The sequence below is a fragment of the Miniopterus natalensis genome, chromosome 12 (genome assembly GCF_054644295.1).
Source record: "Miniopterus natalensis isolate mMinNat1 chromosome 12, mMinNat1.hap1, whole genome shotgun sequence".
In the NCBI taxonomy this organism is placed as follows: domain Eukaryota; kingdom Metazoa; phylum Chordata; class Mammalia; order Chiroptera; family Miniopteridae; genus Miniopterus; species Miniopterus natalensis.
Window position 1 is genome coordinate 69397447 of NC_142092.1, and position 136121 is coordinate 69533567.

Here is a 136121-nt window from a genome sequence, read left to right on the forward strand (position 1 = left end):
CGTCTGTTCCCTGAGCTCCTGGCGCCACCTGCTGGGCCCAGTGGACCCACCGGCTTAACCACTGACACCTACATGGGGACCCAGATGGGTAGGGGCTCAGATAAGAAGGGGCTCAGGAGGGGAGGGGAGAGGAAGGGCTTGGATGGGGAGAGTATGAGGACTCCTGTGAGACCGTGAGTGGCTTCAAGAGGGTTGGTGGACCTCGTGGGGCTCGCTCCCCCCCCACCCCCGTCGTTCCTGGGGCCGCACTGCCCCCTAATGGCCGCAGGTGGCTCCACATGGAGCCGGTCACGCTGCCCTGTCCCAACGGTCCTCCTGGGGATGCGGAGAGCAAGGCAGGGGGCTCAGCAATGCAGGGTGCGGGGACACCGAGGCCCCGGTGAGGGCAGAGCCTGGCAAGCCACTGCCCCCTAAATCCCCAAGGACAGTCTGGGGCTGGGCCTGGGAGCCCTGGGTTCCAGACCTGGCCGTGCTGCCACCCCTTCCCCAGCGCAGGAGGCAGGGGGTCCCCCACGCCCTCTGCAGAGAGCCTGGTGGGGCGCAGACAGACCCGCCCCTCCTGGGGCCCCGGCCGCCGGGCAGCAGGGCAGAGCTGCCAGCACCTGCGGGACCTGCCAAGGACGGCGGGAGAGGAAATGAACCCTACAGAAGTAAGCTAATAAAGGGTAGAGACAGGAGAAATAGAAAATGGACAGAGAATTGAGAAAACCAGGGAAACCAAGCGCTGGTTATTGGAAAAGATCAATAAAACGGATACATTTGCATTTGGACTGATCAAGAAAAATAAAAGGAAATGACCAATATTAGGAATGGAAGAGGAGACCTCACTTCATAGTCTACAGACACTAGGAGAATAATATTCCACATTATTAATAGCTCGATGACCAAAAATTTGAAAATTTCGATAGAATGGAAAAATTCCTTGAAAGACACAAATGATCCAAACACGAGAGAGATGCTGTGTTTGTAGATTCGAAAACTCAACATTTCTAAGATAATCATTCCCTCCAAAGTAATGCATAGATTCATTGCAAGTTCTATGAAAATTCCATCAGGCTTTTAACAAGTTTTTGACAAGGTGATTCTAATTTGAATGGAATTGTAAAGGATCTGGAATAGTCAACAGAATTTTGAAAAGTTGAAGGCCTACACTTTAAAGACTCACTTTGAAGCTCTAGTAATTAAGACAGCGTGGTACTGGCAGATGGTTAGACAAATGGGTTAATGGAAAACAGAACAGGGAGTCTAGGAATAGACTCCCAAACATATGGTCGATTGGTTTTCAATTAAGATGCGAAGTCAACTCAATTGGCAAAGAAAATCTTTTTAACAAATAGTGCTGGAACAACTGGATATCCATATAGAAAAAGCTCAAATTTTATTTCACTCTTTGCACATAAATGGAATCACGATGGATCATAGGCCTAAACATAAAACCCAGAACCTTCTGGAAGAAAACATAAGAGAAAAATTTTCATGACCTTGGGGTAGGCAAAGATTTATTTCAGGTCACAAAAACACCAGCTATATAAGAAAAGAAATTGATACGTTAGTTTTCATCAAAATCAAAATTGTCTACTCATCAAAAGACACCATTAAGAAAATAGACAATCCAGAGATGGGGGGGGGAGCTCTCGGTATGATCGCTGACAAAGGATTTGTGTTGGGAATATGTAAAGAGCACCGGCAAACAAACAATAAAAATACAGACAACTGAATATTTTTATATAGGCAAAGTATTTGGATGGACATTTCACAAAAAGAGATGTACAGATGACCAATAACACATGGAAAGGTGCCAAACATTTGTAGATGTCAGGAAAATGTAAATTAAAGCCACAGTGAGATACCAGTACACACCCATTAACTGATGACAGCTAAAATCCAAAGACTGACAATGACTGTTGGTAAAGACGTTTATTCCTGGCTGATGTGGCTCAACTGGTGTCCCATGCACTGAAAGGGAGCCCGTTCAATTCCCAGTCAGGGCACATGCCCAGGCTTCGGGTTGGATCCCTGGTTGGGGTGTGTGAGGAAGGCAACCAATCAATGTTTCTCTTCTCTCTCTCTCTCCCTCCCTCTTCCTTCCTCACTCTAAAATCAATAAAAGCATATATATTTTTAAAAAGAACTTTAGCAACTGAAACTCTCCCATTTTGCCAGTGGGAGAGTAAAATGACATAACAATTTAGAGAACTCTCTGAGTGTTTCTTATTAAGTTAAATACGCATCTCCCCTTAATGCCACAGTTTGTCTCTCAGGCATTCACCTGAGAGAATTGAAAACACGTTGCTATGTCTGTTATCTGTTGCTGTGTAACAAATTGCCACAAGCTTGGCAGCTTGAAACAGCACCCACTGGTCGGCTCACGGTCTGCAGGTCAGAAGTCCCGTGCGGCCCAGGTCTCTCAGGCTTAACTGAAGGTTAGTCGGGCTGGGCTTGTCTAGAGGCTCAGGGAAGAATCGGCTTCCACGCTCCCTGAGGCTGTTGGCCAAGACCAGTTCTCCGTGTTGTAGAAGCCAGGTCCCCATTTCCTTGCTGGTGTCTCTGTGCTCTGGGAGGCCACCCTCTTTCTGTGCACATGCCCCCTCCATTTTTAAAACCAGCAACAGCAGAGTTTCTTTCTGACTTCTTTCTCTACCACCCCTGGAAAAAACCCTCCCCTTTTAAAGGGATTTGGTGATTCACTCACTCTTACCCGATGACCTGCTTTTGCCATATAATGTAACTTTATCACAGGCATAATGTGTGCACAGGTCCCACCACGCTCAGGATGGAGGGGTGTACAAGGGTGAGGTCATTAGCTGCCAGTCTTATCTGCCTACCCCAGTCACCACAAACATGTACAAGAATGTCCCAGGAAGCTTCATGCATATGATGCAACACACAGACACCAATCAAGTGTTCCTAGGGCAGTGAACAGCACCCTGTGCTGTGACCACACCTTGGACATCCTCAGGATTATTGCCCACCGGGCTACAGGGGAGCAATGAGCCCACCGTGCATGCAGATGGCAACAGGACAGAGAAGTAAATGGTGGGAGCCTGGCTTCTCATTGTCGGGGTGGAGTGACAGGTAAGCAGGGGAGGTGCTAGAATGATCCAGGTGGGGATGGATTAGAGCTGGAGACATGAAGCTAAGCCCGTGTTTAGCTTCCCATAGATACAGATGGTTACATATAGAAACATTTACAGGTACGTGTCCATACACAGGCTCCTACAGGCACAAATATCTCATATATCTTGTTCTGTCAGCTGAGAGGCTCTGGAAGCTCCAACACCCCAATTGCAATGAGCACACCCAGGACCCAGACCTTGGTCTCTAACACCACCTCCAGTGAAAGGAACCAGACTCCTTGGAGAAATGGCTGGTTCTGGGCTGGGACAGAAAATACTCACGATGAGCCTGGAGCTTCTTGTGGTGCCAGAAAGCAAGCAAGTGCTCACCCCTCCCCAAAACCCCACAATGATGGGGAGGATTGGCAAAAGGACACAGCCGCCAACCTGAAAGTGCCCGCAGTGGGCAGAGCTAGAACAAGCTGAGCAACAAAATAATTCCGTATTGAATTCTAACCCGAAGTGAGGAGTACCCACGAGTCCATACTGATTTGCATGGTGATCGAATGAGTAACAGGAAATATGGGACAAACCTCTCATGCAGAAGAATTTCGAATACTTTCTGTAGATGTCCCCCAGGAGGCGCTGCGTAACCCCCCTCCTTAGGCGTGGCTGTGCATGGTGACATCCCTTCAGAGGACAGTGTGGAAGGCGGACGAGTGGCTTTACAGCTGGTCACCTGGAAGCACACCTCAGCCAGGTGACCAAGGTCAGCAGCATCAGTAATGAGTCACGTGGACAGCAAACACCTCCCGTGGGATGTGATGAGAAGGGCACCTCACTTCTGTGGTCTTCTCCCAAAACCTGTCACCTCAGTCAGAAATATATCAGAACAGATCCCAATAGAGGGACATTCTACAAAACACCCAACCAGTTCTCAAAACCGTCAAGGTCATCAAAACAAGGAGAGTCTGAGAAACTGTCCCAACCTGAAGGAGCCCAAGGAGATATGGAGACTAAGTGCCATGTGAGTCCTGGATGGGGTCCTGAGTCAGGAAAGGGACTTGGGTAAAAACTAAGGAAATCGGAATAAAGTCTGGACTTTAGTTCATGATAATGTATCAATATTGGGTCATTAATTGTGACTAACGTAAGGCGTGGATAACAGGGGACACTGGGTGTATCGGAACTCTGCACTAAATCTATTCCGAAATAAAAAGTTCATTTAACAACCCTTAGAACTAAGCTACAGGCACATGGCGGGGCGGACAGAGAAGGCGGCAGATTAGTAAAATCCAAACGCCATTCCTGGTCATTCAAAACATATGCTTAGGGGTGGCAGACACCAAAGTGAAAACATGCGTGGAGGCCAGGGCTTAGTCTGGGTTTCTAAATGCCCAGGACAGGAATGGGACCTGTTCTGACGCTGTCTCCTGGGGCTCACTGAAAGTGTCCCTGTCCATTTGCTCTCTGCTAGAGCCCGGAGGAGCTGCCGGGCCCGCTCGGCCCCCTCCCCGCAGGAGGCCCAGCTGCCTGCGCCCCGTCGCCCGTCCTTCGCTCTGTGAACGCACTGAAATGTAGCAGCTTGTCCTACACCAGTGTAACCGCCGTGTGTCTGTACAAAACCCCTTCTTCAAAGTTCGGACTTGAATGCCTGGCTTCCATGTGCTCCAGACAAGCCGTGATCGTAAAATTCAGCGCGTGAGTTACAATTCAAATGGGATCGTGCTGAGCAAAAGACGCCAGACACAGACACGCCTGATCACACGGACGCGAAGGCCTGACACAGGCAGGGCTCGCTGGCAACAGGCCAGACAATGGTTGTGGGTGGCGGGGAGCGGGGCCGGGGTGCTGCAGGAATTTGCTAGGTTAATTCCTTCTATGTCTCTACTAGCTTTTTAAAAAATTATCTTTTTAAATTGTTCTAAAATACACAACATGACATTGACCGTCTCCACCACGTCTACGTGCGCAGCTCAGTGGCATTAGGTACATTCACACTGCTGTGCAGCGGCCACCACCATCCTCTCCAGAACTTTCCATCTTCCCAAACTGGCACTCTGTCCCCATTAGACACCCACTCCCTGTCCTTCCCAAGCCACCCTTCTCTTTTTGCCCCTATGACCTCTCTCTGTTTCTCACTGTGCTAAAAAACACATAACATCAGATTTACTATGTTAACCATCTTGAAGTGCAGTCCACGGAGTTAAGTAATTCACACGTGCAGCCACTTCCACCATCCCTCTGGCAAATCGGAAACTCTGCACCCATCAAGCCCCTTTCTGCCAGACTCCTCTAGATCCCTCACGTCATGGGATCCTACAGGGCTGACCCTTTTGTGACTGGCTTCTTTCACTTGACACAATGTCCTTCAGGTTCATCCGTGTTGTAGCAGGAGTCAAGATGTCCTTCCTTTTCAAGGCTGAATAATATTCCGCTGTGTGGCTGGACCACATTTGGCTTCTCCATCCATCCGTGATGGGCACCTGGGTTGCTTACTTGTTTATGGTGCCTAACGCTGCAGGGAGCACGGGGGTGCAAGGACCTCTTGTGTTCCTACTTTCGGGGCTGAAACCCCTGCCCCCGTGACCCCCCCAGCATAGAGGTGGGAGCCAAGCACCTTTGGAGAATGCCAATGAACACAGTGCAGGCCCTACTAGTCAGATCCATGGAGTCACAAACCAGAACAGTGGGTGCCGGGGCTGGGGGAGGGGTGGGAGCGAGTGCTCAATGGGGCAGAGGGTCAGTTTGGGAAGATGGAAAGTTCAGGAGACGGTGGAGGCGGCTGCACAGCAGTGTGAATGCACCGAATGCCACTGAGCTGGGCACTTAGACATGGTGGTGACGGTCAATGTCATGTCACGTATTTTACAACAAACTGAACGGAACGCCTCAGCAGTGTGGGGAGAGATCCCACCATGCCAGGGCCACTATCCTGGGACCAGAAGTCACTGCCACTGCAGCCACACCTGCCTGCTGACATGTCTGAAGCCAGCTCCTGGCTGTGGAGCACTGTGGAGACACCGAGGAGGGCCTCTGTGACCTTGCCGGCCAGCAGCCACAGCCCCCAGACACCCAGCGTGGCTCTGTCGCAGATCTACTGGAGGCACTGAGACTGCTTTCCATTCAGCCATAAACGTCGGGTCACTGACCAATTCCATCGGCTCTCAGAGGCCTGCCTCCTGGAGCCCTTTTCCTCCACCTCCTCTCCTCTTTTTCTGTCACGGAAAAGCCCTGCGGGTTTTCCACCCTCGAGCCGAGGTTCAGGAGCCCGTCCCCCAGAAGGGTGTGGGCATCTGCTGCCCTTTGGAGTGTCCTCTCCAGCGGCAAAGCCAGGGAGCTGGGAAGCTGAGTGCACCGCCCAATGCAATCCCTGTGCCCAGCACCGAAGGGCCGGTGTCCAAGTCCACGGCCCCAGCAACCCTGGGGCTCCCTGAGGCCACTGCCAACGTGCTCCCCAAACGCCTTCGAGATTCAGCACAGCAGCTGGCAGGCCAGGTCTGGCACGGGCTCGGGGGCGAAGCTCCGGGCGAGCTCCTGGCCCCTTGACAAGGAGGGCCTGTGACGCACAGGCTCCCAAGGCCAGGAGGAGCCGCTTCCTCGCAGAGCTCGCTCTCCTGGGTTCTGAGAGTGAATGCACCTTTGGGAAGAAACCATATGCAGGGCCGCCCTGGACAGTCTCACAGGTTGTCAGGGGAGTGTGCTGAGTCACAGGTGTCCCACACTCAGGGGCCCCAGGCCCGCCCAAAGCCCCGCCCAGGATTGAGGTGGAGCTGGCTGCCCCACCAGCCCTTGGCCATTTCCCACGTGGCCACTGCTGGTGGTGGGCAGAGGGTGAGCAGCTTTGGGTCCGTCCCATCTGCTCATCTCTCAGCCCAAGTACTATGAGGAGAGGTCCCAGGGCTGGTGGGGGCTCCCAGGGAGAGGACCCTCAACCTGGGTATCCAGGTCAGGAGTCCTCACACCCCCAGCCAGGAGATCCTAAGAGACTCTTTCCAGGGCCCTCCCTGCCTCACCCCTTCCTCTGAGCCTGGAGGGGACAGGCATGGGTAAGCCAAGTGCAGACCTCTCAGGTAGGTGGTATCGGGGACGTGAGGCACAGAGGTGACTGCTGACCCCCCCGCCCCCAGTGTGCCCCCAGCGGGAGTGAGTGTCATGGAACCCCTTAACCTTCCTCCAGGGGTCTGGGCAGGTCCCAGAGAGCGATGCATTGGGGCCAGGCCACAGAAGCCTCAGACACCCCGGGTGCTCCTGCAGAACCCAGATGGGTGGGGTCAGCAAGGAAGCGGGAGGCCGCCAGGGCCTTCCTCCGTCCTTTCTGGCCAGCAGCAGGGCCTCGGGCCAGGCCAGGCCAGGCCAGGGCTGAGTGTGGACGTGCTCTGGACACAAACACTGGTCCCTCTGTGGCTCCCGAGCACGTCTCACCCTCCAGCTCTCCAGGGCTGCCCACAGGGCAGGGGCTAGCACCACACAAGCTACAAGCCTGGCCCCTGATACTGAGGCACAGACAGGTCAGGTGGTGGGAACCGGAACCTGGCCAGAGCCTTGTCCTCTCTGGGCTGTGCGTGACAGACCCCAGCTGGGACCAACAGGAAGCACTTTCACTGCACTGCCCACAGAGGGGGCACGGTTGTTACCTGATCCCAGGCAAGGACACAGAGGTCATGTCCCACAGCAGAGCCAAGGCCTGAGCCCCCAAACTGGGCTCCCCACGTTTCCCTGTGATTCGAATGGGAATGTTTGGCCCCTCCCCACCCACCAACCCCAAACACCCAGAAGGAGCAAGCCTCTGGGCCTCTTTCTGCAGAAATGGGGGCCCTGCAGAGGGTTCTGGCGCCTTCCTGTCTTTGGGACAGCCTGCATGACCACAGAAGCCTGGGGTGGCCTCTAGGACCCTGCTGCCATAGATCTGTCCTATAGTTTGTTGAGGTCCCTCCACCCCAGTCCCATTGTCCCGTTCCTACTGAGACAGGGACCCTCTACCCTGACCTCACACTGGCACCTCAAGGAGCTTTCAAAGTCATCATTTCTTGGCCACTGACCCACGAAGGAGATTTGTAAGGGTTCCCCAGATACCATGACTGAGAACCGGTCCCTTTTCCTACCCTCCTTCAGGAAATGGGGTAATCAGGCCAACAGAGGGTTTACAGAGGGAGAGGCCGCGAGCGCCTGAGGGCCCGTTCAGGCCAGGACTCAGCAGGCAGCTGGGGTGCCCAGGAGAGACCCCGGGGGCCTGTGCTACAGAGCGGAAGCCTGTGGCTCCACGGAGACTTATCTAAGGCCTGTGGCTGGTGGGAAGGGTCCACAGGATGAGGTTCCCCGTCCCCCCATCCCCACAACCGACCATGGTCCGTGTAGGAAAACTCCCCTGGGCCCTCCAGGCCCACTACCTGCGGCCACATCCTCATGTTTGTTAATCGAGGCACAATTTCCACAAATAACATAAAATGTGCAGCTCCTAAGTGTATAGTGTGGTGGGTTGTAACTGGTGTGTTCCTCGGGTCACACCCCTGCCTGTGTCCTTTCCGACCCCCTCCTGTGCATTCCCGTGGGGCCCTGAGGGCCAGGACCTCGTCAGCCACCATCACAGGACAGCTGATCTTTCCTCGGGCTGCAGAGCTCTGGGTGTCTGCCCGGCCTGGTCACTGTGCTCTGGCCTCAGTTTCCTCAGTGATAGGACAGGAGATGGTCAGTGCTGACTTCCCAGCAGCACAGCAGGCATTGTGACAATGCCACCAGCCCACCTGGATTACAGTGCTGACCCGAGAGGCCAGGTGGCCCTCGCCCTGCAGCCTCCACCGTGTCCCTGGAGGAGCAGGTGTCACCCCACCAGCTCCCCTTGCCCCTGCACAGGCACAGCCTAGTGGTCGGTGGTCGAGTGGCTGGGAGGCAGGAAGGCGGGCAGAGAAGAGCGTTTCCGCCGAGGCCCCGAGCCTGGCGAGTGCAGGCCCTGATAAGGGCGCACATGGCCAGCTGCACGTCCGCCTTTTGTCCCGGCTCCGGTCAGCCTTTCCTGCCAGGGCGGGAGGCCTGGGGAGGTGGCTGCCTTCCTCCCCTCCCCCTCCTCTGGGCTCCAAGGTCCAGGGGCCTGGAGGAATTTGGGACCCCGGGTGGCAAGGGCTTCAGGTCTAGCCCTGGAATCTGGACAGAGGTGGCCAGGCAGAGAAGCAGCTTCAGGCTTCCTTCCTGCGTGGCCCCGGCCGGTGCCGGCGCCCCCTGCCCCAGCACTCAGGGATGGGGCGGCTGATCCCGCCCCCCAGCGCCCTCCCGGCAACACCAGCTCTGGCGGGTTAGGCCGGCTCAAGGGCAGACTCTGCCCGTTTCCCCGCTTAATGTCTGGGGCTCAGCCTGAGTGCTGTCCCCCCAGGACCCGCCCCCTGTTGCTCCACCTGCTCTCTGTCCCAAAATGAGCTGGTCTGAGCGAGCCAGACACCCGACGGAGAGGGCCCTCTGCCCCACCCCCGCTGCTCACGGTGACTGCAGTGCCCACGCTGCCCACGACTCTCGGCCGCACAGCAGGTCTGCTGAATTGGGCTGAGGGGGTTCCGCTGGCCCCAGACGGGACCCCTCCCACCCCCTAAATTCCAGGAGTGACCCTTGGCTGGGGGAAGGGGGCCAGGTCCGAGGCTGGGCCAAAGGCTTCAAAAGGAGCCTAGGAGGGCTGGCTCCATCCTGCCCACAGGTCTGTTTCCGGAGCCCCCTAGAGTGTGGGAAAACGGACACAGCCCTGAAAACTCACCCTCCCGGGCTGGGACCCTCGGTGCTGACCCCCACTGGCTCCAGGGTCCCCCTAAGACATGCCACCACATCTGTGGGGTTGGTAAGATGCCCCCTCTGTCCGTCGGCAGGGCGTGGTGGGCAGACGCTCGGGCTGGATGCTTGGGCAGCTCCAGAATCTCAGCCTTTCTTCATGGCAGCCCCACTGAAACGGCACAGAATTCACCCCTTTAAAGCCCAGAATTCTGGGAGTTTGGGTGTATTACATGGTTAATTCTTTTAAATTGTGTTAAAATATATATATATACACACACACATATATATGACATAAAATTGGCCATTTTTACTGCTTGTGAGTGTACAATTCAGTGGAATGAATTACATTCACATTTTCGAACAACCTCTAGCTCTGTTTTCAAAACTGTCTCATCACAGAACCGAAAGCTCGCACCCATTAAGAACCAGCCCCGCCCCGCTCCTGGCCCCACGGATCCATTTCTGTCTGGATCTGCCCGTCTACACATGTCACATAAACGGAACCATACGACGTCCATCCTTTGGTGTCTGGCTTCCTTCACTTAGCATCATGCCTCAGGGCTCATCTGTGTTGTAACGAGTGTCAGGACTTCATTCCCTTGGTGGCTGAGTGACGTTGCGTCGTAGGAATGAGCCGCATGTTGTCTGTCCACTTGTGAGCTGAAGGGCACCTGGGTGTCGCACCTCTTGGTTATTGTGAACAGTGGGCCGAGGGTGTCCCGTACATTTCTTGGAGTTCCTGAGTCATCCCTTCCGTGTGTACACTGGGCGGTGGCATGGCAGGGCCGTGTGGTAATTCTCTGTTGCGTTTTGAGAAACTGTGGCTCACCCACACCATGGAACCCCACTCAGCACTGGGCAAGAATGGGTGACGGACTCACACACAGAGGGGACCCTCTCAAAGGCACTGAGCTGAGCACAGGCACTGCTGTGTGGTTCCAGGAAGGGACCCTGAAGAACGGCACAGTTTGGGGTGGGGCGGGTGACTGCCAGCGGGTGTTGGGGGCATTGGAGTGGGATGGAGATTTCCTATCAGTCGCTTGTGGTGGGGACAACACAGGGAAACATCAAAATCATGAAACTGTCCACTTGTACTGTGTGCATGTCAGAGAGCGTGTGGGCAGAGACACTACTCTGACTGGTACCAAACCCACGAGTGCACAGCACCAAGAAGACTCTGGGAGACCACGAGTGTCAGCGCAGATTCCTGGGCCGTGACAGGTGTATCGCTCTGGCCTGGCGCTTTGGAGCGGGAGGCTGCACATGTGGGGCCGGGCTCTGTGGGCGTCCCTGTACCTTCCTCTCAATGTTGCTGTGAACCTAAAACTGACCTAAAAAAGTAAAGTCCGCCCTAGTCGGTTTTGCTCAGTGGTTAGAGGGTCGACCCGCAGACTGAAGGGTCCTGGGTTCGAGTCCAGCCAAGGGCATGTACCTCGGTTGCAGGCTCGAATCCCAGCCCTCGGCAGAGCATGAGTGGGAGGCACTCAATCGGTATGTCTCCATCATATCTATGTTTTCCTCCCCCCCCCATTCCACTCTCTCTGAAAAGCAATAGAAAAAATCTCCTCAGGTGAGGATTTAAAAAAAAGTAAAGTCCATGAAAAATGTGCATGTCTTATTGTACACACTGAATGTAACTGAGACCTCAGCAAAGGTAGTCTCAAGGGTGTGCCTGCCCCCTGCCCCAGGAGTGCTCTGCACCGCCCCCCCCCTCCGGGTACCCCCTGCCTGGGACACAGGACGGTGCTGGAGGCACACAGCAGCCCGCATAGATGCCAGGCACCTCACACGCAGCGTGGTGGTTCCTTTTAATGCCTCAAACCCACTTGGCTCTTTTAAAATGGTCACATACTACGTCATAGCCCAGACAACACACAAAAATATTGATTTGCATTTTGGGATTGTAAAATACAATATGAATTAGTAATGCTGGGCCCAGAGGGACCTTCCTGTCCTGCCCAGTCATGGGCTGCTGGCTTCTTTGCCCCAGAAGACTCGCCTCACTGCAGCGGCACAGTCTGAGCTGGGGCTCAGCTGCCCCTTATCTCCAGGGAGTTGCCCCAGGAGGCAGTGGCTTTCTTCCTTCTGGATGCTGTTCCTGTAAAATGGGGAACAGAGTGGGGCGAGGGTTGGGGCACCCCTGCACCTCTTGAGTCAGACTCAGTAAAACATCAGGATCATAAGCACAGGTTACAATCCTGAGCCCTCAGTGCTCTGCCATTAACCCAGCACAGCCTCCTGGCTGGAAGCATAGAGGCTGCCTCCTTCCTGGACCTCCCACCAGCCCAGGCCTCCATGGGGAGGTGTCCATGGAATGCCCAGAAACAACAGGCAGGCAGGCTCGCGGGGCCTCCTGGGGAGGGCCTGTGCTCATGCAGGGCAGCCTTCCCACCTCTCCCAGGGTCACACGTGGCCTGCCGGGGCCGCAGCCTGAGCAAGGCGTTTCCGGCCATTGTCCAGAGGGCTGGCTCAGGAAGCTACGATCCCCAGAAGGGGACTGCCGGAGCTGGAGTGGGCTTGGGGACATCCTGGCTGAGAGTCCAGCTGGCGTCATGTGGACTGAGATGGTGGCTTGTGGAAGCAGCACAGACACCCCAGACTTGGGGTGATCCCCACGTCTGTGTGACAGCCTGGACGGAGCTGCTGCTGGGCCTGGAGAGTTGCTGCCGGGCCTGGGGAGGGCCACCTTCACTCGGTCACAATTGGACACATGTGGGGCATACAGAGCAGACCTCCAGAGCAGTGATGGGGTGGTATTGGTGGAGAATGAACAGAGTCAGGGAGACCGAGGACCCTGTCCCAAAGCACCAGCTCACCTGGGGCTACTTAAATCCTAGAATGGAGGTGGGGAAAGGGCAGTGAGCAAGTATTGGCCGCATGGCCTAGAGGGGCATGTGGCCTGTCTGAGCCTCAGTTCCCCCAGTGCACTGAATGTCAAAGTAGAACCCTAAGATTTAGGCCTGGCGATGGGGGCCTGGCCACTAACATTATGGACGGAGGACACTAGGGTCCTGGGAGAATGGCCCTGGACCCTAAAGACCCTGAACATACACAGCCAGACTCAACTGCCGCTCTCCCTAAGCTAGTGGGGGGCTGTCTTCCTGGTTCTGGTCCCACCACCCCCAGATTGGGGGCCAGAGCAGGAAACTGGGCTGTGGACGATTTCCAGGCACTGGGGAGGGACAGCAAGTCGTTCCAAAGGGCAGTCCTGAGAACATTCTGAGTGTTGTTTCAGGGAACCCCTGCACCTCCTGGGGGCTTGGGGGGCCAAGTCCAGGACATTCAGGGAGAGACAGGCTCCTGTGGGCTCTGGATGTGGCCCCTGCCTCCGAGTCTGTAGAGAGGGGACTGTCCACAGGCTGCATGACATCCATCCCATGAGAGCCCACAGGGCCTTGGTTCAGTTCTGAGCCTGGCCTAGAGGAACCACAAATGCAGCTTCCATGTGTGTTTTCTAGTCTGTCCTGGGTCCTGACAGTGGCCCCTCCAGCTGTCCTGGGGTTGGCAGGGGAGCGAGGTCAGGCAGCTCCGCAGATGATTAGCACAGAGTTAGCCCGCTCCCGGGAGTGGACCTGAGAGAAGGGAACATGCATGTGCACACACAAACTGTACATGCATGTTCACAGCAGCATGGCTCACAGCAGTCAAAGGAATGAACAAACAAGATGTGGGCCACCCACACAGCGGAGCGAGGCTCAGCCAGAGGGGGAATGAGGCCCCGACGCGCCGCTACACCAGCTCCGACATAGTGCTCGGTGGAAGGAGCCAGGCGCGGTGGGAGCCCAGGGCATCAACAGCGACAGAAAGGCCGTGGCTGCCTGGGGCTGGGCACGTGAGGCTCATGGGGATGACCACTGAGGGCGCGGGTTTCTTCTCAGGTGATGAAGATGTTCTAGAACTGACTGATGACGGCTACTGAGCCTGTGACTTAGGCTCAAATCCATTGAACCGTATGCTTGAACTGGGTGGATTGCGTGATGTGTGGTAGATACATCTCGATGAAGCTGCTATTAGAAAAAAGAAAGAACGCCCTGACTGAGACCTGGTTCCCCCTGAGCCAGGGCCCCTCCTGCAGCCCTGCCTAAGGTCACACAGCTCCAGGTGACAAAGCCGGGCTTGTGGCAGAGCGCCTGCTTCTCCTGCCTCCGTGAGACCCGCTGTAGCCTTCTCAGGGAGGCGCGGGGGGAGCAGAGAGGCCTGGCCCAGCCTGAGTGCTGCAGGCGAGGGCCCAGGGGGCCGGGCAGGCAGGAGATCCCTGGGGGGCCTCTCCTGGGCCTCTCCAGAGAGGACCCGCAGCCGTAACTGGCCATGGGTGCTCCTTCCCCCCCTCCCTGTGACCTCCAGGCAAGGCTCTTCCTCTCTTGGGGCCTCAGTTTACCCACAGCGAGATGGTCCCTAAGACCCCAGGAGCCCTGACTCCCAGGGGCAGAGGTGGGCCTTGCAGCTCCTCCCCCAACAATGAGACATGGAGCTTTGGGTCCGGAAAGAGTGACTAAATTTACGCCTGGGCCAGAGCCTGGCGGGAGAGGGGAGGTCAGGCCCTGACGCAGTTCCCCTTCCCCTCGGGAGGGCTTCCTATTGTTCTGGCCGCCTGGCTCCCAATCTCCCCGCACACTCGCTTCCCGTTTCCTGCCTGAGAGGAAACAGAGATTTCTGGCGGGGCAGCAAATGCTGGCCTTTTTTTTTTTCTTTTTTTTTTTCTATCTCTCTTTACATTTTTAAGGATATTAAAAAATAATGATAATAGTAGGCAACTTTGGAGCTGAGGATCATGGACCAGGAGGGCTGGAGGGACTTCAGGTCCAACCACCAAGGCTCAGGGCTCTGAATTTGAGGGATCACAGGCCCCTTTGAGAATCTGGTGGTAGCTGCAGACCCCTCCTCTTCTTCTTCCTCCCCCTGCTTCCCCCACTGAAGGCTCAGGCACAAACTGTCCACCATGACAGAGTTTAGGGACCCCCTGATCTTCCCCAGGGCTCCCCCAACCCGCCACTCCCTGATCTGACATATTGGGAAACTGAGGCATCTAATATCCATGACCTCACTGGAGCCCAGGACGGGGACTCCCACCTCCCAGCAGTCCTCCACTGACCGCTGACTACAGGGATGTTGGGGACAGGGGTCTGCCTCGCCGTGGGGCCCCTCACCCTCCACCAGACGGCCACAGTGCCCCTGCCCTCCCCTCCGGCTGGGCGCACTGCTGCTCTGGGCTGGAGGTCATACTCTGCCGCGACAGCCTTCATGACCCTGAGAAATCGTTCCTCCTCCATGAACAGGGTCAGACTGTGGTGTCACCCTCACAGGGAGGTGACGGCCCCCAGGAGCCGCCAGCATGCAAAGCAGTGCCTGCAGACCTTAGCTGTCTCTCTTGTTGTTATCGCCCCTCTCCCTTAGTGGGCAGGGAGGGGAGGGGACAGGATGGCCCCAACGAGGACGGGTGGGCTGCTGAACCCTGGCCCCCCTCCACAAACCTCCCCTCAACCCCATTCACGGGAACTTCCTTTTCCGTCCCGGGAGATAAAGTGTTTTTTCCCCTCTACCTTAACGGCTGCCCCATCCGCCCAGCTTAGCAAATTACAGCCGGACTGTGAGTGGGGCTTCCGAGCAGGGTGCCAGGTGGGGGGGCAAGCCCCTCTTCCTCGGCCCCCACCAGCGGGGAGCTCTGAGGGGGTGGGCGCGGCCTGTGTGGCCTGAAGGAGACTGAGGTTCAGAGGAAGCAAGGCACTGGGACAAGCCAGGGTGATGGGGCTGAGGGTGGGCTGGGGTGACCCTCGAGGATCTGACCACAGCGCTGGGTGGGTCTTGGGCTTGGTCGTGGGGCTCTCTCTGCTCAGCAAGGTTCCAGCAGGAGTCCGCCTGACCGCCCTGTGAGTGCCCACCTTGTGGCCCCAGTCAGCACTTTGACCTCAACCTAGCCAACAGCTTCGGAGACAAACATTACTGGGGGTCTCCTGGGAACCAGGGACACACTGCGCACCCACAGCAAAAATCATACCAGGGGACCCCAAGCTCAGTCCCAGCAGGTAGCCTCTTCTTTCTGCACCACACAGACTCGCTCATGCCCTAGACAGTCACAGTGCCTGCAGCTCAGACGGCTCAGCGAAGCAAAGGCTGGATCCAGCCCCCTAGCAGTTGCCCTGCTCCCTGAGGGCCCCTGCCCACTCTCACCTACACCCAGGTGCCTCCTATGAGTCTTTCCGCAAGGAAGAAATTCGTGGTTCAAAAAATAAATAATAATACAGCAATGCCACTGCAAAATCATCGGAATGTCTAAAATGATGAAATGGACAATAGCAAGTGTTGACAACTGGGTGGGGCAGCAGGACACTCCCACGCTGCTGGTGGGGTGCCCTGGAGAGCTGTTGGGCAGTGCTGGCTTCATGCCTTTCCTGGGGCCAGAGTTCCCTGGGACAGTCCCAGGATAGGTAGCCAGGAGAATGTGTTCGTACGTGCATTTGCCAAAAGGATGGCTCGAAGGTGCTCAAAGCAGCACTGTTGGTAAGGCCCAAAGCCCAGAGTGTGTGCATGAGTTGTGATCTCTTCTCCCTGGGGACAAGCAAGAGCCGAAAGTCACAACAGCACAGGCTGGTCTCACAGATGTGCCATCGGGCACGTGGGCACTGAGAGACCCTATGCACTTACACCTTGATCCAGGCACAACCACACTGCAAGAGTCAGAGAAGCAGTTCCTGGGGGTGACAGCAGGGCCCCGTTTCTTGGCGTGCTCACCATGTGAACATTCCCGGCCCGTGTGTGTCTCTGCAAAGTCTTGTCTGCAATGCACATTTACAAGCCACCTCTGGGTGGGGACACCTGCAGGGCCCCCCATCATCGTACTTTACGAACCCGCCCCGGCGCAGAGCACGCAGCAGCGAGCGAGGCATGAGGCTCTCTCCGCTCCGTGGAGCTGGTGCTCGCTCAGCCGGCGGTGCGAAGAATCGGACTTGGTCCAAGTGCTGTGGGAAACCTTGGGAAGGCCTGATGTCACCCTTCACAAAGCTCCCGGACAACTGGGGTGGGGGCAGGGGTGCCCGCCAAGCCGACGAGAACGTCATCCAGGCAGGGTGCGTGGTGGCCTGGATCAAGATGGGGCAGTGGCAAGGACATACTCTGGAGGCAGACTTCTGGGGACCTTCTGGGAACAAAGGACAGGGGAAAGGTTGTGTCCTGGGCGTCCATGGGTGGCCCAGCAAGCGACGCCAGGGGGGACAGTGAGGAGAAGGAGCCAAGGGTCGCCCGACAGTCTCTCGCTGCTCAGGCACCCCTGAACTCCACGTCCAAGACTTCCATTTCCCACTGGCCCCCACCGGACAAGCATCTGCCCCTGTGAGCCTCAGTTACTTGGGCAATTCTCATCACAAGGCTGTTCCGAGAGCGCCGTGCAGGGTGCCCAGCACGGGGTGCTTCTAACAGACACGTGAGGCAGGCATCCGGGATGGTGGAGGGGAGAGGAGGGGAGAGCTGAAGACCCGAGGCAGCCCAGACAGGCCCCATGCTCCCTACCAAGCTTTGTCCCCTTTGGGACCTGGCCCCCACTCAGGTGTAGACAGCTCCCTTGGCCCAGGGATGCTGGAGCCCAGCCACCTCCCTTCCAGTCCTCACTGGGATAAGTGGCCGGGCTAGGCCGTCCCCTGATGAAGGTTCAGCCACATCTGGTATGAAGCTGGGTCCAGCCGTGGCTGACAGAGCCATCCTGTCCCTGAGTCCAGCGGTGCTGGGAGATAAACAGGAAGCTCATTTCTCCCCTGATCCGTGCTTCGCTCTTTCCTTCCTGCAGCCCGGCTCACATGCTCCCGGTGCCCCTCTGCCTCAAGCCGCCTGAGATGCCCACGCTGGCCTCTGCCGGGGGCTTGGTCAGCCCTCTTCTGGGGCTGCAAAGGCCAAAAGCTTGACAGTGAGGGGGGCCTAGGAGGGGCCCAAGAGGACCCTGGAGGCCCTGCTGACCCAGCCACGCCCCGTCACCTGACCAGCACGCTCTGGGAAGGTAAGGTAGCATGACCCCCCTCCACTCAAAGTTCCTTGGCAGCTGGGAGGCAGCTGCAACAGTCTTGCCTTACTGACCATGGGGCAGGTGGGGAAACAGGCCCAGTGTGGGCAGAGCCTCCAGCAATGGAAGCAAAGCTAGCACCAGAGTGCCACGGCCCCCACCTTGGATACCACACCTGAAGCTGGCGGAGCTCCAGGCCAGGTCTCTGAGTTACCTGGGTGTGGACAGCCTGGACCTCCTGGAGGTCACTGACCAATCCCACCCAGTGGCCACCTCTGTGCTAGGCCAGTGAGGCGGGCCATGCTGTGGCCTCTGGGGATGCAGTAGGCCTGGGGATAGACTCCATGGGGGCAGGTGGTGTGCTCAGTGATCCTACGCAGATGCCATCAGAGGGGGGTGGGGGCTGTCCTGTCTTGCCCCAGGTTGAGCCCCCGCTAGCTTGGAGCACAGAGTCAGCTCGCCATTCCAGTACCCTGGGGGGCCCTATGGCATGGAAAGTGCCACCTACTTGTCTCCAAGCCCCCAGGACTCTCCTGAAGTCTGAGAGGGTGTCTCTGTGCTCTGTATGTACCTATACCCCCTGTCCTGGGCAGCCTCTGCCTGACCCTGACATGCCCTAGATAGAGGCAGGACCCCCCTGAGGCTCCGGCGACCTGAATGGAGCACAGGGTGGGTTTTAGGCAACTGGACAGTGCAAAGCTGGTGCTGGGTGGGCCTTGAGCCAAGGCCTCTTCTTTGGATTAGTTCTGGTTTTGGCCCAGGGAGGGGCTGGGGTCCTAGCAGAGCTTGTCAGAAGGGGATCACAGAGCAGTGGGGGACCCCCAGAACAAGTGGGCAGCAGGTAGGGCCGGAATCCCATCCCAGCTGGCACCCAGGAGCCAGCACTGAGAAGACTGACCTCCATAGGACCCAGGACTCTGCTTCCTCTCCTCTCCATGCCTGGCTTCACCTCTGCAAGCTGGGCATCTTTCCAGAAAGTTCCCTAACATGCCCCTGCTTTAGAGGGAGGGATGATCTATTAACCTGCTTACATATCTGGCTAATCAGCTACTCTGGGTCTCAGGCTGGCCCCTGCCGAGGATGTGTCTGACAATTGGTGGGGGCATAGGAGGCATCGGGGGTTTGCTGAGAAAAGGCAGAGAGAGGGAAAGCAGCTGCTGTTGTCCTGATCCATCACCCAGCTCTGCTCCTTGCTCACCTAGCTGAATCCCTCCCCTCTCTAGGCCTCAGTTTCCCTGACAGTACACAGAAAGGGATGGATCCCCTGATGTCTGCTGCTTCTTCCACCCAGGGTCTGGGGTCTGGGTGGTAAGGTACCCCTTGGGAGGGAGGGCAAAGCCCAACTTGGCCTTGCACTCTGGCAAGTACCCCTGGCAGAACACCCCAGCCCTTCTGGGCAAGTGGGCCCTCAGGTGGGAGAGCAAAGGGGCCTGAGTGAGGTAAAGGGGTGCCCAGAGTGTGGCTGCTGTGGGCTGGAGGGAAGAGATTGGGGGGTGGAAGGTTCTGCCTGCCAGATCCAACCTCAGGGCAGGAGACACCACACCTCAGGCCCTCTCGCCACTCAGACCAACAACACCTGAGTCCCAGGAACCTGGGCTGTCATAACAACCCTGGTGGCCAGCACCTCTCTCATCCCCGTGGAACATATAGGGAAGCTGAGACCCAGAGAGGAGGAGCCCCAGAACCCTGACTGCAGGCCTGTGCCCATTCTTCCTGGCCATGAGGGTGTGGAGGGGAGCAGGTCCCTGCTAACTGCTGAGACCTGCCAAGCGTGGCTGAGACCCCCTCTTGCTCTCAGCATTCCAGTGGGGAATTTCCCAAACTCCCTCTTGGCTTCCACCTCCCTCTTGGCCGGGACATTGAGCTGGGGGGAGGTGCGGTTGAGTGGAGAGGCTCAAGGCCAGGCTCAGAGCAGGGCTCGTGCCCAAGGACAGCCATGCTTTGGCTTGGCCCGGCTCTCCCAGAGGCCCTTGGCTGACTGTGTGGTCTGGGCAGGTCCTCAGCAGCTGCCCAGCTCCCCTTGGACATCCGTCATCCACCGTTACAGTCACTGATGCTCGGCCTGCAAGGCCCCAGCATCTCCTAAACGAGGAACCTGAGGGCCAGACCTGGGGGCTGGACCACCCACCAATCTGAGGAAGCACCCCCTTTGGCCACCTAAAGTCTCCTGCATTCCTCCACTCCCACCCCCGGCCCTGCACCTCTCAGCCTGCCGGAGGCTGAGGGACAGAGGAGAGCCAGGGAACATGCTGCACCCAGGAGAACAGCCCATGCAGGGAGGCTGGGCTCTCACCCGGTTAGCACACCTCCAGGAGCAGGGGGCTCAGTGCCCCAGGAGCAGCCCTTTCCAGGGGGGACCTAGAGAAGGCCCTGAGCTGATGTCTTCCCCTCCCTGTCAACACCCCACCCCACCCCCGCCACTCTGGGCTCCAAGGGCCCATAGAACAGGCTGTTCTCAGACCACCCAGCCTCCTTGCCCTTCCCCAGCTCTCTCTGTCTGTGCTCCTACTCCGGGCACACACATCGGGGTGCCGCTGCATGCCCTGGGGGAGAGTCCAGGGTCACAGAATCAAGGGTCCATTCTGTGAAGTCACTCTAATGTGGCCTGTGGTCCCACAAGCCTGGTGGATGCACGGCACTGGGAAGGCCCTGAGGCCAGCCACGTCCTCCATCGCACCTCGTGGGACCAGCTGGGTCCTGGGTCACCAGGCGGGCTGTGGTTGTCCAGAGCATGGTCTCTGGCTGCTTCAGGGTTAGACTTTGAAGCAGGGGGGACAGGTCCCCCACCCCTCCTGCAGCTCAGCCAGGCCCCTCCCTCGACGGCCCCCCAGCAGGCCCTCAGCCTCCTGTTTGTGTGCTGACAGATCCCGTTATCAGCGGAGAACACACACAGGAAGTCCGGCCTGGAAGGGCCCATCCCAATCCCGATTTACACGGAGGGAGCATAAAAAGCCGCCCTTCCTCGCCCGTGTGGAGCCTCCCTGCCCCTCGCCGCTGTCCAGCATGCACAGCCCAGGTGGAGGCTCCAGCAAGCAGGTCAGCAGGCGGCCTCAGAGGGTGCCTCACAGCGCTGGCGCTGGCGAGGGGTGGGTGCACCCCGGGCCGAGGAGGCAGTGGTGGTGGCCATGGCCCAGCCGGGGCCCAGGCAGCATCAGGTATGGCGGGAATGGCCTTGGAAGGGCAGGAAGCGGGCAGAGTGGGGTGAGCACCCCTAGGCTCCCCCTGACCACTGCACCTGTTGGCTGAGCTCGCCTGTGCTCCATACTGCTCTCTGGTGCCATCTCATTGTCCTCTCTATTGGTCCCATTGCCACTGCAGAGGACACTCAGTCCCTAGGCTAAGGGTGCCCACTGGTGGGTGGCCCAGTCTGGATTCTGGTTTGGCCTGAACGACTCCAACGCTTACCCCTGGGTGGCCTGGCAGCCGCTGTGACTCTGGAAGGAGAAGGCACGTGCAGCTGGTGCCCTTCCCCTGGCTCCCCTCCTTCTGGCTCTGCTTCCGGAAAAAGCCCAGCTCAGCTCAGCTCACCCCTCACCCCTCCTCAGACCCAGGCGTCCTGAGGGCATCCCTTAAGGGTGGGTGAGCACTCCCGGGGAGATGGGAATGCCAAAGCTAAATCTGCAGCCAGGATGAGGTGTGCCCGTTGGGGCACTGAGCTGGGGAACAGGAGGAGCCCCCGCTCAGTCGGCCTGGCCTTGGGGTCTTCAGGCAGAGGGTCAGCTTGGTGCAGTGTGGTGTGGGCACTTTGTTGGCCTCCCTTGGACCCTGGGGGAAGCCCTGTCTTTCCTCTCTCTGCCCCACCCAGAGCAGCCCAAGTCCCCACCCAAAGCCCCAAGCTGAAGTGGGGGCCTTCCCAGCCCTGGCCGCCTGTAGTCTCGGTAGTCTGGCATCCACACCAGCATGACTGTCTGAGGACTGCCCATGTTTTAGATGAGGAAGCAGAAGGTGAGGCAGGGGAAGGACAAGCTGACCCAGCTCTCCAGGCTGCCCTTTCTGCTCAGACGGGAGGTCAAAGGGCCAAGTGACCCGCAGCTTCAGGGACAGGATGGGGGCAGGGGAAAGCTCTCCCTCAGAGTCCCCCTAGGGCTAGCTCTTAACTTTTTACTGCTTGGGGCTGGATGAGGGCTTCCCTGCTTGGGTTTGGGGGCCAGGAGATCTAAAGCCCAGTGCAGGACCCCTACACAGTTATAGACAGCCAGCAGCAGCAGTCCCTGCTGCCCTCAGACCAGCTGCCAGGGGCTTCCAGGGCCCCCTGGTCCAGGGCATTGGCAGCTGAAGGGCAGGAAGGAGAGACCTCTTTCTGGGGACTCCTATCCAGCTACCTGAGTCCCCTCCCTCCCATCAGCTACCATGCACCAAATGAGACCCAAGCTAGACGTCCCACAGCTGCTGGCTCTACAAGAGGGCCCTTTCCTCCTTGGGAACCTGCAGGACCCTCACCCACATCCGGGCTTTGCAGAGAAATTTTGGGCTGCCTACACAGCGAATTTCCGTCCCAGGGACCCCAGGGGAAGACGCAACAGCTCATTTGACAACAGGAAACCCTGTCTGCCTCCAGGCTGCAGGCAGATCTGGGAGGCCTTTCAGCTTGGGCCATCATGGGGTGGAGGGTCTGAGGTCCCGCAGTGTCCCCGTTCCCAGCCCCTGGACATCGGGGTGACCAAGGCTGTGTGCTAACCCACACTGTTTCTGACCTGCAGACCCCAGCACAGGGAAGGCACGGGTGGCCCTCATCACCCAGAAGAGCTGCTGCCACCAGTGTCTGGGGCATGACGGATCCCCCTTCTCCAGGTAAGTCCCACAACAAGCCCCAGGGACTCAGGGCAACAGCAGGGGACCAGGCTGAGCCTGGGAATGTCTTACATGTGTACACACATTTAGGTGACCAGGGCCGGGGCTTGAGTTTGAGGGCAGAAACTGCGGAAGGAGGCAGGCCCAGAGTCCCCCGCACAGTGAGGACTGTAATAATCATGGTACAAAAATGACCAAAATGATACCAGTTCCCAGGTAGGGCACGCGGCCCCGGTTCCAGCTGTGCAGGCTACTGTCTCTCCTTGGGCACTGCTGCTCCTGGCCACTCTGCCATGTGGGGCTGCTCTAACCCAGTTATAAATGTGAAAAAGGAGCCGAGGAGAAAAGACTGGCCCAGGAGTCCCCAGTGGTGACCGTCGGGTTGGGGGGTTGCTCCCTGGGGGCCTGAGGAGCACTCAGAGGTGGTCCTGACTGTCCTGAACCAAAGGGGTGCTAACCTGGCACACTGCAGAAGCTGGAGTCTTGGTGTCACACTGGGACCTAGCTATGTGATCTCTGGGGAATAAGGGGTCTCCGGGCCTCGGGGGTCATGATGTCCACCCCACGCGTGGCTGCAGAGCGCAGTCAGCTTTAGCCTAGTGACCTGGCCACCGTGTTGGTGCTCAGCCCGGATGGCGGAGGGGTCGTTGAGAGCTATCCAACCCTGGCCAGTGTGGCTCTCCATGCGGCCTCCAGGTACCTGGCCTGCGTCTCAGTCCTGCGTCCTCTGCAGCCATGCGTCCCGCTGCGGGGACTCGATCGGCTCGGGAGAGGCGGCGGCGCTTAGAGGCCGCCGTGCGCCAGGAATACCGGGTTCCAGCTGACTCACTGCCCGACCCGGGGGGCACGGTCCCCTGCGGGGCCTCAGTTTCCCCATCTGCGCAATGGGGCGTGCGGGCGGGCTGGCGGACGGGGGGCTCCGAGCTCACCCGGGGCGGGGCCGAAGCCGGCCAGGTGGGGCGGGGCCGGGGCGGGGCGGGGCCGGGGCCCCTCGGCGCGGTGGTGGCGGCGGCGGCGCGTGCGCGCGCGGATCGGGCGGTGAGTGCGGAGGGAGCCGGGCGCCCGGCCGGGGGCTCCGGGGGGGAGCCGAGGGCGGGGGCCGTTCGCCGCTGGGGCGGGGGGTAGGGGAGGTCGGGGACATCGCCGCGCGCGACGCTGGGGGGGACGCCGAGCGACTGCGAGGAGCCGAGAGGTGAGCGGGCCGGGGGGCACCGGGCGCCACCGCTCGGAAACTCGACCTCCCGCCCGGGCCCCGGGTCCTGCGACTGGGTCTGCAGAATGGGCCCAGCGGCCTTAGGAAAGGGCGCCCCCTGCTGGTGACGGGCGCCCCTGCCAGTCCGCTCGGGGGCGCGGGTGGGGGGGGCGCCGCAGCCCCTCATCCTCCGTCGGGGCCCTGCGAGTCCTCCAGGGCCTGACTCAGTGCCTCACAGGCCCCGCACCCTGAAGCCCGGGCCAGCTGGGCAGTCTGCGGGCGGGGGGTGCCACCCCACTCTCACTCCCACCCCCCAAGAAGCCGACCTTACGGGGAGAAGGGGAGGCGTGGGACGGGCGGTGGAGAGTGCGCAACCCCAGTGGGTCAGTCTTGTCGTCTCACTCCACCTCCGTGGGCCCTAAAGTGCAAAGCCCCCCCCCCCCCCCCCCCCCGGTGGAAGGGGCGACCCAGGACCATCTCCCTGAATCAGAGTCAGGCCCCTCCCTCTGCAGGCCCAACCTCCCCGGGTGGGGGTTTGTGGGTGAGGGCTTCGGGATGTAGGCCAGGCAGGTAGGAGGGAAGGTGGTGGGCAGGGCTCACGCTGACACTCGGGACACTATTGCTTAGGACCTGGAGGCTTGGGGCCACCTCTGCCCTGGCTGTCCGGCCCCAGCAGGGCTGCAACACCAAAGGGAAATGAGATTCTGCCAGCCCAGCACAGGCTGGGCAGCGCCATCAGCTTCCTCTGGCCCAGGGGGAAGGCATGACTTTCAAAAATTTCTTCTTTTCTAAAGCACGATCCCTCCCTTGATAAACAGCTTGAATAAGTAGGGTAGCTGCTGGAATGGGTGTCTGCAGAAGGCTGTTACATCAGGGGGAGACGAGCACAGGGTCTCTCGAACCCTGGCATGGCCCTGCCCAACTCAGCCGCTGAACTTGCCTGCCCACCGCTGCCTTCCCAGGGCCTACTCCCCAGTGCCACCTGTCCCCACCATTTCAATTCTGACCTGAACCAGCAGGCCTGCCCCCTCACAGTGTGCTGCCCCCAGGGTCCACCCCCAGAGTTCATCTTCCCACTGCCCTGACTGGCCCCTGCCCCCAAACTAAGTCCTGACACCTCAGCTGCCCCCTCCCCACCCCTCGGGGCCCACAGAGAACAGGGGGTGCAGGAAGGACCCTCCTCCAGCTGCCTTTCCACCCCGCCCAGGTGGGCAAGAACACGGAGTGAGCTCCCAGCTGAGTGACTATACGGACCAGACATGGCATCCCTCCCCTCACAGTCTGGCTTGGTGGGTGTGGAGGGCTCAGTAACAGTTTATGGGACTGATTGGCAGAGCCAAAAGAAGTGCCTCTGAGACCCCAGTGGTGTCGTTGAGGAAATTGAGTCCCAGAGAAGGGGACTACCTTACTCTGACTCTACCCCCCATCAACACACATTTCAGCTTCCTTCGGTGCCCTTTCCTACTGGAGGCCCTGCAGGGCCCAGGACAGTCCCCAGGGCAGGTGGGGGAACCCTAGCTCCTTGGGGGCCTCAGGTGACACAGCAGGAGCATGGGAGCAGGGAGCTCCCCAGGCCCTGGCTCACAGTTAGACAGCATCTCCCTGCTCCCCGGTACTGTGCAGACCACCCCTCCAGTCCCCTGGGCATGTTGCAGAACATTAATTCTGGGCTTGGCTTCTCACATTCCCAGGAGTCCTCTCCAGGCCTCCCTGGTTCCCATCCCCAACCGGAGAGGAATGGCCATTAATTCCACCAGTGTGTGTGTGTGGGGGGGGGGGGCCGGTGCTGCTTCAGTCCCTTGCCAGGCGGGTGCCCAGTGGGCCGCTGACTGTGAGCCCTGGAGGCTGTTTGCACTATACTCCACACTGGTTCAGTCCCCAGCGTAGGAGCCCCCCTCCTAAATGCAGGCTCCCCACCCCCTCCAAGGGCCAGAACATCTTCTGCATGCCAAGTGCCCACACCCTAGATGGCCTCCCACACTGCCCGTGGCTGGCTTCCCAAATTGACGACACTGGAGGCCAGAAGGGCCAAGCAGCTGGGCTGGGATCCAGCCCTGCCCCTAACCCCCCATGTGCAGGCTGAGATTGGGGTGCAGGGGTGCCCTTGCCCTACCATGACAAGGATGAGCTGAACCCTGCTGGTGATGGAGAGCTGATCCAGATGTGCCCTGGGCCCCTACCTGCCTCAGTGAACTGCCCTGGAGCTCCAGGTGCTTTCCATGTCCACCCAGCGCAAGACCACCAGGGGCAGGGTGCCTCTCGCCCCAAGCAAGGGCACTGGCTTCTGTTCCTGGGCCCCAGACATTGCCCTCTGTGGCGTGTGGGTGGGCTATATCTGGCTGGGAAGGGCTGTGGGAAGGGCACTATCTCTACCAGGAGCATGGGCTTGATGGGGAATCTGCAGCGGGACCTACAGCGCCATGCCTTGTGCTCCAGGCCACCCTGAGGAGAAGGCCGTCCCACCTGCAGATACGGGCCATGTGGGGCTGCAGGGAGCTGCTCCTGGTGTGGTTCCTGGTGCTGGCAGCGGGCGGCACGGAGCATGTCTACAGGCCTGGGTGAGCCCTCAACCCCTCCCCTGGGCAGCCCCCATACTTCCGGGGCTGTGGCTCTTTCTTGTGGCTCCTGCTGAGGGTCTTTCCCCAGTGACATTGAGAAGCCCCTTCCCCAGGTTCTCAGCTTCCTTGGGTTCTAGGGCTGGGAGGGTCCTGGCTCTGGGAGTCCCTGGCTGATTCACTGCCCCCTCACCTCTAGCCGCAGGGTGTGTGCCGTCGGGGTTCCCCAGGGCCCTGTGTCCGAGTCCTTTGTGCAGCGTGTGTACCAGCCTTTCCTCACCACCTGCGATGGGCACCGAGTCTGCAGCACATACCGGTGAGTGCCCCACCCGCCACACATGGACCCTGGGGCCCAGGAGGGCAGTTTACCTCAAGATGGGAAACTGAGGCCCAGAGCAGTAGGAAGGCTTGCTAAGGCCACATTCGAACTGGTAGCAGACTGATGCCTGCTTGAACGTGGTCATGATGGTACCGCGGTGACCTCGAACGTCAGTCCTCGCTCATCTGCTCCCCACCCTCATTTTTAGAAGGGTCCTCCATCCTTTCTGTCTCCCTCCATTTTGGGGCATCACTGGCTTCAGGTTCTATCCACCTGGGATGATGCCTGCCTCCTTCCTCCTGGTCCTGCCCTCAGGGCTCCAGTGGGTACTCCTCTTCCCTTGACAGCCCCCATGGTCACAGATGGAGGTTGTATCTCTGTCCCCCACCAGGATGTCCCTTCAGCCTGTGTCCGTGTGAATGGCATGCACTTCCGTTTCTCAGCCATGGAGATGTGCCTTAAAAGCATCTTATTTTCTGTAAGGTTCTCTAAGACCTTCTGGGGACCCTGCGTGGGGTAGAGCCCTTGTTCCCGCACGCACAGCAGCTCAGTCTCCTTTCCCAGCCAGAACATTCAGAAACACTGTCTCCCCCTGAGCCTGGGGGGCCGAGGAGGGCTCTGTAATTAAGACCCCCATTCATGAGCTCCACCTGCTCAGGGGAGCGGCTCAGGGTCCAAGTCTCAGAGGTTCCTGAGCGGTGGTTTGACAAGTACTGGTGTACGAGAGCGCCCTCAGCAAACTGGGGACACCAGCCCAGTTCTGTCGATTTCAGCTGAGGGCCTAGATCCCCACCCCTACAATAGGAGGCTCCACTGGGTGGCACGTCTGGACCTTGGGACCACCCCTGCCTCTGTGCTAGGTACAGCCAGGGCTTCCTGCCAAGCCTTGAGGTCCCACTCAGCACTAGCACAGAGCAGGGAGATGGGTTGTGCAGTGACCCTAAGCTGCTGCTGTCCCTTGGGCAAGAGGCCCTCTGGGGACATACTTGGGTGATCTTGTCCACTCTGGGGGAGACTGTTTGTGTAGCTCGTGGAGGGCTTAGGACCAGGAAGGCAGGTGGATGGGGAGGTTAGGGGCACCTCACTGGGCATGTCTAGGAAAAGCCTGACCTGAGCCCAGGAGACCTTGGGGCACCCAGTGAGGCCACCCGGTCAGGGTCGGACCCCGCTGAGCTGCCCCTTCCCACACAGGACCATCTACAAGACGGCCTACCGCCGGAGCCCTGGGCTGGCGCCCCCCAGGCCTCACTATGCCTGCTGCCCCGGCTGGAAGAGGACCGGTGGGGTCCCCAGGGCCTGCAGAGCAGGTGAGGGCCCCGCGGCGCCACTTGTTAGTAAAAACAGTGGCCGGTTAGGCAACAGTCCATCCCGCTGTCCAGACCCGGGCAAAGCACCTGCTGCTTCTCTCAAAACCTGAGCCCAGCACCTCTTTGCTGCTTTCCCGGCTGCCATTCACTCCTGCAGGGCCCTGGGGACCCTTCTGAGTTGGTGACAGCCCTCCCCCACCCACAGCTATATGCCAGCCACCATGCCAAAATGGAGGGAGCTGTGTCCAGCCAGGACGCTGCCGTTGCCCTGCGGGATGGCAGGGAGATAGCTGCCAGACAGGTAAGGCTGGGTTCCGCCCTCCCCAAGACGCCCTCTGACGGGTCCGTCTTGAGGGGGTTCACTGCTCCCTTCCTGACACCCCTTTTCCCACATACATGGATGAATGCTGTGCTGGAGGGGGCAGCTGCTCCCAGCTCTGTGTCAACACTGCGGGTAGTTACTGGTGCCAGTGTCGGGAGGGGCACAGCCCGTCTGCAAATGGGGCGCCCTGCCTGCCCAGGAGAGGGACCCCCAGGGTGGCCCCAGACCCTCCCAGAGGTAAACTCCCCACTTGCCCACCTTGCTGCTGCACTTGGGGGACAGGTGGGGCAGGGCCTGGGTTCTGGGCATGTGGGGCACCAGAGGGCAGCCACCCTGGGCTATGGGCCAGCCCCAACCTGGGCAGAAATGGGCTTTTTCTCAGCAGAAGGGGGGGTGGCCGTTTCTCTTGGGTTCTGTGGGGAGGATTGCTGGGGGGGAGGCCTCATCTCAGCCAGAGAGTGGAGGAAGGCCCCACCCTGGGAGTCCTGTGTCCCTGCCCCGGCAGCCTGGAGACGCCGCACCTCCGCTGGCGACGGGACATTATTACTTTTGGTACGCGCTGTGACACTTCAAACTCGTACCGTGAGTAATAATGCGCCGTCAGCAGCCCGGCACCAAGAGCACGTCATGGAACTCAGCGGGGACCCCTCAACACGGCGGGGACACCCCTCAGCTCGACAGGGACCGTGTACCAAGGGGCTAGCGAGGGTGGGGCTGTGTGCCCAGAGCTGCTACCCAGGGTGTACTGAGCGGGCACGGCCACCTCCCACACCTCCAGGCCGGCCCTGGTGGACAGTGGGAGCCGAGGATGAGGGGAGGGGCTCAGCACGCCTGGGCAGAGGGTGGGGTGCTGGCCAGGACCCCTGACTTAGCACCCGCATCCCCCCAGGAGTGGACAGGGAGGTGAAGGAGGAAGTGCAGAGGCTACGGTCAAGGGTGGACGTGCTGGAGCAGGTGAGGCCTGGGCGGGGGACCAGGGGCCTTGGCCCGCCCCCCCGCCCCCACTGTTTCCTGTCGGCTCTGGTGTTCAGCAGGGGTCCCTGGGGGAGGCTTCCCCGATACTCAGCCCAGAGCGCCCCTGGCCTGGGTTCCATGCTGGGCAGGGGCAGCGGGAGATGACTGGGACCCCATGGCCGGAGGGGCTGAGAGCTCAGCCCTGTCCCCTCACACCACACAGAGAACCTGAACCCAGGTCCAGCTCACCCCCTGAGGGGACAGAGTGCCCCTGTGGGCCACTGGCCTGATGACCCAAGACGCTTGTCCTCAGGGACCATGGGCCCTGCTGGCCCTGTCTGTGCCCACCAGCCTCTGGCTCTCCTGGCCAGCAGCTCCCTCTGGTGGATACCTAGGGCCCTGCAGCTAGAGCTGTGTCTAGGGGTCGGCAGAGCCCTTGCTGGCCACAATAGTTTTCCTTAAAACGTTGTGGGACAGAGGGTGACCCAGGCCCAAACCCACCAGCCTCTGCCTGCCCTGCAGAAGCTGCAGCTGGTGCTGGCCCCCCTGCACAGCCTGGCCTCGCGGGCCCTGGAGCATGGGCTTCCCGACCCCAGCAGCTTCCTGGCCCACTCCTTCCAGCAGCTAGACCGCATCGACTCTCTGAGTGAGCAGATCTCCTTCCTGGAGGAGCAGCTGGGGTCCTGTGAGTGCCTGGTCTCCATGCCGACCTCCCCACCAACCATGCCCCCCAGTAGCCTGAGCTGCCCTGAGTTAGGGCCAGTCAGTGCCCAGAGAGGCCAGAGGGTGGGGCTGGGCAACAAGGCTGAGGGGGCACATCTGGCTGAACTGACAGGCGGTGGGAGCAGTGACCTCTGACCTCAGCCCCCATCCACCCATAGGTTCCTGCAAGAAGGAGCTGTGACAGGTGTGTCTTCTCCCCGAGCTCTGCACTGTACCCCCACCCCATTGGGCAGGGCAGAAGGGGGCTGTGAGCCAAGGCAGGGAGGTTACCCCACCTCTCCTCACCGAAGAAACAGGGCCGGGTGGGCTGAGGGGTCCTCCTGCGTGAATTCAGCCCCTGCACCCTGGTGGGCCCCTGCCAAGGGATGGTACGACAGCTCCCAGCCCAGAGCCTGGGCTGGGACCACTGACTGGGCAGTGTGTTAGCTGGGGGAGACCCACCCCTGACTTTTGTCAGAATAAAATGAGACTTGAAGAGGCGCTGTGTCTGTGGATGGATTGTAGGGAGCACTCAGAAGCTGACGGGCCTCCCTCAGGCCTACCACCATGTGCTGGCTGGTGGGAGAAAAGGGTGTAACCACAGGGCTGGAAGGGGCTCCAGCCGTACTGGGCTCCCCTAGGTAGGGTCTTGGTCCCCCCTCCAAAAGGGGCTATAGGGGGCCGTTTCTGGGGAAGTGACACTGGCCAGAGACAGCTTCCTCCTGGTAACAACGTGGCCCCACCCCTAACTGTGCCCAAAGAGCAAATCTTCAGCCCCCTTCCCCAGTGCCTGCCAGACCTCCGGGCACAACGGCTGCCCTCTTTCAGCCCTACCTGTTGGAAGAAATATAGGATGACCATGGTCCCAGCCCCTGAGGGGTTGGGGGATACTGGGGGCTCCCTCTCTGGCCCCCAGGGAGGAGGCACAGGCAGCCTAGAAGACCTCCATGCGCTGCCCAGGCTGAGCCGTCCTGTTTCCCTGAGGCAGCCCTGCCCACCCTCGGAGTGACCACAGCTCACCAGGCACTTCCAAGAGTTCATTTATAAAAAACAACCACGTGCAGTACTGATTCAGTATTCACTCCCCAAGGCCGCAGGGGTATGGACCTGGCTCCTAGAACCCGCCCCTCCCACAGCCTGATGCAGGCCGCGGCTGGGAGTCTGCTCAGGCCCTTTGTTCGGGGCCCCAGGCCTGCTCCTACACCAGATCCTGGAGGCACAGGGTGGATGGGGGGCCCTGCCCCCGGAGTTTGGGGAGGTTCCGGCTAACTGCAGGGACATCAGCAGCCTGGATCCGAGGCCAGTGACAGGAAGGGGCCCCTTGCTTCTGGAGCCCAAATGAAAGTCGTCGAGCCACAGGAGTGGTACACAGTGATGTTTGGCAGCCAAGGCAGGGCTGGGTGGGATCCCTCTGTCCATTCTCTAGCCAGGTCCTACCCCTTGTCCCCCTCTAGGTCCTGCCTGACCGCAGGCCTTGACTACTGGGCTGGCTGGGCACTAGGCCCCGCAGTGGCCCCATTCTCCTGGTGGGTTTTGGACAAGTGGAGGAAGGTGGTCCTCATGGCTTGGTGGCAGGTGTCCATGAGCTTGGGGATGTCATCCACAGTGAGGCCGCTGGTGGGGATGGCATCCAGGACCTCCACCTTGATCGTTCCTGTTGGGGGAAGGGGGCAGGCATCAGTATCCTGGGGGCCCAAGGGCCCTACCCATGCCTGCTGCCCTGACTCTCACGCTGTGGCCTCTCCTCACCCCAGTGCCAGCTGAACTCTCTCCCCCTCCCCCTTGGCCATGACCCACCTTCCCTGCGGAGCCCCCTGGTCTCAGGTGGTTGGTTTTTAGCCGACAATAACTGACACAATCACACATAGCTCCTAAGTGCACACTCAGGGTTTGGACAAGTGTGCCCTCCCCTCTAAGCACCACCCAAGGCACAGGACACCTCTTCCCCCAGAATGTGCCCTCATTCCACTGCCATTGGGGTCCCAAATATGGGTGGAGGGCTTGGCTTCTCCCCCCTGCTGCCCTTCAACCTTGGACCCCACCTTCCTGCCTGGGTACCAGGTGCTGGGTCTGGAAGGAAGGGCAGAGGCCCCGAGCTCTGTCGCCTGTGGGTGTGGGGGTGCCTGGGAGGCTGCTGCCCCTGGGAGTTGGGCCTGGATGCACCCCCTCAGCACAGGAGCCACCCATGTCAAACCCCCTGAGCTGTGTGCACAGCGTGGACCTATGTGTGTGAACTCTGGGACCCGACCCAGCTGCTGGGAGCCTGCCTCAGTTTTCTTACCTAGGAAATGGCCCACTACCATTCCTCTCAGCTCCTGGCCAAGACTCTAGATTCATTCATTCCTTCCTCTCCTTCCTCCCTCCCCCGAATGGTCACTCTGGGGCAAGGGTCTAGCCTAGAGTAACCACCAGCAAGGGGAAATATATTCTGTTAGGGGCCTGGGCACCGCAGTGACAGGCCGAGACAGACCATGTGCACATGGCATTACCTGAGGTAAAGAGCTTCGTCTTGGGGTTGTAGAAGGAAGAGAAGCTGGAATACACGACGGGGAGGATGGGCACCTGTGCACAGGGAGACATGAGCATCCTGAGGATAACCACATTCACCCCCAGACCACCAATCCTGGGCAGCCCTGCCTTACCACCTGCCTGTCTCGCCTTGGGGTTCCCCACAACACCCATGGCTGCCAGACAGGAACCCTGTCCTATCTTAGCCCTTCCACATGCTGAACCCCTGGGCCTGGGGCATCCTTTATGGGTTGGGTGGCCCAGAGTGCCATAAACTCATCCCATACACCTTCACTCAAGCATCACCTCCTCCAGGAAGCCTTCCTAGGTTGGCATGTCCATCTGATTCACATCTGTGTCCCCCACTGGATCCTAAGATTACCTAGGGGGGCAGGGCCCTGTCCAGTGTAGCTGGAGAAAGTTCCTGAGGTCTTCCCACCCACCCTCTCTTCCCAATTTCTCCCCTATCCAGGGAAGGCTGGGGGCAGCAGTAGCCAGGGGAGGGGGCAGGGCCTGCTTGTATTCCTGGAAAACACCAGGGTCAAGTCCAATGATGACTGCAATGTTGGAGACGGTGCTGGGGTTAATCATTAACTCTGTGGTTAAGGAGCCTCTCCCCGGGCACCAGCAGAGGACTGGGGGGCAGGCTGAGAACCCAGGGAGGCTATAGTCTAGCAGGTCCTGGAGGGGAGACGGAGGTAGGTGTGGGGTGGGGGGCAAGGGAGGAGGCAGGAGGAGGGGAGATGACAGGAAATGATGTCCAGTCTCCTGGCTGAGGCTGCTGCTACCCACCACTGCCATCTCCTCTCCCACAACCCCTCCCCCATGCCACCAGCAAAGGGAAGTGACATTAGCCCCAGGCACATGGCAGGGTGCCCTCCACCTCCTGGCTAGAGGGGCCACAGGTCCAGAAGGTGGGAGGGCCTTGCTTGGACAGGGCTGGGATCAGAGCCCAGGCTCCAGCCCCCAGGCGGAGGCTCCGCTACCCGCCTGCCAGCTCCTGCATCCCCAGTGCATTAGCTCAGGCCTTTGGCTAGGCTTACCTGAACTTGCTCAGGACCAGAACTAGGGGGCGCTAGAGGCCACCTGTCACAGGTGGAAGACAGGAGAAAGGCCACCACGCCCGCCTGGACGGACCCCAATGGGGCAGAGTGAGAGCCCTCTCCTGACTCCAACTATGGTTTCCCTACACGAATCCCCCCAGCACAGGGCAGGGGTGGGTCAGGGTGCCCTTCACCCACCAGGAGACCCCGCCCTCTGGATGCTGGAAGCTGTATACACCTCCAGCCTCCCCTGGCATCACCCCCAGACCCAGGTCACCTCTGAGACAAACCGTACCCTTGGAATTCAAGGACCAGAAAAGTAGAAGGTCCCACCCACAGCAGAGCCCAAATCTCATTCCATCCAGGCCCAGCTCCAGCTCTGGCCTGAGCCGGTCCCCCGCCTTAGGTCCTGTTCATCCACGCCCACTGCCCACTCCCGAAATCCACCCCAGCCAGAGATGCTGGGGGCGCGAACGAGCACTCAGCACCGCCTTCCCGCGAGCAAGCTCGGCCACCAGGCCTGCGGCCGCCGCCTCATCTACAAAGCCCAACTCTGTGGGGCCCTCGTCTGGCCAGCTGGGAGCTCCAGGCGCAGGTACAGCGGGCACCAGTGTTGTCCCAGCTGCTCATTGAGCCTGAGCAGGCACAGCCTCAACACTCAAAGTGGGTGACGGGGCCCAAAGGACCCTCCTCAGCAGGTCAGGGCCCGGCTGGAGGGGTCGTGAGGCCCTGCCACCTGCCCAGTAGGAGGTGGTCCCTGAGCACCAGAGGCTCCAGCCTAACCTGGTGGTTACCGTCAGCCCGAAGCCGACCTGGACCAGCTTCCCGGCTCCCCCGACCACCCCAGGAAGGTGAGAAGGTGAGGCCCCTGCACACCTGGGCCTGGACCGCCAGGTAGAAGGCACCTTTCTTGAAAGGCAGCAGATCCCCATTGTCGTTTCGTGTGCCCTCAGGGTAGATCCACACTTTGAGCTGCAGAGGAGAAAGGAGCCAACTGTGAGAAGGGCGTGGGGTGGGGGAAAGCAGAGCCCCAGGGGAGGCCGCGCGCCCTCCCCTCCTGAGCCCATTTCTCAGTGGAGACCACTGTCGCCAACAGTGAGGCCCTGCGCCCCGCTTTTCTGTGCGCAGTTAGCAGACATGCACCGATGATGTGATTTTTATGCCCAAAGGAGGTCGCACTGTGGGGCTGCTCTGACACCCCCCCTTTCCCACCAAGACAGAGCATGAAGGTTCGCGTGCCAAGCGGGTCCCAGGCCCCGGCACTCACGTTGTCCCTGGTCATGCGCTCGCCCACTTCGGCCATCACGGTCATGGCGGTACTGGCGCGCTGCCGGTTGATGAAGAAGACGCCCCCGAGGTACATGATCAAGCCCACGGGCCCCATGAACAGCAGCTCCCGCTTGGCGATCTGCACGCAGCGCTTGGGGAGGATCTCCATGAGGCCTGTCGCCGTGGTCACCAGGGTGGGGGGGAAGGGGACGGTTGGTTCAGAGCCTGGGGCCACTTCCCCAAGGAGGAGGGAGCCGGCCTGTGCCCTGACCACCAACAGGCTTGGGCAGAGTCACGCCTTCCCACTGGCTACCTGAGCAAGTCATTTGGCCTCTGCGTCTGTTTCCTGCCTAAAAAGGGGGTGCTGACAGAGCTCCCAGCTACCGGTGAGTGGAGGGACCAATGAAAAACACAGTCCTGTCGCCCATTACCCAGTTCAAGGCCTGTGGCTGGAGGACAGGTCCCCTGGCCTGTGTCAGCCCCTCACCTGCCAGCTCATCTGGGCCCCCCTCCACCTCCCTGAAGCAGCAGCCTCCCCACCTTCCCGCCAGACCCCAGCCTACCCATCATGTCCAGGATGCTCTGGTGGTTGGAGATGATGACACAGGGGTGGTCCACCCCCAGCTTCTGGCGTCCCTTTACATCAAAGCGAAGGTTGTATGCGTACTTGAAGCACCGGACGAACCAGCTGATGATGCTAAGAGGAGAGACGGTGCCAGTGAGCAGAGGGCCCGCTGGGTTGTCGTGCAGAGATACAGCAGAGACAAGACCCCTACTCACTCTTTTGTGGGCTGGCCATGTGATCCTAACTCGCCTTCCCCTCCAGAGCCTTCAGGTCCTGTCCCTCAAGGAGACCATGAGGGCTGCCCTGCCTCCCACGACAGCAGCCAGACAGAAGGGAGCCAAGCCCCTGGGGGCAGATGCCCAGCAAAGGGGAGGGCGCCTGCTTCCCTGTCTGCATTCCAGGGGCCTGACTGTGCCACCTGGCCCTCAGCCCACACCCCCCTGCTTGCTCAGCCAAATGAGGACCCAGCTGGAAGGGGGGTGGAGGCCGAGAGCCAGAGGGACAGGCTGGGTCTGGTTTTCACCCATGTCAGCCACTGAAGGACCCAACCTGGAAGAGAGGTCCCTGCACCCCTACAGAGGCTGGGCCCCCCACCCACATACTCTAGGGGAGGAGACCCAGTCAGGAAGTGACTGTCCCTTCAAGGTAGCGCCACACCAGGAAGTAAGCATTGGTATCTAGTGGAGACCTGTGCAAGAAGCTAAAGTTGCTTCTGAAACTGAAATGATCGGAGACCCAGCACTGAGGGCATCCACGTGGCCAGGCACACCCAGGCCACACCCCCTCACTCCTCACCCCCAGCCTGCAGAGGAGGGCCAGGTCTCCTTTTCACAGAGGAAGACGCAGGCCTGGGAAAGTCAAAGGACTCGCCCACAGTCACAGGGAAAGAAAGCTGTGGAGTCAGGATGCACATGGGCCTGGGACTCCTGACTTGGAAGCCCATGGCCCCTCCAGGCCCCGTCCTGCAGGAGGCTGCCCTGGGACACCCGGGAACTTGAGGGGGCTCGTCTGAGCAATACTCGATGGATGCCGTGAATGGGTATATGCAGGGGGCACCTGTGTTCTCTGCGCTCTAACTGCCCATAGGAACTGTGTCTGCAGGTGGCTGGCTGGTTGCAAAGAACGCAGGGAGGAAGGGCGGCCTCAGCCCCCTGCTCTGCAGGGCCGCTTTGCTCGTACCTGGGACAGGACAGGTGTCCTTTAGGGGCCAGCCCTCGGTGTGACAGAGCCAAGGCATCAGCTCACTGCTCTGTGGCTCCCTGCAGGGTCCCCGGGTCCTTCCCATCCCCTATGGATGGCAGGGTGCTAGGAATATGCCACCCATTGACCCAAGGGTTCCTGTCCCATTCTCCCAGATTATTCCTGTGACCATGCCCCCCCAGCCCCCAGGTCAGCCGCCCTGAGGGTAGGAGGGATTTTCCACTCTCTGCAGGAGGTTATTGAGAGCTGGCTCTTACACAGCAGGGCCCTTTGCCCCAAAGCCAGGCTCGGGTTTTAATTGTAGTAAAACACATCTAACATTGACCGTCTCCACCATGTCTAAGTGCACAGCTCAGTGGCATTAGGTACATTCACATTGCAGCCACCACCATCACCTCCAGGACTTTCCATCTTCCCAAACTGACACTCTGTCCCCATTAAACACTCAATCCCCACCCCTACCCCAGCCCTGGCAACCACCATCTACTTTCTGTCTCCGGATTTGACTCCTCTGGGGACCTCATCAGAGCGGGGCGAACAGGATTTGTCCTTCTGTGTCTGACAGACAGACTCTTAACTAGCTGTACCTCTCACAGAACCTAACTCCCGTGGGGAGAGCAAGCAATTCTCATTGCCTGATGTTGCAGATGGGGCAACTAAGTCTCAGGAAGGCACAGTGGTCGGCCCTGGGCTGCTCTGGGTTAGATCAGCCAGGGTCTTTCTCCTCGGGGCCACCAGCCTCAGCCGGCTCGGGCCGGACCTGCCCATTTGTCCCCCCCGATCAGGGGCTGGGCCAGGCTGCAGGCCCTGTATAGTCGCTGGGAGAACTGCCTGGCTTGTTCACCTCTGGAGCCTGTTTTCTCACTTGCAAAAGGCAGTTTCTCGGGTCCCTGTGAGGACTGAAGGGAACAAGGACAGAACACGACGAGCAGGCAATTTACAAAAAGAAAAAATGCAAATGTCCAACAAACATGGAAAGAGTCCTACCTCACTCACAAGTGAACAAATGCCAATCAAAACAAGGGTGCCTTTCTTCACCCTCCAGATCGGCGCAGATAAACAGCTGTAACAGGAGGCATTAGGAAATGGCCTCCAGGGATGCTGGCAGAAGCAGGAGTCAGCCACAGATGCCCATGGAGAGCAGGTTGGCAGCATCCTGTAAATGCCCTGAAGTCATTCCTTTGGCCCAGCCGCGTGGCTCAGTGAACCAGGAGATCGCGGTTCGATTCCAGGTCTGGGCACATGCCCGGGTTGTGGGCTCGATCCCTAGCAGGGGGCATGCAGGAGGCAGCCGATCAATGACTCTCAAATCAATAATAAATAGTCCCTTTGCTCGGAGGAAGGTTGTCATGGGCGGGCAGGGACATCCAAGTGTGATCTGAATTAGGAAAATCTGGAGACACCTGTCCCAGGAGGGAGAGGTGGGATAAACTAGGGTCCACTTCACAGCCTGCTGCAGCAGGAAAGTGACAGCACAGAGCTGCGTTTATTTACGGGGGGGGGGGGGGCCTGCCTTCTGCTTCTATGGCTCCTGATGGCAATTAGGACCGCCTGCTCTCCCTTCCAGCTGCACAGGGAAACCCTCAGGCCAAGCGGGGATCGGACAGTGGTGCCCCTGCTAGTGGGATTTGCCGGCTGCCTTTTTGATTTTAAACTTGTATAATATAGTGGTACCTCGGTTTCCAAATGTGACCCGTTCCGGAAGACCGTTCGAGTTCTGAAACGTTGGAAAACCGAGGGATCCACAGCCGACAGCCGGGCCGCAGGACCTTGCGCTCAGCGGAAGCCACGTGGCATGTTCGGCTTCCGAGGCGAGTTCGAGAACCGAAGCGCTTACTCCCGGGTTTAGGGTGTTCATGACCCGAAATGTTCGCCAACGGACATTTGAAAACCGAGGCACCACTGTACACTTAACGTAAGATTTTGTTCACCAGTTTTCAGGATCCAGTTCGACGACATTCGGTACATTCGTGTTGTGCTGCAGCCAGCCCACCATCCTCTCCATGGCTTTCTCTGTTTTCCTTTTGTATTTCTTTTCACGTCTAATTTAAGTTTTGAACTAGGAAAGGTACTTGTTTATCAACCTCCATCGGCAAGGGCAGAGCAGGGTCCTCTCGCCTGTTCCCCGCCTCTCCGCCCCAGCCAGGGCCAGAAGGTGCTGCCAGGACCAAAGGCTCAGGAGGGACACAGACAGTGGGGCTGCCCCAGGGGCTGCAGGAGATGGGGCTCCCACAGCAGCATGCTCCTGACACTTCTACAAATAATTACACTCTCACAAACTAAAAACCACCACGGGGTGACTGCAGTGAGCTTTGAAAGCAAGGTGCATCCTGGGAGTGGGAAAGGCCACAGGTGTCCTTGGGACAAGCCATTCTCCACAGGCCACATACAGGGGGGGGCCCATGTCTCCTTCTCCCAATGTCCCATCCGTTTTCAAGGTTTTCTGTAAATGTGGTGGGGAAGTATGTATTATCATTTTAATAGTGTTTCCTCGAAGACAGGAAGCAAACTGAGCTCTGCAGAGGCCCCTGCTATCAGCAGACATTTTCGAGTGCCCACCATGTGCCACCAGGCACTGGACACCAGGCAGAGAAAGCCAGGTGGCAGGATCAGCCCCTATGGCTGACATCTGCTGAACACCTACTGTGCACTAAGAGCTCCACAAGAACCATCATTTTGCTGACAATAACCCCACAAGGTCCATACATTCATTATACCCACCCTGCAGATGAGGAAGTTAAGACTCAGCAGAGTTAAGTGACTTGACCAAGGTCACACAGCAGGGAAGCCAGGAGGGGCCAGAACCTACCTCTTAACCTGGGAGTGGGGTAGAGGCTCAGGAATTGCAAGGGTTCAGAAGTGCAAGACTCCAGAAACTCCTTCTGAGCCCCCTGGGGCTCTATTACCTCTACTCAACCTGTCAGCAAAGCTGGCAAAGCGGGAAGTGGCGGTCTCTCTCCTAGCTGGAACCTCAAAGCAACTGTCATCTCCAGGCTATCCCAGCCCAGCCCAGGTCTTTTCCTGAGTTGCAGCCCTCCATTGCCCCAAAGCTTGGGGCAGGTGTCAGCAGTGCTGGCCCTGGACATGGTCACACAGCTCTGGTGGCTGTCCCACATTCTTCAGCCCCCAACTTAACAACACTGTGTCCCTAGGGGAGGCCACTGAAGGGGTGAAGCCAAGGTAGCCTGAAGCCCAAGTGTCCAGAGGATAGGTTGGGTGCCCAGCACAGTGTTCTAGAAGCACTGCTGATGGCTTCCTGAAGGGTGACTGGAGTGAGCTTTCTAGGCAAGGCGGTGGCCCCCCAGAGAAGGCCCTTTCCTACTGCCTGCAGGAGTAGCCAGCTCCTCGAACAGAGGGGACATTCTGGCCCTTCTTGGGTCTTTTTCAGGAGTCTACCACTGAACCTCTGACAGGTGCTGTGAACAGCACAGACTCTTCAAGGGCCCATGGGAGCTCAGGTTGGGATCCCAGCAGCCAACCTTCTTGGACCATCTGTGCTCAGCCCAAGGACACCTGGGCCCCTCTCAAGCTCTAGGTCAGACGCATATTTGGATCCTGACTCCCTTCTCACCAGCTGTGACCTTAGGGAATGCACTTGAACTCTCTAAACTTCCACTTGCCAGTGAAATGGGAAGTGTGTAGAGGGACTGAGCTCCATGAAACCTGTGGGCACCCTGGGAGCTTCCATAAACAGCGCTGTGATGACAATGACATGGGCAGGAAAGAATCCAAAGTAAATGAAAGTAGATCCCTCCCCTCGGCCAGCCCACTCCTCCCCTAGGTGGCCCCAGCTCCAGGTAGCTGGGACTGCAGTTCAAGGCCAGGCTACCTGCTAACCTTTGCCCGTAGCCCCTGGATTTGGGATGGGTGGCCCCAGGAGATCTGGGCAGCTATTCTGGCCAAGGTATGCCAGCCCTCAGCCAGACCCCAGAGCCAAGGATGTGGCGGCACTAACTGGGGGGCAGCCCTCCCAAGGAGGGCAGCACAGAGAGCCCCAGATCTGCTCAGGGAATGGGGAGGCCCCAGCGAAGCCACTTAGCAGAGTTGGCTAAGAGACTGGCCATTCTGGGTTCAAACCTGGACCAGCATTGACAAATCGCCCGGCCTGTGTGGCCCATTCTCCCCTCCTCCATGTTTTGCGTGGCCATGGCCTACACAGACCGAATGCTTCACTGCTCCGCCTCTCTTGCAGCTAAGAGCCATGCTGCCTAGGTCCTGGCCACAGGATGGATGCAGAAGCATGTGGTCCAATCCCTAGAGGTCCTGCCACAATGGTGGCCTGCTGGACCCTGAGAATAGTGGGGCCACAGGACAGAGGAGCTGGAAGCTTTCTGTGGACTCAGGCCACCCAGCTGGGGTCTACTATGATGCATGAAAAAGTCAACTCTGGTTAAGCAGGTGTTATTAGGGTTTCCTGATCCTGTAGCAGAACCCAGTCCTAACACAAACAGCTTCCCTGGACTTGACTTTCTTCTTCTGTCCAATGGGTGCGATAAGGACATCTGTCTCCCAGGGCAAGGAAAGCAGCGCGGCACGCAGGGCACCACCAGCCCAAGGGGGTCCTTGGTCTCAGCCCCCCAAGCCCAGTCAGAACAGTGTCAGCCTCTGCTCTTCTGTTTCCATCACTGTTGCCTGTATACTCAGAACTCAACTCTAAACAGCAAAGGCCCCCTTGGGTGCCCACCCAGAGGCTCACAGAAAGGAGCCATTGCTCAGAGGAAAGATGGAAAGTAGGGGAGGGGCAGAGCAGGGACGCCGTCCCCCACCCCCTCATTGCTCAGGGCTTCGCCAAAGCCTGGTCTCCAGCCTCACAGTGCTGCCCCCAGCCCCTAGTGCTGGAAGGGCACGGAGGAAGAAGGGAAAGCATGCCTTCTGGAGTCACTCTTGGTGAGTCTGCATCCTGGTTCTGCCATGTCCTAGCTCTGGGACCCGGACAACAACCCCCTCCTACCTCCCGGAGGCCTTATTTTCAAGTTGCTTCATCTGCCAAACGGAACATACAATAATCTACCCCCAAGGCTGAGGCATCTGTGGCACACAGTGGGAGCTCAGGAGATGGAAGTGGAGGCTGGCATGGAGCACAGCAGGGAGAGGCCTTCCAAAGTCAGGGCGGGACTGGAGAGAGCCAGGCACCCAGGGTGCTCAGGGGTCCCAGGACAAACTGGGCAGACCTGGCCTGTCTGGCCCCAGGAGGGGCCAAATGCGGGGGTAGGGAGCCTGTTGCTCAGCCCCTCCCACACCTCCACCGCCATCCTCCCAAGCCCTGAACCAGACGCCTACAGCAACAGCACGTCCCCATTGTCTGCATTTCTCAGCCTCTAGAGCCACATCCCTCCCAAGCACATTCACAATCACCGCCCCCCCCAGCCATCACTGAGGAGTCATCACTGTGAGCCACCCCTGTGGGGTCCCACCTTCTCCCTGGTGAAAACAGCACCTGCTCTTATGTCCCGGAGTGGCCCCTTTGCAGAGCCTGAGTCTGAGGGCGACCCTGGAGATGGAGGGGGCAGGGAGCTCCCACCAACCACCATCAGCCCCTCTAGGGTCCCAAGGAAGACACCCTAGTTGAACAGAATCTCGGGTGAGGCTAGGGGCTCAAGCCAGGCCCTGGGCTAAAAAGAACACACCCAGGCCAGCAGAGGCCAAGGCCCCGCAGGGTGGCGCTGGAAGGCCAGCCTGCCAGGCCCAACCGCTGCGTCAGAAACTTCTGACTTGACCCCAGGGAAGCAGTTTTGAAGTCCAGGCTGCTCCTGAAAGAGCCAGTGGAGCCTCTGAAAAGAAGGAAGCCGCTTATAAAGAGGCCACCTGATAACACAGAGTGGGGGAGGGGAAGGGTCACCTCCAGGATCTGCTGTCACTCTTGCTGGAAACCAGTTCTGGGCCCAGCTCCCTGCCTATACCTCAGGGCCCCCTGGTGCCTCACAACCAGACATGCCAGCCCCTGGCCTGGCTCTGGGCATCACCCTGAACCCAGCACCACTCCTCCTGCACCTCCAGGCCCAGCCCCAGCAGGTCCAGGATGGAGACTGAGGCTGGGAACCTGCTCCCTGCAAGGTCCCGGGCCCTTAATCTCAGGCCAGGCCAGCAAAGTTGCATATAGCCTAGGGCACTCCTGCCCTGGGGTGGGAGGTCCAACTGGGAGGAACTACAGTTTTCTGGAAACAGGCCCTGCCCTGTCCTGCCCGCCCCAGAGGACACTCCGCTTGGAAGAATGCTGGTGGAAGGGCCTCACCTGGGCCTAGCTCCCGGGGACACTCCCTAGGACACTGCCTGGGCCATTCTGAGTGAGAGAGGGGCACAGTCTTACTGAGCACCCACCAGGCCCTCCACTCAGAGCCATCTCAGTGCTAAGGGAAGTCACTAATCCCTGTAGACAGGGCCTGGGGATCCATGCAGTGAGGACCAGTCCTGGCAGCAGCAGCCTACCCCAGGCAAGGGCAGAGATGGCAGAAAGCCAGGAACCCTCACCCACTTCCCAATAACGACTGGGTGGTGGGGGGCTCGGGCCAATGTCCCCATATAAGGTCACAGCCAAGAGGTTATTGCAAAACCCACAAAGAAATGTTTAACAACAGCTATGCCCAACATCAGAAATAGAGTGAAAGGGCGAGGAGCCCCCTCTCTGGCAACCCCCCCCCCCAGCCTCTGACCCAGAGAGGCCATCAACTCTTCTAGTCAGCCCAGCCTGAGTCCCCACTCCACACCCTATCCCTCACCCCCCAGCACCAAGCTCCTGGGGCCTGGGAGGCCTCCAGAGGAAAGTTCCAGCCACCATGCCCGTCCTTCACCTGGACTGAAGCTGGACCCCAAGGCCAACCCTCGCTCTCCCTATTGCGGGGCCTCTCACCTTTCTGAGCACAGGAAGGAAATGGAAGGAAGAACCTGCCAGGGAGCCTGGGCCCAGGTGCCGGGCAGGCAGGAGGGAGGGGAGAGGAGAGGGCCGCTCAGCGCCCCAGAGCTCCCAGTCCAGGCGGGGGCGGTGTTGCGCCGTCCGGGCCTCGGTTTCCCCGCGGGGAGGCGGGATTGAGCCTCTCCCGGCGCGGCCCAGGCCCCTTCCGCTCGGAAAGCGGCCGAGCCACCCTCCGCGCAGGACCCCGCACGAAGCACGCCCCCGGCGGGGCGCAGGGACGCGGCGGCGCCGGAGGCCGAGACCTGCTGGAATCCGTCCGTGCCGGCTCCCCGCCGTGGCCTTCCGGCAAGGGCGCGGGGACATTGTGACGCCGGTCCCCGGGGAGCCCTGTCCCTCCCCGTCCGCCTCCCCAGCCGCGTTCTCCCCTCGCGCGCCCGCCCGAGAGCCCGGGAGAGGCGCGGGCGGGGCAGGAAGGAGGGAAAGGAGAGAAGAAAGTTGGGGAAGCGGAAGCAGGCGGCGGCCGCGGCTCCCCCGAACCCCCCCTTCCCCCCCCGCACCTCGCCCCGGCCCGGCGCTTCCTCCCCAGCCCGGCCCCCTTGCCTCATGTTCTCCACGGTCCGGCCCCCGTGGCGCAGCAGGCAGACCACGGCGGCCACGATGGAGACGGAGAAGCAGAGCGCGCAGTACAGGCTGATCTTGGCGTAGAACTTGGCCGTGCGGCTCAGCTGCACGAGCAGCAGCAGCAGCAGCAGCGCCGCCGTCAGCCAGGGCCAGAGCTCCATGGCCGGGTCCGCGCTCGGCGCCCTCGGAGCCCCGACGGCGCTGGCCTCGGGCTCCCAGCCTGAGCTCCGGCCGCGGGCGCAGAACCGACCTACCGGGCTGGCGGCGGCTCGCCCTCGTCCCCGCCCCGCCCGCGCCCCTTATTGCGAGGACCGAGGGGCGGGGCGGCCCGGGGTGGAGAGTGCGTGCGCCAGGGAAGCGGCTAGGTGCGGCGCGCCCTGCGACTCCCACCGCCCGGGCGCTGGGCTCTGGCGCCGCCCCCTGCCCGGGCCCCAGCCCTCTGCACGCGGTGCCATCTGCCCCGCCCGGCCCCGCCCCAGGCACTCCCCCTTCCCCCGCCGGGTCACCTAGCCTCTGGCGCCGCGCTTCCCTCCCGGCCCTCGCATCTCGGCGGCCGGGTTGCTGGTACTCTGGCACCAGTCCCCCACAATCTGGGCCTCCTCGCTGCCTCGTGTTCCCCACCGTCCGGCCCCTCCCCCCGGCACCGTTTCCCCCGAGCCCAGACCACAGCTCCAAAGACGGCCCAAGGAGGCGGCCGCCCGTGCCAGCGGGGCCGCCGCACAAATGGACCCTTGAGCCGCACTGAGTAACCAGCGGCCGCCTGGACTGGCAGCCTGTCCCTTCGGGTCCTCTCGGGCAATTTCAAGGATACGCAGCTGGCCTTTGGGAGACCTCGCCCTGAGGGTCCTGGTGGGCGCACCGGATTTAGGGGGGTGGGGGAGAAGCAACAGGAATGGGGCGAGTTTCTGGGCGGAGCTGAGGGTGTTGGCAGTGGGTGCCAGGAGCAGTGCCGCCGGGCTGCTCCTGGTGCGGGGCCAGTGGCAGATATCAGGCGACTGTGTTCACATCAGCTCAGGCGATCTGCCAGCTTGGCATGACAACGGTGCAGTTAGTGCTGGCCCTGGGGGTGGGGGCTGCCAGGGTGCTCGAGATCCCCGTGGGGACAGCCATCAGGTCTGAGAGAGCAGATTTGAGTTTGTGAAACCAAGTTTCCTTTCTGCCCAGGTTCTCTCCACCTGGTGGCTGGAGTCCTGCGTTTGCTGCAGTTTGAGGAGTGACCACCTGCGCCTGCAGCTCCTGAGGGCCTTAGGACTATTATTGGCATGTTCCTTTTTTCAAATGCACGGTGACCTGTTACTGAAATGAGTCACTGATTACCCCCCCTCCCCCCATACACACACAGACTGTTTCCTCTGACGAATACAAACACTTGGCTCCTGAGATGAGTGGGGACCTCTGGCCCTGGGAGGTCAGGTGGCGCTTTCCTGCTGGGCTGGTGGTAGCTGGTTCACAGGTGTTCGCTGTTCACAAATGTGGAGCAGGGCTCACAGGTGTTCGCTGTTCACAAATGTGAAGCAGGGCGCTGGGCCTTTTCACTGCACTTGCGGGCACTTTGCAATAAAACCGCTCCCAGCATTCTCTGGTTCAGTCTCTGCCATCCGTCTGGCCATTATTTTGTATCAGTGTAAAGGGGCCGCTTGTCCCTCTTCCCCCCCCCCCCAGATGACAGTGAGATTGGAGAGATGCTGGTGGGTGCAGGTGGATGCCCTACAGCCAGTGGTTCTGCAGGGAGCTGGGCAGGGACATGGGTGTAGGCTGGGCCAGGGCAGGCTTCTTGGAGGAGGGGTAGCAGCATCTTAGGCTGGAGGCCCTGAGGGTCAGTACGGGATGAATGGAATCCAGTCCTCACCAACCCCAGGGCAGAAAGGGCTGCATTACCCAATGGCTTCCTGCTGGTCCCCTAGCTCCCAGCCTACCACCCTTCCCAAGGAGCCCACCCATCACTCACATCCCTTCCTTTGCCCCCCTCACACTCTTCCTAACACTCCTAGGACCTAGTTGCACATTTCTGTTTGTGGGTTTGCTGTCCCCCCTCCACTGGAATGGCCAATCATTGGGACTTTTCTGTTCACTAGTGTATGACCAGCACTGAGAACACTTAATGCCTGGCACATAGTAGGTGCTCAACAAATACTCCTCCAGAGCAAATGCAACCCCATATTATAGGTGGGAAACTGGGGCTGCCAGAATTGACAATCACACAGACAGAAAGTGACAGGGGAGGCAGCTGAACCCATCGCTGTGTCCCACACCCACTGCCCTAGGAAGACAGCCTGGCACTGGGCAAGCTGCCCTATCCTGCTCCCTAGGTGGTGGTTCTAGACACGCTGTTGCATCCTTGGATAGAGGAGAGGCTGTTACCCAATTCCACCTCCTTCCCCAGTTCCGCCCTCCCCTTGGGGAAGTGTTGAAAGAAACGTTCACTTTTCCTCTAACAAGAAGGGGGAGGCCTGGGAGAGGCCAGAGGAGGGGGCATCAGATGTCATGGGTCTGAAACAAATATCCAATATTTTACTGTGATGTTCTATTTGGAAAGCTAACAAAAACTCCTTGTTTCTAGAAGGTGAAACCCAGAGAATCTTCTGGGTTAGTGGAGATGCTGAGCAAAGAGGTTTTCTCTAAAAGCAGTGATTCTCAGCTGAGCAGGGACTGGCCTGGGCTCTACTCAGTTTCCTCCCAAGATTCTGTTGGAAGGAGGGTAGCGCTGCCTCAATGGGCAGGGAGCATATCGCCCTGCCTGACCCTCTCAGGGCTCCCTGAGTCCCCACAACTACCCAGGGAAGCTGCTGGGTGGGTTCGAGGCTGAGTCAGCCCCATCCCCTGCGGGACAACAGCTGAGAGCACTCCTGGGCATTTGCTGGGACCCAGCCAGACAGCACATGGCATCAGGTGACACAATCAAGGCTGGGCTAGCACCACCTCCTGAAGCCCTTGGGAGCCCTCAGCAAGGAGAGGGGACGCCACTGGGTACAAGGGGCACTCTGACTCTGGCGCACAGATTGGCCAGAGGCTGACCAGGCCACGCGTCTGTCCACCATGGCCTTCTTCTGCTGGGGGCCAGGGTAGGGCCCTGTGGCATTTGTTTCTCTTGGGTTGGTTGGTGTCTGGCGGAAGGGGCTGAGGCTCTCCATTCCTAGAAGCAATGTGTGACCCTCCCCACCTGCCACGTAGCATTAGGGGCAGGGGCGGGGTGCCCAGCCTTTGAAGTCCCATGATCTGCTTCAGTCTCCAGGTTACCTAACCACACCTGAGCCTCAGTTTCCTTATTGGCTTGGGTGAAAGGAGTACCTGTCCCCAGTCCCCAAAGCCATTCCTCATTTTGCCTCTCATAAGTGCATCCCAGCACGTGGGCTCTGCTTCCTTCAGATCTGCCCAAGGGAAAGCAAGACAAAGACAAAAGCCAGGGAGGGGACAGGGTCTCAGAGGGTCCCACAAGATCACAGAGGGTGTGGACAGAAGAGCAGCTGATTACATAGCTGGTCGGGGCAGGGGAGGAGCCCCCTGCTCCCTCTTGGGGCCTCACTAGGAGGCTTACCTCCTGGGGAGAAGATTGGAGGGAGCCAGGCCTGGAGGTTGAATGGGAGGCAGGGAGGCAGCTTGGAGAGCCGGGCCCTGTGAAGAGGGGCTGGCGTGAGCCGAGCTGGGCTGCCCTGGGTGCTCAGACAGAGCTCCGCCGGGCCTGTGTGTTTTCCACCTCTTGGTGGGAGTGCCACAAGGAGCAGATGCCAATCTGCCACCTGTAAATAAAGCAGCCTGTGAATCTTTCATGGGCTTGTGCTTAAAAATAGATGAGGTGAGGCCTTCAGGCCCAATTCCTGGGGCTCTGCAGAGGGCTGGGGCCACAAACTCCCCAGGGAGGCAGGGAGAAGAGTGAGGGCCAGGGATCCACGGGGTGCTGGCCAGGGCACATGCTTCTGGGCACATGTGGCCTGAGCTCAGGGGCCAATGGGAAACCACCATCTGGGTGTGCCATCCAGACTGCTGGGTCACAGGCTGGGAAGAGGGGTTGAAAGGCAGAAAGCACAGGGCAGAGGCCAGGTGAGGCCCCACCAGCCAACCTGCCTCTGACGTTGGCTGCTACCCCAGTCTCAGATGGGTCCTCAGAGATGGTCTCGCCCAGCCCCCACTCCCAGACAGGAAAAGAGGGGCCCAGAAAGTTGAGAAGACACCCTGAGGTCCCTGACCAGCAAGATGGAGTGGGAGACAGGATTAGGTGAGGGCCTTAGACCCAGGTGGCCCTGCCCAGCCCCCCAGGTGATCTCAGACCAGCCCTTCCTTTCTGGGCCTCAGTTTCCTTATCTGTGCCGAGGAACAACGATGGGCTCTTGGGGGCCTAGTGAGGTTAAATGGGACAGGCTGTGTGTGAGATGCCAGCCGTCAGCAGCGCTTCACCAGGCTGGCTGCCCTCCGGCCACCTAACCCATGGTCCAGTTGGCTTCCAGACTCAGTCAGCTGCCCTAGTGCTCCCAGGCCAGCCCTTGGGACTGATGGGGCCGTCTGCCTTGCCCCACTATTCCTGGTTTTGGCTGCTGGCTAAGGGGCAGTCTCTCTGGGCCAAGGGGCCTCAGAGGTGCCCTGGCCCCTGCTATCAGGCCTCTCACCACTGGGGAGAGTGGAGGCAACAAGCCCTAGGGAAGGGGCCCAGACTGGGGGGTATCCTCTCCATTCTGAAGGCCAGCAACCTGTCTCTGACACTGGGGGGAGGGGTGGGGACAGTGTGGGGAGGGAGGGAGGGAGGGATGACGGCTCTGCTGCTGATCAGGCCTCCTTCACCCTCCCCCTGAATTTGCTGCATTCTGCAGCCCTGGAGAGCTCCGAGTAGCCTGCTACCCCCACCAGCACTGTGGCCAGGCAGGACGTCCTTTCCGTGAGCACTGCCCATGATGTCACGTCCCAGCGAACCCAGTCTGGAGACTCAGAATCACCAATTTAGGGAGCAATTTTTCCCTCTCTTGATAAGATGAGGCAGAAGGTGGGAGGTGGGGAGCTCAGCTCTGCAGGGACCTAGGCTGAATTCTGCCTGACACCTATGGCCAGCGAGCCCTCCCCTCTGTGGGCTGCTGGCGGCTCTCTGGTCAAATGGAAGGAAGGGACTCAGGGAGGCCAGGCCCTCACCATGGGAATGTGGGCCTTGGCTTTACGGGTCCTCTTCTGCAGCAGTGTGTTCTCAGTCCCAGGGCCGGGTGACCCACACAGGGCTTCCAGGGATCTTCCTTCCTCCTGCAAGCCAGGTGGCAACGTAAGAAGCGTCCAAACCTGGAGAGAATTTAATAAGGGTTTACTTGAACCAACCCGACACGTGCCAAGGAACAAGGCTTCAGATGCTCCTGAGAATAACAGTTGGGCGGCTTCTCCTACGCATTTGATATTAGGGGAGCCTAAGGGAGGTGGCGTGGAGACGGGATCGGATTACAGGGTAGTTAGCAAGATTCTGTGCTCTGCTGAGGCTTAATACCCCCATCAGGTGCACAAGAACAATGGACAGGGTCACTTCACAAAGAAGTCACAGGCCTGGGTCCTGGCTCCCCACCACGATCTGTTCATTAGGAATGTATGGTCACATCACTCTGTGGTCACTCTCCACAGAACATCCCTTTTTTGTCACAAACTAAATAATGCCAAGGAAACTCCGCGGGAGCTCAGGGGCAGTGGAGGGAGCAGGAACCTGGCAGGAGAAGGCGAGGGAAGCCTCTGGGTGAAGACGGAAGCGAGACACTGCCCAGGACCACTGGGCACGGCTGTCTAGGTTGTGCGCTGGCCAAGTCTAGGGCGTGCCAACAGCAGTAACTACAGCTGGAGCTGTTCCTTCCAGAGTGAGCAGACCTGGTGCTCTGGCCTTTGACCTTCGCCACACCCTTCATCACCCAGAGACCTGGACAAATGAGTTCAAAGTCATGGTGAATGGGTGAGAGGTCAGAGGTCCTGCCTGCTGTCAGCCAGTACCAGTGTCAACACTCACCTGAGTCAGAGCTTCGGGCGGGTGTGGTCTTCCCGTGACCATCCAGACTAATTAGTCATTGAATTAATGAGCTTGGAACTTGCTTGAGCTTCCGCCCTGCCCAGACTCCCGCTTGCCCACGCTGTCCCCAAGTAGGGGCTCCCAATCTAGCAAACACAAATACAGGACACGGGGAAGATGTCAGATAAACAAGGAACATTTTTTTAGCATAAGTATATCCCATGTAATATTTGGGACATACTTGTACTGAAATGTATTATTTGTTATGTACTCTATTGAAGGTTAATACCCCTTTGTTTTTGGTCTGGCACCCCCCTTCCCAGAGTAGGGCCAGAGCCCCCTGCTTACCTCTGGATTCTCTGCATTTTCCTGCCACCTGCAGAGCTGGCTTGGCCCCTGTGAACTGCTGGGCAGCACTGCCCTCTAGTGGACAGTGTGTGTGGGGGGGAAGTAACCCAGGCTGCCACAGAAGATTGGAGGGAGGGGCTCCAGGTTCGGGAACCCCTCCTCTGCCCCTGGCAGGAAAAGGAGAAGCAACCACCTGATAATTACCAGAGCACCCCACCTGCCCAGGGCCAGCTGCCCGTCGGTGAGCACAATGGTCCCCCCTGGACTGCAAGCTGAGACCCTGCTCTTGGTGCCCACCCCAGTGGCCCGCCTGGAGAGGCCCAAGGTGCAGGCACCTGAGGCTCTGCCTGGACCAGGATGCAAAGGTGATTCCAATGTGCGAAGTGGTATGGTATTTGGGAGCAGGGGACTTCAAGAGGTGCTTTTCTCCTTCTAGCCCTCTTCTCATTTGAGCTTCAAGTCCCTTCCTCTGAACTCCCCAGCCCAGGGCAGTCAGTGCCCCTTTGAGTAGCAGAGAGCACGGGGGAGAATAGGTCTCCAGGGCGGGGCCCCCAGGCTGCCATGCTGGGGGTCCCTGGAGGCTGTTTTCACACCATGGTGAGAGCTGAAGCCCAGCCTGGCCCTGGGAAAGGTGTTCTGACCAGCAAGACAAAGCATAGGAGACTGGCAGGGGCCCAGTGTCTGGCCCAGTGAGACTGCAGTGGTGCAGGAACCTGTCCCACAGGCCACAGGCATGACCAGCCCGCACGCTGCTGCACGCCTCTGGGGAGAACCTGCCTGCAGAGAGCAGAGCCTGGCTGTAGCCTTATGGGAGAGGGCTTGTGGCTTCCAATCTGTTTGTGGTCGGCCAACTCCTTTAGGTAGAATCTCCCTCTCTGGGCCTACCTAGCTCCTCCATGGACACCTTCGCTTCTGAGCAGACCTTGGAGGGACATTCACAGCGAGGCTGAGATGCCCACATCAGGAGATCACCTGTCACTCTGTGGCTTGGACACGGGAGCGTGCTGGCGTCCCTCAGCAGGGCTGGGTGACATCTCTTGACACTCCCCACACATTTACAACCCACGTGCACCTGCCTGTGTACACGGCATCCCTCTTCTAGACTAGGACCGTGACATCTGTTCTTCCCCACCTGGCTTTGTTGCCACCCCGACGTGCCCTGAGTGTCTCCCGGAGTGAGGTTACCCAGTAGGCCACCGTGTTGGGGCTTAACTAGCCCTCCCTCCCCGCTGCCTTCACACAGGCTGCTCCCTCTGCCCGTGGGCTGTCTCGCCTGGAAGAACCCCACTGTCTTTGAGGCCCAGTATAATGTCTCTCCCTGGGTGAGACCTGCCCCGGCTGCCCGGTCACCAGGACTGCATCGGTCACCCTTTATCACTGCATAGCAGTGAAACCACGTGGGCCTGTCTCCTGCGCGGTGACATTGGTTTTCAGGACACAGGTTTCGTTTACTCCCCTTTCCATCCCCAGCTCCAGAGTCAATGTGAAGCTCTCAGTAAATACTGAATGAATGAATGAATGAATGAATGAACACCCAGCTTCTGATCCTTCCCGTGGGCTGAAGTGTCCTGGAGATGGAGGGTCTATCGAGTTCACTGAACATGGGCGGGTCCTTGCAAGTCCCATACCAGCAGTCCTCCGTGCCAGGAGGTGAGGGTCCCTGGGGGCCCCTGAGGGCCTGGCCACTTCACATGCTCAGGGATAGTTAGGTCTACACAGGGAGACTTCAGGGGATGACACCGCAGCAGGACGCAATGAGAAGGACATGCCCCACAAGGCCGTGCCACCGGTGGAGAGGGAAGCAGGTGGGAGGCTAACTCCCCCAGGACTGCCACCCCAGAATTCTAGTGGCCAGTGCTACTGCAGGGGCCTGCCCCCATCAGTGTCCCCCAAGCCTCCAGCCTGAGATGGCTGAGTCTCTTCCTCAGTTACCTCCAGGGCTGGGCTCTGTGGACAGTGTTACCATGGTAGCAGCCCGTAGAAAGCCTTTGACTGAGAAATGTCACCTGCAGGAACCTGTCCTAAGTTAATGATTAAGGAATGGGATAGAGAAGTAGCCAGAAGGTCACTCACCCGGCCTTGTTTAGGGAACAGAAAATTTGCAACATCCTAAATGCCCCTGAGAGGTGACTGGTTACATAAACTGGGGTCCATTCAGGCAATAGAATGCTGAGCGACCCTTACCCTAGGGCTCCAGGCCTCGGAAAGGGGAAGCATATTCTCCAAGGCCTGGAGGTCTGCCCAACACCCACAGCAATGCCACTGCCCTGCCGGGACGCCCCCCCCAAGAAGCCCAAGGTGTTGGGGGAAAACAAGTCTTTCTGATGCCAAAGGGAAGCTTGTTTTTATTGTGATGGTTAGACAATTTCTTTTACATGTCATCAAAGTAAAAGCACAGCATTTAAAACTTCACTTGGAGCTTGTGGGTCTCTAGGAATCTGGCTGAGGACTCCAGTTCTATTGAGAAAACAATCAGAGAAAAGTGACCCCATTTACATAAATTGCCACTTGGTTGAGGATACTGAGTGCCCGAAGGTGGGTCATGTGATTCAAAGCATGGGTGTTATGGGTCTCAGTAAGAAAATCTTGTGACCTGGGGTTAGGCAAAGACTTCTTAGCTGTGACACACACGAAATGCACAAACTGGAAGATAAAAAAAATGAATAAATTGGACCTCAACAAATTAAGAACTTGTGCTCTATGAAAGACTCTGTTAAGAAAACTGAAAAGAGCCCTGGCCGGTGTGGCTCAGTTGGTTTGGCATCCTCCCAGTGCACCAAAAGGTTGCCAGCTTGATTCCCTGTCAGGGCCCATGCCTGGGTTGCCAGCTTGATCCCCAGTTGGGGGCGTGCAGAGGGCAACGATATAAAAAGTACATTTGACTGTATTCCTTTCGCTCTCACGTATATGCTTCTCTCTCCCTCCCTCTCTAAAAATCAATAAAAAATCTTTAAGAAAGAAAGAGAGAGAGAGGAAAGAAAGAGGAAGGAAGGAAGGAAGGAAGGGAGGGAGGGAGGGAGGGAGGGAGGGAGGGAGGGAGAGAGAGAGAGAGAGAGAGAGAGAGAGAGAGAGAGAGAGAAAGAAAGAGAGAGAGAGAGAGAGAGAGAAAGAAAGAAAGAAAGAAAGAAAGAAAGAAAGAAAGAAAGAAAGAAAGAAAGAAAGAAAGAAAGAAAGAAAAGCTGAAAAGACAATCCACAGACTGAGAGAAAAATCTTTGCAAATCACCTGTTTGACCATGTAACCCAGTAACAAGGGGACAATACAAAAAATTGGGCAGAAAAATTGAATAGACACTTTGCCAGAGAAGGTGTATGGGTTGCAAGTAAGCACATGAGAAATTATTCAGCACCACGGGTCGTTTGGAAACTGCACACGACAGCCACAAGGAGACTGCGCTCGCTCTGGCCCGGCTAGACCTCAGGACTGAGCGCCCCGCGCTGCCAGGATGAGGCCGCTGGACTCCCGCAACCTGTAGCGGGGACAAAATCGAGGCAGCTCTGCACAAACGCCCGAGTGACAAAGTTTACTCAGCCCTGTTCCGAATCTGGAATCAACTCAAAGGCCCTCCAGCCTGGTGAAGGGCTGAGGGAGCCTGAGCATCTCGCGGCAAGGAAGAGGGGCTGACCGTCCAGCGCCGGAGGCCGGACGCCAAGGCCAGCACGTGGAGACCAGCCAGAGCCCGCCCGGGCCGCGCCGCCCAGGCTGAGAGAGGGGAGTGGGGCGGGGCCGGGGGACGGACCCCCATCCTGAACCCGACGCTAAACTTGTAAACAGCGCAGAGCTGCACGGTATAAAAGGTACATACGACTGTATTCCTTTAAAAAAATGGAAGAAACGGGTAAACGCTGCCGCGGCGTCCACCGCCCCCCTCCAGGCCCACGGTTGGCGCCGACCCCCACTCGGGACCTCTCCCCGGCAGGCCCCGTCCCTGGGCTTCCTGCCCTGCCTGACCCCAACCCAGGGGCTCTGCGGGCTGCGAGGCTCGTTCCCGCCCCCTCTGCCGGGGCGCCGCGACAGCCCCGCGTGCGGCAGCCCCGCCGCTCCAGGGCGCGGGGTGAGGCGCGGGTGGGTAGGCCCCGGGTGCCCTCCCCCTTCTCACCAGGGCTGGGGCGCGCCGAGAGGGGGGCGCGGAAGGGTGTGGCGGGGCCGCAGGCGCCTCCACCCCGGCCCCAGCACCCTGGCTCCCCTCCGCTGCGCCCCTCCCTCCTCTTGGGTCTTCATTCCCACCCCTGCGCGCCCTCGCCCCTCCTTCCCCGCTCTCTCTCCGCGCGCGCCCCCGCAGCGCCCCCTCCCAGCCCCCTCCCCCTCTTCCTCTCCCCCGCGCGCCCCCGCAGCGCCCCCTCCCAGCCCCCTTCCCCCTCTTCTTCTCCCCCGCGCGCCCCCGCAGCGCCCCCTCCCAGCCCCCTTCCCCCTCTTCTTCTCCCCCGCGCGCCCCCGCAGCGCCCCCTCCCAGCCCCCTTTCCCCTCTTCCTCTCCCCCGCGCGCCCCCGCAGCGCCCCCTCCCCAGCCCCCTTCCCCCTCTTCCTCTTCCCCGCGCGCCCCCGCAGCGCCCCCTCCCAGCCCCCTTCCCCCTCTTCCTCTCCCCCGCGCGCCCCCGCAGCGCCCCCTCCCCAGCCCTCCTCCCTCTTCCTCTCCCCCGTGCGCCCCCGCAGCGCCCCCTCCCAGCCCCCTTTCCCCTCTTCCTCTCCCCCGCGCGCCCCCGCAGCGCCCCCTCCCCAGCCCTCCTCCCTCTTCCTCTCCCCCGCGCGCCCCCGCAGCGCCCCCTCCCAGCCCCCTCCCCCCTCTCCCTCTCCCCCGCGCGCCCCCGCCGCTCCCCTCCCGCGGGCGGCCGGCGGAGGAGCGCGCCCTCGCGGGGACGCGGCGGGCGAGCGCGCGCGACGAGCGGCGGGAGCGCGGCCGTTGCGGGCCGGCCCGCGGGGCTGAGGCCGAGCGGGCCCGGCGCCCACCATGCGGCGGCTGCGGCGCCTGGCGCACCTGGTGCTCTTCTGCCCCTTCTCCAAGGGCTTGCAGGTAGGCGCGCCGCGGCCGGCCCTGGCCTGTGCCCACCCCGCCCGCCCGCCCGCCGCGCTCGGGCGGAGGCCGTGCGCGCGGCGTGTAGCCCTGGGAGGCGGGTGGGGGGCAGGGGCAGAATTCAGGACGCGTGACGAGTGGCCTCGGGGAGCCTGGGGGGCCGGGATGGGGCCGGGGTGGGCGGGGTTGCTGCGGCGAGCGGCGGGGCCCCCGGCGCCCGTGCTGCGTGGTGGCAGCCCCAGCTCCCAGGGCTGAAGAAGGCCCCACCCCCCCTTGGGCTGGATGGACCCTGCTACCGGAGGCCCAGAAACCACACCAAAAACCTTCCTTTTTTTTCTACTTAAATATAAGGATTTTCTGTTGTGGAAAACTTGGGGCACAAAAATGCCCCAAGACGGACATACATAACCTCCCGCTGGGTTATCCCCCCCGCTGGGTTATCCCCCAGCCAGTCGAGTTTAGGGTGTGCCCTGACCCCACGTTGACCTTGCACAAGTCATGTGCTCGCCTGGGTCCTCTGTCTGCAGGGGAGGCCCAGGCTGCCTTGGGTGCCAGCTGCTGGGGGGAACCCTGTCATCTCTGCATTGGGTGGTCCGAGCCAGGCCTGTATCAGTCTCAAATCGTCCAGGCCCCTCCTGTGGCTGTGATGCCCTACAGCACAGCCTTTCTGGGGCCAGGGCAGGCGTTCCTGCCAGGTTGGCGTCCTTGGCCCAGGGCCCCGCTGTCCTCAGCTGCTCCTTTCTGGGAAGAGTTGGGGAGAAGTGTGGGAGCCTGGAAACACGCAGGTTACATGCCTGTGCCAGACGCCCTCCCTGCCCGCCCAGGTGGAGTGTGCTCTGGCCCCCAGCTCTGGTGGAAGGCCTCGACCACTGCGGGGGCAGCCCAGGAATGTCAGAGGGCTGGAGAGGGGTTCCTGTGAGTTCCCCTGATCTGAGCCCTGCCCTGTCCTCTATTAGTGTCGAGGACACACTCTGAGCCTCAGTTTCCCTGCCTATCAAACACCCTCCTGGGTTGGTGGTGCATGTAGGGAGCTAGCTCATGGGCCACAGATCATTGTGCTGTTACTGTCCCCCGAGCACCCCTCCCTACCCTCCCGTGGCTCCTCCCCAGGAGTAAGGCCTGCCCTGACCCAGGACTCACTCACCAGTGCAGGGCAACGGGATGGGGTCAGTGGCTGCCCCTGGAGGAAGTGCCAGTGGCAGATGAGGGCCTAGGATTCAGTCAGAGTTAGCCAGGTGGGGTCAGTGTATGGAAGGGCCACCACTGGAAGGCCAGGAAGGCTTGGTGCCTTGAGCGGGTGGGGTGGGGTGGGGTAGGGGGGTGGGCTGTGTCTGGGGCCTCCTGCAGGCAAGCTCCTGCTCCTGCGATTGCTCTGTAAAGCCTGGTCTCCCCCACCCCCTGGTCCACTGGCTACAGCCTGCCCTCCTGTCGTCCCCCTAGGGCCCCAGTGCTGAAAGCCCACCCAGGCCCTGCCCACTATCACCTCAGGGGACCTTGTTCACCAGCAGTGGGAAGTCCTTGACCCTATCCTGCTCCAACACCCCCCAACTGCCTTGCCCCCCCACCCACTGTTTCTCTGCTTTCCTGTTTTTCCTTTTGAACAAATCTGACGGAAACAGACGCAGTGGCAGGAACAAGTGGGTCTGAGGCCCAACCCCCTCATTCTGCTCCAGGGCCACTCCAGTCCCCACTGCTCCTCAGTGGCCACTGAGGCGCCTAGCCTGTCCCCAGAGTTCTCCGGGTCCTCCTGCTACAGCCCTTCCCGGGGTGGCCAGCCATGTGCGTGGGTGCCAGGAAGTAGGAGGTGAGGACCCTGCCTCTCCTTGAAGAATTATAAAAATGAATGCAGCTGGGGGTCTTGTGGCCTCTGTCTCAGGGGAGCCCCCAGCCCCCGGCTAACTTGGACCTAGGACTAACCACCAGAAACCCAGGACTGGAGTTGCAGCCCAGTCCACCAATGGGGGGAGCGTGGCCATCGCTGGCAGTGGTGCCTCCTCTGAGGACAGGCTGGCCTGAAGCCCTGAGCCCCTGCTCTCCTGGCTCCTGGGGCTCAGCCACTGCTCCTGGACAGCAGCCTGAGAGGCTGTGATTTGCCAGGACAGGGAGTGGGGAAGAGTGGTGGTGGTGTCCTTGAATCGGGGCTAAGGGTTGCATGCGAGACAGTGTCCCCAGCCCACCAGCTGTGGGCTCTGGGGCGCTCGTGCCCTGTGATTCCACTTGTCATCTGGGGAAGCTGCCAGAGGGGCTGAGCCCTACATGGAAGCAGTTTCTGGCCACCTGAACATCAGAAGCTGTGTCTTATTTATTCTTTACTGTGGTACATTATACAATACAAAATTGACTGTCTTTACCATGTCTAAGGGCACAGCTTAGTGGCATTAGGTACATTCACCCTGTTGTGCAGCGGCCACCACCATGCTCTCCAGGACTTTCCCTCTTCCCCAAACTCACCCTCTGCCCATTGAGCACTCGCTCCCACCCCTCCCCTGGCCCCTGAACCCACCATCTATTTCCTGTCTCTGTGGATCTGAGTCCTCCGGGGACCTTGAATGAGTGGGATCCTACAGTATTTGTCCTTCTGCGACTGGCTTCTTTCACTGAGCATTATGACTTCAGGGCTTATCCACATTGTAGCAAGAATCAGGATTTCCTTCCTTTTAAAGGCGGAATGATAGATCCTGTCTTCTGTCAGTGGCACTTGGGTTGTGTCCCTACTTTGGCTGTTGGGAATACGCTGCTGTGAACATGGGCGTTAAGGCCGGGTCGCCAGGCTCGCCGGCCCTCTGTGCGGCCGCGGCCCTGTCCTCTGCCCCAGCAGCCCCGAGGCCCATCCTCCCCCTGGCCTGGGTCCAGCCGAACTCTCCACCCATCGGAGGACAGAGTGACTGCCTGGTGATTCTCCAGCCTGCCCTTGTGTGGCAGTTACATGTCATTTTGAAATGAGGGCAAGACAGGAGGGAAATTTGTAAAAACCCTTTATTCGGCAAAATAAGGAGTTGACTACCCTGTATCCCCCCATTTTGAAATTGATTTTTACTTGCCCCCTGTATTTAAAAGTCTGGGCACCTGCCCCCACTTCGGAGAGTGAACCTAGGGGGAGGAAGACAGGAGGAGACCCCAGACCATCCCTGGGCCTCAGGCAGTTCTGGACGCTGGGACAGGGCCAGCTGATGGGAAGGCGGGGTCTGTGAGAGGGGGTAACGCACCCCGAATGTGGCGCTTCCTCATGTGCCCCTCACCCAGCAGGGCCGGCTGCCGGGCCTCAGGGTCAAGTACGTCTTTCTGGTCTGGCTGGGCATCTTTGCTGGCAGCTGGCTGGCGTACGTGAACTACTCGTCCTACGCAGAGCTCTGCCGCGGGCACGTCTGCCAGGTGGTCATCGTAAGTGTCCCCTTGGGCTGGGTGTCTGGGTTGACATGGGGCAGCAGGCCGAGTGCTCTGTCCCTCCCCTTGCTGGCCCACAGACAGGGACAGGCCTTCCTCAGAGGCCCTGCAGGGGGCTTTTAAGATGGATCCTCTGGCTGGCGGTGGAGGAGACTGGGGGTGGCGGAAGGCAGGACCATGGGGAGGCCATTGCAGGCACCCAGGAGAGCACCGGCCATTCGCTGGGGACGGACAGATGGGCAGACTCCAGAAGTTTGGGAGGGAGACTGGAACAGGCAGATGCTGGTGACCTTGAAGACCCCTTCTGGGGACAAGGGTCCATCAAAGGAGGCGGCAGGATGTGGTCCTCAGAGCTTCCTGCCTAGTCAGCAGTCATGGTTTATAGACTCGGGGAGACCCCAGGACTTGAACTTGCCTGCAGTTGCCCCATATCAGCCGGGGCGGCTCAGAGTTTCTGCTGGTTGGAAGGTGAGGGGCACCTGTTTGGGTTCTGTGTGGTGACTGAAGCCAGCCTGCTCTGGCCAAGGTTCTTCGGGGGCCTAGTTTGGGAAAGTTTAGAGATGGTGGTAGGGAGGGGCATGGGGGTCTGGAGCACGGAGAGCCCATGTGACAGGACTTGCAAAGGGCTGGCCCCCGTGGTGCCTGGTTCTCAGATTGTTGGCTGAGTACCTCCCAGGGGCCCGGCTAGCACAGGCCCCAAGGACACAGCCCTCACACTCAAGGCAGGAAAGGTCTTCAGGCCTGCTGTCTCTTCTTGGACTCCATTGTTCATTCCAGAAATGCTCGCTGGTGGCCTGCAGTGGCCAGGTCTGAGCTGGGCACAGACCCATGGCCAGGACCAGGGAGGCACTGCTGGTGGACAGCTCTGGGTGGGGGCATGGGTGTGGGCGTGGGTACAGCTGGAGAGGTCTAGAAGGCGCCGGGCAGCCAGGTGCCACATAGCAGTCGGCCCAGGGGCCATGGGGAGCAGATGCACCGTGGGACTGAGGGCAGTTGGTGGATGGGTCTCCCAGTGAGACTTGGGAGGAGGCCAGAGCTGGGGGTCTGGCCATTAGAGAGCAGTGAGCAAATGGTCAGTGTGACACACTTCCTTTGTGCCAGCAGCAGCCCCTCTCCCATCACCAAGAGAGCTGAGGGAGCCGCGGGGGAGCAGAGGAGGAATGTGCTCCACTCACCAGGAGGAAACTAGCCTCCGTGTTCCTGGGTGCCTTGGCCCGGCCAGCAGGCAGGGAGGTCCTCCACCCCAAAGGATCTGGTGTGCCTCCAAACTCTGGGGTGGCCCACCAGGGAACGTGGATGGCAGACTGCTCTGCAGAGGCGCCCACTAGGGCCAGGCTGGGCATCCACAGAAGCTGAGGCAGGTGGTGTGCCCAGTGGCTGGAGGCTGCCTGACTGCTGCAGCAGCTGTAGCAGTCTGGGCCCCTCTGAGAAGTGCTGTGGCCTAAGAGCCAGGGAGCCACTGGCAGATGTGATGAAGGCCTCAGCCTGCCACCCAGGGCTGCAACATGTAAAGGGTGGGGGAGGGCCTGGATCAGCCGGGGAGGAGCCCCTGAGCCCGTTTCCCAGGCCACTCCCTAGCATGTTCCTCCTCTCCTAGTGTGACCAGTACCGCAAGGGCATCATCTCGGGCTCCCTCTGCCAGGACCTGTGCCAGCTGCAAAAGGTGGAGTGGAGGACCTGCCACTCCTCTGTCCCTGGTCAGCAGGTGAGCCTGGTGGGGTGGGGCCCAGGGCCATGCCTGGAGACCCTCCCTCTATGTGTCTGGGGACTTGGGGCTTAGAGGCTGAGGCGCAGCGGGAGAGGGACTTCTACACGGAGGATCCCTGTGGCCCATCCAGGTGTACAGCGGGCTCTGGCAGGGCAAGGAGGTGACCATCAAGTGTGGCATCGAAGAGAGCCTGAACTCCAAGGCCAGGTCAGATGCGGCCCCCCGGCGGGAGCTGGTGCTATTTGATAAGCCCACTCGGGGCACCTCAATTAAAGAGTTCCGGGAGATGACTCTCAGCTTTCTCAAGGTCAGTTGGCTCTCTTTCGGGCTGTGTGCAGTTCATGCCTGAGGATGTGTGCACAGAGCAGGAACCAGGCCAGGTGGGGGCCATATAGGCTGGCCAGGCTTCTGGCTAGCCCTCCAGCTCCAAGCAGATCCTTGCTCAGGATGGCCCACTAGGCAGAGAGCACCCTGCTCCCCGGGGCATCAGTAGGGGAGAGCAGGGAGCTGCAGGTGCAGAGGAGGTGGGGTGTGGCAGGAGCGGGTGAGAGCAGAAGAGAAGTGACTGGCCCCACCCAGCAAGCTCTCACCTCCTTGCTGAGGTGCCCACCCCTAGGCCCTCTGAGCATGGTGGAGACATGGGGACACAGTCCCTCGGAGCAGTTCTAGGAGAGAGGCAGGTGGGTGAGTGGTCAGGGTGGGCTTCCAGCAGGTGGCAGTTTGAGGCTGAGCTCCCCTAAGGTTTCAGATGTGCCGTGTCCCGCATGCAGCCCACCCAACTAGCACCCATGTGTCTGGCAGGACCATGCTAAAGCTGGCATCCTGCCACCTTAGCAAGATGCTAGCTCTGAAATCACTGTCCTCTCTTTTGGTCCCAAACGTCAGGCGAACCTGGGAGACCTGCCCTCCCTGCCCGCACTGGTTGGACAGGTCCTGCTCATGGCTGACTTCAACAAGGACAGCAGGGTGTCCCTGGCCGAGGCCAAGTCCGTGTGGGCCCTGCTGCAGCGGAACGAGTTCCTGCTGTTGCTGTCCCTGCAGGACAAGGAGCACGCCTCCCGGCTGCTGGGCTTCTGCGGGGACCTGTACATCACTGAGGGTGTTCTGCATAGCTCCTGGCATGAGGCGGCGCTCCCACCCCTCCTGCGCCCACTGCTGCCCCCCGCCCTGCACCGTGCCCTGCAGCAGTGGCTGGGGCCTGCATGGCCCTGGCGGGCCAAGATCGCCATTGGCCTGCTGGAGTTTGTGGAGGAACTATTCCATGGCTCCTACGGGACCTTCTACATGTGTGAGACCACGCTGGCCAACGTGGGCTACACGGCCAAGCACGACTTCAGGATGGCTGACCTGCAGCAGGTGGCGCCAGAGGCCACCGTGCGCCGCTTCCTGCAGGGCCGCCACTGTGAGCACAGCTCAGACTGCACGTATGGGCGCGACTGTAGGGCGCCCTGCGACAAGCTCATGCGGCAGTGTAAGGGTGACCTCATCCAGCCCAACCTGGCCAAGGTGTGCGAGCTGCTGCGGGACTACCTGCTGCCCGGCGCCCCCCATGATCTGCGCGAGGAGCTGGGCAAGCAGCTTCGCACCTGCACCACACTGAGCGGGCTGGCCAGCCAGGTGGAGGCCCACCACTCACTGGTGCTGAGCCACCTCAAGACCCTGCTGTGGAAGAAGATCTCCAACACCAAGTACTCCTGACAGTGGCTGGCCCAGAGCGGGGCCTCTAGCAGGGACTGTCGTCTAGGGGGTCTGGGCCCTGGCCCGCCCACTAGGGGCCCTGTAGCCACCCTTGCCCTTGGGGCCTCCTTCCTCACACTGTCACTGGACAAAGGACAGGGCTGGGCCCAGGCTGCTCCTTTCCAGCTCAGTAGTTCCTGTGATAATAGGTTCCTTCACTTTGCCCCTCCCTTCCCTTCAGGATCCAACAGCCCAGATGGACTGACCATTTAGCTGGAATAAGAGGCTGGAAGGGGGAGGGTAGGAAGGAGGACCTGGAGCCTGACCAAGGGGACCCACCCAGGCCAAGTTGGGTTTTGTTACTTTCAACAACATCTAATGTAAATAAATAGCTTTTCTGTGAGTACTCTGGAGTTCCCCTCACCCGGCCCTGGACCCTTGACCCCTGCCCCCTGCCATCCAGAACACCCTTAACAGCTTGGGCATGGAAGTGAGGGCTGCCCTTGCCTCCTGCACAGAACAGTTCAGTTCTCAGGGTCATGGCTGCTGGAGGCCTCAGTGGGTGGTCCCAGAGCCTGCCTGGCCCCTCAAACTCCTAGAGCCAGTGTGAGGTAATTAACTGGGACAAGGGGGTGGTGTGATGGGATGCTGGAAGCTGACCCTCCTGTTTGGTTGCGAGGACCAGACCCCAACATGGCTTAGGGCCTGACTGCCGAAGGTGTGGATGGAGAGGCAGGACCAATGAGAACGGCGGTGTAGCAGCAAGTGGGGAATCGGGTCGATCTGCAGCGCTGGATACTCAGAACACAGCCCTGACCAGGAATCCTTTGCCGATTTCAGTGAACTGCTGGGTGTAAAAATCTATTATCTGGGGAAGAGCTGTGAATTTTCCCGTCCCTTGCCAGCGAGAAGCCGAGCACCCTGGGACCTGACACCCCTTCCCCACGGGGGGCCCCCACCAGTGAGAACACACACCTTCCCCATGTTTCAGACCCAGCCTATCACACGGGAAATGCACGTCAAGGCAGTTTATTCAAGACCAGCTTAGTCTCCAGTTTTGCCAACACGAAAATCCTTTCCTTGAAGGAAAATGCATTAAATTCTTCAGTTCACTTGAACATTTTGTCTGAAACACGTTCCAAAATTTCAACTGTAATACCCAATTCTTAGTACTAGCCCTTAAAGCTCATCCTAAATTTATCATAACTATTTTTCCCACCTCAATTCCCCCCTTGTGGGGGAAGATAACCCAAGCTGTAGGACCTAGGGGTTCTGGACACTTAAGAGGCTCCCCTTGAACACAAGCTTGAACTGTGCAGGTCCACTTAGATGTGGATTTTTTCAATAGGTTGGAAATTTTGATTTGCAAGTTTGAGAGAACAGCCAAGCCATGTTGCCTGGAAACATCAAGAAAGTATGTCATGAGTGCATAAAATGTCATTCTATTTATAAATGATCTCGAGGTCCTGTGGCCTTGTCTTCATGTTTAGGGCAATACTGTAAACCTTGAACTATATACACTGGGACCCACATGCAGTGTCACTAGGGATGCTGGAGGTGCTCCCACAAAAGAAAGCCAGGATGCCACAAGAACTGAAAGTGCTTGACATGTACCTGCCTCTTCAAGATAAACTATTCCAGGTTAAGGACCAAAAGGGAAATTTATGAAACCATCGTTACAGCTACTCCAACAGGCATGAAAACCTTATACTTCTCGTGAAAGACCCTCTTACCTGGAAATGAAAATGCATCTCTCATGCAGGCGCAGGACTGCTACAAGGCACACCTGCAGGCTGACTGGAGGAAGTCATTACGTGACAACTTAAAAGCAAAAGCAAGCTGAGGATCTAATGCTGAAGAATTTAATGCCAGTAAAGGACGATCTGAAAATTTTAGAGATTTTTAAAAAAAGTGTCAAGATTAACAAGTTCCCAGATACCCTTGAGAAAATCACGAAGGATATTCGCCTGAACAGGTTTTCAGTGCAGCAAAGTGCCCTGCCCCCAATGCCACATTTATCAGAAAAGCAAAGCAGCAGCACAGGACTGAAGGCAGAAGGGACAAGCTCACTCAACTGTTTTCTGCAAAAGCCTTTTGCCTTTGGGTTTCTGAGCAGGACCCCCAGCCTCGAAGGGAACACTAACGCCAGCTACCAGTCCTGGGTTGTACAAGGAGGCTGCACACCGAGAACCTTCTCTGCATTGGGTCAAGTGATGCTTTGTCCCCGAAGTCAGGAAGGACCTGGCCTGTGAGGGACTGCCTTTTAAAAGTTCCTGACACTGCACAACGCCCTGGCCACCCAGAGCAGAACCCTTGAGCAGCAAAATGGTTGACTTGCCCCCAAACACGTCTAATTTAGCCTCTGGATTGGGGGCTCATAAGGACCGTGAGGCTCCCTGGAAAGGTCTTCATGGAAGGGAATCTCAACAGAACACCATGGAAGTCTGGAAGGAACACACCACTGAAAATGCAGTGTTGTTACAAAGTAATTTATAGGAGAAATGAAGCAAGTCTGTGCCTGCCCCTCCCCTCCAGCCTCCGCCCCACTCAACAGAGCCCCCCACGACCAACTTCAGCTTCGTGAAGACCTGATGCAGTTAACAAGCTTGTCTGGTGTGTGTCTTTGTGTGTGGTACAGTATAGGCCTCTCATAACTAGAGAAACTGCCTATCACCACAAGTTTAAAAAAAAAATTTTCCAAAATTGCATTGTGAATATGACTGTAACATATGCATAAGTCTCATAACATTCATTCACTGTGTGTGTTGTCCAGTTTGTACCAATGCATGAATCGCCAAGACTGTAAATAAACGTGGTTTACTTTACCGGAAGAATCCTGTACACGATACATATAATTGCAGGGTCACCCAGCACCCCTTGCCATCCCTCTTAATAATGCATTAATGGCCTGCAGATTCTCCTGCACTGGAGACTGCTGCCAGCTCTGACCCACTCTTGCAGCGGACTCCCGGACCAGCAGCACCACAGGCTGCATCTTCCTGTTGTAATGTGAGTCAGGCAGTGTCTTCCTGCCTCTCCGCTCTTTCCAGGACCGAGGATGGTGCCTGGGCTGGTCCAGTGGGATCCCCAACTGTAGACAGAAAGAAAACCAGTGACTTCTGAGATGATCCCCCAGGGGCTGGACCACAACCCTCTCAGTGCACCAAGCCTCCTGCCCTTGGGCTGCAGCCCTCAGGACAGCAGAGCAGAAATGGTTTCTGGAATGAAGCCCCCCCTTCTCCCTGAGATGGCCAAGCCCAACTCTGTCTTCTGAACCTCCCCTCACCACCCAATTTCTGGTGGAGTCCATGTCAAAAGCAACAGACCCAGCCTCGTGCACAGTTCAAAGACCAACAGGAAGCCCCAGCTCTAAGGAAACGCCATGCCCCACAGCACACTTCTAAGTGAGATTCCACTCAATTACCAACAAGGACGGGCCCATTCTGCAGCCACAACTTCCAGCACCAAGATGGCCATTGGGCTCAGGGTGGGCGTGAGCCACCCTTGTCCTCTCTGGCAATTAGGCCCACTCACTCCCTGCCATTCCGTGTCTCCTCCTAGGCAAGCCATGGAAAATCGAGCACCTCACATACGGAAAGGCTGCTCCCTCCCAAAACTTGGACTAAGGGCCACAGGAATAAAGGGCAATACAATACCCTGTTTGCCTGTGGTGCGCAGCTCCCGCCCTGCCCCATGCTTACCATGCAGTCCCCTCCCATACATCAGGGCCGGCCAGCTTGACCACAGGGATGATGTCCCTTGCCAGGCAGGGTCACAAGGCTCTGGGGGAGGCCAGGTGCCGTGTTGTGAGGCCCCTCAGCCTCCTGCCAGCAGCCAGAGCGTGCCATCTCAGTCTCATGAGAAATACAGCCACACCGCTCCCGACCCACAGAAACGGTGAGAGGGACGAGTCTTTGCTGCCCTAAGGCACCAAGTTCCTGGGCAACATGCTACGCAGAAGTCAGTAACTAATACACCTCCACACAGGTGAGGTGACCAAGGTCAGCTGACAGTCACCTTGTCTCACTGAAAATGGAGGCTCTGGCCACTTGCAACACTGCCAACAAACTAAACCCTCACCTCTCCCACAGGCCTGGGACTGAGAAGTGCTTTTACCACAGGGCCATGAGCGTGTCCCCCAATACACGTACTGTTTACTTTTAATTTTGAAACGACTCACTGCCAGGCCTGGGTTTTGGAAGAAGCTGCTGCACAGTGCAGACACAGAGAAGCTGAGGACAAGCATCCCTCTACGAGCATCATTTTGGGGACAGCACAGCACTCCTCCCATGGGTGCCAGGGCAGACCCTTTCCCAAATCAAAGGCCAACAAGCTCCAATTAGACGATGAACGACCCCCCCCCCCCCCCCCCCCCCCCGAGGATAATTCCATACTCAGCCCTCAGCCAGATTCTGGCAAACCCAGAGTCCACCGTAAGGTCCAGAAGTCCTGACCCCAGTGAGCCATCCCCCTCCCAACTTACCTGTCCTGAAGGAGTCCTGGGGTGACTATGCCCGCACCTGCCACTGACCAGCCTCGTGCCCTTCCCGGGCCCCTGGATCTGAGAAAGGAAAGAGGGTGAGAAGCCGGACAGGCATTCCTGCGCTGACCTGGGCTCCCTAAACCCTAATCAAAGCTGTTTTCTGATGGGACTCTGTAGCAGGGGGAGTCAACCTCCACACTACTGACGTTTGGGGCCGCGCCTGTGGACTGTAGCATCCCTGGTTTCTGCCCACTAGATGCCAGCAGCACCTGCCCATCTGATATCTTCACACAATGCCACGTGTCTTGGGAGGGTCACACAAGTTGCCCCTGTTGATACCCACTGATCTTACACTTAAAACACCTCCTCACCTGCAAGGAGACAAGGGCAGCCGGTCACACCTACCATCCCAGTGGGGTTACCAAGAGTGGCCCCTGCACTCCCCAGTGCCCTGGCTGGGACAATCATTTGCAGAGTTCACCCACTGAGGGGATCCACATGGGCCCTGAATTCCAACTCATTGACAGGCAAATGCCGGGAGTAAACCTCTGGCACCTCTCCTGCTCCTTGAAGTGCTCTGCTTGTCTCAAGGGTTCTTATAGTGTGTGTATTCATGTGTGAGGTGGCTCCTGACCGCCCACCCAGGGCCCCACAGGGAGTTCATACCAGCGTAGTGGTTCTTAGCCAGGGGTGCTCTGCCCAAGGACTGCTAAAAAGCCTCCTGCCCAGACTACAGAATATTCATTTCCAGGCAGGAGACCCTATCCTGGTCAATCCCATTTTACTGCGTTTGCCATGTGCATCTACACCCACCCACCTCATTTAGTCCTCAGAACAGCCTCATCTTACAGAGGAAAAGGAAAACCAAAGTGTTTAGGGTCTTGCCTGGGGTTCCGAACTGTAGCCTGAACACAGGTCTGACTGCCGTGAACATGTAATCAAAATGCCAGCTGGCCGGGAGCTCCAAGGAATGTCAGGCTACAAACCATTCTTAGTGCTCACTGTTCTGAGCACTGAGCGTAGAAATAGCCACTTCACTTCCTCTTTGCCCTGATGTCACAGGTGCAGCACAGCAGCTGCGTCTGTGGTGCCGGCAGGTCCAGCACCTGCAGGGCAGCCATTCTCGCCCAGCTGCCTGGCCCAGGGCTCTAAGCCCTATACTTATACTACTCTCCCCACTCAGTACTTAAAACCGCCAAAGCTGCTGCTGACCGGGGAGTCCTTCACCTTTCCCACTGTCACCTTTCTGACTCCCAATGGGCAGCCCACAGTGGAGATTAAACACTTGGACCACCTTGCCAGCCCCTGGCAGCAGCTCAGTGTTTGAAGAATGTGGGGATTAGAGTGCAGCCAGGAGGGTCCTCCTTAGAGATTTCTGCACCCTCTCCCCCAGAGCTCCTAGAGAGGCCCTGACACAAGACCAGAGGGGAGAGTGGCAACACAGGAAACAAGCAATGCTTGGCAACTTTTCAAACCTCACATGCTGGAGGTTTACTTGGCCCGTGGCACCTTCCCAAACCTTTAAATCCTACAACAGGATTTCTGGTGTATCTGAATGAGTAGCTATCCATGAATATTTTGTAACACTTAAACCTACCTAAAATAATTTGAATTATCAGATTGCTAGGTGACATTCATCAGCTCACCCTCCAAAGGAAAATTTTTGGTGCCATCTTTTTCATCCATGTGACAGTAAGGAACACTCAGATCTTCACCAAGCCAGCCCGAAACTTACTCACCTTTTCCACTCATCCTTGCGCCAGCAGCGGGCTCCTACCTCCTGCTGCCAGAGGCATGACAACCTCGTGACCCGAGGCCAGCCAAGAACTAGGAAAGAATTAAGAAGCTTTTACTCGATGGGCTTCAGGTTGCCAGCACACACCAGCAACCCAGGGCTTGGGTGCCATGTCAGGCTATCAACCATCCAGACGTTCACAGCCAGAACGCTAGGCGTAGACGAGCCTCTCTTCTCTCTGCCACCTAATGACACAGATGGGACACGGCAGCCACACCTGCAACGCCTCTAGGGGCAGTGTGCACCGAGGATAGTACCTGGCTTCAACCTCTTACCCGGTGTCCTTAGGATGTCACACAGAAGGGGCTGGATTTGCAAGCTACACCTGGGGGGCATGACCTATTCCAGCACCAACCTGTCAGCTCACCTGGGACCCCAGGACACCCTTCCAGGAGCTTAATTTCCAGCAAGCAAGCTCTCCAGAGAGAGAAACCCATTTATAGGAACCTTACAAGTCCTCAAAGCAGCACTTCACCCAGTCTGGGTTTTGCTGCATTTGGCCTTCTGCCACCAGGCCACCGCACCTCTAAATAGCAGGCCGTGACACCCCCCCCCCCTTAACTTTCTGCTTAGGTCGAGTGTGGACAATGAAGGTTACAACGCAGCGGAATCGGACGAAAGACAAGGAGGCACTCGGCCTGGGATCCACTGGACACCAGGTGACTCGGGCACCAGGCCACCGCGCCAACCTGCAGCAGTCACACCCACTGCCATTCGGAAACCACTCAGTGAGCAGGGAGTCGACCCACCTTATAAAATAAGAACAGGTGACCCAAAGCATAAAGGGACGTCTTCAAGGCCCCGGCCCGTCAGCAAAGGCAGCGCACCCCGCGCCGCGATGAGCCGCGTGGACGAAGCCGGGGCGACGGCTCCCTTACCGCTCCCGCCTCCTCTCCACGGGGCGCGTCCACCGGAGGCTCCAAATCAGCAGGCGCCTCCTCCCTACCGCCCGCCCAGCAAGGCCGGGGGCGGCGGCGGGGCGGACGGGAGCCGCCTGGGCCACGAACCCCGAGGCCGTGCAAAGCCGCCATGGACACAGCAACCTGCAGCTCCGCCGCCGCCCAGAAAGAGCGCACGAAGGCGCAGCGAGCCTTTTATAGTGTGTACGGCGGCCCGCGAGGGCCAAGCCTCGCCAGCCCGCCCGGAGGCCGCAGCCGCAGCGCCCTCTAGTGGGCCATCCTTTTCCCGCCCCGCCGGTCGGGATTCTCACCCTCCCGCCCGCGCTTGCGCCTGGGTCTGTTGCGGGCCAGCCCTGCGCAGCCCCGGGTCCCCCTCCAGGAGGGTGGGACCCTGCAAAACGGGGATTCTGGTGGGTCCTAGCTCCCGTGGGCAGCGGGACTGCGTGAGTCAGCCAGCCTGTGCAAAGCTCTTAGAGCAGCGCCAGCACTCCGCGATGTCTAACGTAGTCACTGTCCCCTGCCCCATCATGGCCCTGAGCTTGGAACCGCTTCTTTGTTGGCTGCAGAAAAGAGGCACCCGATGAGAATCCGACAGGACTCTCTGTGACAGTAGTGTCTGTCATGGGGGCAGAGTGGGGGGTTCTGTGGTGCACCCAGACCTGCCTCCTGGGTCTGGCCGTTTGGGCCGAAGTCTGGGCAACCACATTGGCCACCTGGCCCTGGCATGGCCTGCAGTGCCCAGTCCCTGGGCAGATGGGTGTCCTCCCCTTGGAAGCCCAGCGCAGACAGAAGGGGTCACAGGGGCCTGACTTCGTGGGGAGGGGCTGGCTGGTTTGGGGAAGGAAGGACTCCCTCCTCCCTTCCACCCACCAGCCTGGAGGAAGCTGAGCCCCAGCTGGGGGAGCCAGCCGCAGACTCATCATCAGCGGAAGGTGGGATCCCAAACATGGGACCCTGGACATCAGACTTGTAAACCTGTGGTCCCAATCTTACCTACAACTTTTCTCTCTTGCCCAGGAAGTGATTTTAAAATTGGGTAATTTCACATGAAAATCAGGGTTTCTGGTTTCTTTCTGAGAATCAGCAGCTCTGGGGGCATTCCCAGGAGGCGCGGGGGAGCTGAGGAAAGACAGTGGCCACTCTCCCCACTACCGCAGCCGGGGCTTCAGCCCTCCTGGTAGCTCCTACAGCACTGAGGACATTAGAATTTGGGATTCCTGCTCAAAACGAATTTTCATGTGCCATGTCCCCAAAGTGACATAAGAAAATTCGCGTCATTGTCCCCTGAGCTTGAACTAAGAAGAGGACACGTTATTAATAGGAGGGTCCCGTCCTGCTCTCCAAGGAGATTCCTGTCTGTAGCTGGGCTCTCGGTCCTTGTGTCACACCAGAGAATGGGGAGAGAGGAGGACTGGAGAGGCTGCGTTAGCAGGGGTCGCCTAGGATCTCAGGGGCTCTCACTCCCAAAGCAAACCCCAGGGGAGGGTTGAGACCTGGCCTAGGTGGGCCTGGGGGCGGGGGGAAGGGCAGTCCCTGCCTCAGTTTCCCAACTGTCCCATGAGGGTTGCTTATGGAGCAGCCTCAGCCCAGCTCAGCGCGGATATGGCCACGGCTCTCCCCCGCCGTGGGTGGAGGGGACGCACGAGCCCGCCTCGTAGACACCGGTGGACCCCTCGTGGGCCCCGCGTGGGGCACTTCGGCGCTGCGCCCACAGCCGGGCGCGCACATTGCGCCTGGAAAGCCTGCGCGCGTGACTCCGCCTCGGCGCGCGCGCGCGCCACCCAACGGCGTCACCGCCACGGCGCGCCACCCAAGCGGGCTGGCCCCGGGTGTCCCTGTCCGGCCCAACTGCCCTGTAACCCCCCGGTCCGCTGCGGCGTTTGAAGAGTCCTGGGGGGCGCGTGTGCGCTGCGGGGTGCAGCACGCAGCGTGGAGTGACTGCTGTTCCAGAGAACCCACGGCCCTGCAGCTCGTGTTGGCCGGTGTGCAGAGCCAGTTTCCAAGTTTCCAGAGCCAGGAGAGACTGACCCCTGAGCCCGGGAAGCCCACCTCTTGCTCACTCTGCGAGCTGGGCTCAGGTGGGCGTGGAACCTTTGCTCTCTGCCCGGCCCTTTGTCATGGAGTTCTGCTTGTTGGTATCCAGGGGGCGAGGTGCGCACCCTTGAAGACAAGCTGGAGACTCCATCACCTCCAGGATGGGACAGCGAACCTACCCCCAGTTATCCTGCAGGTGAGAGAGCTGATCCATGTCAGCACTGTGCTCCCACCACCGTGCCCGCCCCCTGCCTGGGCACCTGGTGGCAGGAGTACACCTGTAGTCACTTTTTCTGTGATGACCTGGTAGCAGGCGCACACCTGTGGTCCCATTTCCTGTAATGAGCTGGTGGCAGGTGCACACCTGCAGCTTGTGCTGATGCTACCTGGCTGAGGAGATGAATGTGTTTTGGTTCATTTATGCCCCATTTGTTACGAGTTGATGCATTTATTGTGGGTTGACTATAAGGACAGAGGGGGTCAGGACTCAGTCATTTTATTCAGATCCATTCTGGGGGTGACCTGGAAGTGGCAATATGCCCTGGAGTTTCCTCCAATAGCCGGTTTTGTTTCTGTGTCGGGGAAAGTGCACAAATGATCCTATATTTTACCCTGTGTTGAAATTAAAACACCCAGCCTTGGCTTTTATTTAAGACAATATGAAAAGTCACTAACATCCTTCACATTTTGCTTGAGGATCACTTTGTGGTTCAAAACGCAGCTTTCTTTGAAAATGTCATATTGTAATGATTAGCCCATTTCCGGCGGAGGGAGGAGGAGGTTTCCCAGGTTCCCCATGAGAAAGGGCCCCCAATCAGCTGTCAGAGAGACTCCCAGTGTGCCCTTGGGCACCCAACACGGCTCCCCTTTCCTGACCTCAGGGTGAGGCCTCCCGTCTCTCCCCATTGAGTGTGATGTGAGCTGTGGGTTGGTCACAGATGCTGTTTGTCAGGCTCAGGAAGTTCCCTGCTGTTTCTCATTTCTTGAGTGTTTTTATCATGAAAGGATGTTGGATTTTGTCAAATGGTTTTTCTGCACTTAGTGAAAATCAGCTACCACAGCAGCTTTTAAAAAAACGATGAGGTCATCTTTCCTTCCCTCTTTCTGCCTTTCTCCCTCATGCAAACTCAGAATCCTTTGGAAGCAAATCACAACCCAAATAGTAATACTTGCTGAAGGCTGGTTGGAGGAATAGCCCAGCCCTCGTGGCCCCATGAGTGCAGCCTGGCAGCTGTGTAACGGGGTGGCGCCTCCAGTGAGGACTAGACATTCAAACATTAATAATGATGATTTCCTGGGTGGTGCATACTCCATAATTTTTTCTCTTTTTAAATTGATTTTAGAGAGAGAGGAAGGGAGGGGGAGAGAAAGGGTTAATGATCAGTTGCCTCTTGCATGTGCCCTGACCGGGGACTGAACCTGCAGCCTGGGCATGTGCCCTGACTGGGAATCGAGCTGGCGACCTTTCAGTGCATGGGACAGTGCTCAACCAATGGAGCCACCCACCCAGGGCACTTCTTTACTGACTGTAGAGTGAAAATAATTAGCATCCCAGTTAGGCGTGTGTAGGAAACAGCGTCCACCAGGTACAGGCGCTGAAAGGGAACAGTGGACAGGCAGAAAACTACTAACCCAAGAGATGTGCCAAAGGGGACATTCTCTACAGGCCTTCCTGTCAAGGAGTCACATTCTGAAAACACTGGATTTATTTCCTGAGGCCTCATGTATCCACCTTTCTATTGTAGGAGTCGGGTGCTGTGTGGCCAGCAGGCCTCTCAAACGAGTTTTCTGTTCAGCGTTTTGGCTGGAACAGGCGAGAGGACTTTCGGGGGTCATTTGTGTGTCCAGATGGACAGTATCAACCAGGCTTCCCTCAGAGCCCCTGGGCAGTGCCCACAGAGCCCCATGTGCCACATGCTCTGGATGGACAGGCCCTTGGCTGCAGACGTCCTCTGGCTCCGAGTTTCTAAAGCCCTTCAGTTGCAGTGATTCTAAAGTGGAGACGGGAGTACACAGGTGTGTTAACATTGTGCGTGTTGGGGGCCTTCAAATGGCCAACAGGATGCACGTGTGCCTGTGTGTATGTATGCGTGTGCTTGCGTGGAATAGAGAGGGGAGAGAGACTGATTTTAATATATCGGCTCGTGATCACGTGGGCTGGCACGTTCAAAACCTGTGGGCCAGGCTAGCAGACGGCAAGCCGGGTAGGATCTAGACGCTGCAGTCCCGAGGCAGGTTTTCTTGTCCTGTAAACCTGGTGTTGCTCTCAAGGCCTTTCATTGGTGAGGCCCACCCACGTAAACAGTAACCTCTAAGTCAAGTCAACCCCATGGAGCATGTTAACCACACATACAGATCGCATTCCCAGCCACACGCAGATGGCACCAGCCTGGGGAAACGCTGCACAGGAGCGCTGGGCTGGCAGAGGGGGAAGATCCCAAACTCCACGGGTTGGGACTGCGGCCACTCAGGAGGCAAAGCCCTGGGCTCGACCCTGAGAGGTGTCTGGGCAAGAGGCCTTCCCTGGCCGTCTCCGGGCCCTGGTTCTGGAGACCCCTCTGTGGCACACTCACCTCAAACTCCCTGGCCCTCATTGGGGGTATGGGGCTCCTGCCCTCACCCACTCTGGCCCCAAATCCTGGCTCTTCCAGGCCCGAGCTCTAACTAGCCGCCCGGAGACACCAGCTGGTCAGGGCACAGCCCTGCCAGGACTCAGAAGTCTAATAGGGCATGTCAGCCATGATGGCAGCAGGGAGGACAGCCCCTCCTGGGCTTTGAGCACAGTCTCCTTGGGTTGCTTTTCGGCTCTCTTGGGGTTCATCTCTGGGGTGGCATGCTTGGAGGCCCCTTCCTGCCAGGGTTGAGGCCCCCTCACCTGAGCCCTGTGGGAGCCTCCCCAGCTGGCTTCTCATCACGGAGTCAGTTCAGAAGAGTCCCCCAGGTCCTCCCTGGCTGCTACTCCTGGAGCAGCCCCCACGCAGCTCTGCCCCCTCCTGTGCCTTTCCTCCGGGTCCTTCCTCAGCCCTTGCAATGTTCTGGCTCAGGTGCACTTATCTAGTCACCTGGAACTGGAGCAGAGCAAGTGACCAATACAAACTCCTGTACCAGGTGGTCTTCAGGGGACAGAGGATGGCAGGGGCCAGGCAGGCCCTCTGCGTGGTTCATATGGAGTGGGGCCACTCCAGCCAGGCTGCTAGGGGCTTTTGGCATGGACACCCCCAGGGTTGCTTCCCTCCCCCCAGCCCTTTGGTCAAGGACAACAGAACAGGGCCAATCCTGCCAGAGCCACCTGGGACACCCTCCCTGTAGGTGATCTTGAAGGTTGGTATGGACCCTCTGCTACCCTCGGCCTCAGGGAGGTCCAGGGACTCCTGTTCAGTTAGCAGTTTCATCTTGTGGTCTGATGTCAAGCGTCTTGGTTCCCCCCAGTGCCCCTCTGGTGCCCAGCTGGCTCTCCCTCAGTGCTTAGCTTGGGGAAATCTCACCTGCACACACCAAGCCCTGGAGGGGCCCCTCAATTTACCTGCCTGTACACTTGCATTATTAATTTCAGGTTTGCAAATTAAAGTGATGGTCACTTCTGGTTTCAGTGGCACTCGGTTTCTTGCGCCTTCCAAACCACAAGACATTCCCTGTCCCCCCAACCCTGAGGTTGACAGGACACTTGGGACTTGTCTTCCTGTCTCTCATGTGCTCTGTGGGACCCAGGCTGGCAGAGGTGGGCATGTGTACACCCACATGAGGGCTACCGTGTCCCAGACCCTGCTGTTCACACTCCCCAGCAGACAGGTTGCTCAGAGCAGTCAGGTACACAGGAGCATAAATGCTGAGCCATGAGGAGGCATGCTGGACAGAGGGGCCACACTCAGCCCAGGGACACAAGTGTGGCCAGGAAAGTCCTTCCTGACCACTGGGGAGGGTGCCTATTAGGGGTGGCCTGGCCTGTGGGGGGGTCATAAGGGCCTCTGAGCCCCAACACTGAAGATGGTGGCCTTGAGGGGCAGTTGGCACTTCTGTTGTCCCAACCAAACTACACATCCACATGCCTGCGCATCCCCTTGAAGCTTAGGGACCCCGAGGGCAGAGACCTCGTGTGCTCCATGGGCACGGTGGGTATCTGGTAAGTGCCACGCTGAGATACCACGTCCACACGGACCACACTGCTGAACCCAGAGGTCGAAGCGGCATTCAGCCCGAACCCGAGTTTCAGTTCTGCTGGACTCATGCGGCCTGCTTTGCCTGTTCTGTCCCAACCTTAGTGGCTCACCGCGCAACCTCAGGTTACAAAGCAGTCCCTGAAACCAGACAGTGGGAAAGCAGCCCAACCAAGGGCTACTCTGGTCAGGAATAAAAACCGACCTGCTGGCAGAACTGAGCCCATGAGGACTGATCTCAAGGTGGAAGCAGGTAGACTCAGGGACAAGCTATCTCCTGACGGGTCCTTTCTGGGCAGGCCACATGCCCTCTGCGCACCTGCTGGGCCCTGCGGGGATGCACGAGCCTTGGGAGGCAGCTGCCCAGAGCTGCGACCAGGGGCGGGAACGCAACGCGGGAATGACTCAAATACATTAGGGACTGCAGCCAGGGACAGAAGGGTTTTCTAATTTAGAACAGGCCTGACCACTGTTTTTATTTGGGAGGAGAGTGGACATGTCACGGTGAACGACCCACTTCTAGCGGGGCCTGTGTGCCTGGGGATGAAGGGTTAGCAGGACCCCGGCCCTCGGTCCCCTCCTGGCCCTGCAGTCGATACAGGGCCTCGACCTGCCTCCGTTTCTCTTTGGCCCGGTTGATGGTGGTCCGGAAGAGCCTGCAGAAAAGCTGGATGGATGGGGGTGAGTCGTCATTGCCGGGCACGGGGTATGTGATGAGGCAGGGGTTGCAGTTGGTGTCCACGATGCCCACTGTGGGGATGTTCATCTTCGCTGCGTCTCTTACGGCCACGTGGGGCTCAAAGACGTTGTTGAGCGTGTGCAGAAAGATGATCAGGTCTGGCAGTCGGGCCCCAGGTCCCAGCAGAAGGGGCGCGTTGGTCAGCAGGCCACCCTTGAAGTAGCGGGTGTGGGCGTACTCACCACAGTCCCGGGCTGTGTTCTCGATCAGGTATGAGAACTGACGATTGCGGCCCACGAACAAGATGATGCCCTTGCGATAGGCCACATGAGCTGTGAAGTTCAAGGCCAGCTGCAGGTGTGTGGCTGTTTGTTCCAGGTCGATGATGTCCTGGTTCAGGCGGCTCCCGAAGATGTAGGGCTCCATAAACCTGCCAGAGACCCCATCCAGGCAAGTGAACAGGATCCCTTCTTGCCCTCTGGGGGGGGGGGGAATCCCATACCTAGGGCTGGTATAGTCTGCAACCCCTCCCCATGACAGGAGAACCCTGTCCCCTGAGTGTCGGCTAGGGCAGCCAGGGAGTGAGGGGGACAGGCCTGGGTGGCAGGCCACTTCCAAATGTCGGGCAAGTGGCTTAGTGTTGGAACCTGCAGCCTGTCAGGAATCCTAACACAGCTCATCCTACGTGGACGTCTGGACATTTAAACACTATGTCAACAAGTATTCTGCCCACTGCTATTCATTTCATAGCTACTTTTGTCATTGTTTTCGAGGCTCTATGACGGATGTCCTTCTAGGGCTGGGCAAAGGGACCAGCAGAGCGGGGAGCTGCCTTAGGCTGCACAGTAGCCAGCCAGGCCTGGGAGGGGAGCCCTGAGGATACAGAGGGCCAACGGGGCAGGAGAGATGTCCGCCCCTCAGCACATGACATGCTGTCTGTACTGGCGGGTCCCGTGCCCTCACCTCCACTTCAGCTCACTCCCACCTGGCTCTTGTCCCTTCCTCTCAACAGAGGCCCCAATGGCCCCCATCTCACCCTCACCTCATGTGACTGCTCAGCAGCCTCCACAGCGCAGCACGTCGTCCTGCTCTCCCTGCTCCCTCCAGGACGGCCCCTCCTCCCCAGGTGCTCTTAAATTGTCCCACTGATGTGGAGGCACCCCAGGCCCAGGCTGCTCCCTCCCAACACCCACGTGACATCTGCACTGGGGTGGCCAACCTTCACAGGACCCAAGCTTCTGATGTCCCCTGGGCCTCCCCTTGTTCTAGTAACCTTGGTAAAGGCCACTGACACCTGCACTGTGCTCTGCCCCCCTTACCCCACCTCCAACCCCAAAGCCTGGACCCCAGCTCTGCCCCCATCACCTCACATCACCCGCTGTTCCAGTTCTTCTGCCCCCGGGAATCAGGCTGTGTCCCCTTTCTCTGGACATCACAGCCACCTTCCTCGCTGGCATCCCACTTGCCCCTCCAGCTCCCTCCGATCCATTCTCCATGCAGCTGGCATGCTGCCGACCACGTGAAAGATCAGGCTAGTTACCAGTTACCACTCCTCTACAGAACCTTGCGGACCTCCCTCACCTCCACCCCCAGGGCTGTGAGTCTGCTCCAAGGCAGAAAGTCGCATGAGTCCCCCGAGCGAGGGGTGGGAGTGGGGCCAACAAGCTGAGTTTGAGGACAAACCCCTGCCTTTCCACAGGGCCCAGGGATCCCATTTGAAGGAGTAAGAGGTTGTACAGTACAGAGTGACCCTGCACCTCAGGACTCCAGCAGAAGGGCCCCAAAGCTCCAGGAACCACCACCTACCTGTGCCGACAGCCGGCTTTGTGTCCCAGGTGCACCCGGGCATCAAAGAGACTTCTCACGGAAAACAGCTCCTTGACGTTGAAGAAGTCGGAGTGCTTGAGGGGCTCGCTGAGGATCCTGTCCTGGAGATCTGGCACGGAGGACAGGCTGCTGGGTCTCGGGGCCCCTGCTCTGCCCATGTCCCAGGGGAAGAGAGAAGGCTGTGGACAAGGGCAGTGAAGCCCCCGCAGAAGGTGCCCAGGGCCACAGGGTCCTTTTCAGGAAACTCGGTGCCAGAGGCTGGGTTCTGACCGTGGCTTTGCTCCTGAGCCCAGGTGGTTTCTGAGGTCCTTACGGTCCCTCCTGGGGCCAGCAGAGACTCGCCGGGGGGGAGCCAAGCCCTGCGTTAACCCTGCGGACCGCAGTCTCTGGCGCCACCTGGGCAGGGAGGTGCTGGTCTTGGCCCCATTCTCAGATGTGGGCGGCAGCTCAGGGGTGGGGGGATGACACTCAGTGCCCAGCGTCTAGCCCGTGGGGGCTGCTGGGGGCCAGCCCGCCCCTTCTCCTCCCCTGAGCTCCTCCAGGGTTTCACAACTAAACCAAAGGGGGGGACCCGGGCCTCCTGACGACAGACGATTTCAACCCAAACTGGGAGGCCTGCCCGCTCCCCCGCCCCCGCCCCCCGGTCAGCCCAGGGACCTGCATTACCGCTGCTGCCCTCGGGCTCGCGCACGGCGGGGGCCGCGGCGCTTCCCAGCGTCCTGCCGCGCGGCTGGGGGAGCCCCGGGGTCGCCGCCTGGAGGACGTGCAGCCGGAGCGGCCCGGGCCGGGCACCTGCGGGGAGAGCGGAGAGCGGAGTCGAGGCGCGCGGCAGCCCGTTTCCCTGCCCCCCCAGGTCCCCATGCGGCGACCCTGCAGGCCCGGGGCGGGGGTCCCCGGGAGGCGACCCTGCAGGCGGGGTACGGTGGCCCCCAGGGCGCGCTCACCCGCGCTCAGCAGTCGGGGCAGGGTGGGCGCCATGGCGCGGAGGAGGCGGGCGCGGTGCAGAGCGGCTTCGTTTCCGCCGCGGCCCGCGCCCCGCGCCCCGGCCGCACCGCCGCCTGCAGGCCCGGAGGTGCCACTGCACGCGCCGCGCCGCGCTCCGGCGGCGTCCCGCCCGCGATCCGGGTTCTCGACGTCGGATTTCAGCCCCGCGGGACAGCGGGGGGGCGTGGCCCGGGAGGCGCGGCGCCTTTAAGGACGCTACCTATCCAGTCAGGTGACCAAGCCGTCGCTTAGCAACGGGACGCCGCGCGATCCTGGCGGCGCGGGCTGCGGAGAGGCTGTTCCTTGCCCTTCCTTTCTTCCCCGTGCAGCTCCCGTGGACGGCGGGATGTCCGAGGAGAACGCCCGAGAGTGCGCGGAGCCTGTGGAGCCTGCGGCCCAGGCACCCCTGGAGAAAACCAGCGACTACTACCACGTAAAGGAGGACCTGCCGGTCAGGTTCAACAACCCGGCGTGGTTCCGTGGCTACAGGTGAGCACCACAAGTAGGGTCCACCCGGCAAACGCAGAAGAGAGAGAGGCCACCTCTTCCAGCGGGTAGCCAGGTGTCCAGCCGGTCCTGCGCTCTGCTCAGGTTGTCCTGCATGCAAGAGTCCTCAGGCCCCCAGCCTGCCCTGGCACCCAAGTCAAAAGCGTGGTCAGCTCATCACCAAATGAGCTGCAAAAGTGCTGCGCAGAGCTTTAGACACACAAGTCAGTGGTTATCCAGCCGCGGTGGGTGATTCCAGCAGAAGTCACAAAACCTAGTTCTGAGGCTGGGGGTAAGTCTCCACTTCTCTCTAGACTGAGAGGAGCGTCTGCAAAGGGTGGATCCGGCCACATGTCCATAGTCGTGCTGAGTCAGTGACCTGTGAGCTGTTTTCGTACACTGCAAACTCTACACCCTTCGTCACAGCCCAGCAGCGATGTGAAGGTGTGAGCACCTTCTCCGCCCTCCCGCCTTCAGTCCCCTCTATGATCCCAGAGAGTTGGATCTGTTATCCTTGTGTTCCAGGAGAGATGACTGGGAGGGTGGAAAGATCATGTCATGCCCGAGATCTCGTAGTATGGGGCACAGCCCTCTCAGTCTTACTGTTCTGTCAACAGAGTCCGTACTAGAGACTGCAGGTATGTTCTCAGGAGGCTCGAAAATGGAGGGACCCCCCTGAGTAGCAGGGTCTGGAGGCTGAGCCACAGCTCTGGGCCTACCCACCTACCCAGGAAATGACCATGTGTGCCAGGACCGATGGGTGCTGAGGACCAGCACTTGTCCCTTGGAAGTTCTCTAGGGCTTTGGTCTAAGTTGTGAAGGGCAAGGGCAGAGGTGAGCAGAGGGGACCAGGGGCTGAGCCGGCAATCCCTAGGAACCCATACCCAGGGATACATCTCCAACCTGAGGCATTTCCAACAAGGCTCCATCAATCAAATCCATTAAGGCTGTGGCTTGGGCAAAATTAGAATGGATGGAAAATAGAGGGCATTTCTTACACCTGCCAGGACCAAGGAGCCCGCTTCGGTGTACAGGACCAGTAACCAAACTTACGGGAGCAGAGCCCCCACTGTGCACGAGATGCCGGTAAGTGGGAAGCAAGGAAGAGCATGCGAGTAGGTGGGATGTGTCTAGAAGAGACCTAACCCCTAGATTTCTCAAAAAGGCAACACATCATGGGGGTGGGATAGAAGGGGCCCAAAGTGGGAGGGGCATCTCCGATCCTGTGGGATCAGGGCCAGGTATAAATGAGTGGATCTAGCAATGAAATGTTTTCAAAGATGCAAAAAGTGCATGTAGACTTGCTTAGATGTTGGGAAGGACTGGCCTCATTCACACATACACACAACCAATCTTGCAACTGAAGGCAGTCAGTTCTGAGGCAAATAAATCCAATAATCTGCCTAGTAGCACAGTTTGTAAACGAGGAACTGGGGGTGGCTTCGGGCGGGACCCCTAAATCAAGGCTCATAACCACACCCAGGTGTGGACATGCCACACTCAGGTAGCCCCAAAATTGGCCCATCCATTTGTGTAACAGTGGAAGGAAGCATTCTTGATAATTTTTCCCAGTTACCAAGCACGAATTGGGATGGTCTGGGGGACCATCCTGCTGGCATTGGCTTCACTGCTTCCTAGGAATAGAGACATTTTCTTATGAATTTTCTTCCAAAAGTACCTAATGACCGACTGACTGCATTGTTGTGTTCCATTTTTACTTCCAGAAAGTATTCTATGCAAATTCAAATCAATTTTCCAGACAACTAGCAGCTGCTGGAATGTTCCAGAACAATTCTTTCAACGTCTGCATGGAGAAGAGCATCGTGACGGGTGCTGACAACTATATCACCTCATACGACCGGCTGAACTTCCACCCCAGCTACAACGTCAGCAGGCCATCCATCTGCAACGACTGAGGTGCTGGTGAACCTCCCCTCCAGCCAGGGCTCCCCGTAGAAGCGACCTGGAGAATTGTCACCCCCCACCTTTGATAACTTGCCCAATGGTGAAAGTACTGAATTCACTGCTTTCCCTCAAAATATGTTTCCTCTCTAGGTTAGAAAAACAGGGTTGTGATGTCCTACTTTCCCATCTTACATCTGAGATGGAGCGGATGCCGCCCTGACTTTGTATTAAAATGTTGCCACATCCTGCGTCCCTGACCCCGCTGTGATCAAGAAGCAGGTCCTCAGGCATCCAGGGACCCACGTGTTGTCCTGGACGCTGTCCACCTGCGTCTCTGTTTGGGAGCCTTGTTTCTACTCATGATTGCTTGGCCGTGGAGGGAAGGGAGGGTGCCCTGCCCCGGCGGATGGGCCTGGGCAAGGGAGGGGCACTGCAGAGTCCTTCCGGAAAGTGCTAGGCAGGAGCAGGCAGGAGGGTCACGTCGGTCCCTGGGCCACAGGGGACAGAGTGGGAGTCCCAGGGAACATCCTCCAGCCACAAGGAAGGCCTGGAGGGAGGCATATTAAATGAAACAGCTGGAATTGCTGCTTGCCGCAGAGGGGCCGATGCCCACATGGGAGTTCTCACCTTCGTGTTCATTTAAAATTTTCAATAAAAAGTGAAAAAAAAGAAAAAAAAAAGGCAGGCAGGGCAAAACAATTTTCTCAGGCAGGGGTAACAGCTGTAGTAAGTGGATTTTTATCTCTGTGTAGTCAGTCCTCAATCCGTATTTACCAGGAGTTAGAGGGTCCTCAATAATAAAGCAATTTTTGTGACAGTCCGAATCTTTCAGACCGAGATATGCTCGTTACATTTGGAAACTAGACAGAAGAAACCATTGCTACATACCACCCATAACATCTTTACAGAGACTTTTACCCAAAGAGATTTTACTCGTATATGAATTTGGGAAGAAATTAAACACCAACTGGTTATTTTTTCATTAAAACCTTTTGTTATTAACACACACAGTAAACATTTTGGCAACATTCTTCAAGTCCAATTTGGAATGAAAATGGTTTCCAGAGAAAATCAATACATTTAATAAAAGATACAAAGCTGCGCCTGAAGCCAGGATCTGCATAACGTGCTTTCTCTGAGCTGGAAAACCAGCGAGACTCCAGGCATCTAACGGAAAATCAGTTCTGACAACCCTTCATTAAAACCACCAAAATACTAAGAACTGTTCCGTGTTCAGCCTCTGATGAAATAAAAAAAGAAAGAATGCCTACCAACCAAGTTTCTAAACTCACCAAAAAGAATGACTCCTTCCTTGGCTGCTGCCTGGAGAGCAGATTAGCAGCTGGGGGTGGGGGTGGGATAAAGCCAGCAGCAAAATAGCTTTTTCTTCTACCTTAGAAGTGGTGAGCACCTGAACATGTCACTGGGCTCTGGCTGGGAGTTTCATCCAGCTGACACCCCCGGGCCGGGAGAGGCTTAAGGGATCCACAGGCAAATGTGAAAGTCAAACAACAAAGCTTCTAGGAGGAAACACAGAAAGGTTGTGTGCTTAACCTTGGGCAGGCAGAGTTTTCTTAAAGGAAGGTTGATGAGTTAAACATAATTAAAATTGAGCTATATTTATTTTCCTAAAAAAAAAAAAAAAAAAAAAAGGGCCAATAAAAAAAGATGCCAAGCTCACCAGCAGGTGTCACAAAGTGAATGCTGGCATAATGGGGCACTGAAGGGTTTTAATTGGTCATAGCTAATAACTGACATTTCTGTAACAGCTGCTCATGCGTCGAGGTGAAGTTAGACTCTGTGCAATTTTTCTAAATAGAATAATTGTCTGGAAAGATGGAAACCAGAGATAGCTTTGGTACACGTGTCATCTTCCCAAAACTCAGCCACTATCTGTAGCTCCGGCTCCCAGTGTCCGTGGTCTGGCGCCTGCGCCCCAGTGAGCTGCCAGTGGCTGTTCTTCCCTGTCTGTCCGGTTTTCCAAAAGGCTTTGACGCTGTCACCTCCTCTGACACGCACACCTGGGGCAAGTCTTACTCCCGCACCTCTATTTTTGGATGGGAAAATTAGGGTCCAAAGGAGGTGGCCCTGGGCCTGAACCCGCCTTGGGGATGTCCTGGGAGGGGCGAGGTCCCAGTGTCTGCCCTCCCTTCCCGGCCCTAATTTCCTACACATTTGCATAAGTCATTCAGGAACCGCAGTGGTTACAGATTTCGTGAGCTTTTCATCTTGTTAGCATATTTTCAAACTGGAATCTCTGTCCTGCGGGGGCAGGGAGTGGAGACCCACAGGGTAACGGGAGGCCCCCGGAACTTGTCCTGTCTGGGTGATCGCAGGCAGAAGGCCAGATGAGAAGCGAAAGAAAACGCCTCTTCTGCCCTTGTACTGAGCTCGTTCACAATCTTAAATCCAATCTGAACAATTAGAGAAAAGGAGACTGAAGTATGTAGGGTAACAAAAACCAGTTCCCACAGGGAGGTGGGATTTGTCCTGGTTCATCCTCTAACAGGCCCTTCAGTTAACTTGGAGGGGGGTCAAGGTGGCGGTCGATGCCTTTCATGTTTGCATGCGCGCAGATAGGGCGCAGTGTTTCCCACTGCAAGTGCATCTCAGGCTGCAAGGAGCCGCCAGCAGCCTATTCAGACTCAGAGCAACAGGCTGGAGCAACTCTTCCCCACAGAGGACCCTCCGTGCGGGATGTGGGTGGTGAGCACCCATCACCCACCGCCAGCACTTTCCTCTCCTTCTATTCCCACTCCTGTCCCTCGGCCTCATGACTAGGAGAGTGGACAGTTCTGGCAGACACTGTGACCCCCATGACCCACCCCAGAGCACTGGACATCCCATTTCCTTGCGTCAAATGAAATGAAGCCGGGCCCAGACACGCAGACCCACCACCCCTACTCCCTGGCTCTTTGGGTGTGACCCGCCTGCAGGTCGCCACTATCACAGCTAGATTGAATAACAACACATTGTCCACCTGGGACCCTCTTTCACCAGTGGGTGCGTATATAGTGTCTTAGGCAGCAGTTCCCACAACACTGCCATACTGCACGGTCAGGCCCGGAGCCGTGGTGTGGGACAGAGGCTGCAAACAGCCAGCCAGTTGTCACCCCGGGAAAGCGCTCCCATCTGCTCCACTGCAGCCCCCTTTCCAGACGGGGTGCCGGGGAACCTCCTGCCCAGGGTATGGGGTGCTGAAGCAGTTGTTTTCACATGATGTTGTTGGCAGAGAGGGGCCGGCACCAGGTGTGTGTCTGGTTTGTGAAAACAAGGCACGTGTGAGACGGTGAGCGCACAGGTGGGGCTGCGAGGCGCAGAGGTGGTGGCAACTCTGGAGGCAGGAAGAGGCAGGGGTGAAGGCTCCGGGTCTGGGAGGCTGGGGTGGGCAGAGGGAGTGGAGGTCTCAGTGAAGAAGGTGCTGAAAGAGGGGAAACAGGTCCCAGACATTGGGCCACCTCGCAGAGGACGAACTACATAAACTGATTCATGAGCAGTGCTTGATTTATTAGCATTAAAAAACCAATTCTCACGTATAAAACAAGCTGACTTTTCTTGAGTGTCCAATGCACTCCTTAAAAATTAAATAAAATTTAAATGATGGATCACGTGAAATTTTTCCTGGTAGCACTTGAGTGAATATTTGACGATGGAGATCTCAAGTGTACATCATGCAAGCACTGAACAGTGGGAGTCCCCGGGCCTGCTCGTCCCAGCGTGTGACCAGGCAGACGTTGACTGTGGTGCCGGCACAGGTCCGCATGTGGGCACGGGTGAGTCACTGCCAAAACCAAGGGGTGCAGGGCCTGCAGACTTGCACATTAGGATACCAACTACATTCGGCTGCAAAGTAAACCTTGCTCCAGGGCCATCGCAGCTAAATTGTGAGGGAGAGTTTTAAAACTAGGGGCAACCGATGAAAGTTTGCTGGATAAACACACGTAAACATGGTGACTGGTCAGGGCCAGCCCATGTGACAGAGCTGTCCCTCCTGTGTCTATAGTAGCCACAGGCACGCCTGCAGAGCAGAGCAGAGCAGAGCAAAAGGCACAGGATGCCATGGTCATCCCTATCCTGAACTCAAACACCGATAGTGCCAGCAGAAGACTGGGAACCTGCCCACAGCCATCCTCGGAGCCAGACACAACCCTGCCACGGGAGGCAGGCCCCCCTAAAGCTGCTGAAGCGTCCGCTTGGCTGTTCCCTGCAGGGGACTTGGCTCTGTCCTCGGTGCTCAAGGGGTCTGGACACGGACATTTAAGACGCACAGGCTAAATGTAGGGCCCTGGCTAAAAATGAGAACAGTGGCTCCTGTGTACAAAGAGGTTTATTGAGCTGATAGAACCATGTAGTCATTGAACAGGACTGGACATGAGACAATACAGGTCCCAGGGGAACTGGGGTGACCTGCCCGAGCTCCCTCCTGGGACTTCCACATGCACCGGGAGAGGCCAGTGTGATCGCTGGCTTTTGTGCTTTGACAGTTCTCCAGTGGAAGGCTGAGGCCTCAGTGTTCAGGGGATGTGCTCAGCCTCTCGGCCCAGGGTCCCTTATAACCAGTGAAGTCCAGGAGCCTCTGGACGGAGACCTCAGGGCTTGGGGGTGCTCTTGGTATGTCACTGCTGCCCCCTCAGGCACTGCTGGATGTTTCCACAGCAATCACCCCAAAGTACCAGTCTCAGAGTCACTTAAACCTGGCCGCGACGGGCAGAACCCAGTGAGTGCCACGGAGGCCACAGAAATTGTAGTCAGGGATGCCCTACAAAATCAAACAGCTATATTTTCCAAAAATAGTTTTTACAGCACTTTAAATAACTTACAAAAAGCTACAAAAATCATATTTACCAGGACACGTGTTAAATAAGGGCATAGTTTCCCCTTAGTGTACATATGTACAGGGTGGTTACAGCGGCCCCGTTCCCCCTACCCAGTGTGGCCTATACACACACAGGCACGCGCACATCCGCGCCGTCCACGGATGCTGGCGCCAGGGTGCCTCCTCACAGCTTGAGGACTTTGCCCTTGGCCACGGGGCTGCCGTCCTCCACGGAGGTGTCGCTCAACTCACTGGTGTCGCTGCCCCAGGCCTCCTGGTCCTCCTCGTCTCGATCCACCCTCTGTCTATACCTCAGGTCTAAAATGTCCTCGTCGGAGCCCGAGTTCCTGCTGTCGTGCAGGCTGAGCGCGGCCGCTGACTTCCTCCTGGGCCAGCGCGCGCCGTCTTTCTTCACGAGCAGGTGTGAGCTCCCGAACACGGGGCCGTGGCTGGCTGGCGCCTCTCTGAAGGCTGAGAAGGACGGGCCCTGCAGGGGCAGGCCCAGGCCGGGGCTGAAGAGGCCGGCGGGCTTGGGCCCCCAGGACACAGCATTCCCGAAGTGGAATAACTGTGTGGAGAGCAGCGGGGAGAAGCCTGCAAAGGGCAGTCCTTTCTTGGGGTCCGTGGCGAGGCCGGGGGTGCCCCGGGCCTGGCCCTCGGGGCCCTTTTCCTTCTCGCTCCCCAGGCCCCCTTTCCACACCGTTTCCCTGCCTTCCGAGCTCAGTGCCCACATGCTCTGCAGCCGGCTCTGGTGGGCGAAGTCCCCCCATGGGAGGGCAAGGCCGGCCTGGGGTCCCCCCTCCCTGTCTGCTCCGGGACTCCGAGTTAGTGCGTTCCGGCTCTGAGATGCCCCGGGCAAGGCCCCGCAGGGACTTCCAGCCCGAGCGCCCGCTTCCGCACAACTAGGCAGCTGATGGAAAGCACCATCTCCGGGGGCGGGCCCGGGCCCTTGTGGGCTCTGGTCTTTGTGAGGACAAAGGTTTCTCCTACCTGCGGGTGACCTTCTGGCAGACACAGTATTACTGGTGCTCCTGGGTGGCACCAGCTGGCTTCTGGACAGAGCAGCGGGGAGGCAAACCTGCTCTGTGCGGGGGCCACCCCTGGGTCCCGCAGCCAGCTGAGGGGTCCCCCTGCCCCTCTGGCTCCGTGTGCACATGCCAGGCTGAAGGGCCAGGGCTGGGGCCACCACCTTCCGGCACAGTGGCTCTGGTCTGGGCATGCTCCCCGCCCCAAGAGTGGTGGGACCTCCTCCTTGAATTTCTGAACCACTCACAGACTCCTTGGCCTTTTCGGCCAAAAACTTCCTGATCTCCAGCTCAATGCTGTCGTCACTGTCCACAGAACTGCTGTCATCAGACCGAGAGCCGGGGCTGGTGGCTGAGCCATGAAGGTGGAGGGCCTCTGCCTCACTGGAGAACAGACGCCCTTCGCCAGCTCTCTGTCCTGGTGGGAGGGCCAGGGGCGCATCCACGGGCCCAGCGCTGCCCGGCTTTGTTCTCTCTGTCCGGCTGCAGAAGACGCTGGAAGGTTTCCTCAGCGGGTCCTCCCTGCTGTCCCTTTTGGACTTCGAGAGGCAGCTTTTCAACAAGGGAGGGCTTCTGTCTTTCCAGCCTCTCTGGAAGTCACTCTGCTGACCCAGGGCCCGGGTCTCGGTGGTGCTGAACCTGACCTTCTTTCTGCACACAGCTCTGGGGTCCCGACACCGCTTCTTGAGCTTCCGCTTGGACCGTAACAAGTCCTTGATGGCGGTGTCCAGGTCCTCATCACTGTCCAGCGAGCTGCTCTTGTCTTCAGAACTCTCCTTCTCGTCCGCACCCCTCGCCTCGACCACCTTCCTGTGGCCTGGCGACACACCACCCCTCAAGTCTGGGGCGACACGCTCATCACCCAGCCCAACCGTCCTGCAGGAGAGGAGCGGCCCCCTGGTCTCGCCCTCCCTTCCAGGGGCCTCACTGACTTTTCCCTGGCTGAAGTTAGCATCTGGCGCACCCTCCTTCGCCATCTCTCTTGGTTTTTTGGGTGTGGATGACCACACGGCACTGGCACCTCCCCTGCGTTTCCTTTTACAGCTCAGCGACGGCTCCGGTGTTTTAGAAACAGGGGCCTTGGGGCCACCAGCCTGCCCGTTGGGGCTGGGTGACGGCAGCGGGCTCTGTGTGGACTGTGGGCAGCTGTCCGTTCTGGCCAGCAAACTCCCTGACTGCGCCTTCAGTGCCAAAAATGTCCGGATCTCTTGCTCTATGCTGTCATCACTGTCCACAGAGCTGCTGTCACCGTCTGAGCGGGAAGGCACATTTGGGGGACAAGGGAGTGGACTGCCAGAGAGCGGTCTGTCACTGCCCTCCCCGGGGGCTGGCAGGATGGTTTTAGAAATGTCCAGGATCGCTTCAGCGCACATCAGCTCGGCAGATGTGTCTGCCCGGCATGAGGACCGGTCCACAAACTCGCTCTTGGCCACTGTGTTTCCTGGGGGTGCAGGGGCTTTGGTTTCCTTTGGTGGCTTGGAGGGATGGTCAGGGTCAAGGCCACCTGGGCTGAGGTCCACGGCCTTCGAGGCCACTGGCTTCTTCTTGCCTGGTGGTTTTCTATGGGTTTCGGGCAAGGCACTTTTTGTGGCATGGCTCGTGCCATGGGCAAGAGGATCAGGCTGCTCCTCCCCTGGTGGGGTTTTCTGTGGCGGGTCCCCGCTCGCCTCCTTTCTCTTCTCCAGCTGGTACAGCTGGATGGCCTCCTCGATGCCGTCGTCGCTGCTGGAGTCAGCGGCCTCACACACCAGGGCTGTGCTCTTGACTCCCTGTCCTCTCCTCCCGGGGCCCGGGTTCCTCTTGGCCCTACCCTTTCCCTGGGCTTCTGCAGCGCGGCAGGTGGCTGCCGGCCTAGGGGTTGCTGGCTTCGTGCTGCCCAAGCTCTCCGGCTCAGTGGTGACTTTAGACCTGAGGTTTCTGGGCGGTGCAGCTGTCGTTGCCAACCTGGGAGGTTTCCGGAACACAAACTCCTTACAAGCTCCTGCCAACTCCTGCCGGTGCGCCTTGCTGGCCGGCTCTTTGCTGGATCTGAGTGCCAATTTGGTCAAGTTATCGCTGGGGTCTGGTTTTTCATCTGCAGGTTCATCACATTTTGGGGTCTCGTGTTGTCTTTTCTCACTTAGAAACTGCTCTATTTCTGCCCGGATGCTCTGCTCGAAGGAGTCCTCGCTGCTGACGCTGACTGGGGAGGTGGAGCCTGGGGCCTCGCCGGCCCCAACACGGACACCAGGGACACCTCTGGAGCCAGGTGCAAGTTTTGGGGGACACAGGGTAGTCGTGGAGCTGGTCTGAGGAGGCTCTGGCTTGCACTGACTGTCTGTGTTGGTAGCCCTGGGCTGGGCTGCCCCGCTCTTGGCCTTTAGGTACTCCTGGATGGCTTCCTCAATGTCCCGGTCCACGGAGTCATCACTGTCTGAATCTAGCACCAAGGGGCCGAAGTCTGTGGCTTCCTCCTCACCGTTGGGGTCAAAATCAGCAGCAAGACCACAGGCAGCCAAGGCGGGGCTGGCAGCTGGCTGGGCGTGACGGCCCCTCTCACCTCTGTGCAGGGCGCGCTCCTGGCTCCTGCCCCGCGCGGCCCGGTCGCCCTGAAGCGTGCTGATGATCATCTGCACCCTGGCGCTCACCGCCGCCCTTCCCTCGGGCTCCGCGAAGTGGCCGGGAAACCTACAGCTCCCCGGCGGCCCGAAGGCCTCCCATGTGGACTGGAGAGCAAGCACAGGAGGGGCATTCATGAGGAACATTCTAGCGACGGGGAGGCACGCAGAGGCCAGTCTTTGCCCACTTGCTTCACATCCTGCAGGGAAGAGAGCACACTGGTGAGACCACTGCGTGAGGGGACAGCGCCCTGTGGCCACCGGTCAGCGTCCAGAGAGCTGGGGTCACGTGACTCAGGCCACGTGGACCTCAGTGTCCTGAGCTGTGCAGGGAGGTCTGCCGTGAGGAATCAAGAGGAAACTGCATCTGCACCACCTGCCCGCACCCACAAAGCACACGTGTCATTTCCCGTTCCCCACTTTGACTCTGTGTCTTTCTTTTCTGTAAGAGAACAGGTTTCATGTACCTCAAAAAGCTGCCCAGATGCCAACGAGATGAAGGCCACAGACGCTTCTCTACAGGTTAGAGAGCAGGAGGATCTGGATCCTGGGTGGGTGAGTGGGGTGTTGTGGGTCGGTTCATTCTTGATGGGAACAGCAAGCCCCTGAGAGAAAGTGTCATTTGGTGATGTGAGCAACCCGGCAATCACTCCCCCAAATGTCTTTAGAGAATCAATTTTTATTTAAAAACGTCAAATGTATATTTGCCAGATGGTCTTATGGAGCTGTACCGTTATTTTTGGCTAATTAGCATACAAGTTGCCCCAAACACAGTCATGAGCCCTTTTTCATCTTGTGTGGTTGCCCTAGTTGCCGTGTCTCAGACCAAATGTGGCTTTGTCAGCAGAACTGCTGGGCCAGTCCTGGGAACACTGGGGACCAGCTGGCAAACAGCTTCTACCCCAAAGGTGTGGGGGCCACTGAAAGCTGATGATGATGGGAACTGCAAATGGTCATTTTGGAAACACAAGACAACGACATGTAACTGAATTCCTAACAGGTGTCTCTGACTTCTCGCCACCCCGAGAATCAGAACGTACAAAGCTGCTGAATGAAGAGGGTGGCCTGGCAGCATCTATGGAAATGGCAAATTGAGTTCCTCTCCAAAAGTGGTGCCAGGCAGGGCTGTCACCACCCTGGGGATGTGAGGGGTGGGCTGGAATTGGCCTGTGGATTTGCTTTGCTTCTGACACTGACCCTTCTCTACCAGGAGCTCCCTTTCTGACTGGCATGTAATCTTGTCTGTAGAGCACAGTCCTCTCTAGGGAAGCGTGGCCTGGCCACCTAGGGACAGACTTGCCCAAAAAGGTGTGACTGGCGAATGACCAGAGGGCCATTTGCTATTACTGTATGTGCTCAAAAGGTGAAACTACAATGTCAAAGAATTTCTTGCACTTACCTGAAACTCTCTTCAAGTACAGGTTCAGAGTTTTGATAGAGCAGCGAAGAATGTTGGCACGTCTTGAGCATGAGGTCTTCATTGCCCCGCATGCACTCAGTGGTGTCCTTTGCCCACTTTTAAAATAGACTTTGTACAGCCAGGATAAAAAGAAGCGGAGACATTTAATTCAGAGGCTGAAGCTATAGCTGGCAAATATATATATTTGGAAAGAAATAGCATCAATTCAAGAGCTAAAAATTAAATTTTGGAGGAACTTACCCTGAGACCAAATAGTTAATCACGACTAGTTTACAACTATCTGGGCCATAGGTCTGACACTGTAGGGCGGTGATAGATGTATGTGACGCTAGCCACCAGTCCTCAGACCCTGGCACCCACGACCTCTCCCATAACATCACAGCCACAGAGCACTGGGGACCACCAGTGGAGGGGGGGGCTCTTTCACTGGCTGGGGACCTGTGCCCACTTTGCTGTGGTCATTATTTAAAATTATAGAGGTTACAAGATGTTTGCAAGAGAGACACACTATCTTAGTTGCTGACTGGCTATTTTGAGCCAGAACTTGCCTGTGTGGTCAGCTACTTTTTAAAAACTCTACGTTGCTTTCAGACCTTAAAATTACTTATATTAATATAAGTGCAGACAGGAGTTAACCCGTGACCGGTCAGCAACGCTTGGACACGGAAACACGAGCATACCTGTGACTGGTGAGCAAGGTGTTAAAAGTGGGCCCAGGGATGACCCAGACTCACCAGGTCTGGACTCAGGGTGTTTACTGAGCTCACTGCTCTTAACTGACTGAAGATAGAGCTTGGACTCCTAGTAAACAGTTCCCTGAATCGTTAAACTACCCAGTGCGAGAACAAGGTTAAAAATTCAAAGGGCGTCTCCAGCCCACAGCCTGTGGCTTTAAAACAACCAACTGCACCAGATGAATCACTCTGGAAAACTCCCCTAAACTGTACTTGGAGAGAGCTGTGAGCTGAGCCTGGGGCTCGGCTCTGTCAAACTGCTTCCCTGCACCCCGAGAGCCCCAGAGCCAGGTCAGAGGGGGGCTGTGGACACCCAGCCTTGTACCCCAAAGCCACGCAGCGCCGGAATTGAAAAAGTGGTGGAGGACCCATGGACATCTTCGCAGCCTAGCTAGACACCCTCTTCCAGGGAGGAAAAAACCTGGTTTAGCTTATTCTGAACAAAACAACATCACGGAAAGTGGTCTTGCCCCCGTTACCCCCCCAGGTAGGGTGTCCCTGCCCCCGGGGTGAGGGAGGGGAGGGCCTGGCAGGCCCACCGGAGGTGGGCGTGGGCCAGAATTCCGGCCCACCGGCCAGGTCAGGCCTCACAATGTTGCAGCTCGGTCTCCCCAAGCAGAGCTGCGGTGCCGCCGCTAGTGCCTGGGGGCCGAGGCCCGCACGCTGGGGCTCCCTGCCTGGGGGCGCTGCAGCCCGCGCGGCCCCTTCCGGAGGATCCTCGCGCCCGGGGCGCAGCCAGGTCCTCGGCCACGTAGGAGCGCGCACCTCCTGCAGGGAAGGCGGCAGGCCTCCACGCAGTCTGCACCCCCCGAGCTTGCTTCTGGGGTCGGGGGGCCGGAGGGGCGCCGGCGACCCTGCCGGAAGCTGCGCCGGACCAGACCGTCCCTCCGCGGGGTGGGGCAGGCCCTCGGCCGCGCTCCCAGGGCGGCAGCGCCCGGCCGGCCGGAAGCCGCCCGCGGCCCTCACCTGCGCCTCACCTGGGTGCGCCCCGCGCCCCGCGCCCCGCCGGCTTCCAGGAGCGCTGGGCACACGGGGGGCCCGGCGGCGCGGAGGCGGGGCCGGGGGCGGCCGCCGGGGCTGCGCCCCCCGCCGGGGAGTACCAGCCCTCGGCGGCCGCGGAGCGCGCCCCCGCCCCGCGCGCCCTCCCCGGGGGCTCGGCGCCGCCGTCCGCGGCCTGCCCCGCCGGCCCCGGCCCCGGCCCCGGCCCCGGCCCCGGCCCCGGCCCCGGCCCCGGCGATCAGCTCCGCCCGGCCGCCCGGCCCCTCGCCGCCATCCCCTAACCCAGCGCCGGCCGGTCCGCCCCGCGTCCCGGGGGAGGAGCGGCGCGCGGGGGGCGCGCGGGGGCGGCGGGGTCCCGGCGCCCCGCCCCTCGGGCCGCGCGGAGGGGGCTGGGGCCGCCTTCTCCCCGGCGCCGCTCCCCACCCCCGCCCGGCGTCGAGGGACGCGCGGAGGGCGGGGCGCGCGGGGCGGGGCGACCCCCGGCGCCCCCTCCCCGGACCTACCGGCGGCGGCGGGAGCGGCGGCCGCGCTCCGGAAGCCGTGCCCGGTGGCTGGGCATCATGGGAATGGCACGGCCGAGTTCCGGGGGAGGCGCGCGGCCCGGCCGGACCCCCGCCCGGCGAGCGCGCGCCCACCTGCCGGCCGCCGCGGAGGCCCGGGGACGCCCCACCCTCCGCGCCTCGGACGGGGCCCCGGAAACGCCCTGGCGCCCAGGGTGGATGGGTTGTTGGTGTGATGCCCGACTCCCACCCACCGGCAGAGGCGGGGACCCCAGGGGTCGCTCGCTGCCCGTCCCCGGGGCCACGCTGAGTGCGGGGGCCCGCGAAGGCCCGCCCTGCAGAGGGGGGCGTGGGGCTGGAGGGGCGCCAGGCGGGCGAGCTGGTGGCGATTTTACTCTGGAGGTCGTGACTGTGGTTACAAGCTGCCGCACCCCTAGAAGGTCCTGCATGTCCAGCGTCCCCTGTGTGCCCCACACCGTGCCTGCATCGCCTCCCTCCCGGGTGAAGTTCCCTGCACAGAGCAGAGCGAGCCCGGACTCCCAGCCCTGCGGGTAGCTGGTCCCTCTGTCCCCCCAGGTTTCCCCAGCTGCGTGCTGCTGGGCCAGCTTTCCTTCCAGGCAACCGCCCAGGCCTCCACCGTGACCCAGGGTGGGCAGGGTTCCAGCTGGCCCTGTGTTTAATAGAAGTCCAGAACTTGACTTGGGAGAGCTTCCCTCAGTCACTCAAAAATTGGTCTTGGGGCCCCTGAGAGTATGTGGGCGCTGGAGTGGGGGCAGGGGATTGGGTGACTGGCTCCCCATTTATACTTGCAGCCTGGTTGCAACATCACTCCTGTCCTGGACAACTGGGCCTGTTTGGGAAGAGGGAGGGGAGCACTTGGGGACCCACCCTGGACCGAAATCAGGTTCTGTTTCTGGTCTCTTACTGAACGAGAGACTCAGAATGCTCCAGTGTTATTTCTCAATCCACCCAGAGATCTCCTCCCAAGGCCTATGGTGTTGCAGGTGCTGCTCAGGGTTCTAGGGCCCAGGGGTGGTGGTGGTGATAAACCTCTACCGGTGGAAGGGTTGGATCAAGAGTAAGACACCAGCTTTGTCCATCTGTCTGTCCCTGCCCACCGGCCTCCACGGTCCAACACAGATGGATTTGGGGATAAACTGAGCTTTCATTTCCTGTCTTGAAAATACCAGAGGCTTAATAAAATAAAAAACCAGAGGTGCCCTGGCCAATGTAGCTAAGTGGTTAGAGCGTCTGCCGGAGCACCCAAGGGTGGAGGGTTCTATCCCCGCCCCAGATCAGGGCATGTGCAGAAGGCAATCAGTTGATGTAGTCTCTCTCACATCAATGTTTCTCTCTCACCCCCTCTCCCTCCTTCCCACTCTCTGAAAAAGCGATGGAAAAAATATCCTCAAGTGAGGATTAAAAAACAAACAAACCCACCAGAGACTTTTCTTATAGGGCACGAGAAAGGGGATATTTCTAGTCTTAACCAGTCTGGGGAATTTGGGGGCCAATTGTCAAGAAACTCATTAAACATGGTTTTAATGCTTCAGTGACTTGTTTTAATAAACAATATTTTCTCATTATAATAATATAATTCATTACCAAAAATTTGGGAAAATGTATCTAATTAATCCCCAAACAACCCAGAAATACGGACTATAAATATTTTGGCATGTGCTTTCATGGTTTTTAAGTAGTGCTGCGGTGACCTTTGATGATATGTCCTCCGAAGTGGCTATGTCCTCAGGGTAAATGCCTGGAAGAGACACCTGGGGCCAAAGACTAGGATGCATTTTGCCAAAATGCCCTCTAGCAATGCCTGGCCACGCAGGGGGAGCTGCCTGGACTGGGCTTTCCATTCCGTCTCGGGCAGCCTCATAGGTAAAACAGCCTTTCCATCACTTTACTTTTAATTTCTCTGACTGCTGGTGATGCCGAACATCTTTTCATTTCATTATTGACCGTTTGGAAAATTGCCTGTGTGTGTTATTTGTGCATTTTTCTTTTTCTTTTGGGCTCTGTGTCTTTTCCTTTTTTTGTTTTTGTTGTTAATCCTTACCTGAGGATATTTTTCCATTGACATTTATTTTTTTAGAGAGAGTGGAAAGGAGGGAGGGGGAGAGAGAGAGAAACATTGATTGGTTGCCTCCCACACCCAGGCACATGCCCTTGACCGGGAATGGACTCCATGGCCCTTTAATGCCTGGGCCAACGCTCTTAACTACTGAGCCACACTGCCCAGGGTTGTGTCTTTTTCTTATCTTAGAGCTTTTTCAGTTAGGGATTTCATCCTGTCTCTACCACGTACTTGTGTACTAACTATTTATTTTTCAGCTCATTTTTCTTTCCACTTGGGATTTAGCTTTTTGCTTGTTTTCTTTGCGATGTACAATTTTAAAATTTGTTACGTAGCCAAATCTATCAAGTTTTCTTTTGTGGCTTCTGGCTTTGGGGTAAGGCCCAGGGTAGCTTTCCCCACTCTGAGATTTCACGTGCGTTCACCAGTTTAATGGCTAAATTTCAAAATAAGGGAAGGACTCACCTGTGTTCCTTTAAGGAGTTGATGAGGCTCGTAGTTGAAAACACCAGTGGCAACAGGCACAGGTTGGGTTCCGCTGGAGAAGCCTGACGGTCCCGGGTGGGGCCGCTGGTGCACCCTGCCCTGCCTGTGAGTGCTCAACCGCACTGTGAGGAATTGACCCTGAGGTCCTGCTCACACTCCGTGCAGGTGGATCTCTACAAAGACTGTTCTTCATTTATCAAAGCAAAAAACCCCAAAACAACCAACATGAGGGGGCCAGTGAAGTAGGATGGTGGGTCCATGCGCCGCGGAGCCTCTGATGGAAAGGAGGTCAGCCCATGCCCACCGGGACAGGTCCATGGAAAGCCTCATCCAGGCGTGCTCTCAGCAGCGGGTAGGGGTGGGGCGGGACAGGTGACCTGCTGCCCGGCAGAGGGAGGCACAGATTTACCTTGTCCTGCTAGGATCTCAGTGGCCATAATAGGATTTCCTCTGGGGGAGTGGCCTGGGTGGGGGGCCGGCCTGGAGGCGTTTCACTGTTCATTATACCCTTTCAGTTTTTAAAATCATAAGCATTGCTTTCATATATATAAAAATATTAACCCTCATGAAATATGTGATGGGGATTCATGAATGTTAATGTATGCAAATGATGTCATATGCGTATTCCACCCAGAACCAGGTCCAAGGAATGCTGACTCGATTCAGTCTTTGGAAATTCTATTTCTGCACAAGTTTTTAAATCTTTTACTTGAGAAGGGACTTTTAATAGCATTATTCAGTTTTATTTCTTGAGTGTCAGGTTCTTAGAATTCTCCTGGCACGGATTTCACCAGGTTTATTACTGTTTCCGGGCACGCCTTGACGTGGAGGTTGATGTCACAGAAGGCAGTATTCTGCAATAAAGCAGGAAATAAGTCCCTTGGGATGAAATGATTCCGGAGCATCATCATCATAAACCCAGGACACGTCACCTCTGGTTTATTCAAGAGAGCAGGATGTTGTCTAATTGGAGATTTGAGAGAAAAACCATTTTCTTGCTCTGATTCTTTGCAGAAAATAAATTGGACAAGGGCCCTTGTTCTTATTAGGACCTGGGCGGCGGCAGAGCCGTGAGCAGGGGGGTTTATCCCCAGCTTTTAAATCAGAAAGACAGACGCAGCTTGTCTGTCCCTGGAGTCCAGGTGTTACCTTCTTAGATTTCAGCGGGCTCAGGCCTCTGAGTGTGACACGTGACCACACATTCCCCAGGCCTGAGCGGTCCAGGGTGCCCAGCACCCAGGATGGAGGGAAGGAGCAGGTGATGTGCTCCTCCAGGCCCCGTGGAGGCGGCATGGCACAGCGAGCTGGCGCGATGGAGGATGGACACCCCTGGAGATGAAATCCTGCCCAGCCGGCACCTCCTGCTCTGTTACACAGCAGGGTGAGCCCTATTGTGGAAACCAACTGCAAAAACCCCCCATTACCCCCGTGTCCTGCGGCCGTGGTCGCCGGTCCAATGGAAGAGGGCTTGGTCAATCAGGGTAGCGAAAGGCAGAGGGAGGCCGAGCAGCAGGGCGGGCCTGAAGCCCAGAGAGAATGGAACTGTGGCCCAGGCCCTGCGGCACCAGCGCGGCTTGACCAGCCACTGGCTGAGTGCCCGCTGTTTGGTTGACGACCTGGGCAGAGTGACCTTTTGTTTCTCTCCCTGAAGTCCGATGGATGGCATGGACGGCCGCAGGCTGCCCAGTTCCATCCGTAATGCACACAAACATCCGATGAAGGTGCTCAGGGAAATGGGTTTGACGGGAAGGCAGCCTCAGGCAGCAGCTGTGCGGCCTCGGGGCATCCCAAGCCGTTCTTTTTTCCACTCTTTGTTGTTGTTTTAATCTTCACCTGAGGATATTTTTTTCCGAGAGGGTGGAAGGGGGAAGGGGGAGAGAGAGAAACATCGATTGGTTGCCTCCTGCCTGAGCCCCTACCAGGGCCGGGATCGAGCCTGCAACAGGGGTATGTGCCCTTGGCCGGAATCGAACCCAGGACCCTTTAGTCTGAGGACCGACGCTCTAACCATTGAGCCAAACTGGCTACAGCAGGTCTTTACTTCTAATGCCTCCTCTCTAATCTCCCGCCTGTTCACCATTTCCTTCGTTCCACTTCCATTGGGCTTCTTTGCTCTCCCGTGGTAGCTTTTTGAGAGCTAAGGGGGCTCTGAGCCCAGGTGTGCCACTGGCCCCCGCCCCTCCACCAGTGGCATTTCCACACCCACGGAGTTGAAGTACAGGGCTGGCCACACCTGTTTAAGATGAGGCTTAGCCGCTGGGGAGGGCAGGGCGGCACCAGCAGGGTGGGTATCAGCCGCCACGTCACACTAAACAGGTGTCCTCACTTAAGTCCGAGCACACACCACAGTGCCCTTGACGTTCAGAATCACGCTCACCATCCACAAAACTGTGACTTACATTTATAGCAAGTTTACCAGATGGGAAAGAATCGGGTTTCCTTTAAAAGCAGCAAAAGGGAAGAAGAAACAGCCACGGACACTTGACATTTATAGGGGCGAGATTCCCTCACCTGGGAAAATGTCAAGCTGGGCCATCGGTGCCCGGATGTGCAGGCCAGGACTGCCCGCGGGCAGGTCTCTGCCAGTCCCACCCCCGCCTCACGCCCGCTGGGCCAGTGCTGACCTTCATCGAGTGTCACTCCTTAGGCACAATTTGTCCCGTCTTGGCTCCAACTGTGGATGTTGCATTGTGGTTACAAGGTTCCTAATTCACGACCAGTCTGTACTCCGGGGCCAGGCTGGAGTAATCTCCAGCTGGCCATTTCTTGAAGCAACGCTCCCCCAAAGTGACTTCAAGGTTAAGCTGATGAACAATAGTCTGGCTTCTTTGAGGAGATGCCCGGCCATCAGCTGGGTCAGGGCCACAGGGGACAGTCCCCACCTCCACCCGGGAGACACCGTGGGGCGAGCATGGTGGAGCCAGAGCAGCAGCCTTTTTGGAGGGAAATTTAGAGAGGAGTAGATGTGTGGTGGGGATGAGGGAGGGGATGAAGGGGTGTGGGTTTCTCTGTGTGGAGCTGGAATGTTCTACACTGGATTATGGCGATGGTTGCACTTCTGGTAAACATCCTAAAAGCCATTGAACTGTGCACTTTAAATGCGCGAGTTTGATGGTGTTTGAATGATACCACAATAAAGCTGTTAAAAAAATGAAGACGGGAGCCAAAGTGCCAGCAGGTGTGGAGGGGTGGGCTGTTCACCCGCGGGCACCTGCCCTGGGGCTCTGGAAAGCGCTGGGCAAGGAGGTCCCACAGGCCTTTCCTGGCATCTGATGAAATGCCCGCTGAGAAGGAGGCGGCCGCTGGCTGCGGAGCAGACGTGGGGGAGCTGAGGAAGTGTGGCTCCTCCCTGAGGACCAGACCCCCTTTAAATGCGGTGGAGGCTGCGTTCCCCACCCCCTACCGTGGCTCCCAACCCTGTGACAGTGGCACCTAGAGAACCTTCAGTGAATGACACCGCGTGCTCTCTGCCTTTAAATCCGCATCCTCAGGGCACCGTGGAGCTGAGCCCAGGCTCCTCTCAGTGACCTGTGTGCCCGACCTTCTCTAACTGGCTGAACCACGGGGGGTGTGTGGCTTACGTGGGTGCAGCCTCTTTGTTCCGAGTGTCCCCTTCGCCTCCAGGAGCTGCCCGGAGGCCTCCGCCGGGCCCTGGAGCTTGTCTGTCCTGCTCCGGCTCAGTCTGAGTCCCGCCCGCGCCCGCACCCGCGCCCGCGCCCCCAGCCTGCGGTTTCTCCTCACGGGCTAGATTTCTGAAGACGGGGCTTCGGGATTCTCCTGTTGCTTCCACGCCGGGTCCGGGTGGGTGAAGCTTCAAACTCCGAGTCACGCAGCCGGGCACGTAGCAGCAGGCCCAGAGTCACGCGTTTCAAGTAAATATTGAAGGTTTTAAAAAAAGACAAGCCCCCTTTGGGAGACTCCACTCCGGTTTATTTTTGCAGCTAAAGACAGCTGCCATTTTGCCTGAAAGAAATGTTTGGAGTCATCTTGGTTGTAGGAATAGCTTTCATAGCATTTTAGCTTTTTTAAAAAAGCACATATTGTGAAGACTTACTAAGTCTGAGCTAATTTAAACAAACCCCTCCAACAGGATAAACCGAAAGGACAGACTTCACTCGATTTTATCTCAACAAATAAAAAGGAACGGGCGCTCCTCCCTCTCGTCGCTGCCGCCTGGTGCTCGTGTTTGTATAAAAGCCTCGAGGGGAACAGGGTGGCTTTTTCTTTCTGACACTTCCCTGAGGACAGAGGGCGCCAGGCCACTCCTTGGGCAGAGGCCTGGGCGCCGGGCTCCCCCCACTGGACGGGTGCACACGACGGGAGCCGGGTCCCAGGAGGGGCAGGTGGGCAGCGACGGAGGCCAGGGGACACCGGGACTCATAAGGAACCGCCACATTTCAGAAATACGAGGAATCAAACCAGGGTGCCCTCAGACGGAGCCTGCCTGCCGGGGCTCCAGGCCTGTCTTGAAGCGCCCGCGTTGCCTTCTCCCTCACAGGAAACGCCGTCCAGCTCCGTCCAGGGGGAGAGGCTGCTGAAGAGTGTCAGGAATGACAGAGCTTGATCAAATATAGAGACCTGGAGGGACGACGAGTGGTTACAGAGACATGGCCTGGACGTCAGGAGGGGGAGAGAAGTCTGTCGAAATGTAGACAGTGCCCATGCTGCTCGAGGGGCTTCCCCTCCAGAAAATGGCCTTGGCCAAATGATTTGCAAAGACCTCCGGGGCGTGAACCTGAGAACATTAGTTTCTCTGGCCAGGCTCAAAAAGGACCCAGCCCTGGCCCGGGAGCTCAGTTGGTTGGATGTCATCCCGATGCGCCGATATTTCTCTCCTCTCTCTCTCAAATCAACAAATAAAAATTTAAAAAAGATCCCAAGACTAGGAAAGTGTTCCCTCTGCGGTTCTCGACTGCTGCGACCCAGCATCCTGGGGGACGTGGCTGTGTCTGGAGACGCTATTGGTTGTGACAGTTGGGGAGGCCCTGCGGTGCCCTATGGCCCCGGGACGGGGAGGACCCCGTGCCAGTGACATTGCACGGTGCCTGGCAAACCCTGCTGGTGAGAGCCCTCCGGGAAAAGGAAGCGGGGGTCTGGGTTGTGGCAGAAGTAATACAGGAGGTTTGAGTACTGACACCTCTGTTATCGGGGGACAAGCTTCCCCCCAGCTGCTGCCCTCGGGACGCTCGTGACTCCTGCGCTTCTCCTCGGCTCTGTCACGACTGGTTTGGGGCGCCGGGAGAATTAATTGGCTTAAATGTTCCAACCTGAAGGTAAGTTTCCTTGATGGACGCACGTGTCCGGCGCAGAGTAAATACTTGTAGAATAAGTAGGGTGCTGGCTGGGTGAGGGGAAGGGCGAGGGAGCCGTCCAGCCTCCGGCTCTTCTGCGAAAGTGGAGAAGGCCCGGAGGTGGGAGGGTTTACGTCACTGTCGCAGGCGCCTCCAGAAAGCCTGTCTCAGGGGCCCCCCGGGTGCCTCCCACTCTCCAGCTTCAGAGCAGTAGTTACCAATGCTCTTTGGAGTCGCAACTTTTATATTTCAGTGCAAATATTTCCCTCTGTTTTAAAAGGTCAGTCTGCCGTCCTCACAGAAGGTGTCGTTAGGAAATGACAGTTAGGTGGTTGCCGGGGGTTGTAGCACCTCGCAGGGCCTTCAGGGAGGGGAGAGGAAGGGGTGGTGGAGACCGTGTGGGGAGGTCATAAAGCCCAGTGTGTGTGCACTTGTGTGCTCGTGTGCACATGTGCATATGTATGTACATCTATGCACGGATGTGCACAGGTTATAAGGAAATAGAAATTATGACCCGAAGGTTGACCATATAGACTGAGTGCTTCCTGTGCCTGCGTGTTTGGGGGCAGGTGCAGGTGCTTATCTGCACGTGTGACATGCCCCGAAGGGGGAGACCTTCCATCGGGGTTGCTGATGTGGGTTGATGTCAACCTGGACCCCCACGGTCTTGTCTTCCCGTCTCCTGGCCACAGGGAGGAGGTTCAGTTGCAGAAGGAGGGAAAGAGGCAGAGAGAGGGAGGCGGGGGAGGGAGAGGCTCCCGATGAGCTCTCCTGGGAGTCTGGACCCAGGCTGAGGCCACCCCCACCCCACGGGTACCTTCCTTTCTGGGGTAAGCTAGAAGCTGGTGTGGGTCACATTTCTGCCCCTGGTGACCGAAAGTTCTGGCCAGTAGAGCATTCCAGTGGGTTCCCCACGCCCTGAGTATACTGCCATTTAACAAGTCTTTACGAGTGAGCTCAGATGTTTGCAAAACATGAATTTTAGACAGAAAACAATGTCAGTTTCGGGTTGTTTCAGGCACATCTCTGTGCAGCCTGAGCCCAGTGCTGGCGCTGCCTCCCAGACACAAAGCTTTAGCTGGAATCCTCCTCGCACCCCAGGCCGCTTTCGTGGGAAAAGACTAGGACCTCTTGCAAAATTGCTCAAGAAATCAGTTCTGTTTAGTTGGAGATGCTCAGAGAAACCAAGGTCCATCTCTGCAGTGGCCTGGTCCTATGGGCATGGACCAAGGCTGCCAGTCTGCACAATCTGATCATTACTGGGTGACCACAGGCCCCTCTATGGGAGTCTCAGAAATTAAGCGTCTGTCAGCTCAGGATCCTCATGGGGCAGAAAGAGCCCTGGTGGGGAGGGTCCTCTTGCCCCTCTCGCTGTCGTCCCTGAATCCAGGTTCCCAACGGCCTGGCTGTTGAAGAGGGACAGAGGAGCGGGGATGCCAAGGATGGGGCATGTGCCTTGTTGGGCCTGCATGTAACCCCTGTCTTTGCCAAAGGGCTGGAAGGTTCTGGGCTGGCCCTGAGGCCCAGCTGCTGGTCTACCGTCTTTCTCCAGGTGCCAAGGAGAGCCGGGGAGGGGCCAGAGGGGCCAGGTGGCTTTGTCTGCTTCTCGTATTTGATCTCTTGCTTATGAGCTGAATTGTGTCCCCAACACTCACACCTTGAAGCCCTAACCACCAACATGACGGTATTTGGAGACGGGGCCTGTGGGAAGTGATTAGAGTTGGACAGGTCATGAGGGTGTGCTCCCCTTGAGCATGGAGGAAGGGACGTCCGAGCATAGCAAAAAGGCTTCATCATCTATACGCCAGGAAGACGGGCCTCACCAGAGACCTAACTGGCTGGCCCCTGGGTCTGGGACTTCTGGCCTCCAGAAGGGGGGGAAAATAAACTCTGTTAAGCTCCCCCAGCCTATGGTATCTTGCTGTGCAGCCCAGGAGACCATTCGCCTCCCTTTCTCCAGAAAGTACCTCTGGCCGTGAGAGCCCTGGGCTGACTTAGGTCAGTTTCCCTGCAGCCGAGAAGGACCCCACCCCACCTCCAGGGCTCGGCAAGGGGAGGCGACATCAGATCCTGTGTTTACTTAACATCTGATACTTTGCGCATTAAATTTTTACATTAATTTTGATTTAAAAAAATTACCCTAAATACTTTGTAAAAATCTCGATTGTTCCCTTAACTCATTCTGTGCTCAGGGCAAGTGGCTCCCTCGCTTTACCTCCTCCCCCCCCCCATTTCCCATGGTTTTGGTAATGGGTAGAGAGATGCCAGTTCTGGCCTCTGGGTGCCAGGGTTGCCCCACTGGAGAGGTTGGGTGCAGGCAGGAGAGTGTCCAGCAGGGGGCAGTCACGCCCTGCCTCAAATTAATGCCAAAACCCAAGAATTGCTGTCGCTAAAATGCTTGCAAAACCAGTCCCAAGACCCTCGGTGTGCCCTGGGGACGCAAGGCCAGTGCGGGCTCCAGGGCTCCACGGAAGCGGAGCACAGAAATGTCCCTTTTCCCAGCCATTCCCGGCACTGACCACTGGCTTCTGTTTAAGGAAATGCCTTCGCACTTTTCTTGGCCTTGTCCATCCTGGTGGGGAGGAAGGTCTCTTACCCTCTCTGCTCTGGGCAGCTGACCAACTGCTGCCCAGGCTGTGTTTTCTCTGCCCCGCAAGGCTGGGATGGCTTGGAGGGGTGGCTTCAAGAACTTGGCATGTATTCCCATGGGTGTCCTGCCTTCTGCCTCTTGGGTGGTCCTCTTCCCAGAGCAGCAGCACTTGGGGTACTGGGGGAGAGGGTCTCCTCTCAGTCCCCTGGTGACCAGAGCCAGATCCCAGAATTGTACTCTGACCTCTGACCCCAGGCAGCCCATATGGTTCTCGTTCACAGACAGACCATCAGGAGGGACCCCTGCCCAGGGGCAGGTTCTGGGGGCCTGGGTGTCACCTAGGTCTTGGTGGCGATAGGCCAGTCCTCAGTGGCTCTCTGTGGCCCTCTGCCAGGATGGACTGTCCACCACCCCCTCCAGCTCTGGGCATCGGCCGTTCTCCCAGGAGAAGGCTGAGGGCCTGGGGCCTCAGGTGTGGCTGCATGGGGGTCACTCGGCATTGACAGGGCTGGGTCAACAGGACCTTCTCCCGCTGGTGGCAGGGCAGATTTGAACAACCGCTGTGGGAAATGCGGGCTCATGTTGTAGAGTTGACACCCCCAGGCATGAGATGCTCTTGATCAAGTGTGCGGCGCACAATTTGTGCCGAAGCAGGAGGCAGCGGAGCGGGAGGGTGGGCCTGCCGGGGCCCCTCGCTGACTGACGGTCACACAGCAGGGTCCCGAGCCATGGCCACAAAGCATCACACTAAGCCAGCGATTTTCAACCTTTTTCATCTCATGGCACATATAAACTAATTACTAAAATTCTGTGGCACACCAAAAAAAGTATTTTTTGCTGATCCGACAAAAAAAAAATAGATATAATTTTGATTCAGTCATACTGGATGGTTATTGTTGTGTGGTTGTCATTTTTTTTCTTTGACAACCTAACAGAAAAGAGGTCAGTGCCCCTGAGTAAACAGTCAGGTGTTGCATGTTTTAAAGTTCAGGGCAGCGCAGGAGGAGAATCCTTCACCCTCGGAGCTGAAGGAGGCCTAGGAGGGGGCTTCATTTCCACGCTGGGTGTTTTAGGGGAGATGAAGTGGGGTTCAGTGCTGCCCAGCAGTGGGCTTCAGGATGGGTGACTGGTGCCCCTCCCTCACCCTGTGCCAGGTGCTGAACCTTTCTGGGCTCAGCTCCCTCACCTGTGAATAGGTGACCATACCTGCCTCTCAGGTGTGTGGGAGTTAGGGGGTCCATGTGTCCCATCCATCCATCATTTATCCATCTATCCATCCATCCACTATCCATCCATCCATCCATCCATCCATCCTCCATCCATCCATCCATCCATCCATCCACCATCCATCCATCCACCATCCATCCATCCATCCATCCATCCATCCATCCATCCATCATCCCTCCATGCATCCACCCATGCATCCCTCCATGTGTCCACACATCGCTTCATGCATCCCTCCATCCCTCCATGCATCCCTCCATGCATCCCTCCATGCGCCATGCATCAGGCAGGCATCCATCCCCATGCAGGCATCCCTCCATGCATCTATGCATCCATCCCTCCCTGCATGATGCATCCATGCATCCGTCTGTGCATCTATCTACCCATGCACCCCCTCATTCTATACATGCTTTCCTTGAGTAAGTCGACATGCCAGTTTCGGAAGCTGGGAGTGGGTAGGGAGAGATCCAAAGGGGAAAAGCCGAATTCTGTTTCTGCCCTCACAGAGCCACGCGCTGGTGGGGTGACCGGTGAGCAATCTGCTGCCTCCGTGGGGCGGGTGGCGTGAGGGCAGCACAGGTGCTAAGGGGGCCGGAGAAGCCGTGCCTCGTGGAGGTGGTGGGGCGGAGAGCAATCAAGGAAGGCTTCCTGGAGGACGGACAGTGAGGCTGAGACTCTGGAGGCCTGTCTCCTAGGGCCGATCAGTTCTCCATGGCGCCTCCTGATGTGGAGCAGAGGAGGCAGCGCCCGGCAGTCGGTGTAGACTGCCCACACGGGTGGTGCCACCAGCCTGCCCACGGGCCATCTGCCTCGTTCCTTCTTCTCTGAGCGAGCGTGACCGAGCCCGTGCTCTGCCTGGCTGCTGGCGCCGTTACCAGCTGCACACGTGGGCTCTGAATCCCGCCCACAAAACGCCCAGGGGTCTGGTGCCCTCGTGGAGAAGGGGCTGGGCCTGGAGAGCCCAACCGGACCGGAGGGACGCTCTTCCCAGGGGCGCCCCACTTTACAGTTTACCAGGTGGATCCGTATCCAGTGTTTGGTGTCATTCTCGTGACTGTCCCGGGAAGTGGCAGTGCTGTGACCATTGTTGCCTCATAGGAGTGGGAACTGAGATCCAGGGGCTTGTCCCCAGGCACAGAGCCCCCAAGGATGGCTTCCCGCCGGCCTTTGCTGCCCTCGCACCCAGTTCTCTGAAGAAGCTCCCTGGACAGAACCTCCGGCTCCTCATAGCTCGTGCGTCATGTTTATTTTATTCTATTGCTTTGATGTATAAAACGTCTGTCTATACCCAGGAAAATCCTTTCTCAGAAGGTGCTGGCTCGACCTCGTCTTTTAATAGTGAAATACGACGTTTAAACATTTCATGGACTGGCAGTAAATTTTTATTAGGGAGACCCATTGGCTGGAGGTCAGCAGTGTGGCTTGTTTCTCCTGGGGGTCAGGGAAGCCGAGGAGGCCGGGCCAGCAGGGCCAGGGGGACTTCCTGGGCCTCTGTGCAGACTTAGTGGCCTTGGGGCCCCAGGGCTGCGGTCGGCAGAGGTGGATGCCCGGTGGGGGTTGGAGAGCAGCTCAGGCTGTGTGTGATTATGAGAATAATATTTGAGAGCACCCAGTGTTCTTGAGGCATCTTATCTTCATTGCTGCCTGAGCAGACGTCCTGGCCCCTCCTCCTGGCCCCTGATCTGGAGGGTCTCTGGGCATGGGATGGGCGCCCAGCTTCCCCGTGGGCTCTGTCCTCCCTATGGGCCCACCCGTTCCTGCGCCCTGGGCCTGCCTGGCTTCGTCCTTCCTCCAAACGATCTCAGAGGAGTCTGAGCAGCCTCCAGTTTATAAACAACCTTTGCAGACCCTGAGTCACTCACCATCTCAAGAGCACCAAGGGGTGAGGAGGCTCCTTTCATATTGACAGCTAAAGACTGAGGCTGAAAGACCAGGCCCAGTGGGCGTGAGACCATCCCCCTTTCCCTGTCTCCCCTTAAAATGTGAATGACAGGGACAGCGATGCTGTTGCTGCTGGTGTAGCCCAGACATGGGCCTGGGCTGGCTCAATGCCCCCATGCTTGGGACTCAGGACCAGCTTGTGGTCCCAGCAGGAATCTGCTCAAATCTTCAGCGGGTTCCCTCTCCAGCTTCCCACATCCAGACATAATCATGAAACCACAGTTTTCAAGACAATGGACACCAGGCAGTGAAGGACAGTGATTCTTGAGAGTGCAAACAAATGAGGTGAGCCCCAAGGTTGCACCAGCTCAATGTCTTGAGGGGGTCCCAGGCCATGGCAGGGAGGGGGCCCCAGGAGGAACCTGGTGGGGGCCCTGAGTGGAGGAGATAGACCCAGGCAGAGCACTGGAGGAGAGAGCTGTGCAGAAAGAAGTGGGTGGGGAGGTTAGGAAGGCCCCCTCACCTGTGCCAGTCGCTGCGTGCATGTGAGCAAAGCTCATGGGGCCTGGAGAGGACCAACCACCCGATAGGACCAGAGGAAACAGCCCTCAGGGCTGACTCAGGACTGGGAGTCTGTTCATTCCCACCAGACAGATAGGAAGCCTCACAATTTGGGGGTCAGGGGGGAGAGTACAGAGAGTCTGCCTCAGTTGGAGGAATAATGACCCAGGTTACCCATCACCTGGTCCTGCACAAGAGCTTAAAAGCAAGACCCAAAAGGTTCAAACTGTTCAAAATAAATGTGTCCCAAAACAAAGCTCAGTACTATTTATATGAATGAAAAATAGTCGGCACCCAACAAAGTGAACTTCAGAACATTGGACATTCAATAAAAAATTACCAAGCACATAAAAAGCAGAAAAGTATGACTTGCCCCCCTCCAATGAGGAGAGAAATCAATCCATGAAAGCAACCCAGAGCTCGCCCAGATGTTAGAGTTGGCAGGCGAGGGTGTGAAAACAGTTGCTATGGCAGAATTCCATGTGCTCAAAAAGCCAGAGGAAAAATCGAACATGTTAAGCAGAGGCATGGACACTGTGAAAGATACCCAAGTCAAACTTCTGGAGTCTGAGATGAAAACTATGCCAAATGGGATTAAACATTGCAGAAAAAAAGACTAGTGAGTGTGAAGACATAGCCATAGGAGGTACCCAAAATGAAGCCGAGAGAGAAAAAACCCTTCAAAAATATGAACAGCCCACCGGAGAGCTGTGGAAGAACTTCAAGTAGCCCACTGCACGTGCATTTGGGGTCCCCGAAGGAGAGAAAGGACAGAGGAGAGCAGAAGAATATTTGAAGACATAGTGGCTCCTAAATGTCCAAATTTGATAAAAACCATAAACCCGCACATTCAGGATGCTCGGTAAACCCCAAGCACGAGAGAAGCATGAAGGAACTACAGCCAGGCGCACTGTGATCAAACGGCTCAACCCCTGCCCTGGCTGGTTCGGCTCAGTGGCTAGAGTGTCGGCCCACAGGCTGAAGGGTCCTGGGTTTGATTCCAGCCAAAGGCACGCACCTCAGTTGCAGGCTTGATCCCTGGTCGGGGCATGTGTGGGAGGCAAGCAATCAGTGTGTCTCTCTCACATGGACGTTTCTCTCTCCTCGCTCTCCTTTTCACTCTCTCTGAAAAGCAACGGAAAAAATATCCTCAGGTGAGGGTTTAAAAACAAACAAAACAAAACAACAAAAATGGCTCAAGCCCAGTGATGAAGAGAAAAGCCTTAAAAGCAGCCAATGCAGGAGGATGCACTAGCTCAGGAACAAAGACAAGGGAGACGGCAGATTCCTCGTCGGGGGGAAAAAGGGAGGCAAGTGGAGCAAGGTCTTTAAAGTTCTGGGTGAAGAACAAATTGTCAATCTAGAATTCTATAGCCGGTGAATTCTACAGCTTTCAGACATGAAGATAAAGACTTTCCAGATACACAAAGCTGAAAGAATTGACGACCAGCACCCTGCTCCGAAGGAGGGTTGAAGGGTGTCTTTCAGGAGAAGGGAAAGGAGGCTGATGGAATTACGGGTGTACACACAGAACACTGACCACCCAATGGACCAAAGTGGCTAGATTTAAAGAAATGTACAGTCCTAGAAAAAAAATTAAAAGTCTTATAGTTTGAACCTCTTGACCAACAGCAGTAACATTAGGTAACACCTCCTGAGTGCCCATGTGCACCCCGCACTTTGCATGTTCTCCACTTTCCATCCTCACAAACCCAGTGGGGAAGGTACAGTTTCTACCTCCCGTTTACAGAAGAGGAAACTGAGGCTTAGAGGGGTCACATGACCTGGATGATCTGGCAGGAGCAAGAGTCAGCTCAGGATTGAATTCTCCCTTTCGCTCCCTGGGCTGTGTTATTCTCCACTCCTCTGGCCTCACATCCGTCCCTTCTGTCTCCTGGGCACCACGTCTACCCAGGCGCGTCTGCCTCACGCTCAGAGCCCCGGGGCCTGGCCAAGGCAAAGGCGGGGAGGCTGGAGCCCCTTCTGCCCAGCCTGGCCTCTCACAGCGCTGCTGGAGTGTTCCCGGGGCTCTGGGAGATGAAACGCGGCCGGGGGCTGTTGCCGCGGCAACCACTCATCATTTATTGATGACCGAGAACCCACTTGCTCAGCCAGCCAGGAGTGATTTGCTGGTGCCGTTCTCTCTGGTTGGCTCCACTAAACAGCGGGCTCTGCCCACAGGCCTTCTTGCTTTGGCTCCTGGTGGAGGGCTGGGGGTTGGCCCTTTACCATCCTCTCGGGCACCAGAAATGACCTTTCCTGCTGCTGCTTCAAGTGCTTAGCCACGCTTGGGGTCACTCAGGGAAGACCAGCCCTTCCTGAGCGCCTGGGTGTGGCAGTGCCCCAGCTCCCATCTCTGAGCCCCGCCAGACGGCCTGGCTCCCGATCCGCGGGCGGGCTGGCCGCGTGCCTTCGCCTCCGACGCCAACGGTGCGGGTTCACATAGGGAACCGAGGGACAGTGACTGAGGGGAGTAACGGGAGCCAGGGGTCAGCCCCACCCTCACTTGGGGCCCATGCTTCCAGAGAAGTTCTGCTAAAAACCAGTACATGTGTAATGCGCTTATTTAAAATTTAAAAAAATGTGGTGAAATGCACATAAGAAAGCATACCATTTTAGCCATGTTTAAGTGAACAGCTCAGGTTGTGCTTCCACCACCACCACCATCTCCAGAGCTTTCCATTTTCCCAAACTCTGTCCCCATTAAGTACTCCTCCCCCCCCAGCCCCTGGCCCCCACAGTCTACTTCCCGTCTCTGTGGATTCCACGACTCACATGGGTGAATCCTACAGGATTTGTCCTTTGTGACTGGCTTATGTCACTTAGCACAGTGTCCTCCAGGTTCATCCATGTTGTGCCAGAATTTCCTGCCTTTCATTGTGTGGGTCAGCTACATTTTGTTGACCGTTTGTTTGTTCACAGATGCCTGCTGACTGGCCACCTACCATTGTCCCCTTTCTTGGGGTCACCTGGCCACTCCAAGTGGTCCTTATGGGAGAGAGGTCTCTTTCAAGATGACCTGAGCCCAGCTCCCTCCTGGAGAAGCCCCCTTGAGTCTTTGCCTTCAAACGTGGCTGTGTGGCCCTGATACACACAGCTCGGACTCCTGTCTGTCACACTCGGTGCTCCAGCCACAGCCCCTCACCTTGGACGTTTCAGGTGGGGGTACCCAGCCCCCGGTCCCCTTGCTTGCCTTGAAGGGAGCACCGGCCTGCCTGCCCGTGGGGTGGGGCAGGACATAGCTCAAGGCAGCGTTTTCTTCAGGGACATGTCTATCCTGCTTTCCCAACCTCTAGTGGACTCTCCATGTCCTCTCACAGGGTTAGGAGGTGTGGGGAGGCAGGGGTTGGGGGGCCATCTCTAGCCTCCTGCACAGGTGGTCTGGCCCCTGGCTCAAGGATGTGCAGGTCACTTGGAATCCGTTGTACAGGGTTCTTGGATGAACACTAAGGCTGTGGCTCTCACCTTCGACACACCTTAGAGCCACCAGCCTTAAAGAGGTCGCATCCAGCCAGGAATGGGGACATGGGCACTCGTCTGCCTCAGAGGGAGCCTCACCAAAGAGTGAGCAGGGCTCAGGGGGCCAAGCGGAGGCCGTGCTGTGTTTAGGAGCCGGTGGGGCCCAGAGAGCTGGCACCATGAAGGGGAAAGGCGAATGGTGGGGAGTGTTTCAGGGGGCAGCAAAGGGCCAGGAAACTGGCTGAAGATGCCTCCAGGGTCTGCAGATCAACGGGGGACACTGCCTGGTATTTAGTAGTTGTCAGGAAGCAGGAGACTGAGTCTGTGTGCCCTCAGGGCCCAGGGCTGGGGTCCTCTGGCTCCTGCTGCAGCCCCGCTGGGGAGGAGGGGCGCACACCGGGCTGCGCTCAGGAGCAGGGTGATGGATGGATCTGCAGAAGGGGAGTTAGGGGTCTTCAGGGAACCCAGCAGATTTTTTTGCAAGGAAAGAGCCATAAATCAGGCTGGTAGTTTAGCACTATTAACGCCTAACTCGATGCTCTAGTGGACGGGCGTGCGGAGGGCGGGGTGGTGCAGCGGGCGGCCCTGAGTGGCTGCGGGCTGGCTTGGTGCTGGGTAGTCCAGGTGCTCCAGGAGAGGCGGAAATCCTGCGTGGTCTCTGCAGCGTGGGGGAGCCAGCCCTTCTGCCCCTGTGTGGAGATGAAGGTGATGGTCAGGGGCCACTGTCCCTGGGGACTGGGAGATCTTAGACCCAGGAATGTGCACAGGGACCCCGCACACAGACCGGCTGCTCCACAGACCAGCAGAGGCCCGCAGACGTGTGCACACAGGAGGAGAGAGATCGTGCCCTGCTGGGGAGCCGGGCAGAGACGGCTTGCAGTGAAGGTGGATGTGTGGGCTCAAGAGGGTGGGTCCCTGCTCCTTCCTGGTGAGGGTGGGAATGAGCAGCTGCCCTGCAGGTGACTTGGTGGTCAGGTGCAAGGTGTCACGAAAAGCTCACCTGTAGTCACTTGCGTGGCTGAGGTTCTCACGCTGCCTGGAGGAAGGCTCCTCTGTAATTGCTCACCGAGTCACCACCAATCCTCGATTCCCCCCAAATCCTCCTTTGGGGGAGAGTTGTCCATCTTTGGGGCACCCCTGTGTACATATTTCTGTAACGACCCAAGCTATGAGCCATTAGAAACTTACAATTGCATAATTAAAAAGGAATCTCTGTGGACGTCTAAAATGCATCAAACTACTCAATATTCCACATCTGATCATAATTAAAAGTAAAAAATATGGGCCAGAAGGGGCTGGTTGTGGCAGATTTGCTGCACGGGGCTAATGGAAGCGTTATTAACGTGAGGAAATGGCAGGAGACAGGCTTGGCAGGGTGCCCGGTTTAAGGCTGCGTGTAGAGGGCTACGGGTGGTGGTGATTAATGCCACTGACCCCCAAATCGAGGCGGAGAAATGGCTCTGACCCCCCATCTCTGCCCTGGCCCCCACACTGGGGACCCCTGTGCTGACCAGAAAACGGAGTCTTCATGGTGGGTGGTGGGCAGCTGCAGGGGGCAGGGACTGGCAGGGTGGGGGTGAGGGGCCTTAGATGAAGGTGGGAGAGTTGGGGTTGGTGTCTGTGCTGGGCTGGCACCTGGCAGTGCATGGGGTGGGTGCTAGGCCACACTGCTCAGGTTCCCTGTTGGGAGCTGCACCCTGCACCCCCCCTGCTGTGTCAGCGGCCCGCAGCAGCTCTCAGTAGCATCTCTCCAGACACCCGCCTGGCTGATGAGGGCAGCCTGGCGACTGTCCATAGCTATAGAGGCCCCTCACCCCCATGTTCAGGCCCAGAAACTTCCTGGGAGGGTGTGGATGGGTCCCCACGGGTCTGAGAGGGGCCACCCTGCCTTGGGGTAGGCACTGAGTTTCAGCTTCTGCTTCAAGAGGCCGGTGGGGGCAGCTGGGTCTGGCTGCACGGGGAGCTTTCTAGAACCTGCTCCTGTTCCCGTTTCTGTCCCCTCTGAAACACGAGTCCTTTCTCTCTGCCACTACCTGCTGCTCTGAATTGAAAACCGGCCCTGCTACGGCTGGACCCAAGTCCTGCAGGATCCCAAGTGGGACGAGTGACCAGCGACACAGGTGGGGCCTTGCTGTCACTCCTTAGATGATGTTTCACTGTGATATAATTCACACACCGTCAAGGTCACCATTTCAAGTGTGCAATTCCATGATTTCTAGTATATTCACAGATTTGCGTGACTCTTACCCCAAAAGAAACCGGTCCTCATGAGCCATCACTCCAGCCTCCCCACCTGCCCCCGCCCCCGCTCATCCGCTTCCCCAGGCCTGGCTTGTATGCACCCTCTGACAGGTAGGCCCTGGGTGGGCAGCCATACAAGCAGCTTGGCCTCTAGCTCCTGAGCCTGCTCACTGCAGGCCTGGGTGACAGGCTTGTCCTGCAGGGTGGCAGGTGCTGGCAGGTAGCAAGTGTTCAGTGCCGCTTGGCTGGGGTGGTCCAGGGGAGGGCTGCCACTTCCTCCGGCAACAGCCCTGAGCAGCAGATTCCTCCGTCCGCTTTGATGGCTCAGGAAACCAGAGCTTATGTGTGTGTGGGGGGGTGTCATGTGCCCCCTGGGGTCAAGGGCTAGGAGGTCTCTCAGAGGCCACTGCTGTGTTCCTGACACCTCCTCTCCAAGCAGTGGTCCCCTGGGGCCCGTTAGTGAAGCTCCAACAGCCAGCTACTGTGTCAAGGGGACTGGACAAGCAGGATGGACCCTTGATCCCAGAGCTGGTCTCATAGAGGCTGGCAGGCTGGCACAGCCAGAGTTTTAATGGCACCAGCAGCAGTGGCAATGGCGTGGAACCTGAGGGCAGGGTGCTCACCTGGATCCCCAGGGCTCTCTGCACCCACCTCACCTGGTGCAGCTCGGCCTGCGGGAGCCAGGGACCTGCAGGGCGATGGGAAGCAAATACAGGTAGTGGAGCTGCCCCCTCTGGAAATTACAAAAGATGATTTATTACAACAGCGTCCAGGCGGCTGGCGTCTTTGCGGAGGATCCTGTAAGTGGATAAACAGGAAGCGGATTTAATTAGGAGCCTGGAGCGGAGGAGTGGTGATTAGCTGACGATCCTTTAATGCCCCGTGTTACATGCAGCTAATCACGCCGCATATTGCAGGGGAATTAATGTCGAGCCCAGCTAATGATCTTTTTTTGGGAGGAATAACTTTATTTATACAACATGGGCTGCAAGAGTTATCGAAATGAGGAGAGTGGGAACAGCTGGGATGAACTGTTCCCAGGGAAGGGGGTTGTGGGTCCTGGGAAGTCGAGGGCCGAGAGGGCAGGGGTAACCCCAGCATTGACGCCAGGATGACTTGGTGAGGCCCGCGGGCCAGGCTCACTGGGCAGTGACGCTGCCCTCCGCCTCCCGCCCTCCCTTTCTCCGGGAGCTGCCTGCCCACTTCCACCAGCACCCCTCCCTCCCTCCCTGGTGCATGTGAGGGTGTGAGTGCCAGCCGCCCAGGGGTGCTGGGGAGACCAGATGAGAGAGGCATGGAGTGCTCCGAGGGCATGGATCAGCTTATAGGCAGAGACAGGAATCACTAGGCCTCCTGGTGCGGGGTGGCACCGAGGGGCGGAGGCAAACCCGGCTGTGTGGAAGCGAGGAGTCTCAGTGGGTGCGAAGGGCTGGTCTGCAGTGCAGGTTGGGGGACAAGGGCAGGCAGGGCCCCTCACCAGTGGGGTCTCCTCCAGCCCTGCGCTTTCCCCAGGGAGTCACCCTCCGCCCCCAGCCTTGGCTCTGGTCACAGAGGCCCCAGGGGATCTGTCTCTCCGACTCTGGATGGGTGGGATCTGTAGCAGCTGGGTTTCCTAGCAACGGATGAGCCCAGAAGCAGGTGCCGCCCAGACTTGATTAAACTGACACCAGAGTCAAATCAATCACCAGGGTCGCCAGGCATGTGAGCGGCAGCGGGCCCAGCTCCCTGTCCGGTGCTGTGGGGCTGGAACCCAGACCGGAGGTCCAGGTGAGGGAAGGTGGGCAGGGGCAATGGGGTGGGGGAGAGACGGGGGGTGGGGAGAGTGAAGCCTGTGTCCACGCACATCCCGAATCGAAAAACAGGCTTCCCGGGGTCCCGGTGGGGTCAGGCTGAGCAGCAGCCCCCGGCCCTTCTCTGGGACGTTCCTGCCGCAAGGCCTGAGCCTGGGCAGGTGCCCAAGTTGCTGGGCAGGGTCCCAGGGCACCTGGACAGTTGCGGCCCGCACTCACCCCGAGTGTCCAAGGGACCGTTCCGGGGGCGGCTCCTGCCTGGGGACCTCTTCCTCCCCCCAATCTTCTTCAGTCTGCCCTTTGGTGTCTCTTCAGGCTACAGACCCAAACTAATTTCAGTGATCCCACATGTGCGCTGGGCATCCTGATAAATAATCCGGTAATAACTAAAGATTGCTGTCAAATTCATGCTAATAATTTAAATGTAGGGTTTTTCTTTACTTAAAATGACAACTATTTACTGTCAAATAAAAAAGGTGGGGGCGAAACTGCGGAAGAAAGTACCAAGCTTAGGATTTCACCGGCGCTCAGGCCCCTGTCCTGCTTTCTGAGGGGGCCCTGCGTTTTCATTCATCTCTGGGCCCTCAACTGTAGCGCTCCCTGCCCTCACCCTCCTACCGCCGCCCGGACCTCCCGCTCACTCTCCTCAGTGCCCACCCGAATCTCCCTCCCGCCCTCTGCCCTGGCTCAGAGTCCAGGCCTTCTCACCATGCCAACCCACAACATCCCCCCTTCAGTGTGCAATCCTGATTCCTGGCCTGAGCCCGCCCCTCCTCTCTACCAACTGCCTGGGGGAGTGGACCGGGCCCTGAGGTGGTGGGGCCTGGTGGTCTCTGCGGTGTCTGCACTGTGGGGGCCCGAACCGGAGGAGCCCTCCCCTCAGTCTCCTCTTCTGTGAAATGGGGATAGTGCTCATGTGGCCCTCCCAGGGATGCTGTGGGGCCTCTTGAGGGGGAACACGCACGAGTCCGTCCACGGGGTGGGGGGTGGCAGTGCCCCTGGCCACCCTTTGGGGACATCCCCTACTGAAAAGGAAAGAAAGACTGTAATTAGTGCCCTGGTGGCTGACAGCTGCTGGCCAGGAGCTGCTTTTGGCTTTTTAAAGGTCCCTGCGATCTTGTCTGGTTGTTAATTTGCACTCTCTGTAGAGAAGCAAATGTCACCTTGTGCCGGCCCGAGACAGGTTGATCACAAACCCCTAATTAGCGGTGTCTGGAATAATGAGGTTTCTCTGTGTTCTCATTACATGGAAATTACTCCTGAAAAGCAACTCAGAGGGCACGCAGGTGGGAGGTGACCCTCTCCGGAGGGACATTAGTCCTTGGGACGAGTGACCAAGAGCACACTGCAGGAGGACAGGCTCTGGCATGAGGCTCTGGGCCCCGTGAGGGGGTGGGGGCGCCTTTGCCCTGGGGAAGGGTTAAAGAGGAGTGAAGCTGGAGGCAGGGGCCGAGCTGGGGCTGTCTGGGAGTCGGCGTCTGGACTGTGGGTGGCCCACCTCGGAGGGCAGTGCCCTGGGGTGCCCTGGCAGCCTTGTGGGGAGACAGCCCAGGGGCAGGGTATTGGCCGCGCTAGGGAAGCTGGCTGGGGAAGGAGCAGCTGGCCCAGCCCCCGCTGCCTGGCCTGCCCCTGCTCGGCCAGACTGGATCTGAGGCTCCGTGCAGGGGCCTTTTGCCTTCTCTGGAGAGGATGCCCTTTGGCAAACCTGAGGATGTTGTTAAAATTTCATGGGCTCCCCTTAAGTGGAGGACCGTCGGCCACAGCCTTGAGCTGTGTCCATGCCGTGCCCAGGCGAGTCTCCCGTTGGCAGCGGCCGCCCCGATGTCACAGCAGTGAGAGAGCATCCTGCAGCCGTCAGGACAGGTTGGCCGGCCCTGACTCTTGCTGGCTGGGACGCCGTCAGATTGAATTCACTTCTAAATAAAGCATTGCTCACACGAGTACTAAATGCCTGAAGGCTGTTTCTTCTCCAGAGTGCATGTCAGGGCTCGGCTTTGCCAGTAGTGATGGCTGTTTCACTGTGGAGCCAGCTCTGGCGCCATGGCCACAGGGTGCATGTCGGGGGCATAGCGAGGCCAAGCCAGGCAGGTCCTAACCCTTGCGTGGGCTGTGGGGTTCCCAGTCTGCACGATTTGGACCCCATGGTCCAGAGACCTACTGTAAGCCTGCTGACTCCCTGGATGGTTGCATGGCCTCAGCCACCTGGACAGCCCACTGTTGTGGTGCCTGGAACTTCCTTGCTACCGTGGGACATAGCCACACCGTCCCCACCCAGAGCTTAGATGCCCCCTGCTCCAGAAGCACTTCCTGCTCTCCCAGGGGCCTCTGAACCTCTGGGCACCCTGGTACTGCAAGTCCCAAACAGCCTGTGGCTAAAAACAACAGGAATTTATTCTTTCCAAGTTCTGGAGGCCGGATCCTGAAATCCGGGTAAATCAGGGCTGTGCTCCCTCCAGAGGCTCCAGGAGAAGGTCCTTTCTGTCTCTCCCAGCTCCTGGTGGGTGGCCCCAGGTGTTCCTGGCTCATAGCAACATCACTGCAGTCTCTGCTCTGTCTTCATGTGGCTTTTCCTCTGTGTCTGTGTCTCTTCTCTTCTCCGTCTTATAAGGACACTTGTCAGTTAATCCAGGAAGATCTCATCTCAAGATATTGAAGTTAATCACACCTGCAAAGACCGTTTTCCCAGATATGGTGTCATTTGCAGGTTCCAGGGGTGAGGACATGGACACATCTTTTGAGGCCCCCATTCAATCCACTATATTGGGCACAGGTGGACACATTCCCATCACAGGAACATCCTGCCCAAGGATCTCTGGTCTGTGCTCAGAGGATTGGGGTCCCTGAGCCCCAACAGGCGGTTCTCTCCTGGCATGAGCACATGACCCCAACTTAATTATTTCAGCCCCATCTGAGAGTTGCTTCTATGTGGCCTCCTGTCCGTGCTCTGCTCCAGGAGGGCAGGACACACTCCCCTATCATCTCTGCAGTACAGTACCCAGTGCACATCCTGGCACGGGTGGGGGCCAGCTATGTGGAGTCCCTGAAGGGGAGGCACAAGGTCAGTGTCAAAGTCTGGCCCGCTCCTGGCCACTGTGTGAAGGCCCCATCAGGCTGCTCTGGGGGCCCTTGGCCCTGTGCATGCCCTGGCTGGAGCCTGGCTGCTCAGTACGGTCGTTAGCTCCTCCTCTGTCTTTTCTCTCTCAGTTGGCACTGCCGAGATGGCTGAGCAAACAGTGGACCACAGAACCCTCCTGAGTCCGGAAATTCCAATATCATTTCTTCAAAGTGTCATAGCTGATAGGCAGCAGGTGCCTCTGATGGTTTCAGGGGGAAAAGAAAGTAATTTGGAGCCGAGAAATAGCTATTGATTGAGGCAACAACTTACTGCTGGGCAGTCTCCGGTTCCTGGGCTCCAATCTCCCTCCCACCACCGGAGTGTCCCGGGAGCTTTCCCTTATCAGATGAGGTCACAGCTACAGACAAATACCCAGGGCTGACCCCGCTTCCCAGGCGAGGAAACCAAGACTTAGGGCTCCTGTCCGCGTCCACCTGTCCTCTGGCCCCAGAGGCCCCGCCTGCTGCACACAGGCCTCAGCGCCCAGGCAGGTGGCTGAGGCTTGGACAATTGCACTTAGAAAGGCACCTGTTACCACACACATCCTGCCGCGGAGGGGAACAGGCAGAGGCTGGGCTGTATGGATAGCGGCCGGTCCTGTGAAGTCCTCTGTGCCTGCCCCGCACTGGTGGCCAGGGAGGGGTGCCAGGCTCCGGCAGGTTCTCTGGGTCGGGCTCTGGGAGACTTGCTTCCTGCTCAGCTGGTGGTTTGGATCCCCCTCAAAGAGCCCTAATATCCTCATAAAGAGAAAAAGCCTGCTCTTACGGACAGGGAGCTCTGGCCAGGACAGGCTGTCCCAGGCTGGGCAGGGAGGGGAGGGTGCAGGCCCCCCTGCCGCCCTGCAGCCCCTGCAAAAGCTTCCCTAGATCAGGAAGGTGTCACAGCCCAGGGGTCCTCTGGTCCCGGCAGCCTGTCTCAGGCTCTATGCAGTCGGGAGCCCTGGGTGCCTCACCTTGACCCCTGTTGTCTCTGGGCAGGATGGGGTGCCCTGGCTGGGACTGGGTTTTGTACCCTCATAGGCCCTCAGTGGTACTGCGGTGCCCCACCTGGAACCCCTTTTCCTGCCCCAACACCCCCGCCCTCCACAGTTGCTGGCAACACCTGCTCACAGCTGTCACTCTCCATCCTCGGACACTGAGATCCTCTTGGTCTAATATTGTCCCCCTCTTTGGATGGGGGATAGTGACCTGTGCCAACGAGGAGTGCAGAGGTCTGTCCCTTATCCTCAATTTGGGGCAACTCTTCGGGTCCACTTAGCTCCAGAGACCACCCCACCCCCACCCCATTAGAGTTACGGTTAGGGTTAGGGTTAGGGTTAGGGTTAGGGTAGGATTAGAGTTAGGGTTAAGGTTAGGGTTAGGGGTTAGGGTTAGGGGTTAGGGGCAGGGTCAGGGTCAGGGGCAGGGTCAGGGTTAGGGGTTAGTGTTAGGGGTTAGGGTTAGGGTCAGGGTCAGGGTCAGGGTCAGGGTCAGGGTCAGGGTCAGGGTCAGGGTTAGGAGCCCCAGCTGGAACAGGCCATTCCTCATTCTCCAGGGGCAGGCCCAGCCCAGGCTCCTAGTGCTGGCCCCACACCAGGCCCTGCCTCTCATACAGGGGCTGCTATGTACCCCAGGCTGCCCTGGGCTATGCCCCTGGGTCGCCTGCTGGCTCTATGGACTTTCAGATGGAACCTCTTCTCCTGTGTCCCATTGGGAAGGAGCCTGGCTGCTCTTAATGGGTGTGGAAACCTGTGGCTCACGGTGACATCAGGACTCAGGCATCCAGGACCCTTGGCACACCCGCGAGCACAGGTTCCCAACTCAGGCCCACTGGAGTCTGGGCCCCACTCTGCCGATGACTAGCCAGATGACGACCTTCCTGAGCCTCTGTCTCCTCATCTGTAAAGGGAGTGCCCAGCTGGTGCGAGGGTTGAGGGAAACAGCCCATCAGAGCACTTATTGAGTGAGCGTTCAAGTCATACCAACAGTTGTGGCTCTAGTCTCACAGTTGTCACTGTCCCTCTGCACTAGCCTGTGGCACCTTTGGGATGGAGCATCGGCCACCATTGGGATGGACCCTCCCTCCCCCAGGCTGGTGTGTGGGTGGGTCCCGACTCTGTCTCCTGCACCCGGGCAGGACCACAGAGGGGAGGTGGCCTGGGGCTGGGCTGGCAGGCTGCCCCACCTCAGCTGGTCCCTGGGTGGTGAGCAGGGCTCTGTGCCCAGAGGAAGCAGATGGACTGTCAGCTCTGCTTACGCTCGGTCTTCCCGAACCCAGCCAAGCGTGCCCGGAACAGGGAATGGCTCCTCGAGCAGCTGGTGGGGCTCCGGGCTGGCATATCTTGGGGCCCCGTGACGCGGGTTAGCAGGAAGTAATGTGAAGGCAAGGGGAGCGGGCCCAGCACATCCCTGCTGGCCCGGGGCGGAGTGAGGCATCCCGGCTGGGGTGCCTGGGAGGCCCAGGACCCCACAGAACCGGCTGCCCGAACTCACAGCTGGCCCCTCTGTCCCTTCGGGCACCTGCATTCGGGAGGGGTCTGTCTCTTGCAGGGCTCACCCAGGTCCTGGGCTGCAAGAGTCCTTTGTGCTGAGAGATGGCTCAGCTCTGCACCCCCGCCCCGCCCCCCCGGTTTACTCAAAGCAAAACCATCCTTCTCTGCACTTGGGCTTTTGACTTGCTCTCCCCATCTCCAAACAATACTCGTATCATTTATTATACCAGATACCAGTCACGATAGAAACCTAGCCCATCCTGAGAACAGAAAATTGGAGAGAGAATGCCCCAGCCCCTTATCTGGAAGTAGCCTCGTGTATAATTAGGGCCCCTGTTCCCTGTGTGCGGGGCACACGGTGCTGCGGCACCCACGCTGGCCGAGCGCGGCCAGTCCGTCTCACTCACTGTGCCAGCGAGAGCCCTGCTGTCGCTGTGTCACTGTCTGCCGGCTGCTCCAGGGAGGCAGGCCAGGAATGCATTCAGAGCCCTCTCCCCGGACGCTTCAAGTGGGTTTTAAAGTGTTAAAACATGTGTGCTCATCCTCAATTCTTTCCTTAGGAGAATTTCTAGAAGTGAAATTTTTAGGTCAGGGGGTACGTGTGTGTGTGTATATATATATATAACTTTTTCAGAATAAACATGTTATTGTGTAGTGGTATTTAAACACAGGTTCATTGCGCTATAATTTATGTTGCATCAACCCACTGACTATTAGTGTGTTCAGAGTTGTGGGACCACCACACCTTCATCCCCCCAAAAGGGACCCGTCCCTGTTAGCACTCCCTCCCTCCCGCTCCCCTGCCCCGCCCCTGCAACCAGGGCTCTGCTTTCTGTCTCCATGGACGTGTGTCTTCTGGGCATTCGTACGCACAGAATGCTGCCCTGTGGGGGGAGGTTGGCTTCCCGCACCTGGCACACTGTTTTTGCGGTCACTGTGTTGTGCAATGGACCAGGACTCCACCCCTTGGCGTTATTGGAAATGTCCCCTGGGGACGGCATGTGTTCTGTTCAGGCTCTTAATGCTGGGCGTGGTGCTCCTGAGAGGTGGCATCATTCTGACATCGGCAGGAGATGGCAGTGTATGAACACCTGGAGGGTGGGTCATAGCGTCGCAGCCAGGGTCAGACAGGGCTCCAGAAGGGTGGTAATGCTCTCCAGGCTGTCACAGCCGTCTTTAAAATACCTTCAAAATAGAAGGATTTAATTCACCTTAGATAAAAAACGCCAGGGTATAGAGGAGCTTTTGTTGCTGTTGTGGTATTGGAAAAATTAACGTCAATCTCACAACATCTAAAACACAACAGAGGGTTGGGTACTGTTTAAAAAGTGTGTTTGCTATGACAAATCGAAGGGGCCGTCCATATTTACCACACTGGGGAGGGGGCTGAGAAACCGCCTCTCTCCTTTGGGGTCGTCCTGTGCCCACAGGGTTAGGGTGGGTGGGACTGCCTCCCGTGGGCCCCTAGCAAGCCCCACACCTGGACTGAGGCGGGTGCCACCCTCGGCCTGACTGTGTCAAGCGTGCCCCTTGGCTAGCCTTCCTCCGGCAGTGGGAGGGCTGGTCAGCCCACCAGCCCCGACTTCTGGCCAACTTGGGTCTGCATGGGGGTTCCGGCTCCTAGATGGGGCACTCACGCGGGCTCTGCTGAATACATACAGAGTAAGAAAACCGCAGCTCCGGTTGTCAGCTCTACGTCAGAGTTCTACAGTATCCTTTGTCCCCCCACATGCTGTCGGGTCACCTGGGTCACATACAGGAGCAAGGCCGGGGAGAAACGGGTCTGGTGATGCACATTCCCACCCCAGAACTCACCTCACCTGGAGTTCTCCTACCTGGAGTCCTACCTTGGTTTGTTCTACCTGGAGTCATTTTACCTGGAGTCGTTCTTTCCCTAGAGAGACAGGGTCGTGGCCTCTTATGACTTGTGGCTTACAGGAGACAAGCTGGTCCCTCCACATGGCGCCACTCCATCCAGAGCGCCCACTGTGACTGAAACTGGCTGAAGGGCCTCTGGCTGGAGTAGGGGCTTGCAGGCTGCTGGCCGAGGAAGGGGAGAAGGTTCAGGTGGCTAACGGCTACTTTTGGGGTCTGGACCGGCTCTGCCCCGGGCTGTGAAACATGCAATTTGCCTCCAGATTGGTGCGAAGTCTCTGGGGGTGGGCATCTCACCACTCTAAGTTGCACCTCCCAGGGACGCAGGACCCTCTCCCTGCTGAGGCCCCATGAGAATAGGGGCTGAACTCCCTACACTCACATGGATTTCTTTCTTCTCTTGAAACTGACCAAGAAATGCCTGTATCTGTAACCAAGCCCCGTGCCCCTCTAGAGAAGGCCTGTGGCCCAGCCCAGCCAGTGTGCTCAGTGGTTGAGCATTGACCTAGGATCCAGGAGATCACGGTTTGATTCCCGGTCAGGACACAAGCCCTAACGGGGTTGCAGGCTCGATCCCCAGTAGGGGGCGTGCAGGAGGCAGTGCTGCACTCTCATCATTGATGTTTCTACCTCTCTCCCCCTCTCCCTTCCTCTCTCTGAATCAATAAAAACATATTAAAAAGAAAGAAAGAAGGCTACTGCCCCAGTGAGTAAGTGACCCCAATCAGTGTCCCTGACATTTGGCCGCAAGGAAAGGTGCAAATAAACCTCCGTCTCCCATTGGGGCTTGAGTGTGATTAATATTTCATCCCCAAGAAGACGCTGGCATTTTGCTGGATGGCTTCAATTAGGTGCAGAGCCTCATTCCCACACTAATGATCAGCTTGCTTATCATAATGGGGTATTAATCTATTTCCCAGTGTGGAGCCGTACAGCGTGTTTCACAGATGCCTCCCGCTGCCTCCTTGATTGGATCGGAATGACTCAGGCCCTGCCTTTGCTCGTTAGGGGTTCAGTTCTTGGAAGACTGGGGTGGGGAGCAGGCTGGGGCAGGAGGCTGGCAGTGAGGAGTTTCTGCTTCCTGGAGGCTGAGAGGGCTCTTCTGGACAGAAAATGGGGACAGGAGGCCACTGGCAGTGGTTTGGTTTTCTCTTTTCCGCCTCTGGCTGGTGGTGTCCTCCCTTGACCGAATTCCCCTGAGGAGGGCAGGGCATGACTGGGAAAGTCTTTAGGAGAAATTTCTAAATGGAATGTTTGAGATGGGGTTAGATAGAAGGAGAGATGGAAGATGGTAAAATCATTTGGGTGGGCAGGTTTTTTTTGAAAGGATATATTTATGCCTAGTCTGCCATATTCTGTACCATGTGACCAGCCATCCTATCCAGGGATGGGCATCGGACTCCAAAGCAGCCACTGATAGAACTGCCAGTGGCTACGAGTTGGCCTTGTGCTACAACACTGCCTGTCAGGGCTGGCCTGCCCACTGCAGATGTTGTCTTTATGGTGGCATGACATATAAAGCCAGGAATTGGTCCCTCTGGAGGCAGTGGGTGTGGGGCTCCCCTCCGAGGGCAGGTCATAGGTTGAGGAAGGTTTTTTTGGGCTGGTGCCAGAGCTCCTATTGGGGAAGGAACTGTCTGAACTTGGGACCACATCAGAATGAGCTGCTTGTGGGGGTGGGGAAGGGAGGAGAGAGGCAGAGGGATGGCTCAGCCACTTGGGCTGGGCTGGAGTCCAAGCAGGCAAATGTGGCTGAGGAGATGCTTTATTCACTCAAAATAATTTAAAAAGAAAAAGAAAAGTTGCACAACAGGGGAGATTTTCTATGTCCCTCCCACCCAGCTAACCTTAATGTTCCCGTCCCACATAATCGGAACACAAATAGCAGGAGCAGGGTATTAATATGGTGTGATGCCATTAACCAAACCGCAGAGCCCACTGGGTCTCAGTTTTCTGCTGATGTCCTTTCCCTGTTCCAGGATCTGGTCAGGGATCAGATCATGGTGGAGTGGTGTACCCAGGCCGTTGTATGAAGAAATGAGATGCTATAGATGAGAGTGGGCAGGAGCCCAAGGCCAGGCAGTGTCATCATTGGTGCCCTGATTGGTGCTGCGGGACCCTATGACTGAGTGACTCTGTGTGGGCAAGGCTGGGGTGAGTCCCCAGGGGCTGGGCAGGACCAAGGCACGGCAGCTTCTCCCCTCTCTCCTGCTCCCACGAATGCAGATTCCTCTGGCCTTCTCTTGGGTGGACCACAGAAAGACCTGCTGACTTGTCTTCCTGCTCCCATTCCTGCCCATGGCTCATGACCCCTGACAGCTGTGGGCCGGCCGGCTTTCTCCAGCACAGTGGGTCACACAGTGTGGTCCTTGGCCAGCAGCGCACTCTCAGCTCCCACCCCAGACCTGCTGTATCAGAAACCCCTGGGGACTGCCACACACTTGGGTTTGGGCAACGCTGCCCTGGGACACGTCAGACCAGCTAGGTCCCCGTCACGGCTCCCGGTGGTTCCCGGCCCAGCAGGAGCAGGCAGGGTATTTCTGAGCACTTGCTATGGGTTGGGATGCGCTCCTCCCTGTCGGTGTCCCAGAGTGTACAAAATAGACACTATATATTTCCCCGTTTTCCCAGGGGGGAAACTGAGGCCACCAAGCGGCAGCACCTTCCTAAGGTGAGCCAAGCCTGCTCCTCCTTCCCCCTGGGAACCGGGACCAGAAGAAGGCTCAGAGGGAAGGACGCAGGTCTCAGGTGTCCTTCCGTCTGCCAGGGGCTGGTCTCCCTCCCGTTGCCCCAGCGCCGACCTTCACCCACGTGGCACAGGAGGGCGGGTTCGGGGCTGCATTCCATCTCCCCACGCAGCCCAGAGAGACAGCCCCATGCCGCCTCCTCAGTGTTGCAGGCATTTAAATTGCCATTTTATTTAAATTTATGTCTGAGGATACAGGCGGAGAAAGGGCCATTTCAAAGTCAGTTTCTGCTTTATGGCCTTACGGGGATCACACCGGGCAGCTGGTGGAAATATCTTGCTGCTCCTGCACAACAGAGGATCACGTGGGCGGCATGGGTCCCGGCTGTTCTGGGCAGGAGATTCTACCTGCCAGCCGGGGAGCTCTAGCCTCGTATTCCAGCCCCAGCCTGAGCCCGTCTTCCAGGCTGAGCCCCGATCCCAGCCCAAACTCAGCCTTGACCTGACCCACAATAATTATTTTATGAAGTCATGCTATTGCTCCTGAGGGCCGTGGGCTTAACTGGAACTCTTACAGTTTCACAAACATCTTTGGGGTGACCTACCAGGCAAAGACAGCTCCGAATGCATCATGGTTCCGGGCAGCTGATCTCCGCAGCTGGAGGAACATCTGTCCACATACCATGGGCTGATGAGGGTGGAAATGGTTGGCTGCTCCTGACACTCCTTTCTGATGCATAGTGCAGCAGTAGCGATTGGAGCACTCCGGGCATTGCACCTGGGAGCCAGGCTGGGGAGGCCGGGGAGGCAGGGGGAGGCAGGGGAAGCTGGGGGAGGCAGGGGGGACCTGGGGGATGCCAGGGAGGCAGAGGGAGGCTGGGGGAGGCAGAAGGGGTTGGAGATAGAGATCAGCAGAAATGCTGCCTGGTGCCTGGCCCACAGGGGAGGAGCACGGGGATCATCTGGGGCCCTAAAAGGCACAATGTTTAGGCACTAGCGCCCCTGTGCTCTGTCCTGTCTGGGGACCAGGCCTCATCTGTGGTTTTCAGCTCAGGGACAGGTGATAAGGGGTTGAGTGGGCCCCCAGCCCTGTGTCCCCACCAGCAGCTTCTGGGTGCATCTCCTGAATCACCTTCTGGTGAGACTGCCCTGCCATGAGCAGCCCGAGACTCTGAGCCGGGGCCCATGAGGACCACTGGGGCTGACACACGAATCCAGCCAGGATCTGCGAGGCCCCCCCGGACTTGTCCTGCCAACCTGCTGGCTCTGGCCATGCTTGGGGAAGGCACAGAGGTGCTGCCCGGCGGTGTGGAATTTGGATGGATTGCTGAGTCAGGGTTCTTCAGAGCCCAAGCGGGAAGGTCCACATGGTGGTATCTCGCCGGCTCCTGGCACATCGCAGGTGCTCTCTGCCCTTGTTTGTGTTCTGAATCACTTGTCCCCAAATATTCTCCCAGCCCATTTTCCATGGAATAGTGTGAGGACCTCCCTGTGCCTCTCTAAGGGTCTGGCCTGGGTGTGTGGGCGTGTGCATGTGTGCGTGGGTGTCACTCATTTGGTGAAGGGCGTCTGCATAGTGCCAGGTGTGTCAGCTAGGGCCCGGGGTCAGGGACACACCAGTGAGCACACCAGGCATGGCCCCTGCATGTGGGGCACTGCAAACCACAGGGCGACGGATGTGACCCCCTCAACCCCACATCCCAGGAGCACCCCGGGATTCTGCGGCAGGAGCACCTTCCGGGAGGTGCCAGCAGCGAGGTCTGAAGGATGAGACGCGTTAGCGGGAAGGGCCAAGAATTCCCGGCCGAGGGGACTGTGTGAGCAGAGTGGATGGTGGTGGTGAGTGCGGCCAACTCGGGGAATAAAGGACCGACCACCAGAGCGCAGAGGTGCCAAGGGCGGGGGGAGGCTGGGGCGGGGTCCGGCCGGGGACAAGCTGTGTCCTGAGAAGAGGGTCTAGTCATGAGGGCTTCCAGCAGGGGACTGGCAGCCGAGGCTTCGTGGGGTGACAAGATCTGTGTGTGGGGTACGTTGGAGGAGGCAGGGCGGGAAGGTGGCAGAGGAGAGGGAACAGGGCTGAGAGGAGGCAGCTGGGACAGACGGACGGGGGCGAGGGAGGGGGCGGATGGCCTTGGTGATGGCTGGCAGTGAGGGGGGGCTGCATCTGGTCTGCGGGGTCTTTGAAAGGAGGGGGAGGGGCCAGAGAGATGCAAGAACCCCCACCTGGGGACGTCCCCCAAGCCCAGAGAGGGTGCCAGCGGTCGCCCCAGGCTGCGGAGGCGCGGAGTGAGCTGTGTCCCCGGCTGAGAAGGTCCCGGGGAGCGGGGGCGCCGCTGTGGGGGGCACCTCGTCGGGTCTGGAAGCCAGATTGGCGTGGGCCGAGGAGAGAGTGGGAGGTGAGAAGCAAGACAGTGGGTGCCGCCAAGTCTTCGGATTTTTTGGTCATTCGACCATTTTATTTACTCAGGCAGTGGGCATGTTCTAGAATGCCAGCGTTCGTCCCCGTTGAGCCCGTCATTGTCTAAGGAGCCAGGCTGCCGTGAACGAGATGACGAGGCCCCTGGCGTGCATGCAGGTGGCAAAGGCCCCCTCCAGGGGGTGACACCAGGAGCCATCCAAACCCTGTGCTGCCTGAGAGGTTGGCCCTGATGAAACCTTGAAATAGCCTGTGCTTGTGGGGGTCTCAGTGTCTCATAGTTGGGGCCTCCCAGCACAGCCGCTCAGTACGGAACAGGCACCCCCGACGCAAGCAACAGCCCACGGAGCAGCGGGCAGGCCGGCCGCCGCTCGGTCACATGCGGTGGCAGCTGAAGGGCACGAAGGGAGGGGGGCATCGTTTTCCTTCGTGGCAGAAACTTGAAAGTGTTGAAAAGCGGCGGGAAGGGGGCTGTGCAGAGGGTGGAGAGTGGCGGGCGGGGTGGGGAATAAGAGGAACAAATCTCGGAGAAGGCGGGCTCACTGTTTCCCCACAAATGGCCTGGCCATCGCACACCTTCCCGCAGCTCTCGTGCCCGGCTGGTGACACTCTGGGAACATGTGGATGGATGAGTCTGGACAGAGCGGGACTTTATCACGGACCAGCAGGGAAGCAGGAGGTCCCAGGCTTGTAGCTTCAACAGTGGCCCTGCCAGGCCCGCACTCCTCCGTCCCACCCCTCTGCATCCCTCTTGGTGTCCTTCTCAGTTGGGTCCCTGCACCCGGACCCATCAGTGCCTGTCGCTGCCTGGGTCCTGGGCCCTCATGGCCTCCCTCACCCCCCCCCCCCCCCGCAGCTGCTTGCAGCCAGCAGCTGCCTTCTGGAGCCTTCGGTGTGGAGCCCTTCCATCCCCAATCAGGTTTGTGAACAGGCTTTCTGCCAGCAGTTTCCTGCGCACCAGACCTGCCGTGGAGACTGTGGAGCGACAAGGCTCCCAGCTGACAGCAGTCAGCTCATTCCCCCACCGAGCCAGGGCTCCTGGGAACTGACTCCTGCTCCGCTCACGGACTCACGGACTCACTGGCTCACGGACTCACGGACACACGGACTCAGGGACTCACTCACACACTCGCTTCCGAGCCAGCCCATCACAGTCTGCAGGGTGCCCGCCTTCCCCATCGCCCAGGTCAGCCCCCCCTCCGCTGTGGCTCTGGGGGACTGCAGTCCTATGTCTTTCCTTCAGTGCCTTCATTCTTTTACTTTTTGCAAAACAGGAAGGACTTTTCCAGAATTGCAGCAACACTGTACCCCACACTGGTGCAGACCTGGCCTCAGCGCATAGCCGGCTTCCCCTTCTCTGCGGCCGCTCTGTGAGGCTGCATCTCGGGGCACCAGGGCAGGTGGACATGGTCAAGGCCCCACAAACCCTCACTTGCTTCCTGCTGATTGTCACCAGGCCACGGAGGGAGAAACCGAGGCCTGGCATGTTTAAGGGGCACCCAGCGGGTGGATGGCTGAGCTGGTGCCCAGAGCCCGGAGTGGCTGCAGAGCTCCAGCTCCTTTGCTCAGGGTCCCAGTGCCAGCTGTCACCACCTGGCAGGCCCTGCAGGGACTTCTGGGATCCCCTGCCCCAGGACACACCACACCCACTGGGAATTAAATGGGGTTTCTCAAAAATTCATGCTGAAATGGCAACTCTTCAGGAAGTTAGATGGGCCTTTTTGCTAGTTAAACCAAAATAAATTGCAAGGGAGTTTAGCGTTTATGAATTTTTAAAACGAGGAGTCCACATTTATCTGGCATTTATTTTATTTTAATTTTGTTTCCCTGCCTTCTGGTTTGGGAGCGGTGCAGCTGCGGGCCGGACGGCCCTGGTACCCTCAGCTTACACTGTCTAAATAATTTATTTGTCGCTTCCAAACAGGAAATGTAACCAAAGGCCAATTGCTAGCCATACCAGGGGAGGGGCCCACAGGGGCTTTCTCTTTAATCTTTGGAATTTACAGTGGTGTTTGCATTACAGAGCCACAGGGAGGCTTTTTGTTTTTATTTTTCCACTAGGCAGAGGCAAAGGTTTCTGAGGACATGAAATTTCCTGACTCACAGGACATCTGTTTGTCACCAGACAGGGACAGCCTGGAGCGGGCCTGCCTAGAGCCAGCCGGTAGTGTGAGGGTTCTTGACTTCATGCAGAAAAGATTTCACAACAGGAGTCGTGTGATTTTGAGAGTACGTTTATTAAAGCTCAGGACAGTAGAACAAGGAAGGGCTTAGGTAGAAGGAACACAGGAGAGCCTAGGCGGGCGGGGCCGCTTCGGCTCCCTGGGGAGTCAGAGAAGGGGGGGCCTTGGTGACAGGTTCAGGGGCAAGCCTGGGAAAACCGTCAGCCGTCCTGGTGGTGGCCGCTGATTGCCATGCAGGGAGTGAGGGGCTGCACAGCTCATGAACCTGCCCCTCCAGGTCTGTTCCTCCGGTATTTGTCTGTGTGAATGGATGGACCCTCCTGGGCACCAGCCAGCACTGTCCGTGTGACGTGGGGGAAAGCTTAGCTCCAGCCAGGGTTTGGATTTGGGTGCACACACATGCACACACAGCAGTCACGCCCCACATGCACACTCACCTGTGCACATGGATGTACACGTGCCAACCACACCCATGCACACACAGGCACACAAAGCACAGTGTGAAGCTGGCAGGTTCCCACAAGGACACTGTCAGGTGGTGTCTGTGCTGAGAGGCCAGCTCTCTGTCTACACAGTCTCCTCTCACAGCCTCCTCTCCTCACCGATGGTGTCTCCCTTCCAGCCCCAGGGTCTTTCTGGGGCACAAAGGCGCTCTGGATGATCTCCCATCGCAGTGGCATCAGGTCCATGGAGCCTTCAGCTGAGTGTCCCTGGCTCTCGGTGGAGCCATTGCCTCAGCGAAATTCTTAATTAAACATGAGGACACTGGGGACGGCATGTCTGGCGTTTGAAGATGTGAATTATGAAAGCCCGCCCTTGCAGATGCGCCCTCTCAGCTGCTCCCCTGGGGGCTCTCGATTATATTTTACATTTTTTTTCTTAATTTTTTTCAGTCATGAATAATATTTCCTCTCTTCCTTTAAGAGGCCAGTCAGTTAAATTGAAATGAAATTCAGAATTTCAGCATTTATTGAGTTCACGTGCTCTAGCAGGTTTGGGTGATTCTGAGGCGGCAGGGACCCCGTCTCTGCCCGGAGGGCCTCCCTGCAGAGCTGAACTTCGGGCGCTCGCTGCGCTTGCAGCCTGTTCCTGAGCGCCACGTGCTTAGGAAGTGGCGGCTCGGTGCCCGCTGCCGGGGCCGAGGCTCAGGGAGGGACGCCAAGGCCCCCTCGGCCTTTTCTGTCCAGCAGGGGGACACAAAGGAACCAGCACTCACCCAAAGACGCTCGGAATTAAAATTCTTGTAGGTTGGGGATGACAGCGTGCAGGGTCCCACAAACATGCTTCCATCTCCCCGACGTTCATGGAGAGCTCTGGCTCTGACCCGGTTCGTCTGTGAAATGGGGTGATACACGCTATGGGCTCCGCGAATGGAGACTCACACCCCTTCTGGAGGAAGAGGGGTGAAGACTTCCACACCCACCCACTCCCTGCATCCACCCCCAGTCCCCTGCTTGGCCCAGGCTTAGGTCAGCCACCCGGGCCACTACCTGCAGGAATGGAAGAGGCCCGGGGCCACCCTGCTGTCCGCCATCGGCACTGATGGGCTGTCTCAGGGGTCTCCTGGAAGAGACTCAGTGAGACAAGTAAGTGAGGTGACGTATTTAAGGTGCCTGGCCTGGGAGTCAGGCGTAAACTAAGTGTTCACTGGCTGGGCACCTTCATCATCACCATCGTCACCGTCACCGTCATCTGTGGCAGACCTTGACTGAGGGCTGTTATGGGCTGAATTATGCTCCCTTAAAAATTCATGCGTTAAAGTCCTAACCCCAGAACCTTATACTGTATTTGAAGAGAGGGTCTTTAAAGTTGTAATTAGGTTAAAATGAGGTGACATGTGTGGGTCCTAATCCAATCTGACAGACGTCCTTATAAGGAGAGGAGATTAGGAAGTCAGCTCGGAGAGTAAGCCACGAGGTTTCCCGTGTTGCTTGTGACATTGGCACAGCCCATCCTCCTGACCAACATGAGGACATTGGTCTGGGCCCCTCTCTTGCTGGGGCCGGGCATGCGGCTCCCGAGCCTTCCGGGGGAGCGGCGCAAAATGGGAACCCCCTCCCCACTCCTGGGAATCCCGTGGCCAGGCACAGGGCTCCACAGATGGGGGAACCTGGACGGGGGAGTTTGATTTGTGATGCTAGAGCTGGGGTTCCTGGTGGGACCCCAGGTATCAGCAAGAGGGCTCAGGACCACTGGGAGGATCTGCAGGAGCCCAGACCTGCTGGACCCAGAGACTTTGGGAGAGGGGGTTCTTCAAAGAATTTCCCCAAGTCTCTTCCAGGGCTTCTGGCCGACAGGCTCCTTCCCCCAGCACCACAGTCTCGAGAATCCCCCAGAACACAATACAGAAGTCCCCGCAACACAGCCACGAGGTAAATCTTACCCCTCAGGATGCCCAGACCCTTGCTTGTACGCTGTGTTTTTAAGAAATAAATCTCTTTTTTTTTTTGGCATCAAAAACATGAGCAACCTGTTCAAAATAATAATGGATGAAGCCTGCATGCCAACAATCTCGATTTTAGTGGAGATGGTAGGATTTAAAGTTGTCTGCAAGCAAACCCACCACCTTCATTATGGATAATTCATTCCGGATTAGATCAGAGGAGCAGTTTATAAGGTTTAAAGACATACACACATGTTCTCACCGCGCCCATGTATATGGATATTTATATACCCTCCCCTTGCTCGTGAACGGATGATAAATTATTCACCCGCGGTACACAGAGCCTCGCTGCAGGCTTGCCAGCGGTGGGTGGGGAGGGCTGGGGGAGGGGAGCCCAGGTGCTGGGGCCTTTTGCCCCGATGGTGCCGATGTGGCTGGTGGCTGGGGGAGCTCCCAGCTGGGCTGGACCCCCACTCCAGCCCCTAGTCATCAGTTGTTCTGGGCGCTTTCAGGAACTGAAAACAAATGGCCGGTGATTTGAGCTTTTTCAGGCAGTTAGGTGGGAAGCGATGCCAGAGGGAGGGTGGGAGGAATCCTGCCTCAGACTCCAGGAGCCGAGCTCAGGAGGACGGCTGCCTTCACCTCAGGGTGGCAGTGTAGCGCTCACAAAGTCCTGCAATATTTTACAAATTTACTGGGTGCAGTGATCGGACAGATGCCTGGATTCAATAGCCTGGGTTTCAACCCTGGTCCAACACGTAAGCTGAGTGGTCTTGGGAAAGTTCCTACCCCCTCTGTGCCTCTGTTTTCTTGTCTGTAAAATGATAATAATGATGCTGGTCTACACCATGCTGGGTTGTTGTGAAGATTAAAAAATAATAATATGCGCACAGTGCTCGGCCCAAGTTCTGTTGGCTCTGCCCCGGCCACACTCTGGGAACGCTGGTGTGGCCCATCCCCTGGCTGGATCCCCCACCCATTCCCAGCTCTGTCCTCTCAGGGCTTGGGACCCTGCCTCCCCACCAGAATTAGCTCTTCCCTGTCCAGTCCTTCAGGGTCTGCCATGTGGGAACAGTCACTGCTCAGCCCTCTGAGCCTGAAAGTGTCCTAGGTGTGGCCCTAAATCCTTGGGTCTGGAGGATGAGGTCAGCTGGCATCCAGGAGACCAGCCTGAGGGGGCCTGGTATGCGCCTGTGTGTATGTGTGTGTGCACACCTGTGTATGTGTATGTGTGGATATCTGTGTGCTCGTGTCTGTGTGTGCCTGTGTGTCTGCATGCACGTGCGTAAATATTGGTGTACATGCGTGTCAATGTGCACACATGCATGTGTGCACGTGTGTGCATGTGCGTGTGCACCGTCCCTCCCCTGTGCTGAGAGCAGGGCCGCCCTCTGGGCTGGTGAGAACCCCAGACTCCACCGAGCAGGTCCGATGGTGCACTGGTGCCACCTGGCCCTAGAGCGGGCGTCTCTTCCACCTCTGCCCTCTCCAGCGCACATCCCATCTGGGTCCGAGGCCTCGGCCAGGGAGGGGGCCACGGGGGCTCCGATGCCCCGGAACGGCCATGCTCCTCCTTGCCCCTTGGTTTCTGAGCCTTAATCCCGTGCCCCGAGCTCCGGGAGGATGGGTGTCACGGCTCCGTGTTTTCAGCCTCGAGGGGCTGTAGCTATTTATTCGGTAATTATCACGCCAGGATTGCGCACTCTACAACAAAGCGGTAAACCAGTCAAAATACAATCTTTTTATGGTTAGCAGATTGAAAACTCCATCAACACGGACCCATCTATCACCGCGCTGACAGAAACCACCCAAAGAGAAACAAACATAAACAAGCTTGGTCCGCCTGGGGTTGTCAGGAGCCGCTGTGAGCTCCCCGGGTTCATGATGCCGGCGCTGGGACGTTGGCACCCAGGGCAGGCCAGTCTCCTGCCTGCAGCACCCGAGGGCCTGGGCTTTGCTTCCTCCAGTGCACAACCGGGATGAGCAGACCCCCCTGAGGGGGTGGAAGAAGGTCACCACGGGGAGTCAGAGCTGCCACCAGGGCCTGGGTCCTTCTGTGGTGGAAGGAAGCCCCTCCCCAGACGGACTGCATCCCAGCCTGCGTGTTTACAGGGTTCCGGCGTGGTCTGGGAAGCACACTCTAGAACACTCGGTCTTCTTGTAGAGAGACACTCTGTTCCCCATCCCCCCGCATGGGCTGACTCCCTGGCTGCCAGGATGGAGACCAGAGCCCGGCAAGTCCCGGCCCTGGAGGTCTGGGCCCTTCCCAGCCCCTCCTGTCCCACTGGAGTGCCTGGAAATGCATGCTCACTTTGGCCTAGAGCACACCACCCTCCCAGCCCCTCCTTTCCCCCTTCCCCTCCCTCCATCATTTAATCCCCAGCACCCACAGGTGGGCAGGCTTCTTCCCCCACCATGAAATGAGAAAGCCACAGTCCTGAGAGGGGTCCAAGGTCACTAGGCCAGTGAGCAATGGCGCTGGATTCAAATTGAGGCCAGACCCCTCAGCCCATTGATGTCCCCCCCCCCCCCCCCCCCCCCCCGGAGGCTGCGGTGCCCGTTGCCTCGGGCGGGCCCTGGAGAGCACTTAGCTCTGTTGGCGAGAGAATGCGGGCCAGGCGTTTGTTTTTTCTCTGCCAGAACAAGCCTGTGTCTGTCACAGCTGAGCAAATTTATATTAGCAGCTCCATCGACAGACCACACGCTGCACACACAGCTTCCAGGGATCCGCCCTTTGCATGGCTTTCGGCTGATTAATAAATTGAATTAAGCCCATAAATCCACCAACAGCACGCCAGCCTCCATCCCCACTGTTCAGGCCCCGCTCGCAGCTGCAGGGTGCAGAGGGCGGGTGGGGAGGGGCCCCCACGGGCGGTGGGAAGCACTCAGGGTTTTATGAGATCCCCCCTACTGTGTGCCCTCAGCTGCTGGTTCCAAGACAGGCCCCAAGCCCCAAGGGGGAGGCTGTGTTGGGCCAGGAACTTTCAGTGTCCCCCCCCCCTTGGAGGTGTACCCTGTTCACACGCAGCAGCCCAGGTGTTTCTCTGGGATGGGCAGCAGGCATCTGGGGCAGGAGGAAGGCCAGGGTGGGTGGGGGCCAGCATGTCACTAGGGCGGGCTGAGCCTGGGGAGTAGGGAAAAAGTCCCCATGAAAATCTGCTCCCCCCGACTCTCAGGGACCCCCACTTTGCCTGGGTCTGGCAAGACCTTGGACCCCAGGCCTCCTCATCTGTGAGGGACATGAGGCCAAGGCATGAGCTGTCTTGGGTGGGTGGACAGGGCAGGGTAGGGTGGGGGTGACAGCCTGTCTATGTAGCCGCCCGAATGAAGGCCAGCCTGCGGGGAGAGCAGGGGACAGGGTGAGGGGAGACCTGCCTTTCATGCCAACCTCCCCCCTCCCTCCCCCTCCCTCCTATCTCTGCTGTTTCTCTGTCTGTCTCTCGGATTGACTGGTAATATTTGATTTAGACATTTTGTATGAAAACTTGTCAAGGCTCTGGATGAAATTGTCCGGGCCTGGTGTTTTCTTTGGGGGGAAGATGTCACATTATGAATGCAGCTCTTTTCACGGCTCTAAGACTATTCAGGTTTTCTGTTTATTGGGGAGTTCATCTGGGGAAGTGAATTTTAATCCAGGAATTTGTCAGCTTCATCCACACTCTCACGTTGGCATGAAGCTTCTCTTCACTGATTCCGTATCCTCTTAACCACTCGGTCGCGGTTGCATGTGTAATTATGTTTTCATTCCTATTTTTTTCTTTGTTCCCCACCTCCTTTTATTATTGAGCGATACATCCACCGATTTGTCTGTCTTATCCCCCGGCCCCTATGGACTGGTTTTGTTCGTTCGAGTGCTTTCTGGGATATATTTTTCCGCTCCATTCGTTATTTAATTTGTGCTGCTTTGTTTAGGTCTGTTGCTATTTTGTTAGTTTTTTTAGATGGATGCTTAGCTCACACGTTTTTCAGCTTT

General features: G+C 58.1%; 6 protein-coding genes, 1 long non-coding RNA gene and 2 other non-coding genes across 19 annotated transcripts; 3 read left to right on the top strand and 6 right to left on the bottom strand.

The window, feature by feature from the left end:
* The first annotated feature begins 24857 nt into the window (after window positions 1-24857).
* Window positions 24858-30438, top strand: EGFL7 (EGF like domain multiple 7). Of its 5 annotated transcripts, XM_087822955.1 has the most exons (8): window positions 26239-26337; window positions 26534-26650; window positions 27845-27960; window positions 28166-28261; window positions 28355-28519; window positions 29172-29236; window positions 29759-29921; window positions 30118-30438. In XM_087822955.1, the coding sequence occupies exons 1-8, from the start codon at window positions 26258-26260 to the stop codon at window positions 30138-30140; spliced, it is 825 nt and encodes a 274-aa protein (XP_087679081.1). In that variant the 5' UTR covers window positions 26239-26257; the 3' UTR covers window positions 30141-30438. The 5 variants fall into 5 exon arrangements, with proteins under 5 accessions (XP_016066529.1, XP_016066525.1, XP_087679081.1 ...); XM_016211043.2 differs by lacking the exon at window positions 28355-28519 and having other exon boundaries at window positions 24858-26337; XM_016211039.2 differs by lacking the exon at window positions 28355-28519 and having other exon boundaries at window positions 24858-26337; window positions 29759-30438.
* A 527-nt stretch (window positions 30439-30965) lies between these two features.
* AGPAT2 (1-acylglycerol-3-phosphate O-acyltransferase 2) lies at window positions 30966-44272 on the bottom strand. Its single transcript, XM_087823241.1, has 6 exons — window positions 43974-44272; window positions 35322-35455; window positions 34757-34932; window positions 34366-34461; window positions 32428-32500; window positions 30966-31592 (listed from the first exon to the last, which is right to left on the bottom strand). Exons 1-6 carry the CDS (start codon window positions 44153-44155, stop codon window positions 31417-31419), a joined length of 837 nt encoding a protein of 278 aa, XP_087679367.1. The 5' UTR covers window positions 44156-44272; the 3' UTR covers window positions 30966-31416.
* Window positions 44273-55220: 10948 nt separating this feature from the next.
* DIPK1B (divergent protein kinase domain 1B) lies at window positions 55221-62524 on the top strand. 3 transcript variants are annotated; one of them, XM_087822956.1, is made up of 5 exons: window positions 55221-55311; window positions 58558-58692; window positions 60293-60400; window positions 60534-60710; window positions 61289-62524. In XM_087822956.1, exons 1-5 carry the CDS (start codon window positions 55249-55251, stop codon window positions 62099-62101), a joined length of 1296 nt encoding a protein of 431 aa, XP_087679082.1. In that variant the 5' UTR covers window positions 55221-55248; the 3' UTR covers window positions 62102-62524. The 3 variants fall into 3 exon arrangements, with proteins under 3 accessions (XP_087679082.1, XP_087679084.1, XP_087679083.1); XM_087822958.1 differs by lacking the exon at window positions 60534-60710; XM_087822957.1 differs by lacking the exon at window positions 58558-58692.
* A 571-nt stretch (window positions 62525-63095) lies between these two features.
* On the bottom strand, window positions 63096-69406 carry LOC107535534 (uncharacterized). The gene is made up of 4 exons (XR_001603038.2): window positions 69108-69406; window positions 68303-68390; window positions 66564-66641; window positions 63096-65171 (listed from the first exon to the last, which is right to left on the bottom strand). It is a non-coding gene; the product is annotated as an uncharacterized LOC107535534 (long non-coding RNA).
* On the bottom strand, window positions 67532-67672 carry LOC148091881 (small nucleolar RNA SNORA43). The gene has a single exon (XR_015715455.1). It is a non-coding gene; the product is annotated as a small nucleolar RNA SNORA43 (small nucleolar RNA).
* Window positions 68468-68597, bottom strand: LOC148091882 (small nucleolar RNA SNORA17). The gene has a single exon (XR_015715462.1). It is a non-coding gene; the product is annotated as a small nucleolar RNA SNORA17 (small nucleolar RNA).
* Window positions 69407-75879: 6473 nt separating the features above from the next.
* Window positions 75880-78936, bottom strand: MRPS2 (mitochondrial ribosomal protein S2). The gene is made up of 4 exons (XM_087823243.1): window positions 78896-78936; window positions 78618-78743; window positions 77931-78060; window positions 75880-76554 (listed from the first exon to the last, which is right to left on the bottom strand). Exons 1-4 carry the CDS (start codon window positions 78927-78929, stop codon window positions 75945-75947), a joined length of 900 nt encoding a protein of 299 aa, XP_087679369.1. The 5' UTR covers window positions 78930-78936; the 3' UTR covers window positions 75880-75944.
* A 345-nt stretch (window positions 78937-79281) lies between these two features.
* PIERCE1 (piercer of microtubule wall 1) lies at window positions 79282-81368 on the top strand. 2 transcript variants are annotated; one of them, XM_016211110.2, is made up of 3 exons: window positions 79282-79424; window positions 80429-80507; window positions 81146-81368. In XM_016211110.2, exons 1-3 carry the CDS (start codon window positions 79282-79284, stop codon window positions 81335-81337), a joined length of 414 nt encoding a protein of 137 aa, XP_016066596.2. In that variant the 3' UTR covers window positions 81338-81368. The 2 variants fall into 2 exon arrangements, with proteins under 2 accessions (XP_016066596.2, XP_016066597.2); XM_016211111.2 differs by having other exon boundaries at window positions 81192-81350.
* Window positions 81369-86089: 4721 nt separating this feature from the next.
* PPP1R26 (protein phosphatase 1 regulatory subunit 26) lies at window positions 86090-92959 on the bottom strand. 4 transcript variants are annotated; one of them, XM_087822960.1, is made up of 4 exons: window positions 92896-92959; window positions 91164-91292; window positions 90232-90369; window positions 86090-89964 (listed from the first exon to the last, which is right to left on the bottom strand). In XM_087822960.1, the coding sequence occupies exon 4, from the start codon at window positions 89909-89911 to the stop codon at window positions 86327-86329; it is 3585 nt and encodes a 1194-aa protein (XP_087679086.1). In that variant the 5' UTR covers window positions 89912-89964; window positions 90232-90369; window positions 91164-91292; window positions 92896-92959; the 3' UTR covers window positions 86090-86326. The 4 variants fall into 4 exon arrangements, with proteins under 4 accessions (XP_087679086.1, XP_087679085.1, XP_087679089.1 ...); XM_087822959.1 differs by having other exon boundaries at window positions 92885-92911; XM_087822963.1 differs by lacking the exon at window positions 92896-92959 and adding an exon at window positions 92244-92273.
* Window positions 92960-136121: the final 43162 nt, after the last annotated feature.

What these genes read in the sequence shown, in the direction of transcription:
- AGPAT2 (XM_087823241.1), bottom strand. Translation starts at nt 44,155, where the DNA reads ATGGAGCTCTGGCCCTGGCTGACGGCGGCGCTGCTGCTGCTGCTGCTG. An exon ending in AGCGCATGACCAGGGACAAC is followed by an intron (nt 34,462 to 34,756) that starts GTGAGTGCCGGG and finishes TCTCCTCTGCAG; the next exon opens with CTCAAAGTGTGGATCTACCC. An exon ending in ACCTGGCGGTCCAGGCCCAG is followed by an intron (nt 32,501 to 34,365) that starts GTGTGCAGGGGC and finishes CCCTGTGCACAG; the next exon opens with GTGCCCATCCTCCCCGTCGT.
- MRPS2 (XM_087823243.1), bottom strand. Translation starts at nt 78,929, where the DNA reads ATGGCGCCCACCCTGCCCCGACTGCTGAGCGCGG. An exon ending in GCCCCGACTGCTGAGCGCGG is followed by an intron (nt 78,744 to 78,895) that starts GTGAGCGCGCCC and finishes CTCTCCCCGCAG; the next exon opens with GTGCCCGGCCCGGGCCGCTC. An exon ending in AAAGCCGGCTGTCGGCACAG is followed by an intron (nt 76,555 to 77,930) that starts GTAGGTGGTGGT and finishes GGTCTCTGGCAG; the next exon opens with GTTTATGGAGCCCTACATCT.
- DIPK1B (XM_087822956.1), top strand. Translation starts at nt 55,249, where the DNA reads ATGCGGCGGCTGCGGCGCCTGGCGCACCTGGTGCTCTTCTGCCCCTTC. An exon ending in CCTTCTCCAAGGGCTTGCAG is followed by an intron (nt 55,312 to 58,557) that starts GTAGGCGCGCCG and finishes CTCACCCAGCAG; the next exon opens with GGCCGGCTGCCGGGCCTCAG. An exon ending in TGACTCTCAGCTTTCTCAAG is followed by an intron (nt 60,711 to 61,288) that starts GTCAGTTGGCTC and finishes CCCAAACGTCAG; the next exon opens with GCGAACCTGGGAGACCTGCC.
- PPP1R26 (XM_087822960.1), bottom strand. Translation starts at nt 89,911, where the DNA reads ATGTTCCTCATGAATGCCCCTCCTGTGCTTGCTCTCCAGTCCACATGG.
- EGFL7 (XM_087822955.1), top strand. Translation starts at nt 26,258, where the DNA reads ATGTGGGGCTGCAGGGAGCTGCTCCTGGTGTGGTTCCTGGTGCTGGCA. An exon ending in GGCCCCAGACCCTCCCAGAG is followed by an intron (nt 28,520 to 29,171) that starts GTAAACTCCCCA and finishes GCATCCCCCCAG; the next exon opens with GAGTGGACAGGGAGGTGAAG. An exon ending in GGGTGGACGTGCTGGAGCAG is followed by an intron (nt 29,237 to 29,758) that starts GTGAGGCCTGGG and finishes CCTGCCCTGCAG; the next exon opens with AAGCTGCAGCTGGTGCTGGC.
- PIERCE1 (XM_016211110.2), top strand. Translation starts at nt 79,282, where the DNA reads ATGTCCGAGGAGAACGCCCGAGAGTGCGCGGAGCCTGTGGAGCCTGCG. An exon ending in GCGTGGTTCCGTGGCTACAG is followed by an intron (nt 79,425 to 80,428) that starts GTGAGCACCACA and finishes TACACCTGCCAG; the next exon opens with GACCAAGGAGCCCGCTTCGG. An exon ending in CCACTGTGCACGAGATGCCG is followed by an intron (nt 80,508 to 81,145) that starts GTAAGTGGGAAG and finishes TTTTACTTCCAG; the next exon opens with AAAGTATTCTATGCAAATTC.